Raw genomic sequence first — 144,179 nt, forward strand, 5'->3', positions numbered from 1 at the left:
CCATGAAAGGTTAAGATTGACTTATCTCAAATGATTTTTGTCTTCATCAACTTGACTATACTAGGAACAACTTATTTACATAAGATTGCTGCAAATTTTGAAAGAACATTTATCATAATCACAGTCCACAGACATGTGCATGGATTAAAAACTATATAATGGTAATCATAATACAAAAAATATACTATATCTACTATACTGAACATTCCTATCCTTTGGGATGCTTGATGAGGCTACTACTTTTCATAATTTGACTTGGAAAACTAGGTTATTTTATGATATTATTATATTAGAGATGTTGCATAATGCAACCATTGGTAAGCTTCACTGGCTTATACAGGGTTTATCAGAAACTTAAAATGTCAACCATGAAGGCCTATATAAAGCAAGACATCTCAAGAAATATCCAGAACATCCTTTCAAACAATACTTGAGAGTAATGCACTAACTTTCTCAAGCTTTATATCACATCAAGCACTGGTAATTAAAGAAAAATGGGTGATATTGAAGGATCACCAGGGAGCTCAATGCATGGAGTCACTGGACGAGAGCCTGTTCTGGCTTTCGCAGTGGCTTCACCGATGGTACCAACTGATACAACAGCAAAATTTGATTTACCAGTTGATTCAGAACACAAGGCTAAAGCGTTCAAGCTATTTTCCTTTGCCAATCCTCACATGAGGACTTTTCATCTTTCTTGGATTTCTTTTTTTACCTGTTTTGTGTCCACATTTGCTGCTGCTCCACTAGTCCCAATCATTCGCGATAATCTCAACCTTACAAAAGGGGATGTTGGAAATGCTGGAGTGGCTTCGGTGTCTGGCAGCATTTTCTCTAGGCTTGTAATGGGAGCAGTTTGTGATCTTTTGGGACCGCGATATGGCTGTGCATTTGTCATCATGCTTACAGCCCCAACTGTGTTTTGTATGTCATTTGTGGCGGATGCCAGCGGTTATATAGCTGTCAGGTTCATGATTGGCTTCTCCCTCGCGACATTTGTTACGTGTCAGTATTGGATGAGCACCATGTTCAATGGTAAGATTATAGGCACCGTGAATGGTACTGCAGCCGGATGGGGAAACATGGGCGGAGGAGCAACTCAATTGCTCATGCCTCTTCTCTACGACATGATCCAACGTGCAGGAGCTACTCCATTCACTGCCTGGAGGATCGCCTTTTTCATCCCTGGTTGGCTTCATGTGATCATGGGGATCTTGGTGTTGACACTTGGTCAAGACTTGCCTGATGGGAATTTAGGTACTTTACAAAAGAAGGGTGATGTTTCGAAAGATAAATTCTCCAAGGTTAGTTTGGATAACACCTTATTCCTTGGTAACATTTTTAATACGAGTTCTGAATTCAGAACCTGTTCAAATTGTTCGTTTCTGAATAATTGACTTGTGTTCTTTTCAATGTTCAGGTGTTCTGGTATGCTATCACCAATTACAGAACATGGATATTTGTCCTTTTGTATGGATACTCTATGGGTGTGGAATTGTCGACTGACAATGTCATTGCTGAATACTTTTTTGACAGGTACTGTTCTTTTTTATATTGTATTAATATTTAGAATAATAATATTTTTTTATCATTTAAAGTAACCTTGTGAAATGTCCAACACTGTGACAGATTTGATCTAAAACTCCAAACTGCTGGCATTATTGCTGCTACATTTGGTATGGCTAACCTTCTGGCTCGCCCCTTTGGTGGATACGCTTCGGATGTGGCTGCGCGAAGGTTTGGAATGAGGGGAAGGCTGTGGACTCTCTGGATACTACAAACATTAGGAGGACTGTTCTGTATCTTCCTTGGCCTCTCTAATTCCCTTCCAATTGCTATAACAATGATGATTATCTTTTCTGTCGGAGTTCAAGCTGCATGCGGCGCCACTTTTGGCATCATTCCTTTCATTTCACGTCGATCCTTAGGAATTATATCCGGTATGACCGGTGCAGGAGGGAATTTTGGGTCAGGATTGACACAGCTTCTGTTCTTTACGAGCTCACAGTTATCGACAGCAATGGGCTTAACATACATGGGAATTATGATAGTAGCTTGCACCGTGCCTGTGGCATTTGTTCACTTTCCTCAGTGGGGTAGTATGTTTCTTCCACCATCAAGAGATGTCGTTAAAGGTAGTGAAGAACATTACTATGTTTCTGAGTGGACTGAAGATGAGAAGCAGAAGGGTATGCATCAGGGAAGTGTTAAATTTGCAGAAAACAGCAGGTCAGAGCGCGGCCGTCGTGTGGCTTCTGCGCCAACTCCTCCTTATGCTACCCCGGATCATGCTTAATGGTGCATGGACAGGAAACGATATGAACTGATATTCATAATAAAAGGATTTAGGCTGGATTTTCATATTGTAAGGTCAAGCTATTCTTAATTTTTTTGTACTATGTACCTTATGATAGTTTAGTTTTATCACACATGGTTTTACTTCAGAATTTTTACTGCTAAATGAAGCCTATTTAGCTTAAATCAAATGTTAATACAGAAACTACTATTACTACTATTGCTCAAATCTAAAAATAATTTCATTTAGAAATTACTGCAAATACATACAGAATAGAATCTTTGTTTAACTCCAGACACTGCATACTTTCTGGCTTTTGCAGCCACAACACTTCAGAGTTTAGATTTAGCAGAAAAAATACATTATAGTTTAGACAGTCGCACAAGGCTTGTGATCTACATACGTTATGTGCTTCAACTTCAGCAGCAAGAGAACTTATTGACAAAAACAACTCAATTCTCAAAGACTTCATTAGAACAGCAGAGTCACTTGATCATTCTATAAGGCTATGTGTATAGCGGTGCCAGCAAGAACATCACAAGTGTATTTTGAGAATTATTTCAATGTTATTTGGGTTATTTATGCTAATATAAAATTAAACTAGTTTCATTACTCGTGCACAATTTGCACGAATTCTAGTGTTTTTTCGTTCATTACCTGTAGAGGACACTACAAGGTACATATGCATGCTAAAAAATTAATTATTAACACCAGATGAGACACACGAGAGAAACAGTCATTTTATCATGAATGAAAATTTTTAAAAATAAAAGATTTGAGGTGTTGCTACATATAAGTACTGAATACTAAAATTCAATCAAATAGGCATTATAGCATTGAATTTTAGGTCACTTGATTGAGCTCTAATATTAGCATTTTTGGTGCATATTAAGAGCATGATAAATACGTAAATAGAAAAGAAATGATGACGTTGAGTACTGCATGATCATGCTGCTCAAAATATATATAATTCACGTCGCTCAATTGTATGATCCCGTCAAAAGTGGAAAAATTAACAATAAATTTTAATTATAAATGGTAAATATTGCATACTCATGTTCATGATCACTCTGTTTTGTTGTTTTTAATTATTATTTATACTGAATTAGGATATATTTTTACTAAATAACATTTTTAAAAAACTAATTAATTAAAGGGTATTTCAGATCATTCTCATAAATTATCTAAAAAATTATATCACAAAGTTGGAAAACATTTTCATATGAGGAAACCTCAATTAGCGTCAGTCACTGAAGTGACAAAGGAAAAGCAAAATTGTGGCCATTGAAATAGAATTTTGAGCAAGGATTTGCGCCGAAAGTCGGTGGCCGAATCCATCTTAAAACAACTTTAGTTCATCAGTTTGTTCTCCAATCATCAATAACATGGATATTATTTCATTGCCAACTGATTCAGACTTGTTAGTGATGATCAACTTCAATCTAGTTCAGCTAATTCCGAAAGGTCTATAGTTTTTCAAGATATTTGAAAACCATTCGATCAAGATGGATCATTATCAGTCTTGAACTTCACCTTAATTAGAAATAATGGATAATAATCTCTCTTCACCGCCGGCTGGAATCGAACTTACTGTAAGTATACATATACATAATTTTACTGTAAGTATACAGATGTATAAATTCTAAAATACCAAGCTGTCATTTTTTAACACCGGGCCAATATGTTGCTAATTTAGCAAAAATTTAGCTACCTTTATCCTATTTGCTCCATCATATGCTGTCAATTTTATCTTTCAGTGATCCTGGACTTTTTAGAAAGGTATTTTCGTTCTCTACAATTTTCGTGGTTTTTGTTTTTCAAGATAACGTCGTTTAGAGGTTCAAAAAGGCTATATTCAGATCTGGTCAAGTTTGGATGTAAGTACTTTTTGAATTATAGGGCTCAGATATGTGACACCACTTTGGCTGCATCACTTTTCCTATTTAACCAATGCCCGCATATCCAAGCATGGCTACATCATTTAGTTCCCAAGTAAGAAGCAAAACTATTTCCTCAACGCGTGAATCAACACCACGAGGTTCTCAAAGATAAAGCATTTAAAATTCGGGGTAATAGGCTAAAATATAATCAAACTGACCCAAAACTTGCAACTACGAACTCAAAAAGTTTGCACCTGACTAAGTGAAATAATATAAACTTGCAATTAACTAACTGAACTGTTAAAAAATTGCAATTAAATTATTGAATTGATGGTCAACTGGTAATTTGATAATCCAAGTCAAAAAATTATAAAATAACACATATTTTCATTTATATACATTTATTTACTCAATTAAATTAATAATTTAGTTTTTAATATTAAAAATAACAATTGAAATTAAATTTATATTTATCGAAAATCATAAAAATGAAAATCGTGTTTTAAATATTATATTATAGTATTCACGGTTAGATTTAGGCCATGTTTGGAAGTTAGCTTTTGAGATAAAATTAGCTTATTATATAAATTAGATGTTTGACCAAATAAAAAAGATAATATTGGTGCTTGGTATTTAGCGGATTGAAATGGCTTTTTGGTCCCAATAAGTAGGCTGCCAAAAAAATTCGAAAAATCCGATATTCGTCCGAAAAATCAGTATTCGTATCTGAAATAAAGCAGATATTATCTGTATCCAAAATAAAGTGGTTATTATCCGTATCCGAAACAAAACGAATATTATCTGTATTCGAATCTGACGATTGCAGATCGGGATACAGATATAGGCATATTCGTATCCGATAATATCCGAATCTGAATCAATATATTTTATATTTAAATATTTATATAATTTAAAAATATATTATAATAAATTTATAGTGTGTTTATGTGTGTATATACACAAACATATATATATATATATATATATTAAATATTATGTTTATTTTTATTTAGTTCCCATTTGCAAGTTTATTTTTATTCAGTAACCCTAGTTACAAGTTTTATTAATCTAGTAATGTAAATATAAATTGGGGTTGAGTTCAGTTTTGTAAATTGCAAGTTCAGTTTTTATTATGTTAGGGATGTTAATGGTAGTGACCTAAATGCAAGTTTTAATTTATTGAGTTATGTAAATGGAAGTTTTTTGAGTTCAGTAACCCAATTGCAGGTCTCAAGTCAGTTCGACTATGTTTTAGCCTATTAGCCCTTTAAAAATTGAAATAAAGAAGATTGATGAGACAATGTTAAAAACTTGAAAATAAAGTTTACATAACATAAAAATAATAACTGAGCTAAGTAGAGGAATCAGGATCGATTATGCTACCTATTAGCACTGGTTTTTTGACATGTTCATGATATATCAGCTGCTTCAGATTACGTCCGTCTGACGGACCAACATCGTAATATTATAACAAAACAACTCTTACTTAATAAAGAAAATTTCACATTTCTAATAATTTAAAGTGCATTAGGAAATTGTTAGAAAGAAACATAAAGAACGCTGAAGCACTCAGTAATATCTTGTAAACGACGACTGCAGTCTCCTTGATTTAACTTCTTCCAGCATCTTGGTGTGGAATTCCTTTTGAGTCGGTCATAACAGTATTGTCTGCCATAGTGCCATAGCGATCATCCAGTCTAGCTTCTATTGTAGGATATTATTAGCTTTACTATCTTCAGATCTGTATGTATTATCTAAGTATATACATAGAGATTGTATTGTGCAAAATGAAAGTAGTTTTCATTACATTCCATCAGAGTATTTATACAAGCTTTACCTCCTAAACACAACCAACAAGAGTACAACTGGTACAGGTAACATTACTAAGTCCATATACAACCAATCAAATGTTTATCTACATGAGAAACTAGAGCATGATTCACAGATGCTTTATGCTGAGCCTTTAGGTATATAGTAGTTGCAACTGCACTAGTAGTAGTAGGCCTATTACTCCCCCCACAAACTGGAGACACATAAGGATTGTGTAAACCCAGTTTAGAGCAGATAACCAATGGGCAGCACCTCTCAATGCTTTAGTAAAAATATCATCCAACTGATCTTTAGTAGAAATTCTTTGAGGACTGATGATGCCTGCTTGAACCTTCTCCCGGATGAAATGACAGTCCAATTCAATAGGCTTGATGCGAGCATGTTGAAATGGATTATTTGCTATCTCAACTGCAGCCTGATTATCACAATAAAAAACAACTGCATTAGTAACAGGTACTTACAGATCAGCAAGTAAGTATTTAAGCCACATGATCTCAGTGGTGATAAATGCCAAAGCACGATATTCTGCCTTTATTGTACTTTTAGAAGTAACAGAATGCTTCTTTGCCTGTCAGGATATTAACGAAGAACCCAATTTTAAACAGAAACCTGTAACTGACCGGCATGTGACAGTACAACCTCCCCAATCACTGTCACAGAAACCTTGCAAAACCAAATCAGACTGAACAGGAAAGAATAATCCTAACCCAGCAGTACACTTCAAATAACGCAAAACACATAATAATTCAGCAAAATGTTTCTCTCGTGGAGCTTGCATAAACTGGCTAAGTAAATGCACTGAAAAACTAATGTCAGGATGAGTAAAGGTTAAATATAGCAATTTGCCAACCAAACTTCGATAAAGGGAAGGATTAAAGACTAAAGCTCCAGACTTAATATTGTCAAAAAGCTTGATGTTCGGGTCTAAAGGAATAGAAAGGGGTTAGCATCTAGAAGCTTTGTACTAGAGAGCATATCCAAGGTAAACTTCTATTGACTTAAGACCAAACCCTCATCATTTTGAGAGATTTCTAAGCCAAGATAATACTTAGCTTGTCCCAGATCTTTAATGCTAAAATTCTCATGTAAAGCAGCTTTGACCTAAACAATGAAATCACTGTGATTACCAGTTAAAAGAATGTAATCCACGTATATGACTACAATGGTAAAGAAAGATTATTGTTGATAATTAAACATGGAATAGTCTGCAAGAGATCGTTTGAAACAAATAGTAAGAAGAAAATCAGACAGTTTTTTACTCCATTCTCTAGATGCCTGCCGTAAACCATATATTGATTTGATTAATCGACAAACCAAACCTTGAGCATGAACATCAATTTGATAACCAAGAGGTATATCCATATAGACTTCCTCAAGCAAATCTCCATGTAAAAAGGCATTTTTAATATCGAGTTGATAGATGGACCAATTTTTAGAAGTTGTAATTGCCATAACAGATTTGACATTGACACCCTTGGCAACAGGGGAAAACGTGTCATGAAAATCAACACTAGGCTGCTGAGTATACCCTTTAGCAACAAGGCGAACCTTGTACCTATCTATCTCACTATTAGCAAGATACTTGATCTTAAAGACCCATTTACACCCTATGGTCTGTTTGCCTAGAGGTAGTGTGACCAACTCCCATGTATTGTTATATTCTAAGGCATCTAACTCTTTATTCATGGCAAGAATCCATTGTGGGTCAAGAACTGCCTGAGCAAAAGTTCTAGGTTCTTTATGTTGAGCAATTTGTGCTAAGAAAAAATTGTGTTTAGGAGAAAAATAAGCAGTAGAAACAAAATTTTCCATTGGATACTTGGCAGAAGTAGTACCAGGATTATGAGAAAATTGATAATCTTTCCACCACTGTGGTCGTTGCCTGTCTCTATTAGACCTTCTGAAAAAGGGTTAAGAATTAAATAAGGAAACGTCTGCCTGCATATTGACTAAAGTGTCAACATCAGGAGGTAACCCCTCATCAACAAAAGAATCAGATGAAATAAGCTCAGATTGTAAAATGTCAGAAGAATCATTAGCAATCTGTGGAGATGATGCTAAATCAAAATGCTCAGATTGAGAAGAACAAACTTTAGCTAGAAGAAATTAAAGGAACCAAGGTGAAAGGACTAACATCAGGAGAACTAACATCGGGAGAATTACACCAATGATGGATGAAATGTGGATCAGAAGGAGTAGAAGTGTGTGTTTGATTAAGAAAAGGAACACCAATTTATGGAAAATAACATGACGAGAAACAAAGATATGCTTAGTATCCAAATTGAGCAATTTAAAAGCTTTATGATCAAGAGGATATCCAAAAAAACACACCTAATAGCTCTTGGATGAAACTCATCACTTTCATGAATAAGCTGTAATCAGGAAGCAAAACAAAGACATCCAAAAAGCTTGAATAAGCTGTAATCAGGAACTGAACCATACAGACAATCAAAAGGTGTTTTATGCTGCAAAATAGGTGTGGGAAGCCTGTTGATGATATTTTAAAATACACTCCCCCCAATATCGAATAGGCAATCCTGATTGAAAACGTATTTATTTAGAAATAGATTACATTTGACGATGTTTACGTTCAACTCTGCTGTTTTGGGTAGGTGTAGCAACACAAGAAGATTGATGAACTATTCCTTTGTCAAGCATCAAAGTTAACAGAGAGTTGTTGAAAAATTCAATCACATTATCACTACGAAGCTGTTTGACAGATGTCTGGAATTGATTTTTGACATAAACAAAGAAATGCTTGAGTTGAACAAACACATGTTGTTTAGAAGGAAGAAGAAAAGTCCATATATTTCTTGAATGATCATCAACTATAGTCAGAAAAAATCTACAACCTTGAGTTGTTTCATGACTATAAGGTCCCCATATATCCACGTGAATCAATTCAAAAATTTGAGATGAATGACTTGCAATCAAAGGAAAAGATAAGTTTGTCTATTTAGACAAGGGACAAACAAGGCATTGCTGATTGCTATCATCTAAAATGTCTGAACCAATCGTTGGAATTTTATGCAAAACTTAATTAGAGGCATGTCCAAACGCATATGCCAAATGGCACTGAGTTTATGTTTGGAAACAACTGAGTTCATAACAGGGGACAGTATAGAAGCATTATCTCTAGAAAACTCTAAATGGTATAACCAGAAATTAATCTCCCATGAGCTATAATTATATCTTATTTGAATACTACTTGAACTACCACCGTTCAAGATATAATAAGTGTCAAAAGTTCATCACATTGATGAGACTACAAGATGAGACTTGAATATAATTAATCTTTGAAATATCATTTAAAAGAAATGAAGTTACGAGATACTTCACTAATTCCCGATATATATATATATATATACCTATATATATCTCATACACTCCTTGAAAATCTCTGTTATGAAAAGTATAAACAGAATTGTAATACCTAATGAATTTGGAAAGAAGAAAACTTGGCATAAACCCGATATCTTGCTGATCAGGCAAAGATACCAATTAAGTAACCTTTTCTACTAGTAGATGGATGAATCCCCCACCGTTCATCACCCTGACCGCATTAAGACCTTGTGTTGGACCACCACCCGGCCTCTTACGCGTTGATGGACTGCCACCCAGCAACTTACACTTTGATAGACCGTACCCCGGCCTGTCGCTTATGCCGACTCATTTAGATGGACTTACTTCCCGAACGTTGGGCAAGTAATCAAATTCTTTTATCAAATTAGCAATTTTGTTGCGCCGAAAATACACCACGGAGCCGGATCCCTTAGGTTTTGAGTGAGTATTTAAATCCCCTCTAATGGAAGATTTTAAATTTAAAAATAAGTTTTGGGATCCGCTCTAACTTTTAAAATCATTTTTGAAGACTCGAAAATATTTTTAAGAATATTTGGAGTAACGATGATTTAATAAAATAAATCAGTCCCGATACGTTGGAAAATATCTGAATATTATTATTTAAATAATATTCCCATAAAGGATATTTTTTATAAAAATAAATAAAGTAGAAGTTTTAAAACTCATACTAGAAACGAATAATAAATAACAAAAGGTGTACTTATACGGAAGTATGTTAGGTCCCAATATGTTTGTAGAAGGGGGGTTGAATACAAACTATACCGTTTAATCGAATTTAATGCGAAATAAAAAATTGAAACAAAATTCAAGTTAAATAAAACTATTATTAAACTTGAAAGGTGTTACAACAACGGTATCGTTTACAAGGGATTAATCTCAAATAAATTATCACAAATCTAGAATAAATTCGACATGAACTTTTTATATTTTTGCAATAAAAAGATCAAATGCTAAAAGCAATTTGAGATTAAGTTCTAAGATCAAATGCTAAGAAAAAGATAATGATTTCTAGTGGTTTGGATTTAACTTTAAAACTAGAAATTGATGATCTTGAATTCAGCAGAGAGATGAAATATTTTGTTCTGCGGCTGCTGTGTTCTTGGTTGGTTGAGTGTGTTGATAGTCTTTGTTGAACGTCTGCTGCTTGTCTTTAAATATAATCAACATAACTGAAATGAACTGGCAAGATAATCTGTGAATTGGCATGACTTTCGGTGAGACAATCTCCTGAACTAGCATGACAATCGGTATGACTATCTCCTGAACTAGCATGACTTTCGGTATGACTATCTCCTGAACTAGCAAGACAATCCCATAGCTAGTAGAACTTTCGGTATGATAATCAATTTGAACTAGCATGACTTTCGGTATGACAATCTGATTGTCATACCAGTTCAATTGATTGTCATGTTGAATTAATATTGAATATAAATTCAAAATCAATTCTGAAAATTCATAATATTAATTCAGGATTAATTAATCAATTAATTCAATTAATAAATAAATTAATCTTTGCAGATATAATTTATTTTCTTAATTAAATTTTATGACTTAATTAATTAATAGAGAATTAATACTACTTTTAAACAGCAACCACTCTTCTGAAGATCTTCTGAAAATCACTGAAAATTATGAATCAATTCCACCACTTCAATGTTGACACTCGATGTACTGTCTGGTTCATGAGTGACTAACTTCCGTGATGTTTCTTCATGTCTTGACTTTAATAACTTGATTTTCTTCAGATTAAATCCCTGTAATTATCTGATACCCTGACAAGATCTCTGTCACTTGATTAAATCCACAATCTTGATTTATATCACTGAGGCTTGATCAATTTCTTGAACTTCTTCCAGTGAAGTAATTCCTCAAGTCTGTAGATGAACATTGTTTCTGAATCCTTTGACATATGTTACTTTGTGAGATCTCTTTGACGGTAGATCCACTATTTACTTGTCACATTCTTATGTGAGTTGAGTTAAATCCTCGAATAAACAAATAGGCTATGACATATGCCTTTCAATCTCCCCCTATTTGTTTGTTAGATAATAATAACAAATACCTAGAGGATATCTCAACTAACAAATAAGAAAAAGATATAAACAGAAATGCAAAGTAAATAGCAGAAAAGTTCTGGATAATATTTAACATTTTCCAGATTCCAAATAGATGTTCCTCTAGTCTGAACATATCTTCAAGTAGTTTCATCTTCTTTTGTACAACCACATTTCTTGTTGAGAAGCGCATATGTGTCTTGCTTCTCCCCCTATGAGAATCAAATGCTTAAAGGAGATCACCTTGTGTTTACCACCTCTCCCGTACAATAGGATCCGTAGTTACAAACAACAATGGTGTGGTGTAGTGTACATATGCTTTACCTTTTTCTTTTTCTTTCCTCCCTGCTATTTCTCTCCCTTAGTTGAGGAATCCTCCAAATTATTAATTAAGCTTTTATCTCCCCCTTAGAGAAGGAATGTATGCCATTGTCTGAAGGAGTTCTCATATTTCACTTGGTTGGAAAAGAAATAACAAGTAGTTTCTCTTTCTTCCTTACTGTGAGTGTGTGATTCTGTTTAGTGTACCTCACATGTGTTTCACTCTTCTCTCCACTCGTGTTTACACTCATTCTCACAAGTGTATCACTCCTCTCATAGCTCCAAAATTCAGCTGTACCTGCAAAGGAAAATCACCTTAGCCATCCTTAAAGAGGTTCAAGAGAGAAGAATCATTGCAGACTTGAACAGAGCCAACCATCATAAGGATGTGCCAATGTTCTATTTTTCGGTAATGCTGACACCTCAGGTAAGTGAGGTAAGTTCATCCAGACCCTCAACTATTCCAATCTCTTCTATTTCTTTGACTTCAGGCATAGTTATGGCAACTGTGACAATGACCAAACAGTTGCCTACCAAAGTTGCCAAAACAACTGCAATTTCTAAATCCAAATCAAAGAAAACCCCCTCTGGTATCTCTCAAAAGGTACCAGTTCAAAAATCTACCAAAACCAAAGAGGGGAGTGTGAAGGAGGGTAAGATAGGTGAGGGAAGGGGTGAACATCAAAGAAACCCCAAGGATAAGGTTGGAGAGTTGAGTGAATCCCAGCCTAGCCACACTGCAGTTTCCCAACAAACTGTAGTGCTTAAAAAGGACAAAAGCTCACTTCTAGCTGCATCCTTCCAAAAGGATGTGGCTATTGAACAAAGCTCTCATCCAAGAGCACATGCCAAGAGGGTTAGGGACACAAGCTCACACCAAACCTACACTAGAAAGAAGAAATCCAAAATAACTGGGGATGCACAGGGCACACACTTAGTGCAAACTGGTGCTAAAGACACACTCCCTGCACCTCTCAAATTCAGATTGATGTGGCTCCAATAAATGTGGAGTCACAGCCAAAATCTCTCATAATAGAAGCCACAGAAACACAATACTCACCAACTAACTCACTGGAAATGGACATGATAAACACTTCAATTCCCGATTCCCCTTCTTTAACTCTATTGGGGAAGCCAAAATCTAGTGCAAGTGAGCATCATCTTTTAGATGATTTGTTGGCTCACTTGCCAATTCTTTCTGATTCTATTATGACATCTGTGCCTCAAATAACTTCAATCAACACAGAATCAACAATAGTTTCTCTTCCACCTCATTCATTTCTACTCTCTCGATGGATATTGCTCATCCGTCGAGTAGTGATTGTATCCTGACGGATAAGCTTAACAGCAGTTATCCGTCGGATAGCTTTACCACTCACCCGACGTATATCACTTATCCGTCGAGTGTCTCTGCACAACTTCAAACTTCAATAATTTCAAGTACAGAAGATTTGGTGGTAATACAATCACTCTTAGGACTGAGAGAGGAGAGTGCATTGAGTGAGAGGTTGGGTTGCTCTCAGGCAAAAGGAGAGGAAAATAGTGAATCTCAGCAATCCATTCATTCAGGATTGGCAAAAGTGAGTGAGAGGAGTCCCACCTTAGTAGGTGAAGGTGAGGGTGTGAGGGTGGGGAGCCAGGGTGAGACCCTGATGCAACAAAAGAGAGAATATGAGAGAAAGGCAGGTACTGGAGAAATAAGGATGGAACCAGCCATTGCTAGTGAGTCAATGATTGTGGATGATGCTGAAAAGGAAAGACAATTTCAGCAACATTACAAAGCTGTAATTGATAACATTTCCTTGGATGCTGACACTTTTACTCACCCTGTTTCAGCCTATCAACTGTTGGCTGCTCAGGGCAATGTGGAGGCAGAGCAGACTTTGAATTTAGTGCACACCACAAAATCTCTTCAAAGAGATAAAGCTGCTGTGAACAGAATGCCTTCTCAAGCTGGAGAGCCATCTGAAGAATTTGGAGTAAATTCTGATGATGATGACTCTGGTTCTTTGGATGGAAGCATGAACTTAGGGGGAGCTGAAGGCCCAAGTTCTGCTTTCAGTTTACCTAAATGGGCATGGGCAAAGGAATTTTCACCAGGGCAATTTGAGGTGTCTTTGGTAAAATAAGTAATAGCTATTCAACAGGCCCTTCAGGAAGCTTCAGATGCTGGTACCATGGCTGTTCTTCAAGCTCACCTAGACTCTTTACATTTAATGAAGATCCAACACTCAAGACAGAATCTCAGTGTGGATGAATTAAAAAAGGAGATAGCTGACTTAAAGACATATAACTCTGAGAAGCTGGATTCAATAATGCCATATGGTACCATGCATGATCTATTACTAAGATTAAGGAGAGAATCAGATTCTGACAAGAAGATAGCCAAGCTGGAGAAGAGAGTTCAGGTTATTGAGAATTCAGTGGCTCTACTTCTTCAAAATCAACAGACTCAGACAAATCTTCTTATGCAACTGGCTAAAGCACAAGGCCTAACTCCTCCACTTGATGATAACAAAAAGGGGGAGAGAGAATCAAGTAAGGGGGAGAAAGGACCAACTGAGGGGGAGAAACTTCTAGTTCAAATCAGCAAAGTAATTGTACCTTCAATTACTATCTCCAAGCCACCAGTTGCAGATGGTATAGATCTTATAAATGCAACAGCAGCAAATTTGAAAGATGCTGATAAAGGAGAGTTGACTCTGATCAACTGGAAAATGATTGATGAGGAAATACAGAAAAAGTTTCAATTAGTCAAGGAACCAGATCAGTCAGCCATCCATCACTCTTATGTCAAGCCAATCAATGTGAATGAGATGAGCATGAACTATCTGGAGAAAGGACAATCTTCCTGCATCAAGACTACAAAGGCTGAGATAATTCTTAAACCAAGGGCAAAATATCCAAAGTTATCTTTGAAGAACCCTATGGATTCTGTGTATGAGACACCCAAGCCTGATGAAAAGAAGCTTCTGTCAAGATCTATTCTCCTCTACAAAGATCCAGCTGATTCAGCCTCAAGAAAGAGAATTGCAAAGATATTCAGAAATGGGAAGGAAATTTGTGTGGTAGCTGGACATCCACAATTTGCTCATGCAAAGGAAGAAGAAAAAGCCATATTGAAGCAGGAAAAGAGGCAAGCTGCTCTAGATGCAAAGAAGTCTAAACAAAAAAAAGAACAGTTTGCTATCTTGGCCAAGCTACAGGCTGTGAATTCTTCTCAACAAATTCCCTCTCAACCATCTCAAGCTACTGAATCAGAGAAGAAGATTGAAAAATAGAAGAAATCCCCAAGAAAGAAAGAACTGGCTAAAAGAACAAAAAGAAAGTTGGATGTGGTTGACAAGGAATTGGAAGATCAATTTCCAAAGGAATCCACTCAAGCTGAAACTCAAGCATCAAAGCCCTCTGTGGTGTTTGAAGACATAAGGGTGGTGGACCCCTACAGAAACATACATGGAGAGCCTATTGTGCCAAAGGATGAGCCAATAGAGCGGGATAAATTACCAATTCCTGACTTCAACTTGCCAATTCTTACTAAGCCAAGAAGGACAAAATCAAGGGCAGTCAAGAAAGTGAAGCTGTCACCTCTCAAATCCAAGTCAGTAGTCAAAGCTCAACCCAAGGTCAATAGGGGAGACTACTTGTACTTGTGTGACATCAAAGAATTCTCAGATCTAAACCTTTATCTGGAGGAGCTGGATGAGGTAAGGGTAATTGATGCATACAGAAACCTACCTGAAAGGTTGGTGTTCAAGTACAAAGGGGGAAGGGAGATTCAGTGGCCTCTTCACAGGATACTTCAAGAAAGCCAAGCTGTGTTGATCAAAGTTTATTCATCCTTCAAGAAAAACTTTGGGTTCAATGTAACTGCAAGAAGATTAGTATTAAAGAAGATTGAAGAGCTAAGGAGTGTTAGAGCCAAAGATGCACTACCCAAAACTCTTATCATCCCATACACAGGGAGAAGAGTGCATCTAAGGCCCTACTGGCTGATGGAATTCATGGATGACAAGGATGTGAGAAGATTCTTCATATTAGAAGACCAATTGAGTATCTCTAGCAATGAGACTCTCTTGGAAATGCAAGAAATGTTCGATCTCTCAGAATCTGATGAATTAGAATTCCATAGACAGCTCCAGAATCAAATTGAAGAAAACAACAGAAAGCTTGGAAGAAGATCCAGACCTTCAAGAATCTAGAAAAATCTGCTCAGACTAGAGGAGTATCTTGAACTGACTGTGAGCCAAACCTTGTACATTTTTGTTTAAATTGAAGCACTTTCAGTTTTATCTACTTATCTTTAAAGATATATGTTTAGGATGTTTTGTTATCATCAAGTATCTCTTAATTTATGACTACAATTCCAGTAGACATAAATTGGGGGAGATTGTTGTGAATATGTTGTGTACTTGATGATTACCTAAACAAAACATCTAAGTAGATTTTACTTAGTGAAATAATGTAGCACTCGACGGATAAGAATTATAGTCCCGACGGATAACTCATTATAGTCCCGACAGATGATTAACTTATTATCCATCGAGTGAGTAGCTTATGTAATAATAAGTTTGTAGCACAGTGTTGTATGCACCTTTATATAGAATCTGGAGTAACATATAAGTCATGTTGACTTTAACTAGATATGCAGAATAGGTTGATTAACTGTACATAAGCAATGTCTTGTAATTCTGTATAAGTGAAATGAAGTCAAGTGCCAAAATAGCTACCAACGGATGATTAACAAAGCTTCGACGGATGACCAAAATAGCTACCAACGGATGCTTAATAAAGCTTCGACGGATGATCAAATGACTATCAACGGATGTTTAACATAGCAGTCGATGGATGATCAATTAAGTCATCGACGGATGATCTGAAAGTCGACAGATGATCATATCAAGATTCAAACATCAGTTGAACAGTGAAAGCTGACACACCGCCGTTGAGTTGGATACAAGTACACTGTGGAAGCCCATTAACTGGGTAATAGAGGACGAAAAGTAGAAAAGATCAAGACTGTTAGATTTTATATTTGTTCAGTTCTTTTGACTTTGTAATCTTGGTAATATATAAATCAAGAGAGTAGCAAATAGAAAAATAACTGAGATAGCTAAGAAACAACAACAGAGAAATCTTTGTAAGCACTATCTTTAGCATTTCCTGTGTTCTTAGCAATTCTATTTGTGTAAGCAGCTGTGAGCATTTCTGCACACAGAGTCCTCTCGATATATTAAATATATCTCTCGTGGAATTGTTTAAATCCACCAGAAAGTTTTTAAAGACTCTTGTTTTTAATTACTTATGTTTTGATTCATTCAAGTTTACATTCCGCATTGTGCTAATCGAAACAAATATATCCATAATCGAGTTGAACATTTTTATTTCAAGAAAAAGGTTCAAGAATTCCATTCAACCCCCCTTCTTTAATTCTTGCTATATTGTTAAGGGACTAACACTCTTGATATTTCTATCTCTCCTTGAATTTCTTCATAAGAACGATTGAAGTTTTTCGGCAATCCATAGAACAGACAATCATCCGAGAAGGCATCTTCATCTTCATATTCCTTGTCCTCAGAGATAATCTTTCTCTCCTCCGTCACCACTTCTTCAAATCTGGGTTTATACCCCTTAGGAACGTCACTCTCTTCTATCTCTCCTTACTCTAGCTCATACTCTGAGAATAAGGGCCTTGGAGCATATATCTCTGATAGAAGATTCATATGAGCTTTAAGGACTTGGCTCAGATGATCTTGTTTTGATGTTGACTGCTCCCCCTGAGTTGTAGATCAAAAGAGGGATCTCTAGAGTAGATAGTTCTGAAATAGACACTTACTTACTGACTGAGGTCAGAGGAGACAGGGATTGGTGCTTTCTTGCTAACTAAGATCTTTGGATCAATATTGGCAATTATCTTTCCCTTCCCTGACTGTGAGAGAGATTGCTCCATGAATTCCCGTAAACTAGAAAATGACGCTTGTTGAAGTTCAAGTTGTTCGGAAATCTGTATAATCTGGTGATCCCTGATAGACAGTTCATCCTTGAGATACTGATCCTTCAGAGCCAGTTGTTCTTTGAGATGGCTATCTTTGAACGCCAACTTCTCTTCAGGATAAGATTTTGCTATGTACTGTGACATGTCTATAGGTAAAGTTTGGGAGGTAGGTGTCTTATGGGCTTCTCGCAATGTTTTACTCATCACTCTGTTACTCGGGTTAGGGGTAGGTGTTTCACTCATCCTCACGGATACACTCCGCTCATAGCTCCGAGATCTAGAAGATGTATGTTAGGTCACACACACACTGTAGAAGGGGGTTGAATACAGTGTATACTACAATCAAATCGAGTTAAGAACCAAAGTATAAAACAAAGAATAATCTTATTAATGAAACAGTATTACAATGAAACTGTTCTCTCTCAGTGATGAACAAATATCACGAGAGCTGCTAGGGTTACAATGAATAATATTCTCGATTGTGATAACACTTATAATGTAAACCCTATGCTGTGTTTATATAGACAAAAAGTTACAAGATAATCTTCTAATTGATATCGAATATAAGTCTGCATCCTAAAATATATCAATTAGTTATCTTTTCTTCCAAGTCTTCTATTCTTCATAGAATTCTTCTCCATCCATATCTCTTCTTGTGTTTATCTTAATCTTTTTTCCTTCAATCAGTCATCTTCCTTTTCTGAATGTCTTCTTAAGTCCTGATATTATCTCCTGATAAATATCTTCTGATTTTGCTATGTACTGTGACATGTCTATAGGTAAAGTTTGGGAGGTAGGTGTCTTATGGGCTTCTCGCAATGTTTTACTCATCACTCTGTTACTCGGGTTAGGGGTAGGTGTTTCACTCATCCTCACGGATACACTCCGCTCATAGCTCCGAGATCTAGAAGATGTATGTTAGGTCACACACACACTGTAGAAGGGGGTTGAATACAGTGTATACTACAATCAAATCGAGTTAAGAACCAAAGTATAAAACAAAGAATAATCTTATTAATGAAACAGTATTACAATGAAACCGTTCTCTCTCAGTGATGAACAAATATCACGAGAGCTGCTAGGGTTACAATGAATAATATTCTCGATTGTGATAACACTTATAATGTAAACCCTATGCTGTGTTTATATAGACAAAAAGTTACAAGATAATCTTCTAATTGATATCGAATATAAGTCTGCATCCTAAAATATATCAATTAGTTATCTTTTCTTCCAAGTCTTCTATTCTTCATAGAATTCTTCTCCATCCATATCTCTTCTTGTGTTTATCTTAATCTTTTTTCCTTCAATCAGTCATCTTCCTTTTCTGAATGTCTTCTTAAGTCCTGATATTATCTCCTGATAAATATCTTCTGATATCTTAAGTTCTGATATCTTAAGTTCTGACTTCAGTATAAGTACTGATTTCCAGTTAAGTCCTGATTTGTCCTGTTAGTTAAGATCTGAAAAACTAAACACAAATCATTATTAAACATGACATCACAAATATATCTAGCAATCTCCCCCAACTTGTAAATTAGCATAATATACAAGTTCAATAGATATTTGATGATGTCAAAAACATTAAGTACAAATGCATATGAGAATTTGATTAAATAACTACAACTCACAGTCTTTAGAGCTTTTACCATCCTTAAAGTCTGATATCAGCTTTAACCTGTATATCCTTCAAAATTTATCAGCTGTAGTTCTTGGCTTCAGTGTGTGATCTCTCTAATGTCAGGAGTTGTTCTGACATAGTTCTTTAACAAACTCCTCTCAGCATATTCAAGTTCATTTTGCATCCTCCTTTTTGCATCTTTAAGTTCAACTGTATCTTCTCTTGTTTGAAAGATAGCAGCCCTGAGATCATTTATTTTTGCTTTCCTTATCTCCTGATCCAGTCTGATGACATAGGCTTTATCAGACTCTAGATTGAATTCAAGTCCCTTAATACCAAGAAATGTAGTGATTTTGGCGGTATTAGGCTTCATCTCAACTATATCATCATTGTGAGCTCTGTACTTAGGTAGTATGGTCTGTCAGACTTTACAAAGTAAAGTTTCTTCTGCCTTTGAATATCAGATTTTAAGTAACTGACAACACCATCTGTTGATCTGTTTTTCACTTGAAGTAGAAATAGCACATGTTGCAATTCTTCAAAGTACTTCAAACGAATAGCATCCTTTCTTATCTGGAATACCCTCCCATCTGTCATGAAGTATATCATGATATCTTCTATTAGCACAGAGTGGTAGACCATTTGTACAGACTCCAGTTGATTCAATCTTTCAGGAGTTGTTCCTACTCCTGGTTCACTCAAAGAGGTTGGATCATAGGTAGTATTATTTACTCTCTTTTCTTTAGAACTACCCAATCCTGATTTGTCTCTAGATTCCTTTCCTCGAATAATCCTTGCTTCAAAACCACTTGATGTAGTCTTCAATGGTTGAGTAGATTGTTGAGATTTAGTAAACCCAGGTAGTAGAATTTTTGAAGGTTTAACATGAGCAATGTCAGAGGTTTCCTTTCCTTTATCTTCTGATATCAAGCCAACTTGAGCTCTGTCAGAGGTTGCTTGCTTCATTATAATATCAGAATTTACTAAGTCCTGATCTTGAACAACATGAGCTCTGTCAGAGGTTTTTTGAATATTCTTCTTTTTCAAAATCAGACTAGTATCTTCATCAGATTTTCCTTCCAGATCCATGATTGGCATATATATCCTTACAGGTTCATCAACTTTAGCTTTCCCCTTGAACCTTGGATCTACCTCTACTTGTGATTTGGCTTTGGATTCAATTTTGGTTGCCTCACAGTTTGTCTTCTCTTTAATCACAATGCCCTTAGGCTTTGGAGGTTTCTTTGCAGTAATAGAAGCTTTAGACTTGGATTTGACATTTTCTGCTTTAAGTCTGGCTTCTTCTTCTTTCAGAATTTCAAGGTCCATTCCTGGATTGTCTTTGAGAAATAGTCTTTTTGAAATTTCTTCATCTAGCTTCTGTAACTTGGGGTCTTGATAGTAGACTGATGTTTTCTTCCCCTTAAGCTTTAGTGTCTGCATAAACTTCTGTGATTCTTGACTTTCACCCTGTATCAGAACATCAGGCTTAGTCAGAACTTGCTTATCAGAACTTTTTCTTCTATCAGCATCAAAACTTGATCTCTGTGTAGAAGTTCCTGCTTTCCTGGATGAAAAGCCTTTGCCTTGACCGTGACCTCTACCCCTTTCAGAGTTTCCCTGGTCTTCATTATCATCATCCTTACCCTTCAGTGGTTGATCAGCTTTGCATTTGGACTTAATCACTTTCTCCCCCTTTTTGGCATCATCAGGTAATAGGAGAGAGAGAAGTAATTCCACTGAAGATTGGATTTCATTTAGTTGAACTTGTTGAGAAGCTTGATTCTTTAGTACTTTATCAATCTGAGCTTGTTATTTCTCCTCAGCTTTCTCAATAGCCTCAACTCTGCTAAAGGCAGGCTTGAAAAATCTGTTTTTATCCAGTTTAAAGTTCATGTCTTGCTGAATAAGTGTTTCTTGAATTTTGTTCACCTTGGCTTGAGTTATTGAGTGTTGACCTTGAAGGTGCCTTGTACTCAATGCAGTAACTCTGAGCTGTGTTTGAAGTCATTATTCATCAGCATCTCATCAGCTTTAGCCAGGTGCTCAGCAAGAATATTTCAGTAGGAATAAAATCAATTTTGTTCCACTCCTTGATCCATTCGTTTCCTCTTGGAGTTTCACTCCAAGGTACTGGTGCATCCTCTCTAACAAAGTTCTTGATTAAATCAGCTTTGCCTTGAACTTGTTGAGATGCATGTCTTGAAGGACCAGCTGCATCAGCATTTAGATTTGTAGCAGCTTCACCAGTAGTATCAACATTTGCAGCATCAGAACTTACAGAGCCTGCAGAATCAGCTTCCTCTGATAAAATGATAGTGTGTGAGGTTATAGAGGTTTCAAAATCATACTCTAAGTTCTGATCAACATCCAAATTTTGATGCTCACCTAATATCTGATCTTCATCATCTAGATTCAGAAGAGGTGTTGTTGGAATATCTGTATTGAAATCAGCATCTAAAATTGGTGTTGTTGGTGGAGTATGTTGAAGAATGGTTGGAGCTTCTAAGTACAGAACCTCAGGCACAACCAAGTTGTGAATATCTATTTCAGCACTTGTACCTGGGTCTTCAGCATGTACTTGTTCAATGATAGGAGACACAGGAGGTGTAGGCACTCTGTCTTGAGCAGTTTTTTCAGCTTGAATTGGTGACAGTGGAGGTGTAGAGGCAATGGCTTCAGCAAATTCTGGTTGTGAAGATGGAAGGGATTCAATCACAATTGGCTCCTTTGGGATCAGAGATTCCTGATCCCCTTCCTTAGCTGCTGCTTCCACATCCTCTGAATCTGACTCAGGTGTGTCCCTGTTAGCTCTTTGTTTCTTCCATCTCTTCAAGGGTGGAGAGACTTTGGGAGCTTTGTCATCAGAATTTATCTTTCTAAGCCTTTTGAGGGGCCTCAAACTCCCAAATTCCTTTGTTTTCTGAGGAGACTCTTCCTCAGCTGCTTTTGCAACAGGTTCTGATGTTTGAACCTGTGCCTCATCTTCTGATTCATCTCTCAGAATCATCCTCCTTCTTTTCTGCTGTGACTGAGGTAAAATCTTAGTCCTCTTTGCTCTTGAAGAAGAAGGCTGCACTATAGTATATGCTGATGGTTGATTGGCATGTGCTGATGTGAGTGGTTGTTGAGTGATAGGAGTAGGTACTGATGGCTGTTGTGTGTTGGTGGGTTGGACATCAGTATATAAAGTTGTATAGGTTTCTGGATCAACATTTACCAAGATTTGTTTTTCTGATTGAGGGATTTGTAAAGGTCTCAGCACTTTTTTCTTGGTATCAGAGTTTAACAGGTCATTAAAGGCCCTTTTTACAAGCTTAAAGGGTGAAATTAAGTCACTGAATAGTTGGGGTTCATCAACACAACAGAAACTATATATAAGCTGACAAAATCTAGCAAAATATACTACATTCCTATCTTCTGTCATCCTATCCCCTATAAAACAGCACAACACTTGCAAAATCAAAATGAGTTTGATTTATAAGAGCATACCCGATTTGCTGACTCAGAATGGGAATAGCATCAAAGTTGGAGCATTTATTTGCGAATGCCTTGGTGATGCAGTCAAAGAAATAACTCCATTCCTTTCTGATATGTGATCTTTTCAATTGACCCAGCTTTCCCAAGCTTTGCTCATAGCCCAAATTGGCCATAAGTTGCTGTAAAACAGGCTCCTCCACTGTTGAGAATGTACAGTCTTCAGGTAAATGGAGAGCTTTACGAACAGTCGATTTAGTAACCACATACTCGACATCTCCTGATGTGAAAATTATTTTTGGAGAACCAGCAGCACCACCATCATCATATAACCCAGTTCGCCAGAATGTCAGCACTTGTTTGCCAGAAATAGATTGAGGTTGAGTCAGAGCATGCCCAATCTCACTATGAGTTAAGAAATCTAGTACAAAATGAAGTTCCGAAGGAGCTTCACTGTTAGTGAGAATGGCAGATAGTTGTTGGGGACAAACTTTGCTCCATTAAAGAGTATATCCTTGGGTGCCATTGAAAACGAGTGAGAATTTAGAATGCCTGAAAGGTGTTTGATAAAATGTCTGTATAGTAAACCGTCAGAAAATATGAGAGTATAAGAAAAAGAGAGAGAGTGAATATAATAGAAATGTAAATAAAAGATTTGAAAATCTTTTACCTCTTTTACTTAGACACCCCACGTGACAACAATTATTGAGAAGTGGAACATACTATACACCTGTTAGCCATGCAGCAGTTAAGACAGTAGTTAATGGGCACGGGAAATAAGTAATGATTACTATGCACAAGCAGTTTTTCAAAAAAAAAAAACTGTTCCCATTAAACAAATGATTATTACTGTCTTTATCTCACATAAACCAATATTCTGATAAAATATAACCGTTGAAGTATTGACCAAAAATAAATCAAGTAAATAAATACTGCCACGTCAACATCAAAACTTCATTTTTATCAAAACTTAAAAGTCATCAGAATATGGCTCCTTTACTCAAAAAGTGAATGTTTATTTCTGTAATTCTTCACACAAATACTGATATGGTTTCAACAGAACTTAATCATCAGAACTTCCATCAGAACTTGTCCTCAGAATTTATGCACCTGACACTTAAACTGTTCATCTAAAACAACATTGATCACTACAGTAATTTTCATCATTTATATGGAGTGTAAGTGTGTGCATTAAGCTAAATATCAGACAAAGAGTAAAGTAATGCTAAATATCAGACAAGGAGTAAAGTCTGATTCACTTCAGTACATCTTAGAAATAAGGCATAACTAAGAACTTTGCTCAAAATCTGTCATTAGTCTGAAGTTCACTACAGAATGAGTTCATGCATGAGTCCACCTCAACTGTTTTGTGCTCATTTTATGCATCTTTTGAAATTCCTTTTTACAGTAGCTTCTCAGTGTAAGTGAGTCACAACTGTTTATCAGAATTTATGCTGTTATCAGTGTATTTCTCCAGTAATCAGAGAATGTGAAAAGTCACCAAGAAAATTTTATTTTACTTTTTTAATGCATATTACTTAGTACCAGCAATGCACCTGGGTCTTCCCTTCCATATATATTTTTCTCTAGATCTCAAAGGAGTACCTGATATATATTTCTTTTCTTTTTCTTTGATAAGTGAGGCTAATCAGCACTTAGTACATCCATAAGATTTACTAACATCAGAACTTAACAGATAATAAGCATTATTCTAGTTTTTGACTTAGTAATAAGATACACAAAGTAAACCTAACCAAGCTCAATATGCTTGTGTTAAAAGATTTCCATATAAACAATTACTTCAAACATGGGATCTTTAGTATGTTAGAGACTACTAGGTCAGCATCTAGCATAGTTATCCTCATTGGATTGAATAGTCACAGAAACATTCATATCACTATCAGAGTTTAGAAGTTCACATCAGACAAGAATCAGCACTTAGGTAAATTTCAATTTAAGCACAGATTACATAAAGAGAGTAATATATGTAAATACTGATCATAAAGTCTGATGTATCAGAACATAAACTAAACAGATTTAGAGAAAGAACCTGAAACCATTCCAAGTTCATTTACCAATCTTGTAAAAGTAGCTTCACACAATGGTTTTATGAAGATATCTGCTAGTTGTTGATCTGTTGGAACAAAATGCAATTTCACTGTACCTTCCATCACATGTTCCCTTATGAAGTGGTACATATTGCTGATGTGCTTTGTCATTGAGTGCTGAACTGGATTACCTGTCATAGCAATAGCACTTTGATTTCAATAGGGATTTTAGAAAATTCTAACCCATAATCCAGTAACTGATTCTTCATCCAAAGAATCTGTGCACAACAGCTTCTTGCAGCAATGTACTCTGCCTCTGCAGTTGATGTGGAAATTGACTTTTGTTTCTTGCTAAACCAAGAAACTAATTTGCCTCCAAGAAATTGGAAGCTTCCACTTGTGCTTTTCCTGTCAATTTTGCACCCTGCAAAATCTGCATCTGAGTAACCTATTAGCTTAAAGTTTGATTCCCTAGGATACCACAATCCCAGATCAGCTGTACCCTTAAGGTACTTGAAAATTCTTTTCACAGCTGTTAAGTGAGGTTCTCTTGGATCTGCTTGAAATCTTGCACAAAGACAGGTAGCATACATGATATCAGGTTTACTTGTAGTTAGATAGAGTAATGAGCCAATCATACCTCTGTAATCAATAATATCTACTGATGTACTAGTATCCTTATCCAATTTTATTGCAGTGGCCATAGGAGTGGATGCACTTGAACAGTCTTGCATTCCAAATTTCTTCAACAAATTTCTGGTGTACTTAGATTGACAAATAAAATTTCCTTCTTCATTCTGCTTGACTTGAAGGCCCAGAAAATACTAAGTTCTCCCATCATACTCATTTGATATCTTGACTACATTAGCTTGGAAAACCTTTTACAAAGTCTGTCATTTGTAGAACCAAAAATGATATCATCAACATATATCTGCACCAAAAGTAATTCTTTTCCATGGTTGAGATAGAATAAAGTTTTATCAATAGTCCCTCTGTTAAATCCACTTTCCAGAAGAAATTGAGCTAATGTCTCATACTATGCTCTTGGAGCTTGCTTAAGGCCATAAAGTGCTTTATCAAGTCTGTAGACATGATTAGGAAATTTTGAATCTACAAAACCTGAAGGTTGTTCAACATATACTTCTTCTTCCAATTCTCCATTAAGAAAAACACTTTTTACATCCATTTGAAAGACTGTAAACTTTTTGTGAGCAACATAAGCCAAAAATATCCTTATGGCTTCTAATCTAGCAACTGGTGCAAATGTTTCATCATAATCAATTCCCTTTTGTTGAGAGTATCCTTTTGCAACCAGCCTTGCTTTATTTCTTATAATTATGCCATCACTGTCAGTTTTGTTTCTGAACACCCACTTTGTACCAACAACTGATCTGTTCTTTGGTCTTGGCACTAAGGTCCAGACTTTATTTCTTTCAAATTCATTTAACTCTTCCTGCATTGCTTACACCCAATCAGCATCTTGAAGAGCTTCTTCTACTTTCTTTGGTTCAGCCTGAGAAAGAAAAGAATGATAGTGTAACACCCCCAGATCCGGGGTCGGGGATCCGGGTTGTCACGGTCTTTCTTTCCACAATATCACTTCACTTAATTAATAATAAATAACCTCATACTGTGACCCCACACTAACACACACCACAACCCGTTATAGTCTTAGAGATGAAATTGAAATAAGTACAAGTCTTTGAATCCACAATTTAAAATTATTACAACCCAAAACGATTACTTGATAATTTACAATTAATTGCCATTATCTGCCACAAGTTATAATTATACATAATTTGATTCTCAAAAATAGAATGCCTGATCTACCAATAGATCTACCTCTGCAGCTATAGCAGCCACAACATCATCGGGAAGACGCGGGACGCTTCCCACGCGCTTGCGCTGGGTCTGCTGGAGTCTGGCCATCTTTCCTAACTGTTGTTGTGTGATGAAGAAATAAAGCAAGAGTGAGCCTTACAGCTCGCAAGATAATATATAGTGATAACAATAATATAAGTATCTAAATGGATACTTACTAGAATCTTTTATCGTGTGTAAGATAATTACTAGTATATACTTACTAGTATATGAGCCTTCTCATAGTACTCATGAAAGTCTTGGTCAAAAGAAATGAACCAAGTTTGATATCTTAATGCGATGAAGTCGCAAAATATTCAGTATATATACATATATACTTTTCAAAATATTGGAAGTCCTCTTCCATGCATAATATACACAAAATCCCAGTGTATAACTGTATAAAAATATCGTTGCAAGGTGATCTCATATATCTAACCTTGTCTCAACGTTTTTCTGAAAATCTTTGTCATTCATAAGACAATTATTAATTAGATATAAGTTTAAAAGATGAGGTTACCAAATACCCCAATATACTTATATCTTTCCCAATACTACTTGAACTACCACCATTCAAGTTATAATCAGTTTCAAAAGTTCATCCCACTGATGAGACCACAAGATAAGACTTGAATAGATTCAATCTTTGAAAGATTATTGAATGAAAAAGTTATGAGATGCTTTATTTAGTCCCGGTATATATATATCCTCATATATATACCCCTTTAAACATTTCCTGGAACCTCTGTTATGTAAAGTATGAACAGAGTTTGAAACATCCAATGAATTTTGGAAAGGAAAAGAATTTTGGCATAAACCCGATATCTCCCTGATCAGGCAAAGATACCAATAAGTAACCTTTTCTACTGTAGATGGATGAATTCCTCACCGGTCATCACCCTGGCCGCATTAGGACCTCGCGCTCGACCGTACCCCGGCCCCTTACGCGTTGATGGACTGCCACCCAGCCACTTACACAATAATAGACCGTACCCCGGCCTGTCGCTTATGCCGACTCAATGAAATGGACTTACTTCCCGAACATTGGGCAAGTAATCAACTTGTTTTCTCAAAACAGCAACCTCGTTGCGAATATAAAATACACCACAGAGCCGGATTCCCCAGGTTTTGAGCGAGTATTTAAATCCCCTTAAAAAGGAAGATCTTAAATATAAAAATGAGTTTTGGGATCCGCTCTGACTTTAAAAATCATTTTGAAGACTCGAAAACACTTTAAAGAGTGTTTGGAGTAAGGCTGATTTAATGAAGTAAATCAGTCCCCAGAATATTAGAAAATATCTGAATATTATTAATTAAATAATATTCCCATAAAGAATAATCTTTATAAAAATAATTGAAGTAGAAGTATTAAAATTTATACTTGAAACGAGTATTAAATAACCAAAGATATACTTATATGAAAGTATTATCTTTATTTGAATAATCGAAAATAAGTTTGATTATTGACATCTTATTCTTTAATAAAATAAAGAATATATCTCAGCAAATAATCGGAGTCATAGATCCTCAAATGAATATTCAAATAATATTCAATAAATAAAATAAGCTGAGTCATAATACCTCGAATGAATATTATAAATAATATTCATTAAATAAAATAAAGGAGTCATACATCCTCAAATGAATATTCAAATAATATTCAATAAATAATATAAAAGAGTCATAAGCCCTCGAATGAATATTCAAATAATATTCAATAAATAATATAAAAGGAGTCATAAGTCCTCGAATAATATTCGAAATAATATTCAATAATAAGATAAAGTTTAAAGTTATCGAATAAACCTTATTCGATTAATAGTTTGGAAAACTATAACCATATATATATATATAAATATATATATATATATATCCATATCCATATATACAAGATTACTCGGGATCCTCGACTCCCGGTTTTAGAAAATATTTTCACCTTTGGGTCCCTATACTAAGGGTATATGCAAGATACCGCTATCCTCTAGCATAGGTATTATCAACTGAACCAACAGATATATATTTCAAGAATATGAAACAGGCATGCATATATACCATATCACATGCTACAATATATCGCAAGAATTTGCTAAATAACCAACATGCATCTATCGCAAGATAATGCATATACAAGTGTATTCATCACAACAACAGTATAACGGATAGAATACTTGCCTGAGCGACTTGGGTTACGAATGGCTCGGGACGAGTCTGGTAACCTATAAACAACAAGTAAGTTGGAATTAAACCAAAGTCACTTGTAAATCTATACTTTAACTAACTTAGACTCTAACGCTTGTTTTGCGCTCACTGATTCGCTTAAGTCACTCGGGTACCCTCGGCTCCACCATTTTTAATAATTTAACCTTTACGAGTTTTAAAGCGATTCCTTCGCGAATGACTTACCAACTGCCTAACACACTTACCATAAATGTTTCATACATTAATTCACCCTTTTTGGTCTTTAACCTACATTCCAAAGTAAGGCGAGGGAAAAATTTCGTCCGCGAAACGCCGTTACTTGAAACGGTCGTTTCTCCTAAACCGTAAATCGGAATCGGACGAACTACATATCAAAACGAAGCTCGTAACATGAGCTATCTAAACATGGCAGTGGTCACAATCTAGCAGGGGGTTCTCGGGTCCTAATGCTATGCACAAAAACAGTCCAAAGAAAATCGGACGTTACGACGGCTATGTTTACGTGATTTCCAAATTTTAACCCATTCACAAACAACCCAAATCAACCTCAAATCCAACATACAACCATCCTCCATCCTTATCACATCATAACAACCCCAACCAATTCAATTTAACCATTCATACTTATGCTTAAACTTTACTTTAATCATTCTTAAGTTCTTTTAAATCAAAACCACAATAATTACCATTCCATTTCACTACCATACCAAATCTCAAACTCTAAATTATAACAACAAGCTACAATAACATCCTACTCATCAAAATCACCTTATAATATATATGAACCTAGGGTTTGGAAATGGTATACCTTCCTTGAAGTGGTGGGTGGAGCTAGGAAGCCTTAAGAAGCTTGGAGAAGTTTTAAGAAAGCTTGGATCTTCAAGAAAACAAGACAAACTTCAAGTTAAAAATCTTGAAAACACTATTCATTGTCTTCTTCATTGATTAAATGAAGAAGTTAGAGAAAGAATTAATGGCTTAAACTCATGATATAGCCATAACTAAGCATGAAGATGATTAGGGAATTTTCTTACCAATTTAGGAAGCTTTGATCTTTGATTTTGAAAAATCTATGCTTTGAAAATGCTAAAAAGCCGTGAGCAAGATGAACTCATGCCTTGGTTGTTTTGATTTTTTGATGGAAATGATTTTTACTTGGCTTGGTTGACTTGATTTGTATTTGATTTAGCAAATTACTACCTTGCCCTTGAATTTGTGTGGTTCTTATTCAACCACACCTCCTTCCTTCCCATGTCATGCTTACCTCATCCTCATGATGTCATCCTTCCTTCCTTGTCTTCTTTCTATTGGTTGGATGACATCATTCCCATTAATCCCTTTGATTAACTTCCTAATCGTTGCCTAATGACCGCTGATCTGTTATACGGTTCGCTTAACTTTCGCTTTCATTTATCGTTTGAAGGATCATACCCGGGATCTTATTACTTAGGTCCCCTTAACCTTTCTCAATACATTGTATTCCTTTTATGATCCTCTCTTATAATCCTTTAATTTAAATCCTTTTTATCCTGTTACCTTATACTCAATTCTCTCCGTATATTGTGGATTTCCGGGAAAAATCAAAGTGTTCGGAATTGGATTCTGACGATCTTTACATACACTTATATACCACCTAGAGTACTAATAATATCCCATAAGATCAATAACAGAACCCCTACATAGCGTGGCATGAACAGTTTTCTCATTCAGCAAAAACACTATTCATAAGGGTTTCAAAAATTTCCAAAAATTGGGGTTATTACAGTCTCCCCTCCTTAAAAGGATTCCGTCCCGGAATCAAATTGAAAATAAATAGGGATACTCTCTTAGCATTGCACTTTCTAACTCTCGAGTCAATTTTCCCACATTGTGGTTCTACCACCAAACTCTGCCTAGTTTGATAATCCTTCTCCTAAGCACTTGTTCCTTTTCACTCTATAACCCTTCCTGGTTGCTCCATATAGGTTACGTCGGGTTGCATATCTATGCGCTCATATGCCTCTATTTATCTGGCATCTGAATTACACTTCCTTAACATTGATACGTGAAACACGTTACGACCTGCTACATGTTCTGGGTTAGGGCTAGCTCATATGCTAACTTCCCAAACGTCTTAATATATCCAAGGGTCCAACAAATTATAGACTTAGCTTTCCTTTCTTTCCGAACCTCATCAATCCTTTCCAAGGGATACCTATAACATTACTAGGTCCCCTATTTCATACTCTTTATCCTTTCGTGTCAAATCAACATACTTATCATGACCATCTTGGGCTACTACCAGACGTCCTCTGATTAGATCTATCATATCCTTGGTCCTTTGGACTACTGCGGGTCCGAGCATCTTGCGCTCTACAACTTCATCCTAACATAAGGGAGATCGACATTGTCTTCCCTCAAGGATCTCATAAGGCGATACCTCAATACTGACATATGATCTATTATCGTAAGAAAACTCAACCGCGTTAAATGATCATTCCAAATTCTTTCAAGTCTATTGCACAGACTCTCATTATAGCTTTTAGCATTAGAACTTTTGCTTCTCAATACCCACTCTTTTCGAGTTCGTAATCGCTACTACCTTCCGTTCCTAATATTATACTGGTTATACTTTTGCTCGTTAGCGTTCTATAACCTTTTAATAACCACATCAACCTTAGTATCACGAACGTGTTCCCATTCCGCATACTACCACCACTTTATTACTCCTTTTTCAGTTGTTTCTATTTTCCGGAATTTGATCAATCAAATAGAAGTAAAGGAATTTGTTGAGAGATCACTATGATCACGAACACTTGTCCTATTGCATAGTTAGTACAGAAGGTGGCCAGCCTTTAGTACTTGACAAGCAATTAAACAATAGATGGTATCCTACTAGGCTTCTATCACACAGATAGATAGTCATTCGGCAATACCTCCCCTTTCTGGAAGGGTTGTTCTTCTCAGATTACATGAAATGAAAAGAAGAGAAAAGAACGAACTGAAGAGAATTGTATATTCATAAAAAATTTTATTGCCATAAAATATCTGGCTTGGAATCTACCTCTGAACTATAGAGGTTTGTCATAGAAGAACAAAACATATATGTATTTATATCAACATCAAGTATTATAGCATCACATTTCACGTGCCTAAATATTTTCGCTATCCCGTCCATCATTCTATGGACCCACACTCTTCCTCGAGCTTATACATAATCACCTTTGAAACTCCCTCGACATCAAAAATCGAATCTGGGATCTCATTCTATACATCATCGTTACTAGGATTCTATGCTTGCACCGCAACCTTCCTCGTATAATAATACGACTCTCTATTGATAAGAAAGAATAAATATTTACTAGGTAGATACTCTACTTAATTAGTCTATCAATGATAACTTATACACTACCACGACCCGATTAGTGGTACTCAATCTCAACACCCATTCCAATACAACTCTCACGGTTGTAATCAGCTCACTACTCGCAGAATCATTGCTGCCTTACTATGGTCCACCACTGACCTACTGTCGTCATTCATTTTCCATGAAATCTTAATAACTAACCATACGGAGTCCATACATGTCGTATCAAATCCTTCTAAGGAGGTAACATAATCACCATTTCTGATTCATGAGGAACACTCCTGATCCTGACATACATACATGACATGAAGCAGATAAAAGTGCAGAAGAGTTTCAATCAAAGCAACGATAGCAGGTTAATACCATTCTTAATCATATGCCTTCAATAGAAGACTTAACTCAAAGGTTTGTTTGGTCCTTTTTTGGAATATGGTCCTGGCTTATTCTCAAGATAGGACCTTCTAAGATAGATAGCCCGTTCATGGCGATTACACGAATTAAACCTTTACCAACTACTATTACGGTTGGGTATTGCACAGTCATCAGAAGGAATGTCAATCTTCCAAACCATAATTCAACCTTCACATTTTTAACCATCATCACTGTTTTCTTTTGGCACACGCGCCTATAATTATCCACTTACCTTTAGAGTGTCGGCCACCTCTTTGGCCTTTCCTGATAGTAAAATTTCCTTACAGTCAATGTCACTTTAACCATCTCCAAATAAATTTTCTACCTTATTTCAATCACAGCTTATGTGAAAATGCTTTCCTTAAAATCTGATGAGTAAAAAAAAAATCACCATTTTTCCATAAGTTATTGCCTCAGTCTTTAGAGGTTAATCACTGTCATGACTGACTCTCAATCATAATTAGAACATCTTTTATCTTAAGTCCTAATTGCCCTGAACAATTTCGACCATTACTGGTTCGATCCATACTTTCTTGTGGTTTAACACGTGCCCCACTTGGCAACATTATAATTACGTCATATTTCCTTTATCAACATTTCTATTCTTGAGAATTTTGAATATTACCTTTCTCCTTGTAAACCTCTAAGGTTATCCTTCAATCGTTCTTCCTGTATTCCCTCGATACAGGGCATATCAAAATACCATTTACTAATACCAGAATCATAGTCTATATACTTCTGAAAAATTTCTCCATTGATCCTTAAAGGTTGTTACTACCTTAACCCTTTCCAATTCATACTGTCAAAACTCATACTATCCCTATTAAGGGTGAAATGCCAACCTTTATGCATTCCCCTAGGATTCATTTTAAGTTACCGATGTTCTATCCTTAATTCCACCTTTAAAAGGTACCTGCATCCTTCCATGGATAAATAAAGTCATATATCCCTGATATGGGTATCTTATTCAATCATTCCCACCTCGATAGTAAATGCCTAATTTCACAATAACATCTGTATACAAAATGAGGTTAATCAAAATGGCCTCCAAAAGATAACAACGGTTATCCGCTTTTCTTGCCTAATCTGGTAACGATAACATGGATGTTCTGGAAGATATTGGTCGTGTTCAACGTGAACTTCTTCTTAATAATTCCTTATTTACTTTTGTTGTTTATCTCAACAGTCACCTCAATGTTGGGATATCTTTCATATCTGGCGTCTCCCTTTCTGGGTATCAAGCCACCGGTCTTACACTTCACATTCTTGAAGGTCACTTCCTTCATTCCATTTTCCTAATTTCTTACTTCCTTGTCTCCTCAGTCTATCCGCGTCTCATATTTAACCTTCGAACTATCTCAAGTTTTCCTCAAATCCTCCCAACTTACAGGGGATAAAATATATGTATCTCTTATGCCTTCACCCAGCAATTTTAACTCATGGTGAATCACCCTCATCCTGATGATTACATACTTTTTCTATTTCTATTGCTACGAGTCTTTAGGGTTTCCTCATACCCAATTCCTTTATCATTCCTCAAACTCTATTGCCGTTATATTCCTTTCTCTTATCATTATTTCATGAACCAACACAACATAAGCATTGATTCCAAACATTCCGTCATTCTGGATTCGTGTCTTCAGAACGAATCTTGACAACTTTTACAACTTAAATTCACAATGCATCATACTCGTCTGCCTTTGTTCTGGCTCTAAAGCTTTTACTCTATCTCTATAACCTTGGGAAGTACTTTCCTGAAAACAATTGACTGAACTTAAATCAGTTTATTATAATCTCTTGCTCCGTGCCTTCCTTGGTCTTTCACCAGCGGGTGGTCTCTCTCTTAGGAGGGTAAGTGATAAAAATAGTCTTTTGTGATTCGTCAATCATTTAGAATCTCAAATAATTCCTATATTTCCTTTAGCCAGGCTCTTGCCTCGACTGGGTCAACCTGTTCCTTGGAACTCTGAGAGCTTAGCGACTTAAAGGTCCTGAAAGAATTTCTCACCGCATTATTTCCTCAGGGTGGTGGTTGGGGATAATAGTCTAAGTTCTCTTTAGACAGGTCCATGAATTGCCGTATAGGGGTACCATCTCGGGTCTCCTGTCCTTACTCGACTTTTGTTTCCTCAGTCTAAATATTTCTTCCTACTCCCCATAATTGGGGTCATCTTACATAATTTAAATCCTCATTTTCCACTTCATCATGTTATGGGTTCCTTTTGTCTTGGTGGCAACCTCCCTGACTATCACGTTCAGGGTTTGCTCTAACTCTTATTCCTCAAACTAGCTTTCATCTAAGATTTCATCTTTAAGCTCTTAAACCTTTGGAACCCAAATTCTATAGGAATACCTCATTATTCCCTTATCATCTCTCTCGGTATTAATCTCATACCTATTTGTTGGCTCTCTGCCTTCATTCATCACTTTTACTGGCACAATATGTTCTTTTCCAATAATTCGGGCTATATTGCAATCTCGAACAGCTTTTCGGTACCGGCTCCGGTTACCTTCACTTCTATTTCCATTTTCTCAAAATCTCTTATAAACTCTCCAAAAGACATTATCATCTTGAGTCTCTCCTTTTTACTAAGGGCATCAGCCACCATATTGGCTTTCCTCGAATGATAAAGAATCTCCCAATCATTATTCTTGATTAGCTCTAACTGCCTCCTCTGGCATATGTTGAGCTCTTTCTACGCGAAAATGTACTAGAGCACTTATGGCTTAGGTAATTCTCGCACTTCTCTCCATACAAGTAGTGCCTCCAATCTTTAGGGTAAAACTATTGCCACGAGCCTAAGCTCATGGGTGGGGATATCGAATTTCATATTACCTTAATTGTCTTGACATGTACGCGATTACCTTACCGTGCTGCATAAGCACGCACCCTAAGCCCTTGTGCGAAGCGTCACTGTACTTCACAAAATCTCTTTTTCCATCCGGCAACGCCAGCATAAGGGCCATCACCAACCTCTGCTTCAGTTCTTGAAAGCTGTTCTCGCATTTCTCTGTCCATTCGAACTTCTCAGTCTTACGAGTAAGCCGCGTTAAAGGGGCTACTATCTTTACAACTTGAACGAACCTCCGGTAGTGACCGGCCAATCCTACCTCTGGTAGTCGACCAAACCATGGTCATCAATTCATTAGTGGTCCTTTATCCAATCCTGTCAGGATCCTCCATGGGATCCTCTTCAACAACTATCCCTTATAGGACAACATCCTCAACCGCTAAATCCTTAATATCAACATCATCCGGTCCTGCATTAGGACACTCTATCGGATCCACAATCCGATCTCCAATTAGTAATAAAATATCATCGCGATGTTGCTCCTCAACCTCAGGGTTCGGAGTCCCGCTACCATATACGATAATGAACTACGCTTCTATCGCTACATTTATAAGGGTTCCCATAAGGGTTTTAACTGTCAGTACTACGTTAGGTAGTCCGACTATGAACTTGGCAAGAGTTCTTATTATCTTAGTGAACTTATTATCTTAACGTCCCATCATCTCTGAGGTTTATAATGCTTGGCTCTGATACCATTTCTGTAACACCCCCAGATCCGGGGTCGGGGATCCGGGTTGTCACGGTCTTTCTTTCCACAATATCACTTCACTTAATTAATAATAAATAACCTCATACTGTGACCCCACACTAACACACACCACAACCCGTTATAGTCTCAGAGATGAAATTGAAATAAGTACAAGTCTTTGAATCCACAATTTAAAATTATTACAACCCAAAACGATTACTTGATAATTTATAATTAATTGCCATTATCTGCCACAAGTTATAATTATACATAATTTGATTCTCAAAAATAGAATGCCTGATCTACCAATAGATCTACCTCTGCAGCTATAGCAGCCACAACATCATCGGGAAGACGCGGGACGCTTCCCACGCGCTTGCGCTGGGTCTGCTGGAGTCTGGCCATCTTTCCTAACTGTTGTTGTGTGATGAAGAAATAAAGCAAGAGTGAGCCTTACAGCTCGCAAGATAATATATAGTGATAACAATAATATAAGTATCTAAATGGATACTTACTAGAATCTTTTATCGTGTGTAAGATAATTACTAGTATATACTTACTAGTATATGAGCCTTCTCATAGTACTCATGAAAGTCTTGGTCAAAAGAAATGAACCAAGTTTGATATCTTAATGCGATGAAGTCGCAAAATATTCAGTATATATACATATATACTTTTCAAAATATTGGAAGTCCTCTTCCATGCATAATATACACAAAATCCCAGTGTATAACTGTATAAAAATATCGTTGCAAGGTGATCTCATATATCTAACCTTGTCTCAACGTTTTTCTGAAAATCTTTGTCATTCATAAGACAATTATTAATTAGATATAAGTTTAAAAGATGAGGTTACCAAATACCCCAATATACTTATATCTTTCCCAATACTACTTGAACTACCACCATTCAAGTTATAATCAGTTTCAAAAGTTCATCCCACTGATGAGACCACAAGATAAGACTTGAATAGATTCAATCTTTGAAAGATTATTGAATGAAAAAGTTATGAGATGCTTTATTTAGTCCCGGTATATATATATCCTCATATATATACCCCTTTAAACATTTCCTGGAACCTCTGTTATGTAAAGTATGAACAGAGTTTGAAACATCCAATGAATTTTGGAAAGGAAAAGAATTTTGGCATAAACCTGATATCTCGCTGATCAGGCAAAGATACCAATAAGTAACCTTTTCTACTGTAGATGGATGAATTCCTCACCGGTCATCACCCTGGCCGCATTAGGACCTCGCGCTCGACCGTACCCCGGCCCCTTACGCGTTGATGGACTGCCACCCAGCCACTTACACAATAATAGACCGTACCCCGGCCTGTCGCTTATGCCGACTCAATGAAATGGACTTACTTCCCGAACATTGGGCAAGTAATCAACTTGTTTTCTCAAAACAGCAACCTCGTTGCGAATATAAAATACACCACAGAGCCGGATTCCCCAGGTTTTGAGCGAGTATTTAAATCCCCTTAAAAAGGAAGATCTTAAATATAAAAATGAGTTTTGGGATCCGCTCTGACTTTAAAAATCATTTTGAAGACTCGAAAACACTTTAAAGAGTGTTTGGAGTAAGGCTGATTTAATGAAGTAAATCAGTCCCCAGAATATTAGAAAATATCTGAATATTATTAATTAAATAATATTCCCATAAAGAATAATCTTTATAAAAATAATTGAAGTAGAAGTATTAAAATTTATACTTGAAACGAGTATTAAATAACCAAAGATATACTTATATGAAAGTATTATCTTTATTTGAATAATCGAAAATAAGTTTGATTATTGACATCTTATTCTTTAATAAAATAAAGAATATATCTCAGCAAATAATCGGAGTCATAGATCCTCAAATGAATATTCAAATAATATTCAATAAATAAAATAAGCTGAGTCATAATACCTCGAATGAATATTATAAATAATATTCATTAAATAAAATAAAGGAGTCATACATCCTCAAATGAATATTCAAATAATATTCAATAAATAATATAAAAGAGTCATAAGCCCTCGAATGAATATTCAAATAATATTCAATAAATAATATAAAAGGAGTCATAAGTCCTCGAATAATATTCGAAATAATATTCAATAATAAGATAAAGTTTAAAGTTATCGAATAAACCTTATTCGATTAATAGTTTGGAAAACTATAACCATATATATATATAAATATATATATATATATATCCATATCCATATATACAAGATTACTCGGGATCCTCGACTCCCGGTTTTAGAAAATATTTTCACCTTTGGGTCCCTATACTAAGGGTATATGCAAGATACCGCTATCCTCTAGCATAGGTATTATCAACTGAACCAACAGATATATATTTCAAGAATATGAAACAGGCATGCATATATACCATATCACATGCTACAATATATCGCAAGAATTTGCTAAATAACCAACATGCATCTATCGCAAGATAATGCATATACAAGTGTATTCATCACAACAACAGTATAACGGATAGAATACTTGCCTGAGCGACTTGGGTTACGAATGGCTCGGGACGAGTCTGGTAACCTATAAACAACAAGTAAGTTGGAATTAAACCAAAGTCACTTGTAAATCTATACTTTAACTAACTTAGACTCTAACGCTTGTTTTGCGCTCACTGATTCGCTTAAGTCACTCGGGTACCCTCGGCTCCACCATTTTTAATAATTTAACCTTTACGAGTTTTAAAGCGATTCCTTCGCGAATGACTTACCAACTGCCTAACACACTTACCATAAATGTTTCATACATTAATTCACCCTTTTTGGTCTTTAACCTACATTCCAAAGTAAGGCGAGGGAAAAATTTCGTCCGCGAAACGCCGTTACTTGAAACGGTCGTTTCTCCTAAACCGTAAATCGGAATCGGACGAACTACATATCAAAACGAAGCTCGTAACATGAGCTATCTAAACATGGCAGTGGTCACAATCTAGCAGGGGGTTCTCGGGTCCTAATGCTATGCACAAAAACAGTCCAAAGAAAATCGGACGTTACGACGGCTATGTTTACGTGATTTCCAAATTTTAACCCATTCACAAACAACCCAAATCAACCTCAAATCCAACATACAACCATCCTCCATCCTTATCACATCATAACAACCCCAACCAATTCAATTTAACCATTCATACTTATGCTTAAACTTTACTTTAATCATTCTTAAGTTCTTTTAAATCAAAACCACAATAATTACCATTCCATTTCACTACCATACCAAATCTCAAACTCTAAATTATAACAACAAGCTACAATAACATCCTACTCATCAAAATCACCTTATAATATATATGAACCTAGGGTTTGGAAATGGTATACCTTCCTTGAAGTGGTGGGTGGAGCTAGGAAGCCTTAAGAAGCTTGGAGAAGTTTTAAGAAAGCTTGGATCTTCAAGAAAACAAGACAAACTTCAAGTTAAAAATCTTGAAAACACTATTCATTGTCTTCTTCATTGATTAAATGAAGAAGTTAGAGAAAGAATTAATGGCTTAAACTCATGATATAGCCATAACTAAGCATGAAGATGATTAGGGAATTTTCTTACCAATTTAGGAAGCTTTGATCTTTGATTTTGAAAAATCTATGCTTTGAAAATGCTAAAAAGCCGTGAGCAAGATGAACTCATGCCTTGGTTGTTTTGATTTTTTGATGGAAATGATTTTTACTTGGCTTGGTTGACTTGATTTGTATTTGATTTAGCAAATTACTACCTTGCCCTTGAATTTGTGTGGTTCTTATTCAACCACACCTCCTTCCTTCCCATGTCATGCTTACCTCATCCTCATGATGTCATCCTTCCTTCCTTGTCTTCTTTCTATTGGTTGGATGACATCATTCCCATTAATCCCTTTGATTAACTTCCTAATCGTTGCCTAATGACCGCTGATCTGTTATACGGTTCGCTTAACTTTCGCTTTCATTTATCGTTTGAAGGATCATACCCGGGATCTTATTACTTAGGTCCCCTTAACCTTTCTCAATACATTGTATTCCTTTTATGATCCTCTCTTATAATCCTTTAATTTAAATCCTTTTTATCCTGTTACCTTATACTCAATTCTCTCCGTATATTGTGGATTTCCGGGAAAAATCAAAGTGTTCGGAATTGGATTCTGACGATCTTTACATACACTTATATACCACCTAGAGTACTAATAATATCCCATAAGATCAATAACAGAACCCCTACATAGCGTGGCATGAACAGTTTTCTCATTCAGCAAAAACACTATTCATAAGGGTTTCAAAAATTTCCAAAAATTGGGGTTATTACAGATAGAGACATTCATTTGATGGTGATGTTCTAGTTCTAATACCTGCTTCAGGATCTCCAATAATCAAGTTAGGTGTATGTACTTTAGTCCACTTCCTTTCATATGGAAGGTTATCTCTAGAACTGGATGCTCCCCCATGATCCATGCTGTCTCCATCAACATTTTCTGATGCTCCCCCTGAAATTATGCTCTCTGAGTTGGATCCTTCAGAATTTGAGTTTCCAGAATTATCAGAACTTGGCCCATCAGAACTTGATGAATCAGAATTTGAGTTTCCAGAATTATCAGAACTTGGCCCATCAGAACTTGATGAATCAGAATTTGAGTTTCCAGAATTATCAGAACTTGGCCCATTAGAACTTGATGAATCAGAACTTGAAGAGCCTGTTCTAGGTACTGATGCTTCTTGAGATGTGGTTGGATCTTCAATATGCTCCCCCTGCACAGGTGCATTTTCTTTTGGCGTAGTCACCGCAGTTTCAATAACATCAGAGTTTAACCCATCAGAGTTTGCAGTATCAGGATTTAGACTATCAGAATTTATAGAATCGGAATTTAAAGCTTCATTCTCAAATCTCAGCTGATCATGATCATCGAAATCTTCAAGTCCAGTAATCTTCTTATCATCAAAAGAGACATTGATAGATTCCATGACAACCCTTGTTCTTAAATTGTAGACTCTGAAGGCTTTTGTGCAAAGTGGATATCCAACAAAAATTCCTTCATCAGCTTTTAGATCAAATTTGGATAGTTGTTCAGGATGAGTCTTAAGAACAAAACACTTGCATCCAAATACATGAAAGTACTTTAGATTTGGCTTCTTTTTCTTCACCATCTCATATGGTGTCTTTCCATGCTTGTTGATTAGTGTTGCATTCTGAGTAAAATAAGCAGTCTGCACAGCTTCAGCCTAAAAGTAGGTTGGTAACTTTGCTTCATCAATCATAATTCGTGCAGGTTTAATAATGAAAGTGTTTGTCCTAAATCCAATCATGTATGATAAGTTAGGAAGAACTTTCTTGTATTTCTATTTGATTTTATTGATATTAATAAAAGACTTGTTTTGGTTTTATTATGGGCTTTATCTATTTAAAGTGTTTTAAATAAGATGCTCCATAGTTTAGAGTAAAGCTTCTAGAATTATAATGAGATTATAATAGTGAGATCTAGAAGATGATAACTCTAGACTTAAACAGTTCCTGATCATAGGATAACTAATCGGATGTTAGTGGATCCGTAAAGATTGGTACATACTATGCTTGCTCCCTTCAGGAGGATGTCTGTTCTCATAGGCATTTGTGTGGTGATACTATAGCTAGTATGTGGGTGCTTATTAGGGAATAAGTTCACTGAACATGACTCGATAAGTTGAACAACTAATGAAGATTACTCACGTGTCAATAGTTATTCACTGAGTGATAGTTGTACAAGTAACCTTAGACTTGAGATCGTTAAAGTTATCTTGTATATAATGAATTGTGCTTTGGCTTAGTCCTTAGTCTCAAGGACATCCATTAGGTATATTCAGGGCATAGGGATTTGTGTATAGAGATAGTTAACTTCAATAGTGGATCTACCCCTTCCAGTATAGGAAGAGAATATCCTATGTTATTCTTAGTATGCGAGTTCTGGAATCTCTGGACAGAGTGTATGAAATTAGAAAGGAGTTTCTAATTTGCATTAATATGAACTTTGCATTATGAATAAGAAATCATATGATTAAATTTGATAGGCCTGACACGAGATCCATGCCTTGTATTTAATCTGGATATTGTAAGGGTAGAAGAAATTCATTGTACTGTAACTAGTCACTGACAGGTTCTTGGTATTCTAAGCAGTGAATTCATATTATCCGGATAGTCGCGATATATTGAGAAACATCACTCACGATGTAGAATAAATATAATTAATCAGTTAATTATATTTAGTGAATTTTAGTATTCATGTAAATAATTAATAAAAGTTTATTATTATGTATTTCTACTACCGGCATAATATTGAACCTACAGGGTCACACCATAAAAGAATATTTTCTTTGATGAAATAATGAGAGAGAGAATTATTTTCTAAATAGTTTAGAAAAAGAAATAATGATTAAAATAGTTTTAATTATTATTAAAGCATTTTATTAAGATAAAATGTGGGGCTAATATATATATATATTGATATATTATGAAAACCCTAGGAGAGCCCTATAAATAGAATGAGATGGCTCATTCTAAACACACACTTGGTTTTGTGAAAACCCTAAGAAGAGCTAGCCTCCATCTTCTTCTTCTTTCTCTCTCTCTCCCAAAACTCCATTTTTATAAAAGCTTGGTTTTATAAAAAGCTTCATCGAAGAGGATCATTCTTGGTGGATACCGGTAGAGTGCTTCACACACTGAGGAGCAACTGCTAGCAACCATATTATAAAGCTTCGATTTTCAAGGTATGGTTACGATTCCTCCGTTTTTCTGATTTATACGTTTTTCTATATGTGCGATACATGGTTTTTACGGAATAATTATTATATCACGCTTCCGCTCATCCGTAAATTCCTTCAATGGCATCAGAGCTAGGTTTTGCATGTAGAGTTTTATATAAAAAAATCAGATTTTTTTATGCATGTATGGATTTGTTATGAATTTTGCAAGTTTATTTAGATTTAATTATGAATTAATTCGAAATATTTTTGCATTAGATTTTGGCCACTGATCTAGGTTTTACAAGTGTTGTAGATCATCTAGGTATTGTTATTCATAATTTTGTGATATGTAGATTATTTGTTATGATTTTTTTTAAATTGTTTTAATTAAAATTCATAAAATAATTATGCATGTAAATAAATATGAATTTAATATTTGCTTCCATCCATTGGCTGACCTTGTAATTGTAATGCTTCTAATAATATTTATTATTAATACTACAATAAATGAATTCGTCAGTTTTTGTTCTGGGACATAAATGCAATAACAGTTACAAAAGGGGCCAATAATGATAATAATAATAGTTATTATTAATACTACAATAAATGAATTCAGCAGTTTTTGTTTTGGGTAATAAAGGCAATAACAATTTCAAATATTTTTTATATAAAAGTTTTGAACTGTTTATATTCCCGAAAGTATTTTAAAGCATGTTTTAATTGCTTTTAAATGCTATAATAAATCCATACATCATTATATCAATGTGTGACATGATATTACTTGCATGCTTACTTGTTTATTTATTTTTATATATGAGATATATGCCTATGTTTACCATGCGATGATAGATTTAGGTGAACTTAAATTAAAATAAGGCGTGCTCTAGAAAATCTAGAATAGGAATTGTTTTTTGCCTTAACAATAATATTATGAATACAATCATGAGATTTTTGTGTTTATGAAACACGTAATTAAATATGAATTTTCAATATTGAGAGAAAGGATGATTCTGTCAAAAGCAGATTTCGATCTGTAAGAAAGGGGTATTAAGTGACGCCTCTGGACAATGCTCCCCCCGATTTGGGAATCATCTGATTATCGATTATTGATTTGAAATATTTAATTTAAAAAGAAGAATCTCTTTATAATATGATTATGATTGTAACATAATATAATCCCTCTAAAATTAAATAATATCAAGTAGTAATTGGCCAATGACACAACGAGCTTATGTCGGTCATAGCCTTCCAACATGGTAGAAAGTAGTTCTTATTTTTAAATCATTGTCGTTTCGTGCTACAGCCGAGGGATTTGATTTCGAAATAAGAAATACTTGTCTATTACATAGAGATGTGTACATTGAATTAGAATCTAAAGGTCGTTATGTGCTGCAGCCGTGGGCCATTGGAGACAGATTCAATTGTACGAAATGTTGGGTTAGACTTGACTTAGAATATTGAGTCTGTTGTGCTATAGCCGTGACTCAATTATTCAAGAGGCTAAATTTTTATTAGGGAATAACATAAGATGTAATTGATAAGAGTTGTCTGCCTATTGAACATCACATGACGTTTCGTGCTACAACTGAGGTTGTGTGATGGAAGGTAGGATCCCTATTCCCACTAGCATTATGAATGCTTAATTTTTCACTTAAGGGGGTTGTATAAATTAGATAAACTAGTGGGAGCCACTTATGAATAAAGACCCGATTCATATAGTGTTTTGAAATGAAATTGAATATTTGCTAAGTGTTGTTATGTGTTCATCATTTACAGATTTACTATATACGTTATGACTTCTGCACTATCACTACGGAGCATACTAGATGCTCACAAGTTGACTAGTCCTAATTTTGCTGACTGGCTTCGAAACTTGAGAATTGTTCTCAGGGTTGAGAAGCTGGAATATGTGTTTGACTCACCTAAGCCTACCGAACCTGCTAACAATGCACATAATGATGAACATGTTGTGTATCATAAGTGGATAGATGATGCAAATGTTGCTCAATATATCATGCTAGCTTCCATGAACATTGAGCTAACGAAGCAGCATGAGCATATGGATGCTCACACTATCCTTATGCATCTACAAGAGTTGTATGATGTGGCAGAGAGGACAGCTCGATATGAGATATCGAAGGAGCTGTTCGGTTATAGGATGTCTGAGGGATCATCTGTGAATGACCATTTACTTAAGATGATCAATTTGATTGAACATCTTGTACAACTTGGTTTTGCCATGGATAGGGAGCTGAGCCAAGACTTGGTCTTGCAATCACTTCCGGGTTCGTTTTCGCAGTTTGTTGTGAACTTTCACATGAATAAGCTGGATGTCAGCCTGGCTAAACTCCACAACATGTTGAAGATTGCGGAATCGAATTTTCCCTCTAAGAAGAGCTCTGTTCTTCTAATTGGTGAAGGTTCCAATCCTAAGAAAAGGAAGAAGAACCATTCCAAGAAGAAGAATGTAGGTGAGAAAAATCCGGTTCCACCAAATGCTGAAGACCCAAGAGCAAAGCTGTTTGCTTCCATTGTAACAAGTGGGGCACTGGAAAAGGAACTGCAAGGTTTACCTTGCAGAATTGAAGAAGAAGAAGGGTAGTGAGACTACCGCTTCTGTTTCAGGTATGTTCATGATTGAAGTGAATATGTCATTAAATCAAATTTCTACTTGGGTATTAGATACCGCCTGTGGTTCTCACATTTGTAATTCGTTGCAGGGACTAAGGAGAAGTAGGACTCTTGAGGAAGAGGAGGTGATTCTACGAATGGGAAATGGAGCAAGAGTTGCTGCTGAAGCTGTAGGATCATTTCATTTACATATGCCTACGGGCAAGACTATTGTTTTAAATAATTGTTATTTTGTTCCCTCGATTGTGAGGAATATTATTTCTATTCCCATGTTAGACTTGGCTGGATTTTCGTTTATTATTCAGAATAATAAATGCTCAATTCTTAGAGATAATGTTCCTTATGGAAGTGGTATTTTAAATAATGGTCTGTATGTATGTGACGTAGAGCATAATTTACTACAAATTGAACATACTAATAAAAGAAAAAGGGATGATGAAAATCTCACCTTTTTGTGGTACTGCAGACTTGGTCATATTAGTGAAAATAGACTGCGGACATTGCATAAGGAAAGGTTACTTGACCCCTTTGATTTTGAATCATATCCTACATGCGAATCTTGTCTATTGGGAAAAATGACCAAATCTCCATTTAGTGGACATGGAGAGAGGGTTGCATATTTGCTAGGATTGGTACACACAGATGTATGTAGACCAATGTCTACGCAAGCCATGGGTGGATTTTCATACTTCATTACTTTCATAGATGATCGATCTAGATTCGGATATGTGTATTTGATGAAACACAAGTCTGAAGCCTTTGAAAAGTTCAAAGAATATAAGCATGAATTGGAGAAACAAACCAAACATAGTATTATAACTCTTCGATCAGATCGAGGTGGTGAATATTTGAATGGAGAGTTTCTAGATTATCTCAAAGAAAATGGTATAGTCTCCCAGTGGACTCCTCCATATACTCCACAGTTGAATGGGGTATCTGAAAGGAGAAATCGAACTTTGTTAGACATGGTTCGGTCCATGATGAGCCATGCGGATCTTCCAGTATTCCTGTGGGGTTATGCATTGGAAACCTCAGCATATTTACTGAATAAGGTGCCTTCCAAATCTGTTCCTCAAACTCCATATGAGATATGAAAAGAAAGGAAACCAAGTCTTAAACACGTTAAAATTTGGGGATGTCCAGCTTATGTCAAGAAAGTTGACCCTGATAAGCTGGAATCTCGATCCGTAAAATGTAGTTTTGTGGGATATCCTAAAGAGACTTTAAGGTATTACTTTTACACCGATCATAGGGTGTTTCTCTCCAGACATTCTACCTTCTTGGAAAAGCAATTTATCCTTGAAGGAAATAGTGGGAGCAAAATTGAACTTGATGAAGTTCAAGAAGCACAAACCACTATGGTTCAAGTGGAAACACCTCTTCAGACTGAACAACCTTCTGTGGAACAGCCATTTGTAGGTCAGGGAGAGTGTCTCACCAACCTGAGAGGTATTATGGCCTTGTCATTGAGAATGACAATGAGTTATCAATCATTGATGATGACGACCCTATGACCTATAATGAGGCTATGCGTAGTGTTGACTCAGAGAAATGGCAAAGTGCCATGAAATCCGAAATGGAATCTATGTATACCAACCAAGTATGGACTTTGGTTGAAGCACCTGAGGGTGTGAGGCCTATTGAGTGCAAATGGGTATACAAGAGAAAGATTGGAGCAGATGGCCAGGTGGAGACCTATAAGGCCAGGCTCGTGGCAAAAGGATTCAGACAAAGGCAAGGGATTGACTTTGATGAAACTTTTTCACTTGTAGCCCTGTTAAAATCAATTCGGATTTTTCTTGCGATTGCTGCTTACTACGACTATGAGATCTGGCAAATGGACGTGAAAACGGCCTTCCTCAATGGGAAACTTGAAGAGGAAGTGTATATGACACAGCCAGAGGGTTTTCTTTCCAAGGGAAATGAATACCTAGTGTGTAAGCTGCTACGAACCATATATGGTTTAAAGCAAGCTTCTCGTAGATGGAACATCCGTTTTGATGAGACAATCAAAGAGTTTGGTTTTATCAAAAACATAGATGAATCATGTGTCTACAAGAAGATTAGTGGGAGCGCGGTAATATTTCTTGTATTGTATGTGGATGACATACTTCTTATAGGAAATGATATACCGATGCTGCAATCAGTCAAAGTGTGTCTATCGAAGAACTTCACTATGAAGGACTTGGGAGAAGCATCCTACATTCTCGGTATTAAGATCTATAGAGATAGATCTAGAAGAATGATAGGTCTTACCCAGGGTACATACATCCAGAAAGTGCTTAAAAGGTTTAGCATGGAAAACTCCAAAGGAGGTCTCATACCGATGAGCCATGGAGTATCCCTTTCCGAAAAGATGTCTCATAAGTCACCTGAGGAAAGAGAGCGTATGAGTAAGATTCCTTATGCTTCAGCAATAGGATCTATTATGTACGCGATGGTATGTACTAGGCCTGATATTTCTTATTCAATTAAAGTGATGAGCAGATATCAGTCTGATCCAGGTGAAGACCAGTGGAAAGCAGTGAAGAACATCCTTAGGTACTTGCGAAGGACTAAGGACATTTTTCTTGTTTTTGGTGGTGGATCTGAGTTGAAAATAGAGGGTTATACTGACTCTAGTTTTCAATCATAAAGTGATGATAACAAATCCATGTCAGGGTACATGTTTACTCTGAATGGTGGTGCGATTAGTTGGAAGAGTTCCAAACAGTCTACAACGACTGACTCCACAGCGGAAGCAGAATATATAGCTGCAAGTGAGGCTGTAAAAGAAGCCGTTTGGATGAGGAAATATGTTTCTGAGTTGGGAGTTGTTCCTAGCATTGAGGAGCCTATTGTGTTGTATTGTGATAACAACGCAGCAATAGCACAAGCCAAGGAACCTAGGTCTCATAAAAATTTTAAACATGTTTTGCGACGCTTTCATTTGATTAGGGAAATCATTCAAAGAGGAGATGTCAAGATTGAGAGAGTTGACACACATAACAACGTAGCAGACCTACTCATAAAGTCATTGTCTCAGATTCACTTTGATCATCATAAAGAGAAGATGGGTATTAGATACCAGGGTGATTGGCTTTAGTTCAAGTGGGAGATTGAAAGTGTTTGTCCTAAATCCAATCATGTATGATAAGTTAGGAAGAACTTTCTTGTATTCCTATTTGATTTCATTGAAATTAATAAAAGACTTGTTTTTGTTTTATTATGGGCTTTATCTATTTAAAGTGTTTTAAATAAGATGCTCCATAGTTTAAAGTAAAGCTTCTAGAATTATAATGAGATTATAATAGTGAGATCTAGAAGATGATAACTCTAGACTTAAACAGTTCGTGATCATAGGATAACTAATCGGATGCTAGTGGATCCGCAAAGATTGGTACATAATATGCTTGCTCCCTTTAGGAGGATGTCTGCTATCATAGGCATTTGTGTGGTGACATTATAGCTAGTATGTAGGTGCTTATTAGGGAATAAGTTCACTGAACATGACTCGATAAGTTGAACAACTAATGGAGATTACTCACGTGTCAATAGTTATTCACTGAGTGATAGTTGTACAAGTGTCCTTAGACTTGAGATCGCTAAAGTTATCTTGTATATAATGAATTATGCTTTGGTTTAGTCCTTAGTCTCAAGGACATCCATTAGGTCTATTCTGGGCATAGGGATTTGTGTATAGAGATAGTTAACTTCAATAGAGGATCTACCGCTTCCATTATAGGAAGAGAATATCCTATGTTATTCTTAGTATGCGAGTTCTGGAATCTCTGGACAGAGTGTATGAAATTAGAAAGGAGTTTCTAATTTGCATTAATATGAACTTTGCATTATGAATAAAAAATCATATCATTAAATTTGATAGGCCTGACACGAGATCCATGTCTTGTATTTAATCGGGATATTTTAAGGGTAGAAGGAATTCATTGTACGGTAACTAGTCACTGACAGGTTCTTGGTATTCTAAGCAGTGAATTCATATTATCCGGATAGTCGCGATATGTTGAGAAGCATCACTCACGATGTAGAACAAATATAATTAATCAGTTAATTATATTTAGTGAATTTTAGTATTCATGTAAATAATTAATAAAATTTTATTATTATTTATTTCTACTACCGGCATAATATTGAACCTACAGGGTCACACCATAAAAGAATATTTTCTTTCATGAAATAGTGAGAGAGAGAATTATTTTCTAAATAGTTTAGAAAAAGAAATAATGATTAAAATAGTTTTAATTATTATTAAAGCATTTTATTAAGATAAAATGTGGGGCTAATATATATATATATATTGATATATTATGAAAACCCTAGGAGAGCCCTATAAATAGAATGAGATGGCTCATTCTAAATACACACTTGGTTTTGTGAAAACCCTAAGAAGAGCTAGCCTCCATCTTCTTCTTTTTTCTCTCTTTCTCTCCCAAAACTCTATTTTTATAAAAGCTTGGTTTTATAAAAAGCTTCATCGAAGAGGATCATTCTTGGTGGATACGGGTAGAGTGCTTCACACACTGAGGAGCAAATGCTAGCAACCATATTATAAAGCTTCGATTTTCAAGGTATGATTACGATTCCTCCGTTTTTCAGATTTATACATTTTTCTATATGTGCGATACATGGTTTTTACGGAATAATTGTTATATCACGCTTCCGCTCATCCGTAAATTCCTTCAAATAAGTGTTCTATTCTTTCTTTCAACAACTCCATTTTGTTGTGGAGTTCCAGGAGCAGAAAATTCCTGCTTTATTCTATGGTCTTTGCAGAACTCTTCCATGATCAAATTCTTGAACTCAGTGCCATTATCACTTCTAATGATTTTCACAGAGTCTTTGACCAACTTATCCAGTTTTTTGACATGATCAATCAAGATAGATGCAGTTTCACTTTTTGTGTGCAAGAAATACACCCATGTGTATCTGGTAAACTCATCTACTATGACCATAGCATATTTCTTCTTTGCAATAGACATGACATTCACTGGACCAAATAGATCAACATGTAGTAGGTGATAAGGCTCAAGAATTGAAGATTCAGTCTTGCTCTTGAATGAAGATTTTCTTTGTTTTGCCTTTTAACATGAATCACAAAGGCCATCAGGAGCAAATATAGATTTTGGCAGTCCTCTCACAAGATCTTTCTTGACTAGTTCATTTATATTGTTGAAATTTAAATGAGAGAGTTTCTTGTGCCAATCCCAGCTTTCTTCAATTGATGCTCTATTTAACAGACAGATTGCAGAACAATCAGAAATTGTTGAAAGCTTGGCTTCATAAATGTTACCATGCATGTATCCCTTTAGAACAACTTTGCCTGTAGATTTGCTTACAACTTCACAGTGTTCTTCAAAGAAATCCACATGATAACCTCTGACACAGATTTGACTAACACTCAGTAGATTGTGTTTAAGTCCTGAGACTAGAGCTACTTTTTCAATGATGACATTCCCAAGATTGATATTGCCATATCCCAGAGTTTTTCCCATGTTGCCATCTCCATAAGAAACTCCTAGGCCAACTTTCTCCACAAAGTCTGATAGCATGGCTTTATTTCCAGTCATATGTCCTGAACATCCATTGTCCAGAACTAGGATATTTTTCCTGTTGCCCTGCAATCACACATACCACTAATGATTAGTTTTAAGGACCCAGACTTGCTTGGATCCTTTGGCTTTATTAAGTTTGTTAACATTTACAGCGGATTTAACATCAGAGTTTATGTTAACATTTTTCTTATCAGAATTTACAGTATCAGATTTTGCATCAGAACTTACACTAGAAGGAATAATTCTAACTTTCTTTAAAGAAGGTTTTATTTGATAATAATCATAGTACAAACTATGATATTCCTTATAAGTATAAATGGAATGCCATAAACTACCATAACGAAAACAAGGATTTTGTGGTTTAAACCTAACAGACTGAGTCTTAACTCCTGATTTAGGAGGTAAAGAATTTATATCCTTATTCTTCCTGCAAAAAGAAGCAAGATGGTTAGTGTTTCCACAGTTATTGCATTTCTATCTAGGAGCATTAGGAACAGACTTATAATTATTGCTTTTGTTCACACCTTCATTTCCATTCCTATTTTTCTTGGGTGGCTTTACTTTGTTTACATCCTTAATCTCTTTCAGCTTGTACTTAAGCTGCTTCTTTGTCATTAAGCCTATGTTAACTTCAGCTGGTTTATCCTGTTTTAATTTGTCAGAAGTTGACTCTGCCTTAACTTCTATATCACTATCTTTCATCTTTTCAGAATCAGACTTTACAGTTTTAGCTACAAACTTAACAGGATTTACCTTTGGCTTATTAGTCTGTTTAACAATAATTGGCTTAATTTGTTTAGTTCTTATTTCACTTTTATCATCTCCATAACCTAAGCCCTCTTTCCAGTTTCCACTATTTAGTAAATTCTGAGTTGTTCTGCCAGAGTTAGTCCAAGTCCTGATAATCTCTCTTTCCTTTTCTAACTCAGTTTTTAGAGATTGATTCAATTTTAACACTTCATCTCTAACATAAAAAGCATCATCTTTTTCTTTCTGAGTTTGATGGAACATAATCAACTCTTTTTCTAAATAGACATTCCTTTTCTTAAAAGCCAGATTTGCAGAAGTTAACCTATCACATGTTAAGGTCTGATCTCTATAGCTAATGAATATAGTTTTAAGATAAGATCTCAACTCAGTAATATCATCGGTATGAAAAGCATAAGTTGTTTGAGGTACCTTTAACTCAGCAGCTTCAGAATTGCTACCAGCATTTGCCATCAAGGCATAGTTCACCTCATTTTCAGATCTGAAGTGTCTGTCCATCTTTTCTTCTTTCTGACAAGTGCCTTGCCTTTGTCACCTTTTCCTTTCTTAGAATCAGGAGATATGTGGCCTTTCTCACCATAATTGTAGCATTTAACATTTGAGTAATCTCCTCTGTTAGACTTTCCTGCTTTGCCTTCAGATTTTCTGAAACCCTTCTTATCAGATGTTCCACTTATCCTGGAAAACTTCCTTCCCTTTCTGAATTTCCTGTAGGCTATCTTTGTGATGCCCTTCACCATAAGAGCACACAATTTCATCATCTCTTCATCAGCATCCATCTCAGATAGACTTTTAGTTTCTGAATCCTCATCACTATCAGAACTTGATGACTCAGTATCAGACTTTGTGATGAGAGCCTTTCCTTTGCCTTTCTTTGAGGCAGCCACTTTGGGGGATTCCTCCTCAGCCTTAAGAGCAACTGTTCTTGACTTTCTCCCATGCCTCTTACTTCTTTGATCCATCTCAAGTTCATGAGTTTTGAGCATACCATAAATTTCATCAAGAGTAGTTTCATCAAGAGCATAGTTGTCTCTTATAGTAGTTGCCTTTAAGTCCCAACTTTCAAGAAGAGCTAAAAGGAATTTAAGATTAGTATCTTCAAGATCATATTCCTTATCCACCAATAACAGATCATTCAAGAGTTTGACAAATCTGTCATATAAACCAGTTAATTACTCATCAGGTTTTGAGTCAAAGTGCTCATACTCTTGAGTAAGTATAGTCCTCCTGTTCTTCTTAATTGAATCAGTTCCCTGACATCTTATCTCCAAAGCATCCCAGATCTCATTTGCAGTCTTACAGTTAATACCCTGTTTGACATGACATTATCAATGGCACTATGCAACAAATGCCTTACCTTTGCATCCTTGGTAATAGATGAGATATCTTCAGCTATATATTCACTTTTCTCTTTTGGTACAGTCATTGCTGGCTGATCTGCAACTACAACACAGAGCTTGGTTGGCTTATGTGGTCCTTCATTAATTCTGTCAAGGTATTCTGGATCTGTAGCTTCCAGAAACATAGTCACCTCACTTTCCATATGGGATACTCAGAAGATTTCAGTATGGGAACCCTAATAGTCTTATTTCGATTATGGATTTGAGTCTTTGGAGTTTCTTCAGTTTTGGTGGGCTTGGTTGGAGTTTTTTCTTCTTCAGACATGATTGTATTGGATCTTTACTGTATATGTGTTAACAGATAGGCTCTGATACCACTTGTTAGGTCACACACACTGTAGAAGGGGGTTGAATACAGTGTATACTACAATCAAATCGAGTTAAGAACACAAGTATGAAACACATAATAATCTTATTAATGAAATAGTATTACAATGGAACCGTTCTCTCTCAGTGATGAACAAATATCACGAGAGCTGCTAGGGTTATAATGAATAATATTCTCGATTGTGATAACACTTATAGTGTAAACCCTATGTTGTGTTTATATAGACACACAGTTACAAGATAATCTTCTAATTGATATCGAATATAAGTCTGCATCCTAAAATATATCAATTAGTTATCTTTTCTTCCAAGTCTTCTATTCTTCATAGGATTCTTCTCCATGCATATATCTTCTTGTGTTTGTTTTAATCTTCTTTCCTTCAATCAGTTGTCTTTCTTATCTGAGTGTCTTCTTAAGTCCTGATATTATCTCCTGATAAATATCTTCTGATATCTTAAGTTCTGATAACTTAAGTTCTGATATCTTAAGTTCTGATTTCAGTATAAGTACTGATTTCCAGTTAAGTCCTGATTTGTTCTATTAGTTAAGATCTGAAAAACTAAGCACAAATCATTATTAAACATGACATCACAAATATATCTAACAATGTACCTGCAAGAAATACTGGAGCCATTCTTAAAGAGGTCAACAGCGGTGCAATGGGAGTTCGCGATTCCCGATCCTTGTTCAAGACAAGTTGTATGTCATCATGAGATGACCGGTCTAGAGTTAGAATCACTGGGACGACCACTAAGGCTGCCATATTTGGCATCTGTTTCTTAGCTTCCTCTAGTGTCAGTGAAGACACTTCCCCGTAGGCTCACCAGTTGAATCTGGTTCATCGCCAGATGCATCCAGGTTTATTAGTCCTTCGGAGGTAAGTGTTGTGCTAGATGTGGCAGCAATGACAACACTCTCTCCTAACACCTGTGAAGGCAGTTGATCCATTGAAGGACCTTGAACATGATATTCTAACCATAAAATGGTTGAATGCCCTGTTACCGTCAATTCATCCTCACCAAATAACCCTCTACTAATCGACTCATTTAAAGCTTCAAGAGCTTAAAGATTGGAGAGTATGTATGACTCAGTACAGGATGCCGCGACCGACGGGCAAATTTCAATAGACCCACCTTGTTGAGAAGATGGATCCAGTAATTGTTTATCTGCCTTTTCAGCCATTTTATCCTTTTGGGAAGATACATGGGAGGTTATAGTTATCTCAGTGGGGTACTAATTAGCTTCTTTGGAGACAGAGTTGTGGGTTCACTCATAGTACCTTCCTTGTTTGCTGCATCAAGTGCAGTTTCCCTCTATACTCATGGGATCCTTATACTCCAGGGATTGGGCTAAGAGAGTTTGAGTTATAATTATTGGCTCTAGGGAGTGGTGATGAATTTGCGGGAAAACAAATTCACTGCCTCCTATAACTATTTGTTCTTGGACAAGTTGTGTGTGAAATTCACCAAGGTGAAATGAATCAATATCAACCAGATCATCAAAATTAGTACTCATAGAAGATTCATTCATACCTGTGAAGTCTGGCATGTAAACATTTGTCTCTGATTATGTGGGCTCAGCTTCTTCTTGTTATTCAGCAGCTTCAGGTTGAGGAACCTCTTCTGGTCGTTCAACAGTAACATGTTCTTGGTCAACAACCATAGGTTAAGCCTTAGGGTTAGGATGTGGAGCTGCTTCATGTTCAGCTTTAGCTTCTGCTTCATCCTCATTCACAGCATCAGGTTCTTGATCATCTTCAGACTCAAAGACAGGTTCTGGACAATAGAGTCAAAGTACTCTTGCATGAAGTCTGTCACATGAATGGGGTTGTTGTTGGCATAGGGAGTCTTTCTGAGCAGGGTAATTACCAATTTTGAGGACAAGACTTGAGAATGTTCCAAGTTATCACCGTGAACCAAGCCTTTCTGATCTTCAGTCAGCTTACCATTAAGAATAATCTGAAGAAACCTGACATACAAGATGTGATCCTGTTTTTGAGCTTGATTCTCCAGGATCTCTTCCATGAACAGACATTCAAAGTTGATTCGAAGATTATTGGAAATAGGTACTCTAACTTCCTGATTGAACTGTGTTAGTCCATGAAATCCACTGATCTAGGGAGACAGACAGAAGGACAGAATGTTAAAGAACAAGTTCCAGGGTTTGGGTAGATGACTTTTGTTGAAGTGCTTTGGAAGTGTGTCATTGGGCATGGTGCTCTTGATGGCTCTGAAGAAGCTGTACAGTTCCCATTTTCGTGGTAATTAATCGAAATTATCCCGAGGAAGATGAAGATAATGATTGAGATCATCCTCAGTGATTTGAATTATTTCATAACCAATGTAGAATAAGAAACCTAGCATGTCATCATCTGATGTGTCTTCATCTGTACTGTATATGTATCTGAGGAGCTCAATATTCAAATGGACATTAGTAACTAAAGCATAGTGCACAATCGAGTGCTCGTTTAGAGAACGAATCCATTTTTCAAAATCACCTAAATAAGTTGTATTACGATTTATAGCCGAGATATAATTTGTTTTTAGTATCTTAATATTATCCGCCATTTTTTAAAAGAAATGAGAATAAAATTTCAATCATAAATTAAATTAATTGTGCACGAAAATTAAAATAAATAAATAATGTCCAACACACAAATTATCAAAGAATAGAATTGTAATTAAAATAGTAGAGAGCAAATAAGCCAAATAACCAATTAATTCTATTGGCCAAACAGTTCCTTAGACCTTGCAAACCACAAGTCGAGATCTCTCTGATTAAACGGTGAAAACACAGGTTTTTTCAGTAAAAAAAGTGCAATTCCTGGGCTACAATAATCTGAGATCAAATTAAAATTTAACAGAGTTTGAGTACAAAATTAATAAATTAAAATATTGTTCCTTGTTCTCTCTCGCGACTGTATAGAATGTGTGTATAATAAGGAATGAAAACAAAGGAGCCGGTTTATATATACACACAAAACATACAAAAAATGGTTAAGTGCTAACTTGCGACAATAGGGGATCTGAAGGTCGCAAGTTGGGAGATAGAAATCTTCTTGAAGCAGTAACTTGCGACTACAGTTGTTCGTAAGGTCGCAAGTTTGGAGATGGGGAATTGAGTTAAAGTTATAACTTGCGACTAAAGGAAATTAGTAGGTCGCAAGTTACAAGTTAAAACAGAATAAGCCAACAGCTAACTTGTGACTACTCTAAAGAACAAAAACAACAACATAAATCTAAGTATTTGTCCTCTAGTCGCAATTTAGAGAGTTACAACACATGAACAAATTATTATTATTTTTTATTTACATAACCTATTTTTTTAACCAATTCATTACTTTTTTCATAAAAGAAAAAGATTAATAAATTCAAAATAAATATTGTGCTCCAAAATTAAATATCAAATGAATGAATTCTTTAAATATAGATTTATTTAAAATTCATTACATTGGTAATTCACAATTTTATTCATAATTAAAATAATTATTATCATTAATTTGATAATAATTATATTTTTATGAAATAAATTATGCTGCTTATTACTAATTAACTTTAATGAACCTCTTTAAATATCAAATAATTTAAAGTCCACTAAAATTAATAAATTACAACTTTGATTGTTAACATTGAAGTTATTATCATTGAATTGATTAAGTTTCAATTAATTAAATCAAAATTATGCTTCTGTATTTTACTCATAACTTAACCAACTATGATTAAATTATTTTCAAATAATTTATCAATATAAATGTGCTCAAATATTTATCAACTAGATGCAAGCACACAAATATTTGAAATACGAGAAATAAATAATGACACATACATTCACATGTTCTTAAAATAGTAAAATTAAATAACAAGTGAATTTATCTAAGGCAAATTGTAGATATTGACTTCTAATTTACTAATTAAAAGGAGTTAACGTCCCAAGTTCACTAACCAACTTAGAGAAAGTGTTTTCATCAAGTGAGTTTTTGAAGATGTCTATAATTTGATCCTCTTTGGGTACAAAGTGAAATTCCATAGTGCCATTGGTGACATGCTCTCTGATAAAGTGATACCATATATCAATATGCTTTGCTCTTGAGTGCTGAACTGGGTTGTTAGAGATTGCTATGGCACTAGTATTATCGCAGAATATTGGAATCTTTGAAATCAACAGACCATAATCCCGGAGTTGGTTCCTCATCAACAAGATTTGAGTACAACAGCTTCCAGCAGATATGTATTCAGCTTCAACAGTTGATGTGGATACTGAGTGCTGCTTCTTGATATTCCAGGGATACCAACCTTCTTCCAAGAAACTGACAGCTTCCTGAAGTACATTCCGATCAATCTTACAACCTGCAAAATCTGAATCTGTATAGCCAACTAGGTTAAAACCTGTACCTGTAGAGTACCAAATACCAAGATTTGGGGTCCCCTTAAGATACCTAAAAATCCTTTTAATAGCTACAAGATGAGACTTTTTAGGATCAGCTTGAAATCTAGCACATAAGCATGTTACAAACATAATATCTGGCCTACTTGCTGTAAGATAGAGTAATGAGTCTATCATACCTCTATAGCTTATGATGTCAACTTTCTAACCAGTTTTGTCTTGATCAAGCTTAGAGGTTGTTAGCATTGGAGTCTTTGCCGGAGTTGAATCTTCCAGATTGTACTTCTTGAGAAGTTCTCTGATGTACTTGGATTGACAGATGAATATACCATTTTTCCTTTGACTCACTTGCAATCCAAGTAACTAGTTCAACTCTCCCATAATGCTCATTTCATACTTACTCTGCATTAGCTTAGAAAATCTCTTGCAAAGATCATCATTAGTAGAGAAAAATATAATGTCATCAACATATACTTGAACTAATATCATATCAGATTTATGCATTTTATGAAACAAAGTTTTATCTACAACACCTCTAGTAAAACCATTTTCAAGTAGAAATTCTGAGAGAGTGTCATTGTGACGGTCTCAACCCCGGGGTCAGGGGCTGACGTCACCAAAAAATATGATAAACTATATCATAAACTACTAAATAAATTTTTATTATAACACATGACCCCAAACCGGGAGCCGAGACAGGTTCAAGTATTATTTAGGTTACAACACAACACTAACTTATTCAAAATTCAGACATCCTCACTTATTACAGCAACTCATCAGACCTCAGGGTCTGATACAAACTACCTCAGAGGAGCCGGGACCGGAGGCTGACACTCTACGCTGACCTGGTCTTCTAGAAATCTGCAATGAATAAATACAAAAAAGCTGCAAGGGTGAGCAATCCATTGCTCAACAGTACCTTTATATGAATAACCAGTAAACAGGATGTATACAAAAAAAATAGTATAGGAACAGATATCAAACTAGTTTACAAAAAATCAGTAAAATAGGTATAAACTGGATATCAAAACTAGCATGCTCTGCAAAATAATATCATATGTAGTGTGCTTTGTCAAAATATCAGAGTTCAAGTTCAGCATGCTATTTCCTTTCCAAAACCACTGTCCATTGCTGGACCCATAAATCATCTATCCCGTTACGGGGACCATAAACTATATGTTCCGTTACGGGAACCACTAAACCAGAGTCAAGTATAAACGTGGATGAATTCTAGGGACAACTGATCAGTCTATCCCACCATAATTTGTTCCGGAACTCAGAGACTAAATTTTTAGTCCCGAAAACAATTAATACAAATTATTTTATTTATTACAATATTTAGGACTCAGAACAGGGTCATCACCGTCCACCGTGCGCTCGTAAAAATTCATCGCACGCGGCAGCAAAATTTATTGGTGCCCGAAAATTCTTCGGGTTTCCAAATAAACTTCGCCGATTACTAAAAATCGTTTTTCCCACAAGAATAATTTATTTCACGAAATCAGTCAATAAAATTCCTGCAAGAAATATAATAATCAATATAATAATTCCAGAATTGCAATCGACAAGAACAACAGGAACAGGGAAGCAAAAACCCAGGCGGCACACACGCGACGCGCCACCGCGCAGCACCACCACCTCAACACAGACATAACAAAACGCACACACCACTTACTATATACACACACGGATCATCTATATACATGTACATATATGCATAGACAAAGAAACGGAGCTGAGTGGCCGGAAAAGAAATCCACCGAAAATAGGCCGGAAAACAGGTGGAAGATGACCGGAATCCAGGGAAGCAAAAACGGAAGGAAGAAACCGAGAGGAAGAGAGAAGAAAATGGGAGGGAACGATCGAGAGAGAGACTGGAAAGAGAGAGATTGAGATTGATGTTTAGAGAGACAATAAACAAATGACTCACCCCTCCCTGTTACTCAATTACACGGCACGTGTCCAATTAAATGGATACGTGTCATTTTCTGAATAACTGCAAGCCGATTCACATTGTTTTAATCTATTTTGATAATACAAATTACAAATAAATATTACTAAAAATTGTACCAAAATAATCCTAAAATTTCATAAATATCCCGAAACAGATAAAACATAAATTTCATAATTTTTAAAACATTTTGAAGTGCAACTTATACCCCATTTAACAATTAAACGAAACAACGTCCAGGTGGAATTAACCCCAAAATTTACTAAAATAATTTTAAAATTCTCAAAATATTGTAAAGATAATAAAATATGAGTTTCATAATTTTTGAAGAATCCAAGAATTAAATATGGATTTTATAGTTGAATGAATTCAGAAAATCATTTAGGAATATATAATTAGCAAAATATTGATTTGTAAATTTTATAAAATCCCAAAAATAATCAGTAAGATTATAAACGTATAAAAATAATTTTAGAGACAATCCAAATAATTTTGAAATTAGGATTGTCATAAAATCACTTTTTAGAAGCGAAACCAAAAATAATATTGTGCAACGGTTAATCATAAAAACACACCACACAATCCAACAATCACATATGAACAATAATAAATAAACACAGAGACCATAAATAATATAAACATCTTTATTAATTATCTACGCAATAATTACATATTTAAATATTACAGAAATATGCGAGTCGTTATATCCATCCCCCCTTAAAAAGATTTTGTCCTCAGAATCTTAACTAATTAAATAAGTGAGGATATTTATCAAGCATATTTGATTCTAGTTCCCAGGTAGACTCTTCTACCCTAGGGTTTCTCCAAAGTACTTTAACTATAGGGATAGATTTATTCCTAACTACACGCTCCTACAGTCTAATATCTGGATTGGCTGCTCCACATAGGAATGTTAAAGAACAAGTTAAAAAGATTTTGTCCTCAGAAGGACAGAATGTTAAAGAACAAGTTCCAGGGTTTGGGTAGATGACTTTTGTTGAAGTGCTTTGGAAGTGTGTCATTGGGCATGGTGCTCTTGATGGCCCTGAAGAAGATGTGTAGTTCCCATTTTCGTGGTAATTAATCGAAATTATCCCGAGGAAGATGAAGATAATGATTGAGATCATCCTCAGTGATTTGAATTATTTCATAACCAATGTAGAATAAGAAACCTAGCATGTCGTCATCTGATGTGTCTTCATCTGTACTGTATATGTATCTGAGGAGCTCAATATTCAAATGGACATTAGTAACTAAAGCATAGTGCACAATCGAGTGCTCGTTTAGAGAACGAATCCATTTTTCAAAATCACCTAAATGAGTTGTATTACGATTTATAGCCTGTTAGATATATTTGATAATGTCATGGCTAATATGTTTTATGTTTAACTTTCAGATCTTACGTGAACAGGATAAATCAGTACTTAACTGTTGATCAGTACTTATACTGGAAGTCAGGATTTAAGGGTATCAGTACTTATATTATCAGGAGATAATCATCAGAAGATAGATATCAGAACTTAAGTGCTGAAGGACAATCAGATAAGGACAGTAGCTGATTAAAGGAAAGAAGATCGAGATAAACATAAGAAGAGATATGCATGAAGAAGGAATTCCGTGAAGAATGAAATACTTGGAAGAAAAGATATCTGATTGATATATTTTAGGAAGTAGAATTATATTCCATATCAATTAGCGATTATCTTGTAACTATGTAGTATATAAACACAGACATAGGGTTTACACTATAAGTGTTATCATTATTAGAAAAGATTATTCATTGTAACCCTAGCAGCTCTCGTGATATTTGTTCATCACTGAGAGGTAACAGTTCCATACTGTAACAGAGTTTATTGTTTCAATAAAGTTTGTTTTCTGTTACTTAAGTTCTTAAAGTTCGATTTAAGTGTACTATACACTGTATTCACCCCCTCTACAGTGTGTGTGTGACCTAACAATTGGTATCAGAGCCTATCTATTAACTTACATACAGTTAAAGATCCAAACACAATCATGTCGGACACAGAAACTCCAACTAAGCCTACCACAACTGAGGAACCACCAAAGACACAAATTCAGAGTCGGTATGAGACCATCAAAGTCCCCATACTGAGACCATCTGAATATCCCATATGGAAGGTAAGGATGACCATGTTCCTGGAAGCAACAGATCCAGAATACCTGGATAGAATCAAGGAAGGTCCTCACAAACCAACCAAACTCGCTGTTGCAGTTGCAGGTGAAGCAGCAAAGACCGTACCAAAGGAGAAGAGTGATTATACTGCTGAGGACATAGCATCAATTGCTAAGGTACGACACTTACTGCATAGTGCCATTGATAATGTAATGTCAAATAGGGTAATCAACTGCAAGACTGCTAAGGAGATATGGGATGCTCTGGAAACAAGGTGTCAGGGAACTGACACAATTAAGAAGAACAGGAAGACAATACTCACTCAAGAGTATGAATACTTTGACTCAAAGACTAATGAGTCATTGAATGATTTATATGATAGATTTGTCAAACTTTTGAATGATTTGTCATTGGTTGATAAAGAGTATGATCTTGAAGATTCAAGCCTTAAGTTCCTGTTAGCTCTTCCTGAATGCTGGGATTTGAAGGTAATGACAATAAGAGACAACTACAATCTTGATGAAACAACTCTTGACGAAATCTATGGAATGCTCAAGACTCATGAGCTGGAGATGGAACAAAGAAGCAAGAGGAAAGGAGGAAAGTCAAGGACAGTAGCTCTTAAGGCTGAAGAAGAATTCCCCAAAGCAGCTTCCTCAAAGAAAGACAAGGGTAAAGCTCTTTTCATAAAGTCTGATACTGAGTCATCAAGTGCTGAGAGTGATGATGACTCAGATTCTGAAAGCTTGCCTGAGACTGATGCTGATGAGGAGATGATGAAGCTGTGTGCTCTTATGGTGAAAGGAATCACAAAGATTGCATACAGGAAGTTCAGGAATGGAAAGAAGTTTTCCAGGAAAAGCATAAGTTCTGATAAGAAGAATTTCAGAAGATCTGAAGGCAGAGGAGGAAAGTCTGACAGAGGAGATTACACCAATGTTAAATGCTATAACTGTGGTGAGAAAGGCCACATATCTCCTGACTGCAAGAAGGTAAAGGGTGACAGAGGCAAGGCTCTTGTCACAAAGCAGAAAAGCTGGACAGACACCTCAGACTCTGAAAGTGAGGAGAACTATGCATTGATGGCAAATGCTGATAAAGAAAGTGCTTGAGAGCAGTTCTGAAGCTGCTGAAACAAAGGTACCTCAGACTACTTATGCTTTTCATACTGATGATATTAATGAGTTGAGAAGATATCTTAAAACCATGTTTGTTAGCTATAGAGACCAAACTTTAACATGTGAAAGATTAACTTCTGAAAATCTTGCATTTAAGAAAAGGAATGATTTCCTAGAAAAAGAGTTAGTCATGTTCCATCAAACTCAGAAGGATAGAGATGATGCTTTTTATGTTAGGAATGAAGTGCTAAAATTAAATGAATCTCTAAAAACTGAGTTAGAAAAGGAAAGAGAGATTATCAGGACTTGGACTAACTCTGGCAAAACAACTCAAAATTTGCTAAGTAGTGAAAACTGGAAAGAGGGCTTAGGTTATGGAGAAGATAAGAATGATAAAGGAACTGAAGAAATTAAGCCTGTTGTTAAGCAAAAGCCAAAGTTTAAACCTATTAAGTTTGTAACTGTAAAGTCTGAAAATGAGAAATCAGAAGTTAAAGAGGAATTAACTTCTGACAAACTAAAACAGGAAAAGACAGCTGAAGTGAACATAGGCTTAATGACAAAGAAGCAGCTTAAGCATAAGCTGAAAGATGTCAAGAATGCAAACAAGGTAAAATCACCTAGGAAAAATAGGAATGGAAAGGAAGGTGTGAATAAAAGCAATGATTATAAACCTGTTCCTGATGCTCCTAGGAAAAGTTCTAACCATCTGGCTTCTTTTTGCAGGAAGAATAAGAATATTAACTCCTTACCTTCAAAATCAGGAGTTAAGAGTCAGTCTATTAGATACAAACCACAAAATCCTTGTTTTCATTGTGGTAGTTTATGGCATTCCATTTATACTTGTAAGGAATATCATAGTTTGTATTATGATTATTATCAAATAAAACCTTCTTTGAAGAAAGTTTCCATTGTTCCTTCCAGTGTAAATTCTGATTCAAAGTCTGATAGTGTAAATTCTGATAAGAAAAATGTTAACATAAACTCTGATGCTAAATCCGCTGCAAATGTTAACAAACTTAATAAGGCCAAAGGATCCAAGCAAGTCTGGGTCCTTAAAACTAATAATTAGTGGTCTTTGTGATTGCAGGGCAACAGGAAAAATATTCTAGTTCTGGACAGTGGATGTTCAGGATATATGACTGGAAATAAGGCCCTGCTATCAGACTTTGTGGAGAAAGCTGGCCCAAGTGTTTCTTATGGAGATGGCAACATTGGAAAAATATTGGGATATGGCAATATCAATCTTGGAAATGTCATAATTAAACAAGTAGCTCTGGTCTCAGGACTTAAACACAACCTACTGAGTATAAGTCAAATTTGTGACAGAGGTTATCATGTTGATTTCTTTGAAGAACACTGTGAAGTTGTGAGTAAATCTAAAGGCAAAGTTGTTCTGAAAGGATACAGACGTGGTAACATTTATGAAGCTAAGCTTTCAACAAGTACTGATGGTTCTGCAATCTGTCTGATAAGTAGAGCATCAATTGAAGAAAGCTGGAATTGGCATAAGAAACTCTCTCATTTAAATTTCAACAATATAAATGAACTGGTCAAGAAAGATCTTGTGAGAGGATTGCCAAACACAGTATTTGCTCCTGATGGTCTTTGTGATTCATGTCAGAAAGCCAAACAAAGAAAATCTTCATTCAAGAGCAAGACTGATTCATCAATTCTTGAGCCTTATCATCTTATACATGTTGATCTATTTGGTCCAGTAAATGTCATGTCTATTGCAAAAAAGAAGTATGCGTTGGTCATAGTGGATGAGTTCTCCAGATACACATGGGTGTATTTCTTGCACACAAAAAATGAAACTGCATCTATCTTGATTGATCATGTCAAACAGCTGGATAAAATGGTCAAAGATTCTGTGAAAATTTTAAGGAGTGATAATGGCACTGAGTTCAAGAATTTGATAATGGAAGAGTTCTGCAAAAGCCATGGAATAAAGCAGGAATTTTCTGCTCCTGGAACTCCACAGCAAAATGGAGTTGTTGAAAGGAAGAATAGAACTCTCTTTGAAGCTGCACGTACAATGCTTGAAGAAGCAAAGCTTCCAACCTATTTCTGGGCTGAAGCTGTGCAGACTGCTTGTTTTACTCAAAATGCAACACTCATTAACAAGCATGGAAAAACACCATATGAGATGGTGAAGAAAAAGAAGCCAAATCTGAAATATTTTCATGTATTTGGATGCAAGTAGTTTTGTTCTCAAGACTCATCCTGAACAGCTATCAAAGTTTGATCTAAAAGCTGATGAAGGAATCTTTGTTGGATATCCACTTTCCACAAAAGCCTTCAGAGTCTATAATTTGAGAACAAAAGTGGTCATGGAATCTATCAATGTCTCTTTTGATGACAAGAAGATCACTGGTCTTAAAGATTTCATTGACCATGATCAGCTGAGATTTGAAAATGAAGACTCATATTCTGATACTGAAAATCCTGACAGTCTAAGTCCTGATACTGCAAACTCTGATGGATTAAACTCTGATGTTATTGAAACTGTGGTGACTACATTAAAGGAAGATGCACCTATGCAGGGGGAGCATACTCAAGATCCTACCTCATCTCAAGAAACATCCGAACATGCATCTGGCTCTTCAAGTTCTGATTCGTCAAGTTCTGATAAGCCAAGTTCTGATAGTGCTGAAAATCTAAATACTGAAGAATCCAACTCAGAGAGCATAGTTTCAGGGGGAGCATCAGAAAATGAAAATGAAGATAGCATGAATCATGGGGGAGCATCCAGTTCTAGAGAAAACCTTCCATCTGCAAGGAAGTGGACAAAATCACATACACCTGATTTGATAATTGGAAATCCTGATGCAGGTGTCAGAACTAGAACAGGTACTTCAAATGAGTGTCTTTATAATTCTTTTCTCTCTCAGACTGAGCCAAAGAAAGTGGAAGAAGCTCTTCAAGATGCTGATTGGGTGCAAGCAATGCAGGAAGAGTTGAATGAATTTGAAAGAAACAAAGTCTGGACCCTAGTACCAAGACCAAAGAATAGATCTGTTGTTGGTACAAAGTGGGTATTCAGAAACAAAACTGACAGTGATGGCATAATTACAAGGAATAAGGCAAGGCTGGTTGCAAAAGGATATTCTCAACAGGAGGGAATTGATTATGATGAAACATTTGCACCAGTTGCTAGGTTAGAAGCCATAAGGATATTTTTGGCTTATGCTGCTCACAAAAAGTTTACTGTCTTTCAAATGGATGTGAAAAGTGCTTTTCTCAATGGAGAATTAGAGGAAGAGGTATATGTTGAACAACCTCCAGGTTTTGTAGATACCAAACATCCAGACTATGTCTACAGACTTGACAAAGCACTTTATGGACTTAAGCAAGCTCCTAGAGCATGGTATGAGACTTTAGCTCAGTTTCTTCTGGAAAGTGGATTCCACAGAGGGACAATAGACAAAACACTGTTCTACCTCAACCATGGAAAGGAATTACTTCTGGTCCAGATTTATGTTGATGATATCATTTTTGGATCTACAAATGACAAACTTTGCAAGAAGTTTGCCAAACTAATGCAGTCAAGATATCAGATGAGTATGATGGGAGAACTTAGCTATTTTCTGGGCCTTCAAGTCAAGCAGAATGAGGAAGGCACTTTTATTTGTCAAACCAAGTACACCAGAAACTTGCTAAAGAAATTTGGAATGCAAGATTGTTCAAGTGCATCCACTCCAATGGCCACTGCAACAAAACTGGATAAGGATACCGGTAAATCAGTAGATATTACTAACTACAGAGGTATGATTGGCTCTCTACTCTATCTAACTGCTAGTAGACCTGATATCATGTATGTTACCTGTCTTTGTGCAAAATTTCAAGCAGATCCAAGAGAACCTCACTTAACAGCTGTAAAAAGAATCTTTAAGTATCTTAAAGGAACAGCTGCTCTGGGATTATGGTATCCTAGAGAATCAGATTTTAAACTAATAGGTTACTCAGATGCAGATTTTGCAGGTTGCAAAATTGACAGGAAAAGCACAAGTGGAAGCTACCAATTTCTTGGAGGCAGATTGGTTTCTTGGTACAGCAAGAAACAAAAGTCAATTTCCACATCAACTGCAGAAGCAGAGTATATTGCTGCAGGAAGCTGTTGTGCACAGATTCTTTGGATGAAGAATCAGTTACTGGATTATGGGTTAACATATTTCAAAATCCCTATTTACTGTGATAATCAAAGTGCTATTGCTATGACAGGTAATCCAGTTCAACACTCAATGACAAAGCACATCAGCATCAGGTACCACTTCATCAGGGAACATGTGGATGAAGGTACAGTGGAATTGCATTTTGTTCCCACAGATCAACAATTGGCAGATATCTTCACAAAACCATTATGTGAAGCTACTTTTACAAGATTGATAAATGAACTTGGAATGGTTTCAGGTTCTTTCTCTAAATCTGCTTAGACTTGTTCTATGAATCAGACTTTATGCTCAGTATTTACAGAATTAATCTCATTGTATATTTTGTGCTTAATTGATAAATGTCTTCAAGTACTGACTGTTGTCTGATATATGTTTCTAAACTATGATAAGTGATATGTTTGTTCTAGTACCTATTCATTCCTATGAGGATAACTGTGCTAGATACTGACCTAGTAGTCTTCAATAAACAAATGATTCCATGGAAGAAGTAATTATTTCAGTGGAAATCTTATGACACTAGCAAATTCTGATAACTGAGCTTAGTTAAGTTTACTTTGTATATCTTATTACTAAGTCACAAATTAGGATAATGCTACTCATCTATTAAGTTCTGATACTAGTAAAACTGCTGAATGTACTAAGTGCTGATAAACCTCTCTAATCATAAGAAAAAGCAAAAAGATCAAAGATTAAAATCAGGTACTCCTTTGAGATCTAGAGTAAAAATGTGGAAGGGACGACCCAAGTGCATTGCTGGTATTAAGTAAATATGCATCAGAAAAGCAAAATATTTTCTTGGTGACTTTTCACACTCTATGATTACTGGAGAAATACTCTGAAAATAGCATAAATTCTGATAAACAGTCGTGACTCACTTACACTGAGAAGCCACTGTAAAACAGAATTGCAAAAGATGCATAAAATTAGCACAAAACAGTTGAGATGGACTCTAGCATGAACTCATTCATCAGTAGGTTTCAGGACAATGACAGATCTTTAGCAAAATTTTAGTTATGCCTTATTTCTAAGATGTACTGAAGTAAATCAGACTTTACTCTTTGTCTGTTTTTAGCTTAATGCACACACTAATCACTCCATCTGAATGATGAAAATTTCTGTGGTGGTCTATGTTATTTTAGATAAACAGTCATTGTTTCATTATTGCACAAATTCTGAGGACAAGTTCTCAGTTACACGTCCTGATGATTAAGTTCTGACGTCCATAACTCAGAACTTGTATGAGTATTTACTAAGATGGGCATTCCTTTTTCGAGTTAAGAAATTATGTTCTAATGACTGTTAAGTTCTGATATAGGTCTAAGTTCTGATTTCTCAGTCTAATCCTTTACTTGGCTTATCTATGAATAAAATTTGATAACAGTCTCAGTTCGAACTCGAATATGTTGAAGTGGAAGATTAATAGTCACTATGATTAGGATTAATGGTATTTGTACTTGAACAGTCCATTGTTTCTTGTGTCTTGTGCGGTCTAGACCATGCTTCCTCTTTCCAATGACTGTTATTCTTTTTCAAAGTCTAGGGAGATGAGGTAGAATTAATTCTACCTGTCAGCATTAAATATCTTTGCGTCTCTTGGCATTCTCTTGCCTATATAAGCAACCACTTCACATTAGTCTTCTCATCATACTTTTATCACAAATTCAGTCTTGTTTTTCATTTACTATCACAAATGGCTGAATTTGGCTGGTTCTACAATTACGGTGATGAGACTGTGCATGTCTTTTTGAATGGAATTCCAACTCCCTACCCTATCACCAACATCCCTCACAATCTCTGGATTCAATTTCCAGAGGTTATCAAACGTGATCTGGTGCCCGTTCGAAGAGACCTTCACCTTCGTCGTATCCGTCAGCAAGAGCGAATCATACGACTCGCCATCTTGTTCGTCGAAGATAGGAAGAGGAAGATGACTTAATCTTGTCTTCTTCCTGTTCTTCTTCATCCTCAGCTTTGTCAGGCTTCTTAGCTAGGACTAAAGCTGTTGATGTTAGGATTAGGAGCTTAGGGAAAATCTTCTATAAGTATTGATGTAATTTCCATTTCATAAATGTATTGACTTGATATATTAATGAAGACTGTTTTTACTTCAAGATTTTGTCTCTGAGTTATTTTATCTTGTGTTGATAAATCCTGATTGATATTCTGATGACCATTTAAATTTTGTTTTTATTTAAGTTCTGATTCTCTGTCAGCACTTATTCATCGAAATTATCTCGGTCATTTTTAACATGATTTATTTTCAAAATATTAATGTTGCAGTGAAAAATAATTCAATCAGTGTTAACGGGTTAAATTTTGAATTAAAATTGTTTCCCTTGATAAATGGAACAGTTTTTTCCTTGAAACTCGGCAAATGGGTAAGTCATGATTACTATTTTCTCGAGCCCAGTAACTATCCGTTATTACTGCATGTCTGACAGGTGTCCAACGGTAATATTTTTTTTGTATAAGTACAGCAGAGAGAAGATTTCTTTAATCTTTTTAATTTCTTCATCTTTTATCTCTCTTCTTACTTTTACTCTCCTTCACTTACTTTTTCCGTTGTTTTCATACAGACATTATATCAAACACCTAACAGGCATACTTAATTCTCAAATTTTTCACATGGCACCAAAGGATTTAATCATTGATGGAGCAAAGTTTGTTCCAAACAACTATGCTGCAATTCTTGATCATGCTGACGCTCCATCTGAATTGCACTTTGTGCAAGATCTTCTTGCACATAGTGAGGTTGGGTACGCCTTAACTCAGCCTGAATTATTTTCAAGTCAACAAATTCTGAGGTTCTGGAGGACTGGAGTTTTTGATGATGGTGGTAACCGTGGAACTCCCAGTATTATCTTCCAAGTGGGTGATTCATCCTTTGTAGTCACTCCTGGTACAGTACGCAGGGCTTTACATCTTCCAGAGGATTGTACTTTCTCAGTTCCAGAGGACTCAGCCCTTCGGGAGTTAATGGCTGAATTGGGATATGAAAAGAGTCTGATGAAACTTGGACAGTTGAAACGGGCTAATATCAGAAGAGAATGGAGTTTCTTCTTTGATTGCATCACCAAAGCTTTTGGGAACAAATGTTCAAATTTTGATGCTATCCCAATTCTGAGTCAGCACATAGGGTATGCTATTATCCATCAAACTCATTTTGATTTTGCAACTGGAATAATTGGTTTTATTGGGGATAAGATGACAGAGGATCGAGATGTTGTTTATTTTGCTAGATTCTGTCAACTTATTTACACTTACTGTACTGATGAACCTCATTTAGTCAGCACTCAAACCCAACCTTTTAAGGTTGCAAAACGATACTTTAATGACCTGGTAAATGCTGATACTAAGAAGAAAGTGGTTAGACCATTACAGATTCCTAAGTCTGTAAAACAGATCCTGGTAAATGCTGATCCTGATACTTATAGATCTGTTTACTCTGATGTCCAACCACCTCCAACCACCCAAAATCCATCAACCTCAGTACCTACCTCTCATTCTACTCAACCTACCCTCAGAACTTATCTCAAATCCTATCTCTCCACTTCACAGACTGCTCAACCTTCTTCTTCAGCACCTACTGTGAAGCCTACATCCTCTAAGCCAAAGAGAACAAAGACTGTTCCTCAAACACCTCAAAAGAGGAGGAGAATTACTTTGAGAGATGAATCAGATTCTGAGGAACAGATTCCTTCTTCAGAACCTGTGGTGGTTGAAGCTGAGAAAGCAACTTCTCAGAAGGATTCTGAAATTGGGGGTTCTAGGCTTCTCAAGAGGCTTAGACGTATGATAGTTCCTGAAACTCCCAAGGAATCCAAATCAACAAGGAAGTACAAGAAACAGAGGGCACAAAGGCCAGTTTCAGATGATGAGGAGGAAGCAGCTAAGGAAGGGGATCAGGAATCTCTGATCTCACAAGACAAGGAATTTGCTTCAGTCACTTCTTCTCCATCAACTCCATCTCAGGAAGCTGTATCTGACAAAGCTAACTCACCATCTGTGTCTCTTGTTGATCCAGGCATAAGTGCTGAAATTGATATTCAGAACCTGGTTGTGCCTACAATACTTTTCTTAGAAGCTCCAACAGCAAATAATCCTTCCACAACACCTGATAGGGATAAATAAATTATGATTGTATAATTAAATACTGCATTAATTGTACAAGCTGTGGGCTGCTAGGCCCAATAAATAGATATATGATACTCAAACCAGAAAGGTTAAGCCTGATGGACCAGATCAGGCCTGACGGAATAAAAAAGGCCCAAAAGCCCTGATTATTAATTAATTTCGTAATTAATTAATAGGGGAGAAATCAGATGTTGAAAAGAGTCCCGATAAGGATATAAATCCTTAGAGATTAGCCTCAAGGGGACCTAAAAGGATAAGGAATCAGCTTCCTACTTCCTAGGACTCCTAAGTCTATCCTAATTCAGAGGCTTATCCACCAAGTCTCCTATACCAAGTCCAATTCAAGGACTCCCACATCTATATAAGGGGTCTCACCCCCACCAATCAGAACTACGTTTTTTGACTTGATCCTTGGCAATCAGCAAGGTACGTAGGCATCTTGTTAAGGCAGATTGAGTCACGAAACACAAGAGCAGTCAAATCGAGCCTCGAAGCTCACGTTCCTTAGTATTAAATACAGCAATTATATATAGTAGCTTTAATCCATAACATTTGGCGCCGTCTGTGGGAATAACGCAACAACAACCATGGCGAGAACACGGAGAACAACCAGCACTCTGGAGGAGGGAACACCATCAGGGACAACCCAGGTGATTTCATCAACCGTGGAGGTTCCTCCCCATTCAACTTATGCATCTACTCAGGGGGAAGCCCAGACAGGGGCAACTCATCCTCAGCCACAAGGGACAACTCCCCCGATTATTCAAGATACGAATCCTCAAGTTCAACAAATACATATACCTGTGAATTCTCGACCCGTCGGGTATGAATATTCAACTATTGTTACTACTAACCCCCCTTATGGGATTCCCCTTCACCCTGAGGTTGGAGGAAGTGGATATGCGGGGCGAAGCGAAGCACGAGGGCGGTCGCCCCCCTATATACGAGGTTTGGATCCTATCCCTGAGGATCGGGAATTTTCTGGTCCATACACTGAGAGAGACTCCGAATCTTCGGATGATGAAGTGGCCCCGAGAAGGAGGCGTCCTGGAAAAGAGCCAATGGCCGATGGAAGGCAACGCCCCCAAAGCACCCCAGGGGCGAATCCCCAAGAAGTGCAGGAAAAGATCAGGGCTCATGAGGCTGAAATCCAAAGGCTGAGACGTGATTTGGAGGCTCACCAAGCCACCAGATCCCACATACCTCCTAGGGGGAGAAATCCTCCTCCTATCATAGACCTGGATGGTCCGGTAAGAAGAAGGGCTGTTGTCCCAAGAACTGATCCAAGCAATCTCCTTCCCCTTGGAGATCCTGATGATCCAACTCCACCCTTCACAGAAGAGATAATGAATGCCCATATCTAAAGGAAATTCAAGATGCCCACTATCAAAGCCTATGATGGCACGGGAGACCCCGCTAATCATGTTAGGACATTCTCTAATGCACTGCTGCTGCAACCCGTGAACGATGCTATAAAATGTCGGGCCTTTCCTCAAACCCTGTCGGGTATGGCTCAAAGATGGTACAGTCGCCTACCCCCAAATTCTATTGGATCCTTCAGAGAATTAAGTCAGGCTTTTATTAAGCAATTCATCAGTGGAAGAGTCCATGAGAAAAGTTCAGCATCTCTTATGAGTCTTGTGCAGGGAGCTAAGGAATCCTTAAGAGATTACCTGAATCGTTTTACAAAGGAGGCTTTAAAAGTCCCAGACCTTGATGATAAGGTAGCCATGATAGCACTGCAACAAGGAACTAGGGATGAGTTTTCAAGATGTCTTTGGCCAAACGACCCCCTGAGAGCATGTTGCAGCTCCAAGAGAGGGCAGGGAAGTATATCAAGGTTGAAGAAAGTATGAGGAAGACTGTAGTAAGTAATGAGCCCACTGGAGGCAAGAAACGAAAAACTGATTTGGAGTATATCGCTAAGGATAAATATCCTAGAACTGAACAAAACCCTGATTCAACCCCCAAGAAGGGAGGACCTGGGCAAAAGTTCACTGAATACGCTAAGCTGAATGCTCCCAGAAGTCAGATTTTGATGGAGATTGAGAAAGACAGAGATATTCGCTGGCCTAAGCCCTTGAAGGCTGATCCCGCCAAGCTAGATAAGGGCAAGTATTGCAGGTTTCACAAAGATGTTGGCCATGACACCGATGAGTGTAGGCAGTTGAAAGATGAAATTGAGTTTTTGATTCGAAAAGGAAGATTGAACAAGTATACTGGAGATGGAGGAGACAGAAATAATAATGGAAGGAAGAACTTTGAAGATCGTAGGAGGGACCAAGATGATCAGGGGCGGAATCCCCAACCTAGAGGACCAGTTATAAACACCATTTATGGAGGGCCGAGACCTCGAGGGCCTGTGATAAACACGATCTTTGGAGGTCCAACTGCTGCTGGATTGTCCAAAAATTCCAGAAAGGCATATACTAGAGAGGTTATGCATATTGTTGGAGAAGCCCCGAAGAGGGCCAGGACAGAAGTAACATTGGCTTTTGATGATTCCGACCTAGAGGGTGTGAAGTTTCCCCATGACGACCCGCTGGTCATAACGCCGATAATAGGAAATAGCCCGGTTAAGAGGGTCCTGGTGGATAATGGTGCTTCTGTGGATATCTTGCTCCACGACACCTTTCTAAGGATGGGGTATAACGACTCTCAGTTGACACCAACCGACATGCCGATATATGGATTTGCTGGAGTAGAATGTCCTGTGGAAGGGATAATTAAATTGCCTATCACCATAGGTACGGAGCCAAGGCAAGCAACGCAGATGCTGGATTTTGTGGTGGTAAAGGCTAGTTCAACTTATAATGCTATCATGGGGAGAACAGGGATACATGCCTTCAAGGCAGTCCCCTCTTCCTACCATTCAGTCATGAAGTTTCCCACCCGAAACGGGATTGGAGAAGAGAGAGGAGATCAAAAAATGGCTAGAAGCTGTTATGTGGCCTCTTTGAGGGCAGATGGAGTCGGGGGGCAGGTTCTTCCTATTGAAGATATGGATGTTCGAGAAAATGATGAGAATAGAGGAAGGCCAGCAGAAGAATTGGTTTCGGTTCCATTCACTTAACTCCTGAAGAAACTATCATTTACAATGGGCTCACTCAGGATGATGGCACCACCACCAGCTGGACTCTTTTAGAAGAGTTTTCCCTGATTCATGTGGGACTATCCTCTGTTTCTCAACAGGGTATTTCTCTTCCCTTCTCAATTTTTCTTTATTTCACGCATTATTAACATCACTTATTTTGTCTTTTGCTTTGTTTCAGCTGCTAAGGAGATTAACGAGGACAATGTCCCCTTGGTCGAGGAAACAGCTAGGATGAAGAAAGCTCTGTAGCAAAGCCTCGTCATCAGGACATATATAGTCCGCCGGGTTAATATCAGGACAAGCCTCGTTCACGGTCCCAAGGGCCGTGTCCCAACCAGTCCTAAAAAACTCGGGAAAGACTGAATCATCCCTAATCCTCATAGATTGGGCAAACTCCTCCGAGTCCAGATAGTTGTCTATAGCCTTATCCTTATCCGCCCGAAGTACCACCAGCTCGGCGTTAGACTCTCCGAGTTCTTCCTCCTTGCGCTTGAGCTTCTTCTCCAGGGTAGCATACTTCTTCTGCTGCCTCCTAAGGGCATTATCGGCCTTATCAGAAGCCCGCTTCCATGATTCGGCTTGCCTCACAGCGCCTTGAAAGTAGGCGTTAGACGAAGCCAGAGATTGGGCTCCCATGAGCTTAATCCTCTCAAGGTCAGGGGTGGCCACCACATCAGTAAAGTCCTTTGGAGTCACGCTATGGTAGGACCAATCCCAAGCATGCTTCGTGGAACCAACCACGGTATCCCCTCGGCGGAATCCCCAGAGAGGCTGAAAGGCGCCTGTAGCAGCAGCAGCAGGGGCAGCAGCAGTGATAGGAGCATTATGGCCCTCAGCTCCTTCAGTTGAAGCCTCCCCCATACCATGTTCCTCAGGATCCACTCCTTCCTCCTCCCGAGTCTTCTTCCAGACCTGCTGAGGACGACAGCTCTTCCTCCTCCTCCGAGACGACAGAGACATCCAGCGAGAGTGGAGAGGACGATGATATGGATGCCGAGGGTACTTCAGCTCCTTAGAGCTTTTTCAGCCCTGCGTGGCTTTTTTATTTTCGAGACTTTATTTATCAAACTTTTGTAACATCTATCAGATCTATCTCATTTATCACCTTTTATGCTTGCATCCATGCATTTGATTTTTATTTGTTAGGCCACAAACATACTTTGAAGAACTTATGAATTTCATAAAATTGTCTGGGATTCGTCCCTTACACAAGTCTTAATAAATTTCGTAATAAAACTAAAACATATAAATCCTAAGCAAGCAAAGCTTCAAGGTGCTTTTCAACCTACTCGCCATCCTGACGAGTGAGAATCGTACTTCGACCATTTCACACGTAGTAAACCTTCAGGTTTTGTGCGTGCCAGGTTCTCGGGACTTCAAAACCATCCATAGTCTCCAGCTTGTAGGTTCCTCTACCCTGAACGCTCTTGACTCTATACGGCCCTTCCCAATTTGGGGCAAGCTTTCCTTTCTGTCCGACACCAGAAGCCTCTATTTTTCTCAAGACTAGGTCACCTTGTTTGAAAAACCTCTCTTTAACCCTTAGGTTGTAGTAGAATGAAGCCTTTTTCTGATATTCTACTATCTTTGCGTGTGCTTTATCTCGCACTTCATCGATTAAATCCAGGGCTAACTTCTGCCCTTCCTCATTTTCTTTTTCATCAAAAGCCTGAATCCTTGGAGAAGAATGTGATATCTCCACGGGAACTACTGCTTCCGCCCCATATGCCAACATGAAAGGAGTTGCATTTGTCGTGACTCTACAGGTAGTCCTATAGGCCCACAATATGGGAAGTATCTCGTCCACCCAATTATTTCTTGACTTCTCGATCCTCTTCTTTAATCCATCCAGGATTATCCGATTTGCTACCTCCGCTTGCCCATTGGCTTGCGGGTGAGCCACAGAGGTGAATCGTAACTCAATTTCATTTTCTTCACAATACTTCTTGAATTCCTCATTGTTGAATTGCGTTCCATTGTCAGTGACGAGGATACGGGGAATTCCATATCGGCACATAATGTTTTCCCACAGGAATTGTGCAACCTGCTTAGTTGTGATTTTGGCCAAAGGTTTGGCTTCGATCCACTTGGTGAAATAATCAATGGCTACAATCAGAAATTTCCTTTGTGCCGTGGCCATAGGAAAAGGCCCTAGAATATCCATCCCCCACATGGCAAAGGGAATAGGTGAGTTGATAGAGGTCAGCATCTCGGGGGGTTGTCTAACAATTGGTGCATGCTTTTGACAGCGGTCACACTTCTTCACATATTCTTTGGCATCAGCCATCATTTTTGGCCAATAAAAGCCTAAACGGGTTAACTTATGAGCCAAGGCCCTGCCCCCCAAGTGCTGCCCGCAAATGCCTTCATGCACTTCCTCAAGAGCCAAGCGTGCCTCATCGGGCCTGAGACACCTCAAGTAAGGAACCACGAAAGATCTTTTATATAGAATCCCATCTATCAAAGAGTACCTTAGTGCTCGAACAGTTAACTTCCGTGCCTCAATTGTATCGCTTGGCAACCAACCGGTCTGAATGTGAGCCTTGATGGGATCAATCCATGACGTCCCCAAGCCTACGGGAGCCACAAGCTTAACATCTATGCTTCGTGTCTTCAAAACACGGAAGTACACACTTCCTGAACTTTCTTCAATCTCAGATGAAGCAAACTTTGATAGCGCATCTGCTTTAGCATTTTCTTCCCTTGGAATGTGTTCAACATGGCATTCATTAAATTGGGTCATCACAGCCCTTACTAGGCGAACATACTTTGCCATCGTATCATCCCTTGCTTCAAATTCTCCCTTTACCTGGGATATGATCAACTTCGAGTCTCCACGGACCTTTAAGTTTTTGACTCTAAGTGTCCCAGCTAGACCAAGGCCAGCAATCAGGGCTTCATACTCTGCCTCATTGTTTGTGGTTGGGAAGTCTAGCTTCATGGCATACTCAATTAAGAATCCATCAGGGCTTTGCAAAACCAACCCTGCTCCACTGGAATTTGTTTTTGATGCTCCATCAAAATAGAGAACCCAATATTCTTTCTCCTTGTCCCCATTGTCGACTCCCTTGTCTTGAGGTGTGGTATCTTCCTGCCCCCCGACTTCTTGGTTGGGTATGGTACATTCCACCACGAAGTCAGCTAGTGCCTGGGCTTTTATGGCCATACGTGGCTTATACTTGAGATCGAACTCTCCCATTTCTATTGCCCACTTAATTAGTCTCCCACTTGCCTTGGGACTGTGAATGATATTTCTCAGTGGCTGATTTGTTAGCACTTCAATTTGGTGAGCTTGAAAATAAGGACGCAGCTTTCTTGAAGCCATTACCAAGGCTAAAGCGAATTTCTCAATGGCTGAATAATTCAACTCAGCACCATGCAAAATTTTGCTGACATAGTATACGGGTTTCTGGACTTTCAGTTCCTCCTTAACCAACACCGCGCTCAAGGCGCTTTCTGAAACAGCCAAGTACAAGAATAAAACTTCACCCAGAACTGGCTTGGCCAACAACGGGGCCTGGCCCATATACTTCTTTAACTCTTCAAATGCCTTCTGATTTTCCTCACTCCATACAAAGTCTTTAATGTTCTTTAATGACTTGAAGAATGACAAGCACTTGTCTCCTGACTTGGAGATGAATCGTCCTAGCGCAGCAACCCTTCCTGTGAGTTTCTGAACATCCTTGACAGTTTTTGGGGGTTCCATGTCCAGGATTGCCTTTATTTTATCGGGGTTAGCCTCAATTCCCCTCTTTGAGACCATCAATCCCAAGAATTTTCCAGATCCTACTCCGAAAGCACACTTCGTGGGATTCAACATCATCTTGTGGTACCTCAGGACCTCAACAGCTTCCCTCAAATGGGTTATATGATCAGTCTTTACTAGACTCTTGACTAGCATGTCATCAACATAGACTTCCATAGTCTTCCCAATAAGATCCTTAAAAATTTTATTCACCAACCTTTGATAGGTGGCTCCTGCATTCTTGAGACCAAACGCCATAACAAGATAACAATAAACACCAAAGTCAGTGATAAATGATACCTTTGGAATGTCATCCTTATGCATTTTGATCTGGTTGTATCCGCTAAACCCATCCATGAAACTCAGCATCTCATGTCCAGCGGTGGCATCAATCAAAGTATCAATTCTAGGCAGCGGAAAACAGTCTTTGGGGCATGCATCATTCAGATCGGTGAAGTCTATACACATCCTCCACTTTCCATTAGCCTTCTTCACCATTACAGGGTTTGCTAACCACTCCGGAAATTGAATCTCCTCAATGAAACCAGCCTCTAAGAGCTTTTCCACTTCCTGCTTTATAGCCTCTTGTCTTTCCGGGGCAAAATTTCTTTTCTTTTGTTTCACTGTCTTCCGGCTTGGATCCACGTTTAACTTGTGGGTAATTAACTCCGGGTCTATGCCTGGCATATCAGCTGCTGACCATGCAAACACATCACTATTTTCTTGCAAAAATTTCACTAACTTCCCTCTAAGGGGCTCCTCTAATGTAGCTCCAATGAAAGTCATCCTCTCTGGATTCTTGGGATCTAAAGGAACCGAAACCAATTCTTCTGCTGGCCTTCCTCTATTCTCATCATTTTCTCGAACATCCATATCTTCAATAGGAAGAACCTGCCCCCCGACTCCATCTGCCCTCAAAGAGGCCACATAACAGCTTCTAGCCATTTTTTGATCTCCTCTCTCTTCTCCAATCCTACCATAGCGTGACTCCAAAGGACTTTACTGATGTGGTGGCCACCCCTGACCTTGAGAGGATTAAGCTCATGGGAGCCCAATCTCTGGCTTCGTCTAACGCCTACTTTCAAGGCGCTGTGAGGCAAGCCGAATCATGGAAGCGGGCTTCTAATAAGGCCGATAATGCCCTTAGGAGGCAGCAGAAGAAGTATGCTACCCTGGAGAAGAAGCTCAAGCGCAAGGAGGAAGAACTCGGAGAGTCTAACGCCGAGCTGGTGGTACTTCGGGCGGATAAGGATAAGGCTATAAACAACTATCTGGACTCGGAGGAGTTTGCCCAATCTATGAGGATTAGGGATGATTCAGTCTTTCCCGAGTTTTTTAGGACTGGTTGGGACACGGCCCTTGGGACCGTGAACGAGGCTTGTCCTGATATTAACCCGGCGGACTATATCTGTCCTGATGACGAGGCTTTGCTACAGAGCTTTCTTCATCCTAGCTGTTTCCTCGACCAAGGGGACATTGTCCTCGTTAATCTCCTTAGCAGCTGAAACAAAGCAAAAGACAAAATAAGTGATGTTAATAATGCGTGAAATAAAGAAAAATTGAGAAGGGAAGAGAAATACCCTGTTGAGAAACAGAGGATAGTCCCACATGAATCAGGGAAAACTCTTCTAAAAGAGTCCAGCTGGTGGTGGTGCCATCATCCTGAGTGAGCCCATTGTAAATGATAGTTTCTTCAGGAGTTAAGTGAATGGATTTGAGGCTACCATCACTGACCTTCCCGAAGGAAGATCGAAAGAGCGTGCCCCAGTCGCCATTCTCCCAACGTAACCCAACGAAACTATTCCTCCAATTTGGATTATTATCAGGAATAGAGGCGCTATTAAAGATATGTTTGCTTTTGGGCCTTTGTTTGACATAAACCCAGCCACAAATATTGGAAGAACTATTGTAACATTGAAAGACTTTCCTAAAAATGGCTACAGAAAGAGGAAAGCCCTCCCTAAGACAACAAACCATAAAACATAGAATATTCCTCCAGGCGTTTGGAGGAAGCTGACACGGGTTGATTTGTAAGTCAGCCAAAAGATGAGGGATAAAAGGATGGAAAGGGAACCTAAGCCCAGCATTAAGGGCGTCGGTGTAGATGAAGAGAGTATCGGGCCTCCAGTGGCAAGTGCGGTCACCACCAGAGACTGGAACTAGTCTAAAGGGGGGAGGGACGTTATAACGAGCATTTAGTTTATTGAAATCTATGTTATGCCAAGTATTACAGTGATTAAAGGAGTCGAGATGTGCAGTGGAAGGATATTCATCCCCCCTAGTATTAATCATATCAATTAAAGACATATATGAAGAGCGGATCTCGATATCCTTACCTCGTTTTGAAGCCGAGGCTATCTTGGCCGCCCTCTCGGAGCTCTTGTCAGCCATCTAGTAAAGACTGGAAAAGACTTGGGAGGAGAAAGGAGTGGATTAGAGAGAGGAGAAGATTAGGAAGTTTGAGATGAAGAGAAATGAAATGAGAGGTGTGAAGAAGCACACTCTCATCCCACCTATATATAGGAGAAATAAGGGGATTTGGGCCTCAAAAAAGCCCATTTGAGCCCAAAAATAAGAAGGTTCTGGAATTATCCAGAAAATCCCTGGAAAAATTGAGAGAAATTTGAATTTTTTTGAAAATTCTGGAAGAATCCAGAATAACCTTAGAAGAATTTGGAATTTGGGCTCAGAAATGAGCCCCAATTCTAGAAAAATCTTGAAAAACCCAAGGCCCAGTACCAAGGCCCAAATACATAAAGCCCTATTTGAGGCCCAAAATGATTTTTCCAGGCCCAGGATTAATAAAGATAGTGGGCCCCAAGGTCAGAACAGCCCAGAAAAGGGCCCAATTAGTTAAAAATACAAAACCCAGTTGAAATGGGCCCAGGTTATAAACCAAAAAAGGGGATGGCCCAAAAGAATACAGCCCAGGTTTAAGGGCCCAAATCCAAATTACAGAAATATATTCAAGACCAATTCGACCAGGAAACACAAAGGAATCCTGATCGAAACTCCTGAGGTCGAAATCTTGTCGATCAGGGCTGAAAAATAAGCTTAATTCGACCTGAATTAAGACTCATTCGACTAGAAATCAACTGAAAACCCTGGTCGAAACAATCCTGCTCGAAATTGCTTCGACCAAGGCAAGAAAGGCGGCTAATTCGGTCAAAACAAAGAATTCTGACCCAAAACCCTGACCGAAAATTTCCTGGTCGAAAAGGGGAAATAGCTGTTTCATTCGATCAGAATGGCAGAACGTTTTTGACCCGGTCGACCAGGAAACCAAATAAAATCCTGGTCGAATGAGCCCTGCCCGAATTTGCATCGACCTGGGCAACAAATGAGGGTTAATTCGGTCAAAAAACGGAGATCCTGACCGAAAAGGACGAAAATCCTAGTCGAAAAAAAAAAAAAAAAAAAAGGGAAAAAAAAAAATCCTGGCCGAAATTCGACCAGGACCTCTGCTCGAATATTCCTGCTCGAATTTCCTTCGACCAGGGCTGAAAGAAGGTTAATTCGACCAGGATCCTGGCCGAATGGATCCCTGGTCGAAAACTGTATAAAAAAAAAAAAAAAAAAAGAGAGAAAAAAGAAAAAAAGGGGGGAAAAAAAAATCCTGGAAAATTACAAAAAAATCAGGAAATTCCTTAAAATAATTTTTGAAAAATGTTAATATTTTCAGAAATTAAGGGAAAATCCAGAAATTAAGGAATAAATCCAGAAATTAAGGATAAAATCCAGAAATTAAGGAATAAATCCAGAAATTAAGGATAAATTCCAGAAATTAAGGAATAAATCCAGAAATTAAGGATAAAATCCAGAAATTAAGGAATAAATCCAGAAATTAAGGATAAATTCCAGAAATTAAGGGAAAAAATCCAGAAATTAAGGATAAATCCCAGAAATTAAGGGAAAAATCCAGAAATTAAGGGGAAAATTCCAGAAATTAAGGATAAATCCCAGAAATTAAGGGAAAAATCCAGAAATTAAGGGAGAAATCCAGAAATTAAGGATAAATCCCAGAAAAATAAGGAAAAATCCCAGAAAAATTAGGGAAAATCCCAGAAAAATTAGGGAAAATTCCAGAAATTAGGGAAAAATCCCGGAAATAAGGGAAAAATTCCTGGAAATCAAATAATTCCTAAATAAAAAAATTCGTTGTAAACGTGTAGGTCGCTCCACACTTTACGGAAAAACGAAACCCTGTAAGGGAACAAATAGATTTAACTTCTGCGAAACCTATTCAATGTTTCCCAAAAGTTGGGGGGCAAATGATAGGGATAAATAAATTATGATTGTATAATTAAATACTGCATTAATTGTACAAGCTGTGGGCTGCTAGGCCCAATAAATAGATATATGATACTCAAACCAGAAAGGTTAAGCCTGATGGACCAGATCAGGCCTGACGGAATAAAAAAGGCCCAAAAGCCCTGATTATTAATTAATTTCGTAATTAATTAATAGGGGAGAAATCAGATGTTGAAAAGAGTCCCGATAAGGATATAAATCCTTAGAGATTAGCCTCAAGGGGACCTAAAAGGATAAGGAATCAGCTTCCTACTTCCTAGGACTCCTAAGTCTATCCTAATTCAGAGGCTTATCCACCAAGTCTCCTATACCAAGTCCAATTCAAGGACTCCCACATCTATATAAGGGGTCTCACCCCCACCAATCAGAACTACGTTTTTTGACTTGATCCTTGGCAATCAGCAAGGTACGTAGGCATCTTGTTAAGGCAGATTGAGTCACGAAACACAAGAGCAGTCAAATCGAGCCTCGAAGCTCACGTTCCTTAGTATTAAATACAGCAATTATATATAGTAGCTTTAATCCATAACAACACCTGTTACTGATGCTGTTCAAACTCCAGAATTATCAACAACACCTTCTCTGCATCAAGATGCTGATGATCAGATTTTAGGTGAGCATCAGGATATGGCTGTTGATCAGAACTTAGTATCAGATCAGCAATTAGAGGATCCTGAAGCCTCCATTGCTACTCACACTGTTATCCTATCAGAAGATACTGATTCTTTAAGTTCTGATGCTGTAAATGTTGGAGATACTGGTGAAGCTGCTACAACTGTAGATGCTGATGAAGCAGGTCCTTCAGGACATACTCCTCCACCGACTCTTCTTAAGTCTGAACTAGTAAAGGAGTTTGTTATCAGGGATGCACCAGTGCCTTGGAGTGAAACTCCTGCAGGTCAGGAGTGGACTAAGGAATGGAACTCAGTTTCATGTGTTCCAAATGCTTTACATCTTGCTGAGCACTTGACTAAAGCTGATGAAATGTTAAATTCTGATGATTTTAAAACCCAGCTTAGAGTCACTGCATTGAGTACTAAACATCTACAAGGTCTTCATTCCAATACTCATGCAGAGCTACACAAGATTCAGGAGAACTTTATCAAACAGGAACAAGTTTGGAAAATTGATAAGAAAAAGTTCTTTCAACCTACCATTGACAGGATTGCTTATATTGAGAAAACTCAAGAGAAACAACAAGCTCAGATTGATCAAATTTTGACAAATCAAGCTTCTCAGCAATCGCAACTTACTGAAATCTAGACCTCAGTGGAACTACTTATCTCTCTTTTATTACCTGCTGATGCCAAAAAGGGGGAGAAGGTAATTAAGTCCAAATGCAAAACCAACAAGACAATGCTAGGAAAGGATGATGGAAAAGATGGCCAAGGAAACTCTGGAATGGGTAGTGGTCATAGTCAAGGTAGAAGGTTTACATCAAGACAAGCTAGTCACAGAACAAGTTCTGATACTGGAAAAAGAATAAGTTCTGCTGCTGGTAAAAGGATAAGTTCTGATGAACTTCTAGATCTTGATGAGGAAATGTCAAGACAGTTATTTCTTCAAGAAAATCCAGGGATGGACTTGGAAAGTTTAAAGGAAGAAGAAGCCAGACTTAAATCAGAGAAAGTCACATCTAAATCTGAAGCTTCTGGTAAAAAGTTACTTCCAAAACTTAAAGGCATTGTGATCAAAGAAAGGACACATACTGAAGTAACATTGGCTAGATCACAACCACAGATAGATCCAAGATCCAAGGGTAAAGAAAAGGTTGGTGAACCTATCAAGGCTTATGTACCTCCTGAGGAAGAAGAAATTACTGATGGAAAAGATGATCTTGCTCTGACTTCAAGAAAAGTTCTTAAAACAACCTTTGACATGGCTCAAGTTGTTCAGAGTCAAGAAATTGTAAGTTCTGATATTCAGAAAAAGCAAGTAACCTCTGACAGAGCTCAAGTTAACTTGATATCAGAAAATAGATCAAAGACACTCCTACCAGGATTTACTAAAACAAAACAGACTCAATCTTTGAAGACTACTGCAAGTGGTTTTGAAGCAAGAGTAGTTACTGGAAAGGAAGCTAGAGATAAAACTGGATTGGGAAGTGCTGATGAAAGAAGAGTACACAACACTACCAATGATCCAACTTCATTGAGTGAACCAGGTATTGGAGCAACTCCTGAGAGATTGAATCAACTGGAATCTGTACAGATGGTTTACCATACCTACTTGAATGAATACATCATGTTGTATTTCATGACAAATGGTAGGGTTTATCATATAAGATAAAATGCCATTCCTTTGAAGTATTTTGAAGAATTGGAGCATGTACTTTTCTTACTTCAAGTGGATGACAGAATAACAGAGATTGCTGCAAACTACTTAAAAGAACAGATTCAGAGACAGAAAAGGCTTTATTCTGTTAAGTCTGACAGCATATATGTTCCAAAGTACAGAGATCACAATGGTGATATTGTTGATATGACGCCTAATACTGCACAGATCAGAACGTATCTTGGTATTAAGGGACTTGAATTCAATCTTGAGTCTGACAAAGCTTATGTCATAAGACTAGATCAGGAGTTGAGAAAAGCAAAGATTAATGATCTCAGAGCTGCAATCTTTCAAACTGGTGAAAATACTGCAGAGCTTAAAGGTGTTAAAAGGAGAATGATTGATGAACTAAGATATGCTGAGAAATGTTTGTTGAAGAATTATCTCAGAACAACTCCTGACATCAGAGAGATCAGAAAATGAAGAAGCCAAGTCGAAGATCTACAACTGCTTAAATTCTGATATTTATACAGATTGAAGTTATCAGAAGTTGAAATTGGTAAAAACTTTAAGGACTGTAAGTTGTAGTTATCTAGTCTATTTCTCATGCATTTGTACTTAATGTTTTTGACATCATCAAATATCTGTTAAACTTGTATATTTTGTTAATTTACAAGTTGGGGGAGATTGTTAGATATATTTGATAATGTCATGGCTAATATGTTTTATGTTTAGCTTTCAGATCTTACGTGAACAGGATAAATCAGTACTTAACTGTTGATCAGTACTTATACTGGAAGTCAGGACTTAAGGATATCAGTACTTATTTTATCAGGAGATAATCATCAGAAGATAGATATCAGAACTTAAGTGCTGAAGGACAATCAGATAAGGACAGTAGCTGATTAAAGGAAAGAAGATCGAGATAAACATAAGAAGAGATATGCATGAAGAAGGAATTCCGTGAAGAATGGAATACTTGGAAGAAAAGATATCTGATTGATATATTTTAGGAAGCAGAATTATATTCCATGTCAATTAGCGATTATCTTGTAACTGTGTAGTATATAAACACAGACATAGGGTTTACACTATAAGTGTTATCATTATTAGAAAAGATTATTCATTGTAACCCTTGCAGCTCTCGTGATATTTGTTCATCACTGAGAGGTAACAGTTCCATACTGTAACAGAGTTTATTGTTTCAATAAAGTTTGTTTTCTGTTACTTAAGTTCTTAAAGTTCGATTTAAGTGTACTATACACTGTATTCACCCCCTCTACAGTGTGTGTGTGACCTAACATAGCCGAGACATAATTTGTTTTTAGTATCTTAATATTATCCGCCATTTTTTAAAAGAAATGAGAATAAAATTTCAATAATAAATTAAATTAATTGTGCACGAAAATTAAAACAAATAAATAATGTCCAACACACAAATTATCAAAGAATAGAATTGTAATTAAAATAGTAGAGAGCAAATTAGCCAAATAACCAATTAATTCTATTGGCCAAACAGTTCCTTAGACCTTGCAAACCACAAGTCGAGATCTCTCTGATTAAACGGTGAAAACACAGGTTTTTTCAGTAAAAAAGTGCAATTCCTGGGCTACAATAATCTGAGATCAAATTAAAATTTAACAGAGTTTGAGTACAAAATTAATAAATTAAAATATTGTTCCTTGTTCTCTCTCGCGACTGTATAGAATGTGTGTATAATAAGGAATGAAAACAAAGGAGCCGGTTTATATATACACACAAAACATACAAAAAATGGTTAAGTGCTAACTTGCGACAATAGGGGATCTGAAGGTCGCAAGTTGGGAGATAGAAATCTTCTTGAAGCAGTAACTTGCGACTACAGTTATTCGTAAGGTCGCAAGTTTGGAGATGGGGAATTGAGTTTAAGTTATAACTTGCGACTAAAGGAAATTAGTAGGTCGCAAGTTACAAGTTAAAACAGAATAAGCCAACAGCTAATTTGTGACTACTCTATAGAACAAAAGCAACAACATAAAATCTAAGTATTTGTCCTCTAGTTGCAAGTTAGAGAGTTACAACACTTGAACAAATTATTATTATTTTTTATTTACATAACCTATTTTTTTAACCAATTCATTACTTTTTTCATAAAAGAAAAAGATTAATAAATTGAAAATAAATATTGTGCTCCAAATTAAAATATCAAATGAATGTATTCTTTAAATATAGATTTATTTAAAATTCATTACATTGGTAATTCACAATTTTATTCATAATTAAAATAATTATTATCATTAATTTGATAATAATTATATTTTTATGAAATAAATTATGCTGCTTATTACTAATTAACTTTAATGAACCTCTTTAAATATCAAGTAATTTAAAGTCCACTAAAATTAATAAATTACAACTTTGATTGTTAACATTGAAGTTATTATCATTGAATTGATTAAGTTTCAATTAATTAAATCAAAATTATGCTTCTGTATTTTACTCATAACTTAACCAACTATGATTAAATTATTTTCAAACAATTTATCAATATAAATGTGCTCAAATATTTATCAACTAGATGCAAGCACACAAATATTTGAAATACGAGAAATAAATAATGACACATACATTCACATGTTCTTAAAATAGTAAAATTAAATAACAAGTGAATTTATCTAAGGCAAATTGCAGATATTGACTTCTAATTTATTAATTAAAAGGAGTTAACTTCCCAAGTTCACTAACCAACTTAGAGAAAGTGTTTTCATCAAGTGATTTTTTGAAGATGTCTGTAATTTGATCCTCTTTGGGTACAAAGTGTAATTCCATAGTGCCATTGGTGACATGCTCTCTGATAAAGTGATACCAGATATCAATATGCTTTGCTCTTGAGTGCTGAACTGGGTTGTTAGAGATTGCTATGGCACTAGTATTATCGCAGAATATTGGAATCTTTGACATCAACAGACCATAATCCCGGAGTTGGTTCCTCATCAACAAGATTTGAGTACAACAGCTTCCAGCAGATATGTATTCAGCTTCAACAGTTGATGTGGATACTGAGTGCTGCTTCTGGATATTCCAGGGATACCAACCTTCTTCCAAGAAACTGACAGCTTCCTGAAGTACATTCCGATCAATCTTACAACCTGCAAAATCTGAATCTGTATAGCCAACTAGGTTAAAACCTGTACCTGTAGAGTACCAAATACCAAGATTTGGAGTCCCCTTAAGATACCTAAAAATCCTTTTAATAGCTACAAGATGAGACTTTTTAGGATCAGCTTGAAATCTAGCACATAAGCATGTTGCAAACATAATATCTGGCCTACTTACTGTAAGATAGAGTAATGAGTCTATCATACCTCTATAGCTTGTGATGTCAACTTTCTAACCAGTTTTGTCTTGATCAAGCTTAGAGGCTGTTAGCATTGGAGTCTTTGCCGGAGTTGAATCTTCCAGATTGTACTTCTTGAGAAGTTCTCTGATGTACTTGGATTAATAGATGAATATACCATTTTTCCTTTGACTCACTTACAATCCAAGTAACTAGTTCAACTCTCCCATAATGCTCATTTCATACTTACTCTGCATTAGCTTAGAAAATCTCTTGCAAATATCATCATTAGTAGAGAAAAATATAATGTCATCAACATATACTTGAACTAATATCATATCAGATTTATGCATTTTATGAAACAGAGTTTTATCTACAACACCTCTAGTAAAACCATTTTCAAGTAGAAATTCTGAGAGAGTGTCATTGTGACGGTCTCAACCCCGGGGTCAGGGGCTGATGTCACCAAAAAAATATGATAAACTATAACATAAACTACTAAATAAACTTTTCTTATAACACACGACCCCAAACCGGGAGCCGAGACAGGTTCAAGTATTATTTAGGTTACAACATAACACTACCTTATTCAAAATTCAGACATCCTCACTTATTACAGCAACTCATCAGACCTCAGGGTCTGATACAAACTACCTCAGAGGAGCCGGGACCGGAGGCTGACACTCTACACTGACCTGGTCTTCTAGAAATCTGCAATGAATAAATACAAAAAAGCTGCAAGGGTGAGCAATCCATTGCTCAACAGTACCTCTATATGAATAACCAGTAAACAGGATGTATACAAAAAAAATAGTATAGGAACAGATATCAAACTAGTTTACGAAAAATCAGTAAAATAGGTATAAACTGGATATCAAAACTAGCATGCTCTGCAAAATAATATCATATGTAGTGTGCTTTGTCAAAATATCAGAGTTCAAGTTCAGCATGCTATTTCCTTTCCAAAACCACTGTCCATTGCTGGACCCATAAATCATCTATCCCGTTACGGGGACCATAAACTATTTGTTCCATTACGGGAACCACTAAACAAAGTCAAGTATAAACGTGGATGAATTCTAGGGACAGATGATCAGTCTATCCCCCCACAATTTGTTCCGGAACTCAGAGACTAGCTAGGTATCTGTCATGCTGGACTAAGTGGCCTACCAGTGCGCGCATCCGACTTAGCCTCTTACGCAACCATGCTGGGCCGTTACCTAATAGCGGGCCTCTTACGCCACTGACCATCCAATATCTGATTCATTTGTATCCAGTTTCCAAAATCATTTACACCTATCTCTTTTTAAATGATTACAGCACACATTCTAAAAATCCCTTTTCAATTTTAATCACAATCTAGAGATAGGCATTTTCAGAAGTTACTTTTTCCCCAAAACATCATTTAGTAAAACATATTTAAATACGGGGAATACGTAACTTAAAATATTATGTTCCAGTACATAATTCAAATCAATAACTATTCATATATACTGAACTGTAAAAGATTAGTTCAGGGGTACTTGCCTTGTGAAGCTTTGCACTAACTCTGGCTTAACTCTAATTGACTTCAACTACAGGGTCCTTCGACTCGAACCTACGAAATCGAAACAACCTAGGTTAAACGACCGATTATGCTTGACGTTTCCTCACTAACTAATTACCCAACGACATAATTCCCGACTCGTAAGCCTATCAATAATAATAATATATAAGCAATAATAGTGCATATAGAAACCAGGGGTCAATTTGTATTAACGAGATATATACTCGATTCGTAATTTAAGGTAATTTTTAGAAAAATTTGGACAGCGACTCCTATATTTATAGGCCTACCCGTCGAAACATCAATCGACGTCAAATCCAAACAAAATCAATTTGAATCGTTACATAACTAAATTTTTAGTCCCGAAAACAATTAATACAAATTATTTTATTTATTAAAATATTTAGGACTTAGAACAGGGTCATCACCGTCCACCGTGCGCTCGTAAAAATTCATCGCACGCGGCAGTAAAATTTATTGGTGCCCGAAAATTCTTCGGGTTTCCAAATAAACTTCGCCGATTACTAAAAATCATTTTTCCCACACGAATAATTTATTTCACGAAATCAGTCAATAAAATTCCTGCAAGAAATATAATAATTCCAGAACTGCAATCGACAAGAACAACAGGAACAGGGAAGCAAAAACCCAGGCGGCACACACGCGACGCGCCACCGCGCAGCACCACCACCTCAACATAGACACAACAAAACGCACACACCACTGACTATATACACACACAGATCATCTATATACATGTACATATATGCATAGACAAAGGAACGAAGCTGAGTGGCCGGAAAAGAAACCCACTGGAAATAGGCCGGAAAACAGGTGGAAGATGACCGGAATCCAGGGAAGCAAAAACGGAAGGAAGAAACCGAGAGGAAGAGAGAAGAAAATGGGAGAGAACGATCGAGGGAGAGACTGGAAAGAGAGAGATTGAGATTGATGTTTACAGAGACAAGAAACAAATGACTCACCCCTCCCTGCTACTCAATTACACGGCACGTGTCCAATTAAATGGATACGTGTCATTCTCTGAATAACTGCAAGCCGATTCACATTTTTTTAATGTATTTTGATAATACAAATTGCAAATAAATATTACTCAAAATTGTACCAAAATAATCCTAAAATTTCATAAATATCCCGAAACAGATAAAACATAAATTTCATAATTTTTAAAACATTTTTGAAGTGCAACTTATACCCCATTTAACAATTAAACGAAACAACGTGCGAGTGAAATTAACCCCAAAATTTACCAAAATAATTTTAAAATTCTCAAAATATTGTAAAAATAATAAAATATGAGTGTCATAATTTTTGAAGAATCCAAGAATTAAATATGGATTTTACAGTTAAATGAATTCAAAAATCATTTAGAAATATATAATTAGCAGAATATTGATTTGTAAATTTTATAAAATCCCAAAAATAATTAGTAAGATTATAAAAGCATAAAAATAATTTTAGAGACAATCCAAATAATTTTGGAAATAGGATTGTCATAAAATCACTTTTTAGAAGCGAAACCAAAAATAACATTGTGCAACAGTTAATCATAAAAACACACCATACAATCTAACAATCACATATAAACAATAATAAATAAACATAGAGACCATAAATAATATAAACTTCTTTATTAATTATCTACGCAATAATTACATATTTAAATATTACAGAAATATACGAGTCGTTATATCCATCCCCCCTTAAAAAGATTTTGTCCTCAGAATCTTAACTAATTAAATAAGTGAGGATATTTATCAAGCATATCTGATTCTAGTTCCCAGGTAGACTCTTCTACCCTAGGGTTTCTCCAAAGTACTTTAACTATAGGGTTAGATTTATTCCTAAGTACACGCTCCTTACGGTCTAATATCTGGATTGGCTGCTCCATATAGGATAAATCTGATTGAAGCTCGATCGGTTCATATTCAATTACTTGATTCGAGGTAGGAATGTACGGCTTCAACATTGACACATGAAATACATTATGGATATGCTGCCACTGCGGGGGTAGAGCTATCTCGTATGCAACTTTTCCTATTTGCTTCAAAACTTCGAATGGTCCTATATATCTCGGACTCAGTTTACCTTTCTGACCAAATCGAACCAATCCCTTCCATGGCGAAACTTTTAGTAATACCAATGATCCTATTTCAAAACTTATGTCCTTTCGATGTAAATCTGTATTTTTTTTCTGTCTATTCTGAGCGGCTTCCAATCTTTTTCGAATTAACACCACTGCTTCTTTCGTCTGCTGTACTAATTCAGGTCCTAACACTTTCTTTTCTCCTACCTCATCCCAATATAGAGGTGATCTACACTTTCATCCATATAAAGCTTCGTAGGGTGGCATTCCAATGCTGGCATGGAAACTGTTATTATAAGAAAATTCTATTAACGGTAAATGATCATCCCAACTTCCCTTGAAATCTAAAGCACATACCCTTAACATATCTTCGATCGTCTGAATCGTTCTCTCACTTTGGCCATCAGTTTGAGGATGATAAGCGGTGCTCATATTTAACTTAGTCCCTAAATACTCTTGAAACTTTGTCAAAAACCTTGAATTAAATCTTGGATCTCGATCTGATACTATAGATACAGGTACCCCATACTTGGCAACTATCTCATCTAAATATATTTTAACTAGCTTTTCCAGAGAATACTTTTCGTTAATCGGAAGGAAATGCGCTGATTTGGTCAATCTATCAATGATCACCCAAATGGCATCGTGATTCGATATTGTCCTTGGCAAGCCCACCATGAAATCCATTGCAATTTCTTCCCACTTCCACTATGGAATCTCCAGAGGATGTAACAATCCACTGGGCCTTTGGTTCCCTGCTTTTACCCTCTGACACACGTGACACTTACTAACCCATTCTGCAATCTCCTTCTTCATTCCTGGCCACCAGAAGTGCTTCTTTAAATCTTGGTACATCTTCGTGCTACCGGGGTGCATAGAAAACCTAGAATTGTGCGCTTCGCGCAATATTTCATTCTTCAGTTCTGCTACATTAGGAATCCAAATGCGAGAGGAAAACTTAAATAAACCGTGATTATCCTTTTGAGTACATAATTCTTCTCCTGTCAGATCTTCCAATTCTTGTTCCATAACTTCTTCTTGACACCTTTTAATCTTTTCCATTAACGCTAGCTGGAAAGTAATCTCGTACAATTGTTCCTGACCATCACTTGATACTCGAATTTTAATTTCCATCTTTTCTAAATCTCGGACTAATTCGTCCGCGATACGGTCCATATTTAATTTCTCCTTTCTACTTAAGGCATCAGCTACCACATTGGCCTTACCTGGGTGATAATTAATCGAACAATCATAGTCCTTAATCAATTCCAACCATCTCCTTTGTCTCATGTTTAAATCCTTTTGGGTGAATATATACTTTAAGCTTTTATGATCCGTGTAGATATCACATTTCTCTCCATACAAGTAATGATGCCATAACTTCAAAGCAAACACTATAGCCGCCAACTCAAGGTCATGAACTGGATATTTCTGCTCATGGGGTTTTAACTGCCTAGATGCATACGCAATAACCTTATCATATTGCATTAGCACACAGCCTAATCCTTTAAGAGAAGCGTCACTGTAAATTATGAAATTCCCTGTTTCATCTGGTAATGCTAACACTGGTGCTGTCACTAGTCTTTTCTTAGCTCTTGGAAGCTTTCTTCACATTTCTCCATCCAAACAAATCTCTCATTCTTTCAGGTCAGCTTGGTCAATGGGGTTGCAATCTTGGCAAAGTCCTTCACAAATCTTCGGTAATAGCCTGCTAATCCAAGAAAACTTCTAATTTCCGTCGGGGTCTTCGGTTGCTCCCATCTGGATACCGCTTCAATCTTCGCAGGGTCTACCTTAATACCATCCTTACCAACTAAATGACCTAAAAACTGAACTTCCTCCAACCAAAATTTACATTTTGAGAACTTAGCTTATAATTGTTTTTCTCTCAACCTTTGTAATGCAATCCTTAGATGTCCGGCATGGTCTTCTTTGGTCTTTGAGTAGATGAGGATGTCATCAATAAATACAGTAACAAACTTATCTAGATACTCCTTATACACCCGGTTCATTAAATCTATAAAAGCTGCTGGCGCATTAGTCAACCCGAATGACATCACTAGAAACTCGTAATGGCCATACCTGGTTCGAAAGGCAGTCTTCGGTATATCTTCAGGCTTGATCTTCAACTGATGATAGCCCGATCTCAAGTCGATCTTGGAAAAACAACATGCTCCCTTCAGTTGATCAAACAAATCATCAATCCTGGGTAGGGGATACTTATTCTTGATGGTTAACTTATTCAATTCTCGGTAGTCAATACACAATCTCATGCTTCCATCCTTCTTTTTCACAAACAACACTGACGCGCGCCCCGGGGATACACTTTGTCTAATTACCCCTTTATCCAAAAGTTCCTGAAGTTGTTTAGCTAGTTCTTTCATTTCTACTGGGGCCATACGGTAAGGTGCCTTTGAAACTGGTTCTGCTCCCGGAATCAGATCAATAGAAAACTCAATCTCCCAATCTGGTAATAATCCTAGAAACTCGTCTGGAAACACATCTGAAAATTCATTAACTACTGGAATTTCCTCCAATCCGGGAACCCTCTTCTCAGTGTCCACAACATGGGCTAAATATGCTTCATATCCTTGTCTCAATAACCTCTTTACTTCCAATATAGAAAGAACTTTCTTGTCCTGCTTCTGTCCTTGATAAACTATCCTTCTATTGTCTTCTGAATATAACAAAACTTTCTTTTTCTTATAATCAATATTTTCCTTATGCTGAGACAACCAATCCATTCCTAGAATTACATCAAACTCTCCTAACTGAAAGGGTATTAAATCCACCGAAAAGAAATGCCCCCAAATTTCTATTTGACATCTAGGACAAAACTGGTTTACTGAAACTTTATCCTGATTAGCTACCTCTATAGACAAGGGCTCATTTAGATCCTTCACCATCAAATCCATTTTAATTACACATTCTTTAGATATAAAAGACTTAGACGCTCCCGAATCAAATAAAACCTTAACAGGAACGGAATTTAGAGAAAGCGTACCTGCAACCACATCTGAATCTTGAGCATTAGATCCCTTGGTCATTTTAAAGGTTCTGGCTCTTGCTGTGCTAGTTGCTGGTCCTTGAGATTCATTCCCTCCTACACTGTCTTGAGTAGCCATCCTGCAGTTTCTAGAGATGTGCCCAACCTTACCACACTTGAAGCAGGTGACTCCGATGTTTCCTGTGTTACACTCTGACGCATAATGACCCTATTTATCGCATTTAAAACACTGGACATCCTTTCGGCACTGACCACTATGCTTTTAACCACATAACTTACAATCCACAACTGGCCTGGTTGACTGGACTGGGGCAGAGGCAACTGAGGTGACACCAGAATTCGTCTGAGCCATGCCTTGCCTTCTAAATCTCTTATTTCTATTCCGGCCAAACTTCCTTGGGAACTTCTGACTAGACTCCTCCTGGTCTGCATTACCTATACCACCTTCAAACTTTCTCTTCCGATCATTCCTTTCCTTAGAGGCCAACTTCTGATCACTCTCAATCACCAGGGCGACTTGAACTACAGAGGTATATGTCTTAAGCTATAGGGCCACCACTCCACTACGAACTTCCGGCTTTAGTCCTTGTTGAAATCTCCTAGCTTTCTGAATCTCAGTGTTCACATATCCAGGGGCTAGTCGGGCCAACTCCGTAAACTTGGCCTCATATTCAACCACACTCTTTTCTCCTTGCTTCAATTCCAAAAACTCTACTTCCAACTGACTCTGTAAACAATCTGGAAAATACTTCTCTAGAAACAACTCCGTAAATCTGGCCCAAGAAACAGGGCCTTCTCCTTCTAAGGTACGCGCAGATTCCCACCAAAAACTTGCCTCACCTTTAATAAAATAACTAGCATAATCCGACTTAGAATCATCACTCACCTGAATAAGGGTGAAGGATTTCTCCATTTCTTTAAGCCAAATTCTAGCAGCAACCGGATCTACCTCGCTCTTAAACTCTGGGGTTTTAACTGACTAGAAAGACTTGAAATTAACAGTCTGGTTCAACTCTATTGGTTGGGGTTGTTGTTGAAGCTGTAACTGTTGTTGGATTTGCTGATGTTGTTGTTGTATAAATTGCTGCTGTTGTTGTTGCTGTTGCAGGAATTGTTGTTGCTGCTGCTGGAATTATTCTTGATGCTGAGCCATCTGATTAGACTGTTGGCGCAGCAAATCTAGTAATCCATCCATGACTGGGCCCCCTTCAGAGTTCCTGCTAGAGGAATTGGACGGGAAATTTTTCTTGGGAGGCATTCTCCTGGAACACAACAAAAATGTTTTATATGAAAATTGTGCCCCCGGGTAGCAACAGCTTTATGCATCAGGAGAATGCGGTCACAATTAAATATTCCCTTCCTTGTTTATTTGGGGTCCACCCATGATTCATAAATAAACTCAACAAATCCAGCAACAAATACGACAATAGCAGTAACAGCAATAACAAAAGTGCAATAGAATAAAACCAACAATAATAACGTCATAAAAATAGTACAACAACAGTACAAATCCATCTAACAACTACAGTACAACACTCATAATATACTAAGTACACAACAAAATTGGCTATCATAGCAGCCCCGCCTAATACAATCTATAGTACATAATGATCATAAATAGGAAAAGCATCTACAGAACTCCTACAACTAACTCCGAACTATGTATCTCACTGCAGCAACTCTGATCTAGCCACTGCCACTACCACCAATGGATCCTAACTCAAATACCAACCAGTTCACAAGATCCTGGTACTGAACAGCTCTAAACTCGGAGCTAATAAAATGATCAATGGTCCGAGCTCTCTCTACCGCAGCCTGAGTCAAGGATCGCACTCTCTCCTGCACATCGGGGGAAGGGGCAGGGATGCCCTGAAAAGGCCCGACCGGAATCTGGTCAAGCTGAGCTGCTAACCCTGGGCTCTGCTCTCTGATCAAAGACTGGTTCATCGCTCGGTGAACATGGTAAGGGATCGGGGAGGATGCACCTGAAAGAACAGATGGAGGAACAGGTGGTCTCGAGGTGGAGGAACTGGGACCACATCCTGGAGGGAAATCCCTAACAGCCGACACTGACCTTCGTATCCAGCGAGGATGGATACTAGGTCCTGACACACCTCCTGATGCAACTGGAGGAACGGGTGGAGGAGGCATGGGAGTCTCCTCGGCTACAACATCCAAAGTCCGCTCAGAGTCTGAATCATCTGAATCTGACGGGTTCCCCCGAGAAGGAGAACTGGAGATCACTATGGGCCACTGACAACCATAAGAATATACAAGGAAAACATAACAAGGTTAAGGCACGTCTATTAGAATATTAATAGATGTCAGGGTAACGCCGTCGGAACCATCGACTGACACTTAAGGTTGCTCCTCGACATGAGTTGATGACTCATACTATATGACATACTTCCTACACCTTACTGACTCAACTCTTAACCTAAATTAGGTACTTGAACCTGTAGCTCTGATACCAACTGTGACGGTCTCAACCCCAGCGTCAGGGGCTGACGTCACCAAAAAATATGATAAACTATAACATAAACTACTAAATAAACTTTTATTATAACATACGACCCCAAACCAGGAGCCGAGACATGTTCAAGTATTATTTAGGTTACAACACAACACTAACTTATTTAAAATTCAGACATCCTCACTTATTACAGCAACTCATCAGACCTCAGGGTCTGATACAAACTACCTCAGAGGAGCCGGGACCGGAGGCTGACACTCTACGCTGACCTGGTCTTCTAGACAACTGCAATGAATAAATAAAAAATAAGCTGCAAGGGTGAGCAATCCATTGCTCAACAGTACCTCTATATGAATAACCAGTAAATAGGATGTATACAAAAAAAACAATATAGGAACAGATATCAAACTAGTTTATAAAAAATCAGTAAAACAGGTATAAACTGGATATTAAAACTAGCATGCTCTACAAAATAATATCATCTGTAGTGTGCTGTGTCAAAATATAAGAGTTCAAGTTCAGCATGCTATTTCCTTTCCAAAACCACTGTCCATTGTTGGACCCATAAATCATCTGTCCCGTTACGGGGACCATACACTATTTATTCCGTTACGGTAACCACTAAACCAAAGTCAGATATAAACGTGGATAAATTCTAGGGACAGCTGATTAGTCTATCCCACCATAATTTGTTCCGGAACTCAGAGACTAGCTAGGTTTCTGTCATGCTGGACTAAGCGGCCTACCAGTGCGCGCATCCGACTTAGCCTCTTACGCAACCATGCCAGGCCGTTACCTAATAACGGGCCTCTTACGCCACTGACCATCCAATATCTGATTCATTTTTATCCAGTTTCCAAAATCATTTACACCTATCTCTTTTTAAACGATTACAACACATATTCTAAAAATCCATTTTCAATTTTAATCACAATCTAGAGATAGGCATTTTTAGAAGTTACTTTTTCCCCAAAACATCGTTTAGTAAAACATATTTAAATACGGGGAATACATAACTTAAAACTTTCTGTTCCATTACATAATTTAAATCAACAACTATTCATATATACTGAACTGTAAAAGATTACTTCAGGGGTACTTGCCTTGCGAAGCTTTGCACTAACTCTGGCTTAACTCTAATTGACTTCAACTACAGGGTCCTTCGACTCGAACCTACGAAATCGAAACAACCTAGGTTAAACGACCGATTATGCTTGACGTTGCCTCACTAACTAATTACCCAACGATATAATTCCCGACCCGTAAGCATATCAATAATAATAATATACACGTAATAATAGTGCACATAGCAACCAGGGGTCAATTTGTATTAACGAGACATATACTCGATTCGTAATTTAAGGTAATTTTTAGAAAAATTTGGACAGCGACTCCTATGTTTATAGGCCTACCCGTCGAAACATCAATCTACATCAAATCCCAATAAAATCAATCTGAATTGTTACATAACTAAAATTTTAGTCCCGAAAATAATTTATACAAATTATTTTATTTATTAAAATATTTAGGACTCAGAACAGGGTCATCACCGTCCACCGCGTGCTCGTAAAAATTCATCGCGCGCGGCAGCAAAATTTATTGGGGCCCGAAAATTCTTCGGGTTTCCAAATAAACTTCGCCGATTACTAAAAATCGTTTTTCCCACAAGAATAATTTATTTCACGAAATTAGTCAATAAAATTCCTGCAAGAAATATAATAATCAATATAATAATTCCAGAATTACAATCGACAAGAACAACAGGAACAGGGAAGCAAAAACCCAGGCGGCACACACGTGACGCGCCACCCGCGCAAGCACCACCACCTCAACACAAGACACAACAAAACGCACACACCACTTACTATATACACACACAGATCATGTAATACATATACATATATGCCATAGATAAAGGAACGGAGCTGAGTGGCCGGAAAAGAAACCAACCGAAATAGGCCGGAAAATAGGTGGAAGATGACCGGAATCCACAGGAAGCAAAAAAGGAAGGAAGAAACCGAGAGGAAAGAGAGAAGAAAATGGGAGATGAACGATCGAGAGAGAGACTGTAAAGAGAGAGATTGAGATTGATGTTTACAGAGACAAGAAACAAATGACTCATCCCTCCCGTTACTCAATTACACTGCACGTGTCCAATTAAATGGAAACGTGTCCTTTTCTGAATAACTGCATGCTGATCACATTGTTTTAATCTATTTGATAATACAAATTACGAATAAATATTACTCAAAATTGTACCAAATAATCCTAAAATTTCATAAATATCCCGAAACAGATAAAACATAAATTTTATAATTTTTAAAACATTTTTGAAGTGCAACTTATACTCGCATTTAGCAATTAAACGAAACAACGTCCAGGTGAAATTAACCCCAAAATTTACTAAAATAATTTAAAATTCTCAAATATTGTAAAGATAATAAAATATGAGTTTCATAATTTTTGAAGAATCCAAGAATTAAATATGGATTTTATAGTTGAATGAATTCAGAAAATCATTTAGGAATATATAATTAGCAAAATATTGATTTATAAATTTTATAAAATCCCAAAAATAATTAGTAAGATTATAAAGCATAAAAATAATTTTAGAGACAATCCAAATAATTTTGAAAGTAGGATTGTCATAAAATCACTTTTAGAAGCGAAACCAAAAATAACATTGTGCAACGGTTAATCATAAAACACACCACGCAATCCAATAATCACATATAAACAATTAATAAATAAACACAGAGACCATAAATAATATAACTTCTTTATTATTATCTACGCTAATAATTACATATTTAAATATTACAGAAATATGTGAGTCGTTATAGGTCATACATGTGCTTGGAGCTTGCCTGAGTTCATAGAGGGCTTTGAATAAAAAGTGTACAAAGTCATCCAGATTTGGATCTTCAAAAGGAGTCTTTTCATGATCTTTATTAATTAGGGTACGATTTTGAGTATAACATACTGTGTTGACAGTTTCATCCCAGAAGTAGGTAGGAAGTCTTGATTCACTTAGCATAGTCCATGCTGCTTCAACCAAGGTTCGATTCTTTCTTTCTAATACTCCATTTTGTTTTGGAGTTCTTGGGGCTGAGTATTGTCTCAAAATGCCTTTTTTGTACATAATGCATTTAGAAATGCATTCTTGAACTCTGTTCCATTGCTTGATCCGATCTTTCTGACAGGTAGTTTCGCTTCCAACTCAATCTTATTTATATGATCAACTATCATCTGTGGTGCTTCATCCTTTGACTGTAAGAACAACACCCATGTGTACTTGGAGTAATCATCGACTATCACTAAAGCACAAACTTTCCTTGATAGTGACAACACATTCACTGGACAAAATAAAATCCATGTGAATTAACTGAAGAGGTTCAGTTATGCTTGTCATTCTTTACTTCTGCGTGATGCTTTCTTTGACTTCCCCTTTTCACATGCTTCACAGAGTCCTCCTTGATAGAATTCCATCGTGGTAGTCTCTCACCATTCCCTCTTAACCAGAGAGTTCATTGTCTTAAAGTTCAAGTGCGAGAGCTTCTTGTGCCATAGCCAACTTTGTTCTAATGAAGCTTTGTTGTAGAACACCTCATTACTCCATCACAGATGGACTTCAAGTCAAATATGAACATATTACCTTTTCTCACTCCCTGTAAAGCAAGCTTCTCATCTTTCCAGTGAGTGATCAAACACCTTTCGGGTTTGAAGTCACCATTGTATCCTTTGTCAAAAAACTGACTGCTGCTCAGAAGATTATGCTTTAATCCTTCCACAAGAGAGATGTTTTCAATATTGACATTCCTAATTTCCAAATTGCCATATCTCTTAGTAAATCCTTTATTATCATCTCCAAAGGTAACTATAGGGCCATCTTTCTCAACCACACCTATAAGCAGGGACTGTTCCTCCTGTCATGTGCCTAGAACACCACTGTCCAGAATTCACATGAACTTTTCCTTTTAAAACTTACTGTAAACACAAATTGATTTAAGAAGACTTTGGTACCCAAGTTTTATTGGGTCCTGAAGATTTAGGGGTAGAACAGAGGATCAATAAATGAAACCTTAATAGGCTTAGCTTTCACCTTGACTGACTCATTTTCAATGCTAGTCTTGAAGAGATGTCAGACTTAGAGACAGGAGGTACTACAGTCTTTGCTGTGTGTAGCTCATTACTCATTGCTTGTCTTAGTGTCAGTGCAAGTGCTTAGCAGTTGTATGAAAAGCTTTAAATACTCAGACATGGTAACAAATGCACATGGCATACAACCAATTATGCCACAGGGCTCGTGAAAATAGGCATGTTATGCATGGAAGGCACAACTAGATGTTATAATATATTATACTTTAGCTTTTGTGCATGCATGTTGTAAGTGTGTGCAACAGAATTATAATTATTACATAACTTTCTAGATGCAGATGAGGAAGATGCAAATCAGATTTTTTTTATTTACACCTAACTTTACCATTCTTCATTCTTCTTAGCCTTAGCCTTAACCTTAACACTCTCACTAGTATTAGGTCATCTATGGTGTCTGGTTTCTTAAGTGTGTCTGGCTCTTTCTTATCCACCTTATTACCTAGGTCATCTTTGGGTTTAGCTTTACTAGCTGGAGCCATAGAAGTCTTAGGGAATTCCTCTACCTCTCTCCTCTCTCTCTCTTCTCTCTCTCTCTGTCATCAGCTAATTCAATTCCTCATGATTAGAAAACATACTTCATCCAAAGGTTCTGAACAGACTCAGTGAACACAGAGATACAGCATCCTTAATAACATATGGTACCCTTTTATGAGACAAACATGTTTATCTCTGATGCACCATTATGCTTCTTACTGGTTAGCGTTAGAATAGTCAAGTCCTATTGAAGTCTTAGATTTAAATCTTTGACTATATATTATCTCCTGATGAGTCATAGCTGCATTCTTAAATGCCTGTAACTTCTTTTCTAAATCAGTAATTTGGGTTCTAAGAATGGCTTCTATGTCAGCGTTGCACTTAACCTATTCTCTAAGTTTTATTCTTTTGCTTAAGGTCTTCTAAGCCAACTACAAGCAATTCTAGTTCTCATTTCTAGAGGTCAAACTCTCAGCTCCAAGAACTAACTTATCATTTTCAAGTTTATATGCAAGCATGCTTGTATGAACATTATACAATTCTAAAGTAAGTTCTGTATAGTAGATTTGTGTACAGATACAGACATGTCAATAGTGGTAAGTTCTGGAACCTGAGATGTTGTGGTGATTCCTCTACATAGTCTGCCATAAGAGCTAGGTTCACATACTCTTCCTTTTCATCTGAATCAGTATCATCCTAGCTTTTTCATTCAGCAATGTACGCTTTTCCCTTTTCCTTAAACCACATAAGCATTCAACTTCTCATTCTGCCTCTTTAGATCTTCATAAATTTCCTTCTTTTCATAGGAATATTTTTCTTTTGGTGCCTTGGGCTTTCTATAATCAGATGCAAAGTGCCCCAACTCATTGCAGTTGTAACATCTTGTTTGCTCTTGTCTACCCAGCTTGACTTGTAGCCTCCTCTTGAGCTTGACCCCATGAGTAGCTTCCCTTATGAAATCTCCCAAATGAACCCCTTGGTTTGTAGTTAGGTTTTTTTTGAATCTAACATGACTAAATTTTGCAGCCATAGATTTGTCCCAACTATTCAAGTTCTTCCTAAGTGAAAACTCACTTCATCCTCTGGTTCTCCATGAGCAATTTCATCTACAACAATTTTCTTGATTGTTGAGGAGGGTACAACCTTGACTTCTTGAGTTTCAGGTTCACGAACTACAAGTGCAGTAGTTTTGCAAGTGTCGTACTCTTACTGTCAACAAAACCAAGGCCATAGATAATAGCTATATGCTCTTGTTCCAATTTATGGGTTCTTAGCTTTCCATAATCGCATCCAGGGACATGGTAATAAAATCAGCTCTTTCCCTGATTGATGTTCTTTTGTTCCAAATGAACTGCAGAGTTAGCATGAACTTTCTGTAGACTCACATATAGGATAAACTTTCCCTTGTAGCTTTAGTTCGCTTAACAGTCTTATATCTCTCAAAGATTGAAGACACTATTTCTCCGGGTTGAAGTTTGTGTTGGGTTTCGAACACATAAACGTAACGAAAACAGTAATTAAAAATGTGAAAAGCAGAATTTTCGAAATCCACCGCAGGATCCATACAAAAAATAGATATTTAATCTGTAGATCAGATTGTTTACCTTAAGAAGCTTTATAAATTGGTTGACTAATGGAGATCCAAAGCTTGTTCAATCACCACGCATCCCGCTCTCGCGATCTACGCTCTATCGGTATCCACACGAATGTTTAAACTCAAGGATTGGATGTGTACTAGCACAAACTCGTTTCTTCTTGCTCTCTCCATCTTCTCTCTTGGTGGCTAGGGTTTTAGTAAAGTTCTTGCTTACAAAATCAGCCACACAAGAGATTATTATATAGAGAGTTAAAATGAATTATAACTCTTAACTAATTAGGAGTTATATTAATCGAATTCCTATTTGTATTATAATTAAGTCTCACTTAATTATTTAACAAATAATACATAATTAATATTAGTAAATTCGAATATCAATATTTATCTAATTAGTTAAGTCATACTTAATTACTATTATAAATAATTTGAATTACTTTAATATAATTTAAATCTAATTTAAATAAATAATCCTTCAAGGCCATTCTTAGTGTGTGACCCTATAGGTTATTATTCGTTGGTAACGAATTTTAAATCTAATTAAAATCGTAAACAATGAGCGGCATCTAGTCATACATCATTGCTACCCAAGTATAAATTATTGAATCGGTGATCGATTAAACCTTTTGTGAATAATGTACAATGTAATATAATTCACTTAACCAAATATTATAGATTAAACTAGAGGCATGTAATGTGTCATCCTCATCATAGGTTCATCCAAGTTTCCTTGATCAATGAGTAGACTAGCATATCAAATCAACATTTGAGCGTGGCCACATATTTCATATTCTAGCTCACAAAGGCCAATAATATCACTCCTAAAATAGAGGGTTAAATCTCATCTAGATCATTCATATTCTCATACGATTCATAATATACCCAATGTCCACTTTATCATTACCGGTCAAGGATAACTTTTAATGGAATCAAGTATATTAATTCTCGTATAGAAATATAATGACTTCAGGTCTAATGACCATTACATCTATCACTGTGAGAATTACTTATGACACAACAGACATGTAGAATCTCACATTGGGTCTGTGTAGCACCATGTACATATACATCTGCCTGTGTTTTTGACTTTAGTATCACTATACCTATGATCAATGAGAGTGATCATCAGTCAATAAAACACACCAGTCTTAATGCATTATTATTGTCCCTTAATAATAATACTCGACTAGGGACCTTTAGGAATATTGAATTTCTCATAATATCATTTCTAAGTCACGTACTTAGAGATATAGAATTGCATATCATATTCCAAGGATATTTGTTAATCTAACATTTATATCACAGTAAATTAAGAATTAATAAATTATAAAGAGAATAATCGATAGAACATAAACATTAATAATCCTAATGTCTTAAACTAAAACATCATAGTGTTGTCTCTAGGGCACAAACACTAATAGTTTGAATGCTTTATATTGAGTCATCAGAATATCTCCTGTCTTCTTTGACTTCTTTTGTACCTTCCATCAACAGCTAAATGGTTTCCCCATATCTTTTTCACTTTTACTTCCAGAAGTTGATGACTCATATCATTATCAGTCGATTCCACTATTATGAGTTGAAGGCTTGTGTCCAGATTTATAAACTCCTTGTTATTCTCCATATATTTAGACGGATCCATGGGAGTGGATGAGTAAAGAATTCTTACCAGTTGCAGTAGTGGATTTAGCAAATACTTCCATCGGGACATAAGGGCCATTCAGTAATATCCCAACATACAGTGGATTCGAAGCTTTCATAAACAACATCATCTTTTTCTCCCATAGGATGTAATTATCTCTGTCAAATGGGGAACCTGATACTTCCAATTCTTTGGTTATTCATCATCTTGGCAAAATTAAAATTATTTAAAATTCAAAAATTTCAAGAAACTGAGAATTTTTGAAAATTAAAAAATTTCAAGAAATTTTCACAAAAACCTGTTTCTTTCTCCGGATCTTGATTTGTATGTAATCAACAAGCTCTGATAAATTGTTAGTCCCAAGCATCGTAGAAGGGGGGTTGATACGATACTACAATCTTTTTCGATTCATTTCAAGTTCTCATTAATTATACGAAATCAAAATAGACACGAAACAATTTGAGTAATATATTATTTATTAATAAACCTTGAGGTTGCTACAATCTAATCAACAAGTGATTAGCTACAATAAATTCAGCTGCCAACTTTGTGTTTACAAGTTTAATAAATGTGATCTTTAATAGAGCTCTCGTAAAACACTTCTATTAGCTGGGGAAGATAATCAAATGAATGTAAATCCATTTGCTGCATTTGTAGTCTTTAATCATCAGGATAGGTGCCACATTTTGAACCACTTAATCCTTTAGAAATACTGCAATTGTATTTCATAATAAACTTCCAAGTGCTAACTGGAGACCAGAAGGAAAGAGTTGGTTTATTTCTAACTTGCGACCACATGCGTGCTATTTGCCTTAAAACATTGCTGAGGTTTGTAACCTGCGACCACACTGACTCACAAGTTTCCTTTGCTACCACAAGGCATACAGATTGCCTTAGAAGATTTCTTTAACTTGTAATCTGCGACCACATAGTCCACAGATTGCCTTAGCAATTTTCCTATCTTCTAACCTGCGACAATGCTAACCTGCGACCACAAGGCATAAATATTTCCTTAGAATAATTCTCTCCTGTCTCCAATAGCTGTATCAAAAACATTTCTTTTGTTTAACTGAATTAATTCTTTTCTAATATGTTGATGTTTGGTGCACTGGTCTGATTCACAAACACTAACATGAACTGATTAATTCATTTTCCTTGACAATTCTGAACTGAACATCTTGGTTGTTTATTTCATTACTTCAATCACTGAACCCCTGAGCTCCAATACTTCAAATCAAATCATTTCACTGACACAGAAAGTCCTTGACTTTTATTCTTCATGGAGGCATGAACATATTAATGGACTTCTTCCCATTACCTGGTTACAGACTTAGAGCATTAATTACATCTTTTGATTCTTTGTATTTATCAAGTCTTCCTCTTCAGGGTTCCTGTGCTTCACAGTTTAATATTATTTATCTATTTTTGTTTCATGTTGAGTTATAATTCCTCGATTACATATTACGTTACATTATGCTTTCCACAGATTGATATAATAGATATTTTATTATCATGAAGGTTCCTGAAAATTAATGGTTAAGATGGTGGTAGTTTGATTAATGAGTGTTGCTTTTGTATGGCGGGATAAAACTTGTTATACAGAGAGAGAGAGAGAGAGAGACAAATGACGAGACCCGTTAGAACATAGAAAATTTTGTTATATTTTTCCTCATTTTTGTTATATTTTCAATTGATTTGGATTTTTATTAATTAGATTTTATTACTTTATTGTAGGAAGTAAGAAAATCTTAAATTTGGATAGATTGGAGATAAAGAGCTGAATTTGGAGATAACAAATAAATTTGGAGATAAATTTGGATATTAATAGTAATTTATATTTAGGCCATATCTTGAGTTCTATAAGTCAGAATTAGACGATTCAATAGCCCACACGAAGATAACAAAATTGTATTTTGTTACTATAGTCCAAGTATCAATTACAACTGAAGCGGCCCAGATTTACTGATGAACGAATTTTTTTGAAAACCCATTCAATTTAGGAACACACTTGTTTTTCCTAGAAGCATTGAAATATTATTATTATAAACAGAGGGGGATATATATTATTGAACATTGAGAGAGAGAGAGAGAGATACAGAGAGACGGAGATTAGTACTTTTCTTCTTGTAAAAGATTAAAGGTTCTCTTTCTACATTATCATTAATATTAATTATGTGTTCTTATCTTCTGTGTTTTGTTAATCTAGCCATGAGTAAGTAAATTTTTTAATATACGGTTAAGTTGAACCCTAGTTATGATTGATGTATGATTTTTCAATCCTCCAAATTAGTATATTACATGCTCTTGCTTATGAGTTATTCTTAATTAATAGTTACATGTCAGACGTGATTATGTGTAATATTTGAACCAATATATATTTATCAAAGAAAGTTGGATTAATGTGGTTGTGATTTATCCATTAAGGACATGTACTTCTCCATGAAAATAGGTAGAATGGATTATTAGGAAGTTAAGATGATGTGTTTAATGTCCTTTAAATTGCATGATACCATGAAACTAGGCTCGATTGTAATTTAGAGAAGCAATTAATACTCGAGAGAGGTTATTGATATTTTATAGGGCGCGTCTATCCTCTTAAGTAGTATATGATTGATTGGGGCCGGAAATCGTAATAGTATTGATTCATGTCAGTGGGGATACTTAATTCTAGATGTTTTTAGTTATTTGGTTAATACAATATTTTTGCTTTAGCTATAATTTTAGTCAAACAACCTTTCATATTTTATTGTGTTACTTGCTTAGTTAATCGAGGAAAAGAATTACTATGAATGGTACCTTGATTCTGTGAGATCGACTCTGACTTACCTACCTCATGTTAGAAGGATTTGTTAGCTATTATTATTTGATAGGCACGCGCCCTTCCTTATCAAATTTTGACGCCGCTGCGGCCGGCGACAAAACGATAAAAGGCTAGTAAATTTTTTGAGTTAGTTTAGATAAGTTTTTTATTTTTTCTTCGACTATTATTCCTTGTTGTTGTATAAGACATGCATGTACTTTGACAAGATTAAGACATTTTGTCAACCCTAAGTAAGTTGTATTGTTATCTTAATTTACATTTTGTACTTGTAACACTCAAAGTCTGTAAAAAATCAAAGGAACAGACTAGAGTCTTTTTCTATAAATAGTGTCAAGCCTAAGAATTCTAACTAGAAGAAGATCATTAAGATCATACCTCAGAAGAATTATGCAGAAGCTTGAAGTTGAATAAATCTATTTTAGAAAAAATATTTTAAGGTCAAGATCTCTACAAGTCACGGATTTAGTGTTATAGAGAAGTCATTCGAGAACTCCAAAATGACTTATAGAGAACTCAGGAAAGCTTGTAGAGAACTCAGAGATATCAACAAGCCAAATTGAAGACATGAAGATTGGAGATATCGACAAGTCATTTCTTAACTAGAGAACTCAGAGTTATTAACAAGTTAACATTCATTAGAGAACTCTGAGTTATCGATAAGTCAAATTCCATTAGAGAACTCAGAGATATCGATACGTCAAATTCACTAGGGAACTCTAAGATATCGACAAGTCAAATTTGACTAGAGAACTCTGAGATATCGACAAGTCAAGAAGTCACTAGAGAACTCAGAGATATCGATAAGTCAAAGTGAAGATATGAAGACTAGAGATCTCGACAAGCCAAAATTCTCTTATAGAAGGAACTGAAGACCTCTACAAGCCAAATTAAATATAGAGTACTAGAGATCTCGAAAAGCCAATATACTTATCGAGATGTCAAGTTCTCTATAGACCAAAACTGGAGATCTCGAGGTTAAAAACTCAACGTACCAAAATTGCAGAATCAGTTCAATATGCAAGATTAACAACCAACAAACAATCCAAACAACTGGATGACAAGTCTACAAAAAGCAGCTTGAAGAATATGCAAGATCAATGGTGAAGATTAACTGACAAAGGAAGATCAAGATAATTACAGGGTGCTAAAGATATGTTCAGCCAGAAATAGAAGATATACTTTCCTATAAATGGAAATGACAAGTGACTGTTTACAAAAGCTAATAGCATGTTTTATTGCACACTGTGTAAATAGCAGTTAAATGATTTATAAGTTAACACTGGTCCTTTAGTCAGTAGTAACAATTCAGATAGAAAATCTTGTAACCACTCTCAAGAAGAAGCTTAGCTCTTTATCAACAAAGAGCCTAGAAATTTTATAACAAAACATTCTCAATTTTAATATAAAATTAAGTGAGTTTTGAAGATATTTATTCTTTATTTTCTGCAATCTTAATTTCTGCATGAACACATTTTTACTACAAGATTTAATTTATTTTGTACAACCATTGAAGATCAAGAAATCTCAAAAACAGAAAAACACATTCACCCCCCCCATGTGTGTTATTTATTTCCTAACAAGTGGTATCAGAGGTAAAATATGAAAGTAAACAGATTCAAGATCTTGGAAGAAGGAATACACAGAAAATCAGTAGTATCAAAATTCCTACCTTTGATAAAGCTAACTACACTCTTTGGAAAAATAAAATGTTGTTGTTTATCAGGATGGTCAATCCACTCTACATTCAGATCCTCAAGAATGGGCCCTTCACTCCTATAGTTAGAGTTGAGGAATTTACAGATGGAGACACGGTTATCCCGCTCATTATGCTCCAAAGACCCTTCTGAGTATACTGAGCCTGAAAAAGAGAAAGTTTCCCTGGATAGTGGCTTGTAATTAATATTGATTGAGTCACTTGATAATGTGATGTACAACAACATTGTCAACTTTGACACTGCCAAGCAAATATGGGAAAAGATTGAAATACTCTCTGAGGTACTGAAGAAGTATATCTAATCAGAGAAGAATACTGATTTCACATAATGAGGGTTTCTTGGCCAAGCCAAAGGAAAGTATAACTGATGTGTTTGAAAGGTTTAACAAGTTGATAAATAATTTGCAGCTCCATGACAAATACTATAAAGCTGAAGAAGTGAACCTGAAGTTCTTGCTTACTCTCCCTGATCATGTGGAACAGAAATCTCAGCAATTAGGGAAGGGAGAGATATGAGCAGAATTGCACTGGAAGTTTTATATGGAGTTCTCAAAACATATGAACTGGAAATGATTCAAAAGAAATCATTGAGATCTGGTCAAGGACATGTTGTAGATGGCTCAAGTGCCTTAATTGTCAATGAAAGCAAAACGCCTACTGATGAGCCAAGATCTTAAACTCCACTGACCTCAACTAGTGAGCAAAGAACAAATGATTCACAGGAATGAGACATTCTGGAACTGGAAGAAGATGAGTTATACTCTCTTGATGAACTGGATGAGCTAGATCAATCTATGGCTTATTTGGCTAGAAAATTCTCTAATATTAGAGTAAAAAAGTCAAGATTTTTCAAGGGTAAAGAACAGTCTTTCAACAAAGACAGCAGCTGGAAAGGAAAATATAAGTACACTTCTGATAGCAAGAATGGTTATAAAACTAAATATGTTGATAGATCTAAGATAAAGTGCTACAACTGTGATGAGTTGGGACATTTTGCTACAGAATGTAGGAAACCCAAGAAAGCAAAGAAGGATAAAGCTTATCTTGAATTGGAAGCAAAGTATGAAGCTCTTCTGAAGAAATAACAAAGCAAAGCTTATATTGCAGAGGGTAAAAGTTGGGATGACTCTGAAAATGATGAAGATGAAAAATTTGGAAATTATGCACTCATGGCCTTGGAGCAAGGAGCATCATCCTCATCTAAATCACAAGTACCAACTCTTACCACCATTGATTTAAATGTGAGTCAATATAAGGAAACTATAGAGAAGATGAGCACATAAATGTTTCACATTCACACAAGCATGGTTGATGCTAATGAAGAAGTTAGCATATTAACAAAGATAAATAAGAAGCTTGAAAGTGAGAAGCAAGAAACTGAATTGTTGTTGGTGGAGCTTGAAGCTGTAAAGCAAGAGAATGCTTATCTCAAGAACAAGCTCAAGTGTGCAAATGAAATTGAAGCAGCGCTAAGGGTGAAGCTGGAAAAGAATGAGGTGAAGTTGAAGTCTTTCAGAAATGCATCTGATCTGGTTGGACAATACCATAAGAAAAACAAATCATGTGCAAATATTACTATTGGTCTTGACTATGATGTATTGAATAGCAAGAAAAAAGAGATGGGTAACAAAGGAAAAGCAACAGCTAATGAAAAAGTTCCAGTTATGCTAAAAAAGGTTATATCACCTATGTTCAAGGCATGTGAAGTCAACTTCAGTGAAGAAGAATTTATTATCAAACAAGAAATTGTTGATGAGGACAAAAAGAAGAAAACTGCAGAATCAACTCAGTCTTCCAATATTGAAGAGAAGCTCATGGACAAACAAAGTCCCAAGACACCTGTTAAAGAAACCAAAACTGAAGATGTAAGGAAGAAAAAGAAAAATAAAATGGGAAAATAGGGATAAACAAAAGCAACAATTTGCTTATGTTGCAGATGCTCCCAGAAAGAAATGTGAAAAATGTGGCTCTGTGAATCACCTAACTCACCTTTGTAAAAGGCAGTTAGCAAGCCAACTGAAAGAGCCTTCAAATATAATGAAGCAAATGCAAGTGATCCCTACTCCTTCTGTGATAAGTTTGACTGCATTCCTTGCAACTTGAAAGTGATGAAAAGTTGTCACAAACCGAGAGTAGACCTCAAAAAGCAAAAATTGGGTCTACAATAGAAAGGGAAAATGTTCAACAGTCAATGAACTCTATTTTATCTGAAACTACTCATTCTAATTCTGCTAAATCAGTTAACAAGAAGAAAGTACCCAACACTGCTTGGGTTGCTAAACATACTTAAAACTCATTGTGTGCAGAGCAAAGTGAAGAAAGTCATCTGGATCATAGACAGTGGATGTTCCAGGAATATGACAAGTGATAAAGCCCTGCTATCACAGTTTGAGGAGAAAGTTGGCCCTTTGGTGACCTTTGGAGACAACAGCAAAGGATTCACAATGGGATATGGCAAGATTATTTTTGAAAATATTGTCATTGATGATGTAGCACTGATAACTGGTCTTGAAGTGAATCTTCTCAGTGTTAGCCAATTTGCAGACAAAGGCTTTGAAGTTTTATTCAACAAAGAAGAATGCACTTTTATCAGCAAGAAACTGGTAAAGTCGCTCTGAAAGGAGCAAGGAAAGGAAGCTTATTTGTTGCATATTTAGACTCAACAAATAAGGATGGAATTTGTTTCTTCTACACCAAGGCATCAGAAGAACAAAACAAGTTATGTCCTAAAAAGTTGTCTCACTTGAATTTCAAGACAATTAACACCTTGGTCAAAAAGGTGTTGGTAAGAGACATGCCTAAACTGGAGTTTGCTCAAGTTGAAGTTTGTGAAGCTTGTCAGAAAGGAAAAATGAAAAGATCAAGTCACAAGTAAAAACTGTAAATTCTATAAGTACTTTTTGCAACTAATTCATATGGACTTGTTTGGGCCAGTAAATGTCTTATCAATTTCAAGGAACAAATATGTACTTGTGATTGTGGATGATTTCTCAAGATACACTTGGGTAGGGTTCATGCACTCTAAAGATAAAACTCCACACATCATAATTGAGCACATCAAGAATATAGAAAAATAGGCTAAAGATTACAACTGTGTAAAAAGATTGAGAAGTGATACTGGAACAGAATTCAGAAAAGCAACATTGAGTGAATTCTGCAAAAGCAAAGGCATTGTTCAAGAATTCGCAGCTGCTAGAACACCTCAACAAAATAGAGTAGTTGAAAGGAAGAACGGAACATTTGTTGAAGCTATTAGAACAATGCTGCAATGATGCCAAGTTGCTAACATGTTTCTGGGAAGAGGCTGTTAACACTGCATGTTACACTTAGAACAGATATCTCATTAACAAAGCACATGTTGAATCACCTTACTCAATCATGTCTAAAAGAAGGCCTATTGTAAAGCATCTTCATGTGTTTAGAAGAAAGTGTTATATTTTGAAAGACAACTCTGAATATGTGGGAAAATTTGACTCAAAGGTTTTTGAAGCAATTTTCTGGGATATTCATTGGAAAGAACAACCTACAAAGTTTATATGATTAGTCAAAAGAAGATTATGGAAAGCACGGTTTGTGACTTTTGATGATGACAAGTGTCCAGGCTTGGAATGCCTTGATGATAATGAAGCTGAAGCCCTTGTATTTGAAAACCTCAAAATTGACAGTGATTCTAATGGTGAAGATGAAGTTGATGCACAACAAATGACAAATGAAGAATCTACAGAACAAGAAAATCATGAAAATGAAGCTCATCTCAAATACCTGAATTTGATAGCACAAACTTAGGGGGAGAAAGATAAGAGGAATCTGGCAGACATACCAATAATGAAGAAAATGATGAAGGCACAAGTCAACAAACTCATACAAGGAAGTGGGATAGAAGTCACACTAGAGATGCAATTATAGGTGATCCTACTGCTGGAGTGAGGACTAGGAGTGCAACTGCTAATGAGTGCCTACATGCATGCTTTCTGTCTCAAATAGAACCTAAGAAAACTGAAGATGCTTTAATGGATCCTAATTGGATATCTGCCATGCAGGAAGAGCTGAATCAGTTTGAAAGAAGCAAAGTTTGGAAGTTAGTTCCTGAACTAAAGAATAAAAGCATTATTGGAACAAAATGGGTGTTCACGAACAAGATGGATGAAAATGGTATAGTTACCAGAAACAAAGCAAGGTTGGTTGCAAAAGACTACTCACAAGAAGAAGGAATTGATTATGGTGAAACTTTTTCTCTAGTTGCAAGACTTGAAGCAATAAAGATCTTTCTAGCATTTGCTGCACACTCAAATTTTAAAGTGTATCAAATGGATGTCAAGAGTGCCTTTCCAAATGGTGAGTTAGATGAAGAGGTTTATGTGAAACAGCCACATGGCTTTAAAGATCTAGAGTTTTCAAACTTTGTATACAAATTACTCAAGGCTCTATATGGACTAAAGCAGACACCTAGTGTAACGCCCCAAAATCCGGGGTCAGGAATCTAGGTCATCACGCAATCCTTCAATCATGTGTAACCTTCATTAACTTACTAATCCAATAATTCCATATCACAGACCCCTAATCTCACACACTCACAAGTTATAGCCTTAGAAATGACGTACAACAAGTATCATCTGTTATTAAAACTCGAATGTACTTTACAGGATCTTAAACAATTATTCATAACCTCTACATGAAGTTACAATAATTACGACTGATATCTTATACCTATCTGATACTCTGACCCACCCGAGGCAAAGCTTCTAGAGATTCCCCCCATTACTGCAAGCGACTAAGTCCCACATCGGCATACTGGTTATCTGTTGTGTTGTGTCATTTAAAATAAAGCAAGAGTGAGCTATAATGCTCAGCATAATAATGTACAGTATGAAATGACTGTATAATAAACTCAAGTAAAACGGTCATATATGATAAATACATTTTATTCAAAAATATTTTTCCTTGGTGATACACACCTTATTTTGAAAACAATTCTTTAGTGGATTTATTATCCTGCGAATACCTTAATGGTAAACCCAACACCTAAGCTTGGGTTACGGTATTGCATCCCAATTTCAGTTATAAGAATAGGACGTTAATTGGAGCCGCCGCATACGATGATCAGTCATACTACAGGAAAATAGTAACCTTTTCTACTAGTAAAATGACGACACCTTCGTATCCCGGTTATCACCTTTGCCGCATTCGGGCTACGTGTCCCATTTTTGGGTATACACATACTTCACAAGTTCCTGAGTACTCAGAGTAACTTCGCCTGCGGTACCTTTGGTAGTCCATCTAGCACACATAGTACTAGAGTGTACCCCTCCCTTGTCCATCAACAGAATTCTATCATATCTTGAGAACTCGAACCACATCGAAGTTCCCCCAAGCATTTTGCTTGTTGATAGAAATAAGTTGTTTTATTAGCGTATCTATGTATATGTATATGTACTTCCGAATTTTCGGAGGATAGTACTAAGGATGTGAGTTGACCGTTGTCAATGGATAATTAAATAAGGGGGAGTTTCTTTTGAAACTATATTCAAAATATTTAAAATAGGTCGAGATAATATTCTCCGACGATCTGAAATTATTCGAATGATTTTCCGAAAATCAGAAATTATTTTAAATCAGGTTTTATGATTTTTAAATTATAACAAATCATTTCATAAATAATTAATAATTAAATATTTATCGTTAAATAATTAAACCTCAATAATTATACTTTAAAAGAATATTTGAAACAATATTCCTCAACTAATTTATGTTAAAGTAATTTAAGTAATCTTTAATAATAATTTGGGTTTGAAATAATAATCGTTGGAGATTACTTCTCCTATCATAAATGGATAGTTAGATAATACTCATTATTCGAACAATAAATCATAGTTGAGGGAATACGATCTTTGGAAATCATTTTAATAAAAGTTTGAGGTATTTAATGTTTCGCAAGTGGACATCGAGTCCCTTGGAATAAAATAAGTACGGACTTTTAATGGTCCAAAACATCTCCAGGATGATTCCCGAGTTTATACTTTATAAAAACTGACCGACTCTCGGTCTTATAACTTATATATCACGCTCTACTATAGCGTTTGTATTCTTAAATAAACATTCCCGGAATACTTCCGGGTTTTCATAAAATTATACTGACCGACCCTCGGTCTAAAATATACTCCTCATATATACAACGTTACTCTCTACCGTTATCGATTGAAATTCGGTAATATTCATATACCAAAATCATTATCATATTGTATGATATTATATAACATAATTCGTAAAATATCGTAAATATAGCATCATGTATATATCGACATTATTTGAAAACAAACACTACATAACAGTTTAAAAAAGGTAGGGTTTGAAAACTTGCCTGGAGTCCAAGACACGTTTCCCGACTTCCTCTCGTTCCGGGTTTTCTAATCAACAAATATCATAATCTTAATCAGTATTCCTACTCTCATCACCAACTTATATTTTTAATAAGTTCAATACTTCATAACTTTCATTATTCGACGGACTCGAAATAAGTATCACTCCTTGGTCGAAACGGACGGTCAAAGTGGTCTTCTTGAATTGACTTTACCGAATATTACTATTACGCGACTCGCACTCTATCATTTTTAATAAATCGTAAAATTAATATTTTAATACGAAACTACCTCGAGGAGCTTCTTGAGTGCTTTTAATATTTATCTTAAAAGTTTCATTTTGATAAAATGAATTTAATTAGGTGAAAAGTATTTCAAAAGTTCGGTCAACTACGGAATTTTACTATTCAAACCGCTTTCACTAAAACGTTGATATCTCTCAACCCGTTTACTCAATTGACACGCCGTTTTTTGCGTGCACGATCTAGAAAAAATTTAGAACACATCATTTAAATATGGTTTTCTGGTAATAGGGGTGAAAATCCCGAAGTGGCAGTTTCCTAACAGGGGGTTGTTTTTGACATTCGTACTCCGCGTGACCTCGGCTCCGACATTTTATAAACTTGAAAAATCAACATATTTAGTTGAAAATTTTATGGAAGCTCACAAACTCTATTTCTTACTCTCTGTAAAAATTTCATGATTTTTAAATATTTTTAAGTCGATCATTTATATTTACAAAGTCGTAATTTGTAGTAGTTTTGTCGCGTAAATCCCTTTTACTAAAACGGTCATAACTTTTGATCCGTAAATCGAAATCAAGCGATTCAAGCGCCTAAAAGATCCTCATAACATTTTATATCATAATAAAGTCTCACTTTTCAGGAAACTACAGTTTATCAATTCGGAAACTTCTGCAGAAACTTAAGTTGAGTTTTGTCGTTTTAACGAGGTTATGATTACGATCCGAGTTTTGTTTACGTCTTAAATCATTATACCACCATCAACAACCATCAAATCATCGTATTAACACTAAGTCCTCTCAAGAAAATCATGTTCTTGAGGCAACAATCATAAAACTTAAAACTAATTAACTAAATATAGAGATAATATGAAATTCATCATCAAAATCATACTTATATGCAAGATCCTTACGTTTCTTGAAACTTAACAACTTAAACAAAGTTTGGATGAATTTTTATACCTTCCTTGAAGCTTTTCAATACTTAATAAAGTCCTAAGATCCTTGATGAAGCCTTGATCTAGCTTTAGGAGCCTTAAACTTTCATGAAAATGAAGGAAAACAGGTTTAGTGATTTTCGGAGTTCTCTATTCACCCCTCAACTTCAAATATTTTTATAAAATTGAGAACTTCCATGGATGGGCATGAAATTGGTGCCATGGACTTACCCATGAATATGAGAGGAGGTTTGGTAAACTTTGGTGATTTTTGAATGAGATATAACATGAGATATGAATTTTTCGTCTCATGGTGTTCTGAAAATCAGCATGGTATTTTGTGTTACGTGAGAGCGAGAGCGTTTATTGCTTCTGGAATGCTGCCTCTGGAAGATTGTCATATTATGACTTGTATATCTTCTAGTATATATCCTAGAATAGATAAAGTTGGCATATCTCTAAGATATATCGTTGCCAGCTTCCTAGGTTACAAGCTAATCTATTTAGTCTTAGGTTTAGCTTTACTATTCCTAGCTTTAGGTTATCATGCTCGTAGTTTAGGTACTATTTGGTAACCTAGCCATGGTTAGTTTCTAACCATGGTTAGTTAGTTTAGTTAGTTTGGTTCGATACGTTTTATTATTCATTACGCGTTTTCTCGGTCGCTTAATCATTTTCGTAATAATTTCTCGTAAACGGTTCGCGGTGTAAATCCTTTCACATACATTCTTTATGTTTTGAAGTATCGTTCTTGGATATAATCCGTAGGATTTTAAATTAGTAATTATGTTTGTGATTCCCGTAATCCTGATGGTTAGTAGATACGGTCATTTTTCAAAATTCGTTTTTTCGAAAACTAATAGCGTTTACCTACACTTATTTGGTACGTATAATCATGTTATCAACTCCGAACTCAATTTCTCATGTACAACATAGTATGGGCTAAAAGTTTTTTCCCGTATGTCAGGGTTACTATTCATTAAGCGTTTTACAAGGTCTCAAAAATTCGAGTTAGTATATTACTATTCATTAGGTCTTTACTAATGTCAAAAATTTGGGTTCTTACACTAGAGCTTGGTATGACACTCTATCAGAATTCCTCCAGAAGCATGGTTTTACTAGAGGTACCATATACAAGACTCTCTTTTAAAAGAAACATGGTGAAGGTATGATCCTAGTTCAGATCTCTGTGGATGATATCATCTTTGGTTCTACTAATGAGAAGTTTTGCCAAAGATTCTCTAAGCTTATGCAAATTGAATACGAAATGAGTATGATCGGGGAACTAAGTTACTTTCTTGGACTTCAAGTTATTCAAAGAAGTGATGGTATCTTCATCAACCAAACTAAGTATGTCAAGGATCTATTGAAAAAGTTTGGTATGGTTGATTGTTCACCTGCATCTACACCTATGTCAACTACAACAAAGTTGGATGAAGATAAAAGGGCAAGAGTGTAGATATCTCAAGCTATAGAGGAATGATTGGATCATTGCTTTACTAACTGCTAGTAGACCAGACTCATGTTTGCTACATGTCTGTGTGCAAGATTTCAAGAAAATCCAAAAGAATCACATTTGATGGTTGTAAAGAGGATTTTCAGATATTTGAAGGGACTCCAACTTGGGATTATGGTATCCTAAGGGAACTGGTTTTGAAGCTGTTGGTTACATAGATACAGATTTTGCTGGATGCAGGGTTGATAGGAAGAGTACTAGTGGAAGCTGTCAATTTCTTGGACAAAGACTTGTATTCCTAGTATAGCAAGAAACAACAATCTGTATTAACTTCTACAGATGAGGCTGAATATATAGCTGCAGGAAGCTGTTGTGCTCAAGTGCTTTGGATTAGAAATCAGCTTAATGAATTATCGCCTAGTGTTACACAAAATTCCAAATATGTGTGACAATACTAGTGCTATATCTAGTAGCTAATCCAGTTAACAATTTAGAACAAAGCACATTGATGTAATGTACCATTTATTAGAGAACATGCTACAAATGGTACCATTGAGCTCATTTTTATTCCAACAGAAAAAATATTAGCTGACATTTTTACTAAACCTTTGGATAAAGAAACTTTCACTAGACTTGTTGGTGAAATTGGAATGCTTAATTCTTCATCCTGAGGCAAGAACTCAGCTAATGTTTTGCAGCAGATTAATTTCCAGTAAATCAAATTAATTTAATTTAATTGGGAAATTAACTGAAATATAAATTATAAATATTTCAGAAATCTCTTGCATATTTATATTTTAAAATTCAAAATTCAACTTGGAATTTTTCAAAATTCTAAGTAAACGCTCAGTATTAATTACATTTTTAATATGTAAAATTAACACAAGGCAGAATTAAATTGATCAAAAAGTATATAGAGAACTGAGTTCTCGATAAGTATAATTGACTTCTCGACAAGTCATTTTAGGACTTCCCGAGTGAGTTCTGGATAAGTCAATATTCTGACTTTCTCGAATTGACTTCTCAATAGGCTTAAATATGACTTATCGATAAGTCTTTGTAGAGTTCTCTAATAGTGTTAATTCACAGAGTTCTCTACAAGTATAATTTTTGACTTATCAATAACTCAGAACTGAAATAATTTAATTTAATAAATTATTTTGGTAAAATACTTTTGGAAAATATAATCTAAGTTTATTTTGAATTTATTCAAATAAAAGTTTGGAATTAATTCAGTCCATTTTTGGAAAACTGGGTATTTAATTGACATCTCGATAAGTCAATTTTTAGTTCTCTATAAGAGTAATTTAAAATGACTTCTCGATATGTACTTCATTTCTTAAAATGACTTCTCGATACAAATGTCAAATGTCTATTTTTGAGTTCTCGACAAGTCATTCACTTTACTATAAATTCCCAGACTTCTCGATACATATACATACTTACAGTTTTTCGAGATCTCAAGTGACCTAGCCTTTCAAGCAAAAAACCGATTCTCTCTCGTTTTCTCCTCCTTTCTCAAAAAATTTCTTTTACCCACTAAAATTCATACTTATCTCAATGGCAGCAAACACTATTATACCTTTCAGTCCGAAGGAGACCAATTTCCTTGCATTTTAGATGCAAATCAAGCTCCTAAAGCTTTTTAAAGGCTTTCTCAAGTTCTTATCTGAAACTTACCTTGTTAGAGCTCTAACAGCTAATCCAGTTCTGTATCTGGATGTATTGGGTGACTTCTGGAACTCAACTGTGACTAGGACAGTTATTCATGAAGATCAATCTTCAAGCCTTGGTTGTCAACTGTCAAATCAAAGGACAACAAGTGGAAAATAACTAAAGCTGACATGAACTTGGCCTTGAACATTCCAACTGATAAGGTGGTAGGGATCCCAACTCAGGAAGAGCTCTATGAATTCATGGACTTTATCAACTATTTCTGAAAAAGATCAACTTGGAAAGCTTGAACAAGAAGAACTTGAGAAGGGAGTGGTCATTCCTATTTGACTCTGTGATAAGAGCTTTCACTTGCAGGAAGTCAGGGTTTGATAACATCTCTAGTGTTGTCCAAACTGGTGTACTCCTATGGCTCACAACAAATAGATCAATGTAGGTCACTACATATTGGAGGAGATGAGCACCAGGCTGATCATGCCATTGAAGTCAAGAGGTAAAGAAATATTCCTTCCTAGATTTATCATGTCTGCTTTAAATCATAAAGTTAATGACATACATATACTAAAAGGTGTAAATAGGTCACTAATTGGCAATTGTAAACAAGTGTCCAAATTCTATTTGGATCACTTATTACTAAAAATAAGGTACATGTGGGTCTTAGATTAACACCTTTCATGATTGAAAGATTTAGGACTTATCCTTATCCTATGCCGACATGAGAACAAGTGTTAGTCAACCCAGTACAATAATGGTTTCTGAGCCCTGTGGACGTACAAACACAGGCACACCCACGGGAACCTACCCAAGTTGATCATGTTCCTTCAAAACACGTAGAAGCTAGGAAACCAACCACCTCATCTTCTCAAAAGGATGAGGTGAGTAAAACGAAGAGAGAGGGGATAACCCTAACTGTGGTAACTGAGAGTGGTGAGGAGGTAGATGAAAAAGAGTCACCTTTATCAAAAGATCCAAAAGGAGTAAGCAAACTGAGCTGGTCACTCTAGCCCTCCCTCTGTATCCTCCCAATAAGATGCAGTTGTAAAAGCGACAGTAGTGAGTCTGCACAGCCTGCACAAGAAGCACTTCAAGTGTATGGTAGGAAAAATAAGGAAGGCACACACTGTGAGGACACATCTCTTGAAGCTCCCTCATTCATTCAGGGGGAGCTGCCAACACTCACAACTGAGCAAAAAATTCTTATGACTAAAATTTCTTCTATTCCAATTCCACTTGAATCCACTTCTCAAGTGCAAACAAAAATCAAGTGACTTAACTCAAGAAGCTTTGCTCACCACCCAGACACTACATTTAGATGGTGAGAGGCTACATGCTGGGGTAGACCTTGATGACACCATCAAAACCATGGGGTTTCATCAGTTTTTACTGAAGACCCCATCGATGTTTCTAATACACCTTCATGTGCAAAACAGTCTTCACAGACTTCAAGGTTTGAGGGTAGTACTCCTGAGGGGGAGCTATCTAATCCTCTCCAATTCAATTGGAGGTTCCTCATGTAGGGACAACTCCCCCCACAACCCTAGAAGAAATTTCCTGGGCAGTTGAAGCTAGGAGTACAATTGCCCATGATCCTGTCATAGGGGAGGCAAGTATAGCACAATTCAAGTGCCAGTGTATTGCAAGACACACAAGGGTTTGAGGCTAGTGTACATGACAATAACCCTAGTCAAATCCCCTCCAATTCAATTGGAGGTTCCCACTACAAGTGGAGGACAACACATTATCAAAACCACAAAGCAATCTGTGAGTCAAACTATGACTTCAGTCACAGGTGTTTCTGAGCCATCAACCTCACAACCTCAACAACCTCACATTCTCACCAACTGGCTGCAATAATCTGTCTCTCAACCCACATCTGTAGATGATCTCTTAGTGGAGCAGATTTTTGGACTGAACAAACATCTTTCAACATCTACTCACTTCTAATATGAGCAATCAGGACTATCAGGCCATCATGCTCACCTACAATAAAGATGTGGAGAAATAGAAGAAGAAGATTGTAAATGATGAAGAACAAGATGGCAATATGGATGTATGGCTTATCTCAAGACTTTGTGTTGGAGATGGATCAAGTCTGGGCCAGATTCAGGGAAGAGTATGTTACTATCCTTGGAAACAATGCAAAGGCCTTGACTCCACAAGAAGTATGTGATGCAGTCACAAAAGTGCACAAAGCTCAACTCAATGCTTTTTACCTTTTTGGTAAAGCTCTTGAAGTGAAATTGACTGGTCATGAAGATAGGATCAGAAGATGGTAAGGGAAAATATGGATGAAATCATTCCCTCTCAAACTGAGATCAAAAATTAATTCAAACACTTCTCAGACCAAATGTCCAGATATGATCTCAGTGGTGTAGATAAAAGCATGAAACAACTCAAGGACTCCTTTGTTTCCTTGCACAATCAAGTTCAAAATCATATCACCAACTCTAATGACACAAGGTTGAAGTTGGATCAGGTGCACACTGCAAGATACACTCCTTCTCCTTTGGTCATGGATGAAATTCAGAAATTTATACAAGTTACATTTGGGTCATCTACTGTTGTATCTATATAAAGCTCCCATCAACCTGCATCTACTTCAACAAATCTACAGATTCAATCTCTACAAGGTCAAGTCACAGCATTGCAAGACTCCAACTCTTCTCTCACTGCACAAGTCCAGGTCTTAACTTCTCTAGTCAAGAGTCAACAGACTGACATTCCAAACCCTGGTGGACTCTCACAGGCATCTCAAATGCAAAACTCAGTTGCCTTGGGTACCATCATGGGGAAGCTCAACATTGCACTGCCTGCCTTACCTGAACAGATTAGACCAGAAATTTCATCTCCTCTTCTCATGCCTGTTTCCAAGACTAAGGGGGAGATTGAGGCTAGGATTGCACAATCCAGGGATGCTACACAATCTCAAAAGTATGTTCAGGAGGGAAAAAGCTCACATACTCAAGTTGATGTTGGCAAAGAAAGACTACTGAGAGTCGTAGAAGGACCTAATCAAGATCAGGAATTCAATGATCTTCTAGAAGCACTAAAAGTGTCTCTTCAACAAAACTACATGAGTTACAAGAAAGCTTTAGACAAGAATATAAATTTTGTAAGAGCAGTGGTGGTGAAGATTGCACAATCCAGGGATGCTACACAATCTCAAAAGTATGTTCAGGCGGGACAAAGCTCACATACTCAAGTTGATGTTGGCAAAGAAAGACTACAGAGAGCTGTAGAAGGACCTAAACAAGATCAGGAATTCAATGATCTTCTAGAAGCACTAAGAGTGTCTCTTCAACAAAATTACATGAGTTGCAAGAAAGTTTTAGGCAAGAATATAAATTTTGTAAGAGCAGTGGTGGTGAAGATTGTCAACTTTCTACATAAGAGAATTGTGATGAACATCAATGATGGTGGGGTAGACAGATGTCTTCAGGTTACTTTGGAATGCCTTCAAACATTGAGGGCATCTGAATTGGATGTTATGATTGACAAAGTCCACCAAGTAATTCCTGAAGACACTCAACTTTTACATAAGCTTAAAAAGGCACATGTAGCAACTTTTCCAGAAGCCTATCTATCTCCAAACAAGGGAATTGTTTATGTCTGCCCATTCACCAAGCAAGCCAAGCATCTCTATATTCCTAAGCATTGTGTCAGATCAAATTTAAGGTTGCTCATAACTCTACAATCTGATTTAAAGATCAAGAAGAGCAAGAAATATGAAGATGTTGAGATGATAAAAATCTTGGAAAGATACCTGAGAGGATTATGACAACATGTTTGTCAGCTCCTATTACAATCTAAGGAAAGATGAGGATGCTGATGAGCATAAAGATGTTCAAAAACCTTCTGGCTCAAATCCAAGTCAATCCAAGGGCAACTAGCAGCAAGGTCAAGAAGCAGGAGGAGAAGAAGAATGATGAAAAGAAAAAGGGAAGTGAGAGGAGAACTAAAAGGCTCATGATAGCTCAGAAACCACATCAATCCCTAAAAATCCAAACAGATTAGCTCAAATCTCAGCTCAACCTTTTAACATCAACTATCTCAAACATCAAACCACCTTCAATCTCAAGCCAAAATTTTTGTACAAACAAACAGCCAACTCTTTCCTAAAAATCCCAATCACCACAAGCCAGACAAATCTCAAGAAAATCAAAACCCTACCCTTAACCAAGACTTCACATTAAGTCAATCTCAAATATATTGGAAAAAAGCCCAAGAAAGTCAAGCCTACAAAGAAAGGAGAAGTCACTGAAACGGCCATCTGGAATTGCTTCAAGCAATATGACTTTCTACCTCAAAATTGGTGCATCTCAGATGAAGACCATTTCAACAACTTGCTGAGGAAATAGTCAAAGTCTGGATTGTATCTCTTAGGGAAGTTAGAATTTTCTATGAAGATGGTTCCTTCACCTTTCTTGGCAGCAAATTAATGGACTCTCTTTCAACCATAGAAATTAAGAGAATAATAAGCTTGCTAAAGAGCAAGGATACTGCTACAAGGGCATGGAGATCAGTTCTAGATGAATGGTTGATTGAAAGGGAGGAAACAAAGAAAAGAGATGAGGCTGAAGCTGAAGAGAGAAGGAGGAAGTATGATGAAGAAATAAGATGTATATACAAAGATCAAAAGAGATAAAGGCCAAAGAATGAGCAGAATCTCTAAAGATGGGAAATTTCTAAACATTAAAGCTAGTGGATTCTCAAGGTTCAGAATAGATTTGCTAGATAGTGGTTATCCCAAGGTAGCAAGACAGAAACTTGTAGAAGCTCTAAGTGGAACACCTATAATAGAAGAATGTGAAATTCTAGATCACTTGAAAGATTTACTTAGAGAAGAAGCAGACACAAAAATTGTCTTTACCTGATACTTATAATCATTAAATCATGTAAATCTATGTTGTACAAAAGTTGTAATTCAATCAAGCTTTGTGTATTAATTTTATTTTCCATCATTTTAAACTTGGGGTTAGTCTTATTAACAGGCATGAATTTGTGTTAAGCAATCTTCTAACAAATTGGGGGAGATTGTTGTATAAGACATGCTTGTACTTTAACAAGACTGAGACATTTTATCAACCCTAAGTAAGTTGTATTGTTATCTTAATTTGCATTTTGTAACTTGTAACAATCAAAGTCTGTGAATATATCAAAGGAGCAGACTGGGCCTTTTTCTATAAACAGTGTCAAGCCTAAGAATTCTGTCTGGAAGAAGATCATGAAGATCATGCCTCGGAAGAATTATGAAGAAGCTTGGAGTTGAATAAATCGGTTTTAGGAAAAATATTCTAAGTCAAGATCTCTACAAGTCACAGATTTAGTGTTATGGAGAAGTCATTCGAGAACTCCAGAATGACTTATAGAGAACTCAGAAAGCTTATAGAGAACTCAGAGATATCGACAAGCCAAATTGAAGACATGAAGATTGGAGATATAGACAAGTCATTTCTTCACTAGAGAACTCAGAGTTATCGATAAGTCAACATTCATTAGAGAACTCGGAGTTATCGATAAGTCAAATTCCACTAGAGAACTAAGAGATATCGATATGTCAAAATTCATTAGAGAACTCTGAGATATCGATAAGTCAAATTTGACTAGAGAACTCTGAGATATCAACAAGTCAAGAAGTCACTAGAGGAACTCAGAGATATCGATAAGTCAAAGTGAAGATATGAAGACTAGAGATCTCGACAAGCCAAAATTCTCTTATAGCGTATGAATAGCGTATTTGTTTAGACGCTCGATTCCATATGAAATAGCGTATTCTTTTGCCAAAATCGGACACCAGACATAGATTTTAGCAAATCCGCTGCATCTGATTCAGAATCGTATCAAATACAATTCTTATAATAAGAACAAACACAAAACATGTATATATCAGTATATATACAGTCATCATATAATTATACAACTCTCATGAATATCATATATTCAAAACATATATATACGCATATATAAACATAACATGTAAACATACAAAATCGCATACATAACATTCGTGGAATATTGTATACATGTTATCATCATAAACCAGTAAACACATAAATGAATTAAACACTTTTCGCAAGTAGCTATAATGTCATTGTTGGGTTTCCAGCACATAAACGCAACGGAAACAATAATTAAAAACATAAAAAAATCAGAATTTTCAAAACCACCGCAGGATCCATGCGAAAAACATATATTTAATTCGTAGAACATATTGTTTACCTTAAAAAGCTTTCCTAATTGGTTGACTAATGGAGATCTAAAGCTTCTCCAATCACCATGCATCCCGCTCTCGCAATCTATGCTCTATCGGTATCCACACGAATGCTTGAACTCAAGGATTGGATGTGAACTAGCACAAACCCGTTTCTTCTTGCTCTCTCCATCTTCTCTCTTGGTGGCTAGGGTTTTAGTAAAGTCTTGCCCACAAAATCAGCCACACAAGAGATATTATATAGAGACTAGAAAAATGAATTATAACTCTTAACTAATTATGAGTTATTATTAATTCGAAATTCCTATTTGTATTATAATTAAGTCTCACTTAATTATTTAACAAATAAATGTCATAATTAATATTAGTAAATTTGAATATCATTATTTATCTAATTAATTAAGTCAAACTTAATTAATATTATAAATAAATCAAATTACTTTAATTTAATTTAAATCTAATTTAAATTAAATAATCCTTCAAGCATTCTTTGTGTGTGACCCTATAGGTTATTATTACATTGGCAACGGATTTTAAATCTAATTTAAAATTGTAAACAATGAGCGGCATCTAGTAATACATCATTGCTACCCAAGTAATAATAATTGAACGGTGATCGATTAAACTTTTCGTGAATAATGTACAATATAATATAATCCCTTAACCACATATTATAGATTAAACTAGAGGCATGTAATGTGTCATCTTCATCAATGTTTAATCTAGGTTTTCTTGATCAATGAGTAGACTATCATATCAAACCAACATTTGAGCATGGCCACGCATTTCATAGTCTAGTTCACACAAGAGGCCAATAATATCACTCCTAAAATAGGAGGGTTAAATCCCATGTAGATCATTCATATTTCTCATACGATTCATAATATACCCAATGTCCAATTTTATCATTACCCGGTCAAGGATAACTTTTAATGGAATCAATGTATATTAATTCTCGTATAGAAATATAATAACTTCAGGTCTAAGGATCATTACATCATTATCACTGTGAGAATTACTTATGACACAACAGACATGTAGAATCTCACATTGGGTCTATCCAGTATGTTAGATATATTTGAGACATGTCTAATGTGTTTCATGTTTAGTTTTCAGATCTTAACAAACAGGAAATATCAGTACTTACTGAAATCAGCACTTTACTGGAAGTCAGAACTTAAGGATATCAGTACTTAAATTATCAGGAGATAATTATCAGAAGATGGATATCAGAACTTAAGTGCGGAAGGACGAACAGTTAAGGAAAAGCTGATTGAAAGGAAAGAAGATCAAGACTAAATAAAGAAGAGATATGCATAGAGAAGATTTCTATGAAAGATAGAAGAATTGGAAAATAAGATATCTAATTGATATATTTTAGGATACAGAATCATATTCAATATCAATTAGCGATTATCTTGTAACTGTGTAGTATATAAACACAGACATAGGGTTTACACTATATGTGTTATCATAATCGAAGTTATTATTTATTGTAACCCTAGCAGCTCTCGTGATAATATGTTCATCACTGAGAGAGGACAGTTCCATATTGTAACAGAGTTTAATAAAGTTTGTTTTCTATTACTTGGTTTCTTTAATTCGATTTGATTGTGATAACACTGTATTCAACCCCCTTCTACAGTGTGTGTGACCTAACAAGTGGTATCAGAGCTAATCTGTTAACACACAAACAGTTTAAGATCCGAAAACAATCATGTCTAAAGAAGAACAAACTCCAACCAAGCCCACCAAAATTGAAGAACCTCCAAAGACTCAAATCCATAGTCGATATGAGACTATTAGAGTTCCCATATTGAAACCATCTGAATATCCCATATGGAAGGTGAGGATGTCTATGTTTCTGGAAGCTACTGATCTAGAATACCTTGACTGAATCAATGAAGGACCACACAAGCCAACCAAACTCTCTGTTGTAGTTGCAGGTGAACCAGCAAAGTCTGTACCAAAGGAGAAGAGTGATTACACTGCTGAAGATATCTCATCAATTGCTAAGGATGCTAAGGTACGACACTTGCTGCATAGTGCCATTGATAATGTAATGTAAAACAAGGTAATTAACCGCAAGACTGCAAAGGAGATATGGGATTCCTTGGAGACAAGGTGCCAGGGAACTGATTCAATTAAGAAAAACAAGAAGACTACACTCACTCAAGAGTATGAACACTTTGACTCAAATCCCAATGAGTCATTAACTGGTTTATATGACATATTTGTCAAACTCTTGAATGACTTGTCACTAGTTGACAAGGAATATGATCTTGAAGATTCAAATCTTAAATTCCTATTAGCTCTTCCTGAATGTTGGGATTTGAAGGCCACCACTATAAAAGACAACTATGCTCTTGAAGAAACAACTCTTGATAAAATTTATGGGATGTTCAACACTCATGAACTTGAGATGGAACAAATAAGCAAGAGGAATGGATGAAAGTTAAGGACTGTTGCTCTTAAGGCTGAGGAGGAATCCCCCAAAGCAGCTGCATCAAGGAAAAGCAAGGGAAAAACTCTCATCACAAAGTCTGATACTGAATCATCAAGTTCTGATACTGATGATGACTCAGAAACTGAAAGCTTACCTGAGATGGATCCTGATGAAGAGATGTTGAAGTTGTGTGCTCTTATGGTGAAAGAAATCACAAGGATTGCATACAGGAAATTCAGAAAGGGGAAGAAATTTTCCAGGAAAGGTGCAAATTCTGATAAGAAGGGTTTTCAGAAAATCTGAAGGCAAAGGAGGAAAGTCTGACAGAGGATATTACTCAAATGTCAAGTGCTACAACTGTGGTGAGAAAGGCCACATATCTCCTGATTGCAAGAAAGTAAAGAGTGACAAAGGCAAGGCTCTTGTCACAAAGAAGAAAAGCTGGACAAACACTTCAAATTCTGAAAGTGAGGTGAACTATGTCTTGATGGCAAATGTTGATAGCAGTTTTGATGCTGCTGAATTAAAGGTACCTCAAACTACTTATGTCTTTCATACTGATGATATTAATGAGTTGAGAAGATATCTTAAAACCATGTTCATTAGTTATAGAGATCAAACTTTAACATATGAAAGATTAACCCCTGAAAATCTTGCTTATAAAAAGAGGAATGATTATTTAGAAAAGTAGTTAGTTTTGTTCCATCAAACTCAGAAAGATAGAGATGATGCTTTCTATGTTAGGGATGAAGTACTTAAAATGAATGAATCTCTAAAAATGAGTTAGAAAAGAAAAGAGAGATTATCAGGACTTGGACTAACTCTGGCAGAACAACTCAAAATTTGTTAAGTAGTGGAAACTGGAAAGAAGGCTTAGGTTATGGAGATGATAAGAATGATAAGGGAACTGTAGAGAGTTGAGCCTATAGTTGTTAAACAAAAGCCAAAGGTAAATCCTGTTAAGTTTGTAGCTGTAAAGTCTGATATTGATAAATCAGAAGTTAAAGACAGATTAACTTCTGACAAACCAAAACAGGATAAGCCAACTGAAGTTAACATAGGCTTAATGACTAAGAAGCAGCTTAAGCATAAGCTGAAAGATGTTAAGAATGTAAACAAGGTAAAGCTACCTAGGAAAAATAGGAATGGAAAGGAAGGTGTGAATAAAAGTAATGATTATAAGCCTGTTCCTAATGCTCCTAGAAAGACATGTCATAACTGTGGAAATTTTAACCATCTGGCTTCTTTTTGCAGGAAAAATAAGAACATAAACTCCTTACCTTCAAAGTCAGGATTTAAGAGTCATTCTGTTAGATATAGGCCACAAAATCCTTGTTTTCATTGTGGTAGTTTATGGCATTCCATTTATACTTGTAAGGAATATCATAGTTTGTACTATGATTATTATCAAATAAAACCTTCTTTAAAGAAAGTTAGCATTGTTCCTTCTAGTGTAAGTTCTGATGCAAAGTCTGATAGTGTAAATGCTAATAAGAAAAATGTTAACATAAACTCTGATGCTAAATCCGCTGGAAATGTTAACAAACTTAATAAGGCCAAAGGATCCAAGCAAGTCTGGATCCTTAAAACTAATCATTAGTGGTCTTTGTGATTGCAGGGCAACAGGAAAGACATCATAGTTCTGGACAGTGGATGTTCAGGACATATGACTGGAAATAAAGCCCTGCTATCAGACTTTGTGGAGAAAGTTGGCCCAAGTGTTTCTTATGGAGATGGCAACATGGGAAAAACTTTGGGATATGGCAATATCAATCTGGGGAATGTCATCATTGAAAAAGTAGCTCTGGTCTCAGGACTTAAACACAAGCTGCTCAGTGTTAGTCAAATCTATGACAGAGGTTATCATGTGGATTTCTTTGCAGAAGACTGTGAAGTTGTAAGCAAATCTACAGGAAAAGTTGCTCTGAAAGGATACAGGCATGGTAACATTTATGAAGCCAAGCTTTCAACAAGTACTGATGGTTCTGCAATCTATCTGTTAAGTAGAGCATCAATTGAAGAAAGCTGGAATTGGCACAAGAAACTCTCTCATTTAAATTTCAACAATATAAATGAAGTAGTCAAGAAAGATCTTGTGAGAGGTTTTCCAAAATCACTATTTGCTCCTGATGACCTTTGTGATTCATGTCAGAAAGCAAAACAAAGAAAATCCTCTTTCAAGAGCAAGACTGAATCATCAATTCTTGAGCCTTATCACCTACTACATGTTGATCTATTTGGTCCAGTGAATGTCATGTCTATTGCAAAGAAGAAATATGCTATGGTGATAGTGGATGAGTTCACCAGATATATATGGGTGTATTTCTTGCACACAAAAAGTGAAACTGCATCTATTTTGATTGATCATGTCAAGCAACTGGATAAATTGGTCAAAGATTCTGTGCAGATCATAAGAAGTGATAATGGCACTGAGTTTAAGAATTCGATCATGGAAGAGTTCTGCAAAGACCATGGAATAAAGCAGGAATTTTCTGCTCCTGGAACTCCACAGCAAAATGGAGTTGTTGAAAGAAAGAATAGAACTATTATTGAAGCTGCACGAACTATGCTTGATGAAGCAAAGTTGCCAACTTACTTTTGGGCTGAAGCTGTGTAGACTGCTTGTTTTACTCAGAATGCAATACTCATTAACAAGCATGGAAAAACACCATATGAGATGGTGAAGAAAAAGAAGCCAAATCTGAAGTATTTTCATGTATTTGGATGCAAGTGTTTTGTTCTTAAGACTCATCATAAACAGCTATCCAAATTTGATCTAAAAGCTGATGAAGGAATTTTTGTTGGATATCCACTTTCCACAAAAGCCTTCAGAGTCTACAATTTAAGAACAAGGGTTGTCATGGAATCTATCAATGTCTCTTTTGATGATAAGAAGATTACAGGACTTGAAGATTTCAATGATCATGATCAGCTGAGATTTGAGAATGAAGTTTTAAATTCTGATACTGTAAATTCTGGCAGTCTAAATCCTGATACTGCAAACTGTGATGGATTAAACTCTGATGTTATTGAAACTGTGGTGACTACGCCAAAGGAAGATGCACCTGTGCAGGGGGAGCATACTGAAGATACAACCACATTTCAAGAAGCATCAGAACCTACAACAGGCTCTTCAAGTTCTGATTCATCAAGTTCTGATGGGCCAAGTTCTGATAATTCTGGAAACTCAAGTGCTGATATTTCTGGAAACTCAAATTCTGAAGAATCCAACTCAGAGAGCATAATTTCAGGGGGAGAATCAGAAAATGTTGATGAAGACATCATGGATCATAGGAGAGCATCCAGTTCTAGAGAAAATCTTCCATCTGTAAGGAAGTGGACTAAAGCACATACACCTGACTTAATTATTGGAAATCCTGATGCAGGTGTCAGAACTAGAACAACTACATCAAATGAATGTCTTTATCACTCTTTTCTCTCTCAGACTGAACAAAAGAAAGTGGAAGAAGCTCTTCAAGATGCTGATTAGGTGCAAGCAATGCAGGAAGAGTTAAATGAATTTAAAAGAAACAAAGTCTGGACCCTAGTGCCAAGACCAAAGAACAAATATGTTGTTGGTACAAAGTGGGTGTTCAAAAACAAAACTGATAGTGATGGCATAATTACAAGGAATAAAGCAAGGCTGGTTGCAAAAGGATATTCTCAACAGGAGGGAATTGATTATGATGAAACATTTACACCAGTTGCTAGATTGGAAGCCATAAGGATATTTTTGGCTTATGCTGCTCACAAAAAGTTTACAGTCTTTCAAATGGATGTGAAAAGTGCTTTTCTCAATGGAGAATTGGAAGAGGAAGTATATGTTGAACAACCTCCAGGTTTTGTAGATTCAAAATTTCATAATCATGTCTACAGACTAGACAAAGCACTTTATGGCCTTAAGCAAGCTCCAAGAGCATGGTATGAGACACTAGCTCAGTTTCTTCTGGAAAGTGGATTTAACAGAGGAACTATTGACAAAATATTTTTTTATCTCAACCATGGAAAGGACTTACTTTTGGTGCAGATATGTGTTGATGATATCATTTTTGGTTCTACAAATGATAGACTTTGTAAAAAGTTTGCCAAGCTGATGCAGTCAAGATATCAAATGAGTATGATGGGGGGACTTAGCTATTTTCTAAGTCAAGCAGAATGAAGAAGGCACTTTTATTTGTCAATCTAAGTACACCAGAAACTTGCTGAAGAAATTTGGAATGCAAGATTGTTCAAGTGCATCCACTCCCATGGCCACTGCAACAAAATTGGATAAGGATACTGGTACATCAGTAGATATTACTGATTACAGAGGTATGATTGGCTCATTACTCTATCTAACTGCAAGTAGACCTGATATCATGTATGCTACCTGTCTTTGTACGAGATTTCAAGCAGATCCAAGAGAACCTCACTTAACAGCTGTGAAAAGAATTTTCAAGTACCTTAAGGGTATAGCTGACCTGGGATTGTGGTATCCTAGAGAATCAGATTTTAAGCTAATAGGTTACTCAGATGCAGATTTTGCAGGATGCAAAATTGACAGGAAAAGCACAAATGGAAGCTGCCAATTTCTTGGAGGCAGATTGGTTTCTTGGTTTAGCAAGAAACAGAAATCAATTTCCATATCAACTGCAGAAACAGAGTACATTGCTGCAGGAAGCTGTTATGCACAAATTCTTTGGATGAAGAATCAGTTACTGGATTATGGGTTAGAATTTTCTAAAATTCCTATTTACTGTGATAATCAAAGTGCTATTGCTATGACAGGTAATCCAGTTCAACACTCAATGACAAAGCACATCAGCATTAGGTACCACTTCATAAGGGAACATGTGGATGAAGGTACAGTGGAATTGCATTTTTTTCCAACAGATCAACAACTAGCAGATATCTTCACAAAACCACTGTGTGAAGATACTTTTACAAGATTGGTAAATGAACTTGGAATGGTTTTAGGTTCTTTCTCTAAATCTGCTTAGTTTATGTCCTGATACATCAGACTTTATGATCAGTATCTACAGATATTACTATCTTTGTGTATTATGTGCTTAAATTGAAATTTGCTTAAGTGCTGATTGTTGTCTGATGTGAATTTCTAAACTCTGATAGTGATATGAATGTTTTTATGACTATTCAATCCAATGAGGATAACTGTGCTAGATGCAGACCTAGTAATCTTTAATATACTAAGATCTCATATTTGAAGTAATTGTTTATGTGGAAATCTTTTAACACAAGCAAATTCTGATATTGAGCTTAGTTAAAGTTTACTTTGTGTATCTTGTTACTAAGTCAAAAACTAGAATAGTGCTTCTTATCTGTTAAATTCTGATGTTGGTAAATCTGATGGATGTACTAAGTGCTGATACGCCTCACTTATCAAAAGAAAAAGAAAAGAAAAGAAAAGAAAAATCAGGTACTCATTTGAGATCTAGAGTAAAAATATGGAAGGGACGACCCAAGTGCATTGCTGGTATTAAATTATATGCATTAGAAAAGCAAAATAAAATTTTCTTGGTGACTTTTCACATTCTCTAATTACTGGAGAAATACTCTGATAATAGCATAAATTCTGATAAGCAGTCGTGACTCACTTACACTGAGAAGCCACTATAAATGGAATTTCAAAAGAATCATAAAATGAGCACAAAACAGTTGAGGTGGACTCATGCATGAACTCATTCTATAGTAGACTTCGAAATAATGACAGCTTTTGAGCAAAGTTCTTAGTTATGACTTACTTCTAAGATGTGCTGAAGTGAATCAGACTTTAATCTTTATCTGATATTTAGCTTACTGAACACATATACACTCCATATGAATGATGAAAATTTCTGTGGTGATAAATGTTATTTTAGATGAAGAGTTTAAGTGTCAGTTGCATAAATTTTGAGGACAAGTTCTGATGGAAGTTCTGATGCTTAAGTTCTGATGAAACCATATCAGTACTTGTGTGAAGAATTATAGGAATAAAACATTCACTTTTCGAGTTAAGGAACCATGCTCTGATGACTGTTAAGTTCTGATATAAGTCTAAGTTCTGATATTAAATCCAAATTCTTTACTTGACTTATTTGTGGTTAAATCTGAAACAGTCATATTTCAAATCAGAATATGTTTGGGTGAGATATAAACGGTCAAAATAATTTGGGTTAGTGGTACTCGTATATGCACAGTAATTTTTTACCTGTTTCGTGTGCTCATTAACTCCTGTTTTAAGCTTCCAATGGCTGTCATAATTACTCATCGATCTAGGGAGATGAGGTTTTACTTCTTTTCGTTTCACACTTCCTGCATCCCTTGGTCTTCCCTTGTCTATATAACTGACTGATAATCCTTCAGTAAAAACCAATTCTTTCTTCTCTCAAACAATGACTCAGTTTGGGTGGTTTTACTGCTATGGCTTAGACAAGGTGACTATTTGGAACAATGGAGTTCCAACTCGTTATCCTATCAACAACATTCCTTCTAATCTCGGGATTCAATTTCCAGAAATCATTAAAAATGATTTGTTGACTGTTCAAAGAGATCTTCATCTCCGTTCTCTTCGTCAGCAGGAGAGAATCATTCGTATTGCTATTCTTTTTATTGAAGATAGGAAGAAGAATTAATTGCTATCCTCCTGTTTCTCTTCACTGGCAGCTGTGTCAGTCTTTTAGTCTAGGACTAAGGCTGTTGATGTTAGGGATTCTAGACTAGGGCATTCTTGTAAATTTCTGCATGTAATTTAAGTTTCATGAAATGTATTCGTTTGATATATTAATGAAATTTTACTTTATTGCAAGATTTTGTCTCTAAGTCGTTTCATATTCTGATGACCCTTTACACTCTGATAATAATCAAGTTGTGTTGCTCACGTGGTAGCGTTTATTTGCTTGGTTTTTTTTTGGTTATTCTTAAATGGGAATATTTTATCAGAATAATTGTTCAAATGGGATTACTTGATTAATGGGATTACTTGGTTAATGGGACGGTTTTTCTCCTTGAAAAACTGCATGTGATAAGTAATGATTACTGAATACCCGTGCCCATTAATTATTTTTTACTGTTGATTTCCTGACAGGTGTCCAAGGACGGTTCATATTCATCTCAACGGTTATCTTTTACCATGTATACATAAAAGAGAGAAAAGATTATAAAATCTTTTATTCACTTTTATACTCTATCTCTCTCCTTTTACTCTTATACTCTCACTATTTTCTGACGATTTATCACACAGGCATTTTCTCGAACATCTTTCAGACACTCAAATTTTTCACTTATTTCTGATGGCACCCACGGATTTAATTGTTGATGGAGCCAAGTTTGTACCAAACAACTATGCTACAATCTTGAATAAGGCTGAAGCTCCATCAGATTTGCACTTTGTGCAAGATTTCTTAGCAAATAGTGAAATTGGGTATGCTTTGACCCAACCTCAAGCTATTTCAAGCCAACAAGTACTGACATTTTGGCGGACTGGGAATTTTGATGATGGTGGTGCTACTGGTACTCCAAGCATCGTATTTGAAGTAAATGATGTTGAACATATGGTTAATCCTAGAGCCGTTCGTAAAGCTCTTCACTTACCAGAAGGCTGTATATTCTCAACAGTGGAGGACCCTGTTCTACAGCAGCTCATGGCCAGTTTGGGCTATGAGAGCAGTTTGGGAAAGCTTGGACAACTGAAAAGAGCAAATATTAGGAAGGAATGGAGCTTTTTCTTCGATTGTATCACTAAGGCATTCGCCAATAAGTGCTCCAACTTTGATGCCATTCCAATCATGAGTCAACAAATCGGGTATGCTCTTATTCATCAAACTCACTTTGATTTTGCAAGAGCTGTGTTAGGTTTCATAGGGGATAGGATGATAGAGGATAGGAATGTAGTATACTTTGCTAGATTCTGTCAGCTTATATATTCTTTTTATTGTGCTGATGAGCCCCAACCTACCACTGATTTAATTCCACCCTTTAAGCTTGCAAAAAGGGCTTTTAATGACTTGCTAAATGCTGACATAAAGAAACAAGTTGTTAGACCCTTACAGATACCTCGTTTAGTGAAACAGATACTGGTAAATGCTGATCCTCAAACCTACACATCTGTTTACCCTGATGTTCAACCCACCACCACATCCCAGCCACCACAACAGCCATCAGAACATACCACATCTACACAAACACCTCAAATTTCTCAACCTCAACCTGCTCAACCCTCAATCAAGACATATTTCAAACCATCACAGTCATCTCAACCTTCAGCACATACTACAGTGCAGCTTTTCTTCTGCTAGAGTAACAACATCAATATCTAAGAAAGTTTCACAGCAGAAAAGAAGGAGGATCCAACTACACAACTTTCTCAGCACACTCCTCCAGCCACTCCAGTGCTAAATTCTGATGATCTTGGAGATGCATCTCAAATTACTTCTCATAAAGTCATTTTATCAGAAGATGATGATAGTGAAGTTTCTGCCACTTCTGTTGCACTGCCTGCTACACACTCTGATGAAGCTGATGTTAATATAGATGCTGATGCAGCTGGTCCTTCTAGACATACTTCTCTACCACCAGCTTCTAAGGCTGCTATTATCGAGAAGTTTGTAGAAAGGGCTCCTCCAGTTCCTTGGAGTGAGACTAAAAGAGGGCAAGATTGGATTCAAGACTGGAATAATGTTGAATTTGTCCCTAATGCAGCTGTTCTTTCTGAGCATCTGACAAAGGCTGGTGAGATGTTTGCCAATGATAATTTCAAGACACATCTTAGAGTTACAGCACTGAGTACAAGGCACCTTCAAGGTCAACACTTAGCAACTCACGCCTAGCTGGAAAAAATTCGAAATACATTACTAGAGGATGCAGAGAAGATCAAAGTAGAGAAGCAGAGGTTTTTCAAGCCTAACTTTGACCGTTTAGCAAATATTGAAAAGTCTCAAGACAAACAGCAAGCTCAAATTTCTCAAATTTTACAAAATCAAGCTGCTCAACAAGTTCAGTTTAATGAACTTCAAAATTCTGTGGAATTGCTTGTCTCCCTGCTTCTTCCTGATGATGCCAAAAAGGGGGAGAAAGTAATTAAGTCCAAATGCAAGTCCCTAAATCACAGAAAGAAAAAGATGATGAAAATGAAGATCAGGGAAACTTTGAAATGGGTGGAGGTCAAAGAAAAAGCAAAGGCTCTTCATTAAAGAAAGACAGAACTACAAGTCAAAGGCCAAGTTCTGATGCTGGAAAGAAATCAAGCTCAGGTAAACAAGTTCTAGTCAATCCTGAATATCTTGATGAAGAGATCTCAAAGAAGCTATTTCTTAAGGAAAATCCAGGGATGGATCTTGAAATGCTGGAAGAAGAAGAAGCTAGACTGAAAGCTGTAATTGATAAGTCATAATCTAAGTCTAATACTTCTGCAACACCAAAGAAACCTCCACAGGCTAAAGGCATTGTGATTAAAGAAAGAACAAGTGTTGAGGCATCTAAATCCAAATCACAAGTGGAGTATGATCCAAAGTTTAAGGGCAAAGGTAAAGTTGATGAACCTGTAAGGGTTTACATGCCAACTATGGATGAACAAATAGATGCTGATGAAGATACTGATCTGATTTTGAAGAACAAGAAAGATTCTCAAACAACCTCTGACAGAGCTCAAGTTGTTCAAAGTCAGGAGTTAGTAAATTAAGATACTACAAGGAAGCAAGCAACCTCTGACACGGCTCAAGTTAGCTTGACATCAGAAGATAAGGGAATAACCTTTGACACTGCTCATGTTAAACCTTCAACTACTCTCCCAGGATTTGCCCAGGCTAAACAATTTGCTCAAACTCTGAAGAGTACATCAAGAGGTTTTCAGAGTAGATTGCTTGTAGGAAAGGAGGCAAGAGATAAAACTGGTTTAGGAAATGCTGATGAAAGAAGAGTAAGCAACACAACTCTAGATCCTACATCTCTGTCTGAACCAGGAATAGGCACAACTCCTGAAAGATTAGATCAATTGGAGTCTGTACAGATGGTTTACCACTCTGCACTGAAAGAACAGGTTATGTTATATTTCATGACAGATGGGAGGGTATTCCAGATTAGGCAGGATGCTATTAACTTGAAGTACTATGAAGAATTGGAACATGTGTTATATTTGCTTCAAGTAAAGAACAAATCTACAGATGATGCTGCCAAATTCTTAAGGTCTAATATTGAGAGACAGAAGAAACTTTACAGGATAAAGTCTGATAGCTCATACTTTCCTAAGCACAGAGCTCATGATGGAAAAATTGTTGAAATGAAGCCTAACACTGCAAAGATTGTTACTACCTTTCTGGGTTATAGGGATGTTGAATTCAACATGGAATCAGACAAAGCCTATTATATCAGACTTAATGAGGATATAAGAAAAACAAAGATCAATGATCTCAGAGCTGCTATCTTTTAGATAAGTGAAGATACAGCTGAGCTAAAAGAAGCCAAAAGGAGGATGTTGAATGAACTTGCATATGCTGAGAGATGTCTTTTGAAGTATTATCTCAGGACAACTCCTGATATTAAAGAGATCAGATAATGAAGCCAAGTCAGGGACTGCAACTGCTAAATTTTGAAGAACATACAGGCTAAAGCTGATATCAGACTTTAAGGATGGTAAAAACTACAAGTACTGTAAGTTGTAGTTTTTTAATCAAATTCTCATGTGCATTTGTACTTAATGTTTTTGACATCATCAAATATATATTGAACTTGTATATTATGCTAATTTAAAAGTTGGGGGAGATTGTTAGATATATTTGAGATGTCATGTCTAATGTGTTTCATGTTTAGTTTTCAGATCTTAACAAACAGGAAATATCAGTACTTATTGAAATCAGCACTTACTGGAAGTCAGAACTTAAGATATCAGTACTTAAATTATCAAGAGTGTTGTGGATAAAAAACTAAGGTTATTACTTGCTGTATTTAATACTAAGATTCGGGAGCTCAAGGCCTTTAATGGCTGCTCTCGTGTTTCGTGACTCAATCTGCCTTTACGAGATGCCTACGTATCTATGTGAATTAGAGAATCAAGCCAAAAAATGTAGTTCTGATTGGTGGGGGTGAGACCCCTTATATAGATGTTGGGAGTCCTTGAATTGGACTTGGTATAGGAGACTTGGTGGGCAAGTCTCATAATTAGAATGGACTTTGGAGTCCTAGATAGTAGGAAACTGATTCCTTATCCTTTTAGGTCCCCTTGAGGCTAATCTCCAAGGATTTATATCTTTATTGGGACTCTTTTCAACATCTGATTTGTCCCTTATTAATTAATTACGAAATTAATTAATAATCAGGGCTTTTGGGCCTTTTTTATTCCATCAGGCCTGATCTGGTCCATCAGGCTTAACCTTTCTGGTCTGAGTATCATATATCTTTTTATTGGGCCTAGCAGCCCACAGCTTGTACAATTAATGCAGTATAAATTATACAAGCATAATTTATTTATCCCTATCATTTGCCCCCCAACTTTTGGGAAACATTGATTAGGTTTCGCAGAAGTTAAGTCTATTCGTTCCCTTACAGGGTTTCATTTTTCCGTAAAGTGTGGAGCGACCTACACATTTACAATGAATTTTTCCTTTTATTCAGGAATTATCTTAATTTCCAGGAATTTTTCCCTTATTTCCGGGATTTTTTCCTTATTTTCTGGATTTTTCCCTAATTTTCTGGGATTTTCCCTAATTTTCTGGAATTTTTCCCTAATTTTCTGGGATTTTTCCCTAATTTTCTGGGATTTTCCCTAATTTTTTGGGATTTTTCCCTAATTTTATGGGATTTTCCCTAATTTTCTGGGATTTTCCCCTAATTTTCTCTATTTTTCAGATTTCCAGCCCTTTTTCGACCAGGATCCTAGTTGAAATTTCGACATGGATCCTAGTCGAAAATAGGGGTCAGCCTTGCCATCCTGGTCGAAAGAATTCGACTAGGATCCACGACCTGGAACTCGACCAGGATCCTAGTCGAAATTTCGACCTGGATCTAGGACCTGGAATTCGACCAGGATCCTAGTCGAAAATTCGACCTGGATCTAGGTCGAAAATTCCACCTTTTTTTTTTAGCTTCTTGCCATGAGCCTATCGACTAGGATTTCGACTAGGATTCTAGTCGATATTTCGACCTGAATCCTGTTCGAAAATTCTTTGATATTCTTGCTTCCTGGTCGAAGGATTTCGACTAGGATTCACGACCTAGAATTCGACCACGATCCTAGTCGAACTTCGACCTGAGTTTTTAATCCTTTTTTTTGAAAGATGCTTGGTTTATTTGACCTCATTCCTGGTCGAAGTTTCGACCTCAATTCAGTCCCGTTATTCCAGCTTCTTGCCATGAGCCTATCGACTAGGATTTTGACTAGGATTCTAGTCGATATTTCGACCTGAATCCTGTTCAAAAATTCTTTGATTTTCTTGCCTCCTGGTCGAAGGATTTCGACTAGGATTCACGACCTGGAATTCGACCTGGATTCTGGTCTTTTTTACCCGTTATTTTCGGGTGTCTGCTCAAAAGATTTCGGGCAGGATTCACGACCTGGAATTCGACCTGGATTCTGGTCTTTTTTACCCGTTATTTTCGGGTGTCTGCTTGAAAGATTTCGGGCAGGATTCACGACCTGGATTTCGACCTGGTTCCTGGTCTTCCACTAGCCTTCTTTATTTAGCTTTAATTTAGGGTATTGTATTTTCCAAATCCTAATTGGATTTGGGCCTGGCCTTTTTTGTTGGGCCTTATTAAATTTTTAATGAGCCTCTATTATTGGGCTTTTCCAAATCTTATTGGGCCTCTTTTATTGGGCCTTTTCAAAATCTTATTGGGCCTCTTTTATTGATCTGGGCTTAATACACCCTGTTTAGAATGCTCTAGAATTCCTAGGAATATTCTGGAATATTCTTTTTTCTGGGCTTTTTCCTATGGGCTTTTGTCCTCAATGGGCTTTTCGTCCCTTCAACTTCCTTTTCCTCTTATATAAAGGAATGAGGAAAGGCTATTACTCCTCACTTTCTCATTTCTTAGTTTTCTTCTTCATCTTCCTGCTAAGATTCTCAGAGGAATAACAGCAAGTCGGAGCTCAAAGCCTTTTTCAGGAGCGCTTCTTCAGGTAAGATTCCTCCCTTTGCTTTTCGTGTCTATTTTTCCATTGTGTGCCACTTGAAGATAGCCTATTTACGTGCCCCTTATTTTTTTTTCAGATGGCTGACAAAAGAATGACCCGTTTGGCCAAGATGAACGTGGCTAGAAAGTCCAACGATTTTCCTATTCGATCGAGGTATACTTCCTTAATCGACATGATCAACACTCGAGGGGACGAGTATCCGTCTGATGTGCATCTGGACGCGCACGATCACATCAGTGCTTTACGGGATCCCAAGGAGCTGGAAAAGTTGAGCAGCTGCTTCAAAATCAAGGAGCCTTTTAAGCTGGTTCTTGCGGGTCCGGCCGACAGGGCCTGTCAGTGGAAGAAGGACGCGCTATGCGTCTATAAGGATACTCTAAGGGCAGGTATTAGACTCCCTTTTCATCCATTCATTCCTTTGCTACTGGCTGATGTGGGCATCAGCCCTTGCCAACTTCCCCCTAATTCCTGGAGGTTGATTCTGTGCTATCTGTCGTAATGCGCCAAGCACAATGTCCCCACATCTGTTGCTGTCTTCAGGAAGATTTTTCAGTTCAAAAACAGCCCTGATAAAAGTCCGGGTTGGGTTTCTATCAACCAGCGCCCCACTATCCCCCATATCGTGAATGGGAAGTCCATCCCTGACAACAACTTGGGGTGGAAGAAAGATTTTTTGTTTGTTATTTGGGAAGGTGGAGATTGGGGCTCCCTGTTTCGATCATCCTTTGGGCTGGCCGTGGACGGGAGCCCGAATGACATAACTTTGTCTGAGGAGGAGGCTAGAGGTTTCAACCTCCTTACGCAAGACAACGGCACTTCCCATTGTTGGGACCTTATCCGGGAGACCGTCCTGGTAGAACGCGGCCTTTCGCCCGTTAATAAGAAAAGTAAGTTCCCTTTCTTATCTCCTTTATTTCCTGCACTTTTATTTCATTGATTTTCAACTGACTTTGTTTGTTGCAGTGGCTGAGAAGATTGAGGAGGCTACCAAGCCGAAGGACCTGGAGACAACCAGGATGAAGAGGGCCGGGAAGATCTTTAAGGACCCTCGACTGGGTGACCGCTTCCCGGAGTTCCTTCTTCAGGCAACGGAGCCAGATGAGGAAGGCCCTAGCCAAGTTCTGCGCACCAAGCAGAGGCCAGGTGCCTATTTTCAACCTGCTTGGGGGATCCGGGGCAAGGACTCAATTGTGGGCAGCACGGCGCTGTCCAAGGAATGGTCTAAGCATTCCATTTCCCCGGTGGATTATCAAGATTTTGTCCTTCAACAGGACTTGGAGGGGAATGAGCTGTTTGGAGCCCAAGCTCTGGCGACGTTACGTACTTTACTTATGCCTTTTACAATTCTCTTTTCTTTCTTTTCTAAACCTTTGTTGTTTTCTCTTGCAGGCTAACGCCCATTTTCAAGGGGCAATTCACCAAGCCAAGGCTTGGAAGGTTGGCCTGGAAGATGCCAACAAGAAGTTGGAGGAGGCCAATCAAAAAATTGAGGCCCTTGAAGCTCAATTGGCCTCTTCCACTTCTGACCTGGAGACGGCCCGGGCTGAAAATGTCATCTTGAAGGCGCAGAAGGAAAAAGCCTTTGATGGCTGGATGGACACTCAAGAATTCAAAGACTTGATGGTGGAGCATGACGCCCTTCTTCATCCTGTTAGCTATAAGGAAGGCTGGGACGCTGCTGTGGAGGCCATCCAGGATGAGTTTCCCGAGGTCCTTGAGCAGTCGCCCTTTCCTTGCCCAGTGCGGGTTCCAGAGCTTGGAGGTGTTACTGAAAAGCTTGCTGGCATGATCTAGGATGGAGAGGAGGAAGATTCCTCCGAGGAGGAATTCGAGCCTGTCGCTAAGAAGGCCAGGGTGGAAGAATCTCCCAAAGCAGTGCCTCAACAGCCATCATCTCCTGCCGAGGGAACTTCTACAGGGACTTCGGAGGGGACGACCGAGACGTCCGAAGAAACGACTG

General features: G+C 36.7%; 1 protein-coding gene across 1 annotated transcript; it reads left to right on the forward strand.

Annotated features, from left to right (window-relative positions):
* The first annotated feature begins 420 nt into the window (after positions 1-420).
* LOC141696834 (high affinity nitrate transporter 2.4-like) lies at positions 421-2,429 on the forward strand. The gene is made up of 3 exons (XM_074500957.1): positions 421-1,304; positions 1,421-1,536; positions 1,630-2,429. The coding sequence occupies exons 1-3, from the start codon at positions 495-497 to the stop codon at positions 2,294-2,296; spliced, it is 1,593 nt and encodes a 530-aa protein (XP_074357058.1). The 5' UTR covers positions 421-494; the 3' UTR covers positions 2,297-2,429.
* Positions 2,430-144,179: the final 141,750 nt, after the last annotated feature.

Source organism: Apium graveolens, chromosome 11 (genome assembly GCF_009905375.1).
Source record: "Apium graveolens cultivar Ventura chromosome 11, ASM990537v1, whole genome shotgun sequence".
Classification (NCBI taxonomy): domain Eukaryota; kingdom Viridiplantae; phylum Streptophyta; class Magnoliopsida; order Apiales; family Apiaceae; genus Apium; species Apium graveolens.

Bases quoted from the DNA above. Each gene is read 5' to 3' on its own strand.
- LOC141696834 (XM_074500957.1), top strand. From the start codon at position 495: ATGGGTGATATTGAAGGATCACCAGGGAGCTCAATGCATGGAGTCACT. The intron at 1,305-1,420 runs GTTAGTTTGGAT...TTCAATGTTCAG, and splicing joins CGAAAGATAAATTCTCCAAG to GTGTTCTGGTATGCTATCAC. The intron at 1,537-1,629 runs GTACTGTTCTTT...ACACTGTGACAG, and splicing joins GCTGAATACTTTTTTGACAG to ATTTGATCTAAAACTCCAAA.